The sequence below is a fragment of the Hemiscyllium ocellatum genome, chromosome 13 (genome assembly GCF_020745735.1).
Source record: "Hemiscyllium ocellatum isolate sHemOce1 chromosome 13, sHemOce1.pat.X.cur, whole genome shotgun sequence".
NCBI lineage: Eukaryota > Metazoa > Chordata > Chondrichthyes > Orectolobiformes > Hemiscylliidae > Hemiscyllium > Hemiscyllium ocellatum.
The window spans coordinates 29,351,741-29,495,919 of NC_083413.1; the positions used below are offsets into that span (position 1 = coordinate 29,351,741).

At 40.5% G+C, this 144,179-nt stretch overlaps 1 protein-coding gene across 1 annotated transcript; it reads right to left on the reverse strand.

Annotated features, from left to right (window-relative positions):
- Positions 1-2,582: 2,582 nt before the first annotated feature.
- Positions 2,583-92,550, reverse strand: sphkap (SPHK1 interactor, AKAP domain containing). The gene is made up of 12 exons (XM_060834430.1): positions 92,515-92,550; positions 91,250-91,360; positions 40,556-40,615; positions 34,257-34,394; positions 32,173-32,434; positions 25,887-29,664; positions 25,646-25,726; positions 11,333-11,494; positions 4,915-5,001; positions 4,229-4,281; positions 3,957-4,141; positions 2,583-2,729 (listed from the first exon to the last, which is right to left on the reverse strand). The coding sequence occupies exons 1-12, from the start codon at positions 92,548-92,550 to the stop codon at positions 2,583-2,585; spliced, it is 5,100 nt and encodes a 1,699-aa protein (XP_060690413.1).
- Between the last annotated feature and the right edge of the window lie 51,629 nt (positions 92,551-144,179).

Below are 144,179 nucleotides of genomic sequence, written 5' to 3' on the forward strand. Positions count from 1 at the left end.
GACAAGAATGATCCAAGGGATGAAGGGTTTGTCACATGAGGCATGGTTGAGGACTCTGGGTCTGCACTTGATGGAGTTTAGAAGGATGAGGAGGGGATTCCATTGAAACTTACTGAATACTGACAGGCCTGGATAGAGTGGACATGGAGAAGATGTTTCCACTAGGAGGAGAAACTTGGACTCAAACAGACAGCTTCAGAGTGAAGGGATGACAGAGATAAGGCATTTCTTTAACCAGAGGGTGGTGAATCTGTGGAACTCATTGACTCAGAAGGCCGTGGAGACCAAATGATTGAGTACATTTAAAAGAGACATTGATTGGTTTTTGGCTGGTAAAGGGCATCAAACGCTACAGGGAGATGGAATGAGAATGGGGTTGAGAAACACATCAGCCATGATGGTATGGTGAAACAGACTTCCTGGGCCAAATGGCCTAATGCTGTTCCTATACATTATGGTCATACAGCCATAGAGTCATAGAGATGTACAGCATGTAAAAAACAATTGGGAAAAAGAGAGGTAAAAGTTCTAGAATTTGGAGGAACAACACCAGTCCTGACACTTATAATCAATATTTATTGTAAGCTACATCCATGATGAATCCAGTTTCATGGTATAATGTGAAGAAGATGGATTTATGTCATGCAAAGTTCTTACAGTAATCAGGAAATTATTGTTACAGTACTATACAAGGTAAAGCACAAAATCGTAAACAAGACTTCAGTGGGAGCTTGAGGTGCACATGTTCTGAAATATTTTACTGTTTTACTATGGTACTGTAAATAAACTCATAAATAAAAATTAATTTGACTAAATTTAACAAAATAACTTGGACGCAATAGTACAAATTAAGTCATATTTTTGTACAGAATCCAAATTCTTTTTAACCCTGAATATTTGTTTCTAATGAAACACAGTAGATTTTCGTATTAGTTGTGGCTTGTTCCATTTTTCTCTCTGATCTCCTTGGTTTGTGCTTTTTTAAAAAATATCTATTTAAAGAAATGTATTGTTTTGAAAATAAACAGATACTCAGGCCATATGTAAACTGCATGAGGACATTCTTTTCTATTTATCACCTATCCTGTCACTGGCAAAAACAGGTATAACTTCCCTATAAAATGACAGTGTGTAACTCAGAGACAAAAATAAAACTTGCTGGAAAAAAACTGAGCAGGTCTGGCAGCATCTGTGAAGAAAAATCAGAGTTAATGTTTTGGGTCGGATGACCCTTCCTCAGTAACTCTGTTGATTGCATTCTTGACTGAGTCACAAGATTCTTGTCTTGAAGTGCACTTCCAAGGATTAAGCGCAAAAACTGAGGCTGACACTATTGTTACACCTTCAGAGGTGCTATCTTTCAGGTGAGAAGTTAAACTGAGGCCCCATCGATGAAGTGGATGTAAAAGATCTCATAGCACTATTCTGAAGAAAAGCAAGTGATTACCCTTGGGGTCCCGGTCAGAATTTATCCATAATTTATCCATAAACAGGTGACCTGACAATTACTACCTTGCTGTTTATTGGAATTTGATGTGTGAGTTTCTTACATTACACTTAAAAAGTACATCACTGTAGCTGGTGATGTTTGGTAGACATGAAAGGGGTTGTGTAAATGTCAAATTTGATGGTTTTAGACATGTGACTGATTTTTTTTCAAAAGTAAGGACAGACCTTTTCAATACCAATGTATTGATCGCAATGTCTAGTTTCCAAGTGGTTTAATTCCCATTTACTTGTTTATGTTGCCAGATACAATGGTCCTTGTAACAAAACTTTCAGAAATTTGTATAACAGTTATATCTCTAATTGGCAGTATTTTGCAAAGATTTTGGTTTGGAGAAGGTGCATTTTTCAGTCTTACATTCTGATCTTTGACCTAATATTACATAACCATTTAAACAGAGAAGCAGCCTCAGTACATCAAAATTATTGTTGCAGTTGTGATTAACTCAATCTACACAGAAACTTAAAGACTGTTTGTGTAGACATACATGCTCACTGTACATACATTACATAATTTTCATAAGATGATTGCAAAAATATTTTTAAAAAACACTATCCAAATCTGCTCGAAATACATGCCACACAAATATACAATGCACACTTGGTAAAAGCTGACAGTTGTTGCTGTCTGATACATTATGGCTTGTGCATGTCAGTGTCAGCTTCTTCACATATACAGTACACATCAGATAAAAGCTAGCAACTTTTTCAACTTTTACAGTGTGGCTCATTTATATCAGTGTTAGCTATTGTGCGATACACTGCAAAGCATGGGTGCTGCTTTGGCAATGTAAGAGCATATTTATCCACTGTAATCATAGATATAAGTCAAATCTGTCAATGACAGAAACACTGTATCTTGAATATAAATAGAAAGTTGTTCCAGACTGACCTACACAAATTGATAGTTTTCACATGTTGTGTACAGTACTGTTTGGTTTTCCCCATGTTTACATGGTGTATGATTAATCACTTCAAGGAGAACACAAACTGGCTTTTAAATAGTCATAAGAACCTACTCCAAAAATTGACTATTACACCCCTTTATTTACAAAGACAAAATTGAAAATGAACCTTTAGCTGAATTCAAGAAGCCAGTCAAATAGACTTCTTGTTGAAAGGCTTCCTCCCTCCTCCTGCACTTTACAATATTGCAGAATTGCAAGAAACAGATCTTTGAGCTTCCAAGCTTTCTTGTGAGCAGAGTGGACAACATCTAAAAACTGAATTCATACAAAGAAATCAGTGATTGCATAACAGTGCCTTGAAACATGTTACTATATTGTCAAAAACTTGAAATAGCAAGCTCTGACTTGAAAAACCCTTAAAACACAGTAGTTTACTCATTAATTTTCACATTGCTAAAAACTGTCATTTTATTACAGAGCAATAAATGTGTCGGTCAGAATCCTTAAAGTAACAGTAGTAGAAGCTGTGAGTACTGGAAACCTCTTTGTCCTGTGTAAATAAACACTGTGCAATTGACACCAGAGATCAGAGAGCCAGAGCTGTAAATCAAATAATGTTTTCCCAGGGACTGAGTTATAGTCTTTTTGAGCTCTCAGCAAGGAATAAATGATGAGTTTACAGAATCTCCAAATTTCATGTCATCTGCAAATTTTTGAACTGTTCACAGTATAGCAAACTTTAGCTCATTGATATATATCAAAAAGCAACCCATAGGGAATAAATCTGAATATGCTGTTAAATAATCATTACTTTGTTTTACTAAAAACCAGTTTGAGAAAAAAAACTCATCACTACTCTGTTTCATGTCACTCAGCTAATTTTGTGCCTGTGTTGCTATTGACCATGTTATTCCCTGAGCTCTAACGCTCCTTACAAAGCTGTTTGTAATACTTGACTTTTTAAAAAAACTTGTTTTAAAGAGCCTTGGAAGAAATGTCAAACATACTATCCTCATTTATCCTCTTTGTAAACTCATCAGGAACACCAGAAAGTTAATTAAATATCATTCTGCCCCCAACGAATCCAAGCTGGCTTGTCTTAATTAACTTGCGGTTACCTCAGTAGCTATTCATTTTGCTTAGAATAATTGTTTCTAAAACTTCTCCCACCACCAAGTTTAAAATGACCTTTAATCAATATTTCAAATGTTTTACATTAGTTAATACTTTAATACTGGCAGTCTCCATTCTGTATGATAGTATTCATGTTCTTATTTTCTAATTGTAGAGCTTAGCTGTAAGTTGTCTGTTGTAGTTCTGACACCTATTAATAACAGAAGTACAGTCATCTGTTCTGCAGGGATCAAGATTCATTTCGAAGGTAAAGCTGTCAGGCAGCTATTTATTGCTTGACCTAATGCAAAACTGCCAGGTATTTACCAATCAGTCTCCTGCCCTAGAAATTACAAATGATACAAGAAGCACTATGTGAAGGAGACAAGAATAACATGTCAGCAATTGCTATACTTAAATGAAACGTACCTTTTGAATCTTCTTTTCCTTGGATTTTTTGAAGTAAATCACTGGAAAACCAAGTTCAGAAGCAGCTATCCACTGCAAGATTGCTCGCAATTCTGAGTCAACACATTCAGGGCTCACGTCAAAATTCAGCACAAGAAACTCTCTGTGGCAACTGACTGCACCCATTGCTAATTGAGATGTGCTTTCTGAAAGACAATTAAAAATAACCCTATGTTCATTCATGTGGAATGATTGACAATCAGAAAGTTACTTGTTTGATTGTCCAGCCTTACCATCCAAATGCTCCGTATTATGTCTCACTGGCTCCTTTCCGCTTACGAGTTCACTGGTAAAACAAAGTAATGATTATTTAACAGCACATTCAGATTTATCATGTATAGTGATAGAAGTGTTTCCTCTTTGGTAGTTGATTCATTTCCCTATTTGAATTTTTATGTGTAACTTGCAATGCTATTTTCCACATCAACAAGACTAGAGAAGTTGAACTTTGTTGTGCAATTTGGCAGATGGAAGTTTTAGCGTAAAATGCAGTTGACCAGAACATTCTTTATCCAGGATATATTCACACTTAGACTTGTGCATATCTAGACTGACATTTTTAGGTTGAAGTCTTGCACAGGCACTGGGACCCTTACATTAGACCCACAGAGCAACTGAATCTTCCAGGTGGTATCCAATTACTTGATCATATTCGCCCTCACTATTTTCTCTCGAGGTTGAAGTCCCAGAGATCCACTCCCTCCTTACTGTTTTGAGGCAAGGGTCACTGGACCCGAAACACTAACTCTGCTTTCTCTCCACAGATGCTGCTAGACTTGCTGAGTTTTTCCAGCAACTTCTGTTTTTGTTCCCTCGTTACTGCACTAGAATGTCAACTTAGGAAATAAACACAACCTACAAGTCTTGAAGTGCTAAAGAATAACTTTCTTTCCTAACGTTTGTGAAGAAAATATCATACCTGGGTAAAGCACGTGATGAAAGGGTTTCCTGGTAGGTATCCAGATCCACTAAGCCAAGGCTACTCGAAGCGCTGCTGTTCCCATTGCTAATGGAAACAAAGAATTCAAAGTTAAACAGGAATATTTCTCTACAACAAAAAACATCCTTTCAAAAGAAAGTATAATTAGTGTAAAGAATTTTCCCAATCCAATGGATGTAATTGTTTCACACCTATTTTTGCACAATCCCAGTCATTCAAATCACTTCCTATTCTTCTTACATTGATTATTAAATGCTTTGTGATATTTTTCTATATTTAAGAGGCAAAATCAAAGTAAGTTGTTGTTGGATCTTATTGACTTAACTGCATTACCATCTACTTTTTACATAGCATCCCATTTAATCATTCACAATTACTCTTAAAGCATTAAACCAATTCCCAGTCACATCTATTTTATAGATCGACAATGGATCACTTTTAGTTTACTTCTAATACACATCAACAAATTAAGCCACATAACGATGCAGCTGTATAGAACTATAATAAACCAAACTACTTCCGTTAAAAGTAATATGCTGAGCTAAGCTTTTAGACATTCTGCATTCATTTATTTTTTAAAGCCCAGGGCGCAGCCAAATTTAATGTAGCAAATTCAAGATCTAATTACATTAGTGTAGAAACTTCAGACAATGCTTTCTATTTATATTTTAAATTGATTTATTAACCCAACAATTAAATATGACATGAGACTAAGATTATCAAATGAGCTATGCTTATCTTTGGCATATACAATGTGTTACAACTTGATAAAACATCTGCAGTTTTCACCTATACTGCATAGCTCCAAGTCCACCTTTAATCATTGAGACACTTACAATAATGTAACACTGATTACGACAGGGCTAATTTTAACATTTTGAAATTAGTGTTCACCAAGTGATAATTTCCTCAAAAGCAGGTGATTCGACATAGTGCCGAGTTAATACCATTTTGCCAGGGCCCTGGTCACTAGTTGAAACTGGCATGTTTCACATTGAAGGCCTCATTAAATGTGCAAATTGAAAATTTTGTGATGCACCAAGAACTCCAATTACCATTTTAGGATGGAAGGAATTTGTGCCTTACAGGATCTCAGGGCATCGCAGCCCAGTAAGTTGCCAAGAAGCAAAATTATTGTCATGATGTGGGGAAACAGAGCAGTCAATGTTTGCAGAGCAAGGTCTCACTAATAGCAATGCAACAATAACTATGTTATCTGTTTTAGGTGTTCATTTATGGATCCGAGTTGTCCAGCACATTGGGAGAACTCATTTAATGTTTTCAGTCAAAGAAAGAAGAACAGTCAATGCCGCATTATGTTGGCACTACAGCGGAGTTGAGAGTGCGGTGCTGAAAAAGTACAGCAGGTCAGGCAGCATCTGAGGAGCAGGAGAATCAAAGTTGTGGGCAAGACCCTTTCATCAGGAATGAGGCTTGTGAGCCAAGAGGGGTGGAGAGATAAATGGGAGTGAGGGTGGGGCTGGGGGCAAGTTACCTGAAAGTGCGATAGGTAAATGGAGGTGGGGGTAATGGTGATAGGTTGGGGAGGAGGGTGGAGTTGCTAGGTGGGAAGGAAGATGGAATGGTATTTACAGAAAGCGGATAGGGGTGGGGAGGGAAATATATCTCTGGTGGTGGAATTTGTTTATAGGTGGTCAAAATGGCAGATGGTGATGCGATGTATATGGAGGTTGGTGGGGTGGGAGGTGAGGACCGGAGTGTCAGTTTAGATCATGTGCTCAACCTTGGAGTACATCTTTAACCCATGATATACTGACTTGGAGGTAAATGTACAATTTTAATTATGGTTGACAACTTGCAGACAAAAGGACCTGAACTGAGTTTCTCAAGCCTATCCATTCAATGAGCATTCATGGAAGAACAACCTTTCAGGAGACAGCATTCAAATCTGCAGGCCCAATCAGGAAACTTGAGGCCAGCAGCCCTACAACATGAGGTATACAAGCTTGAGGGCACCTCAACATAAGGCTACCCTTGACTGTCTACAAATCACCACTATGTGTGGCTTCAATTGCATAATCTGGTTGCTTCTCTCTGTGGAACAGGATGGCACCTTTATCTTATTCCGTTCATTTCTCTCAGTCCAAATGTGTCACCCCAAATAAGGTGTTATTCAGCATTGGTGAGCAATTTAAACAGCTGAGCACATTGCTCAGAATGCTGCCTTTGTGTTTGGAGTAAGGAATGGGGCAAAATGAAAACACTAAAACACATTTTTGCATCACTCATATCCTGGATAGCAATAAGATGGAAACAAACCAGAATGTGAGAAATGATAGAAATTTCACCACAAAATTGATTCATTTGAAATGAACATTCTAAATGCTGGTGAATGTGTTTTGTCAGTGAGAACTCAAGATGTTTTCTATCATTTGTACTTGTTACAAGACATGCATTTGGTTCATGAATACAGTCTTAACAGGTTATGAGAATTATTACATACTATCCTGCTTGCTAGTAAAGATAGAGCTCTGAAGTGTATTATCTTGGCAGGAATACATATTGGTATTTAGGAAATATAAGCTGACATACGATTTCCAGATTCTCATTCTCCAAATAAGTTCCATTAATGAAACTAGACTGTTAGTTTGAATCCTTCTCAGAATATTTTCATTAAAGAATGAAACATTGCTAAAATGCATTATCATGAAGATTATCTGATACTTTAAACATATACACAACAATTCAGACTTTGGTGGGCATCAAATTAATCCTTGAAAGTGATCAGCATGCTGTAGACTCATTTCCGATTGCATTCAATCAGTGTGCTGGTACTAATCATCATAGAGATATTTATCAACACTAAAACACCAAACCTCTATGAGAAAGGGCATACTTTGCCAGAGCTTTTCAATTGCACTTTTCATCGAAAGAAATGCAAAGGTTAGGGAAAAACAACAGTTTTTACTTTATGAGAATCGAGTTCTCGTTGGTTTGCAATTTTCAGGATCTGCTCTCCCAAATATTATTCTGAGATACATAAGACAATGTTATATTCAGGATGAAATTCAGATATCAATGAAATACTCACAACACTTGCAGGTAAATTAAGAATATGTAAGCTATTCAATTTCTCCAAAACATTATTAAACAAGGTTGTGTCTATTTTCATTTTTAAATATAATGGTAATGTTAAAGTGAGACATATTCTCACAATTGAAGCTCATATATGCAATATGAGATTGAACAGACTGATAATAGGGTTACTAATTTATACTGTACCTTAAGTTGTGCTTGTATTAAGTGCGAGGAGAAAGTGAGGTCTGCAGATGCTGGAGATTAGAGCTGAAAATGTTTTGCTGGAAAAGCGCAGCAGGTCAGGCAGCATCCAAGGAACAGGAAATTCGACGTTTCGGGGATAAGCCCTTCATCAGGTGCATCAGGTATTAAGTGCACAAACTTCTTTCATTTTTGATTTGATCCATACATCGCTTCAATAAATGACAGCACTTGCTTGAAATGTGGTTGCACCTTAAACCCACTTCACTAGAAGAGATTTGGGGCAATGAAATGAATGATGCCATTAAACACACACTAAACCTCTCTGACTACATGCTCTTAGGAAGCGAGGAGTTTTGCTTTGCATATAGTTTAAATTGTGTCCCCCATTAAATCAGTTGCAAAGGTGAGTTATTGGACTCGAATCAGTAACTTTCTTTCTTTTTCTGCTGATGCTGCCAGACCAGTTGAGTTTCTCCAATATTTCCTGTTCATATTTCAAATCTTCAGTATCACCAATATTTTGCTTTGGTGGTATTTGCTGAGTTTGAACTTGTCTACTCCCCCCTACTATCCAACCAGAAACCAATATCCACTGAAGACAGTGAATCCTTGAAAGTGATATCTATTAATAATGCCAAACAACTTGTTTAATTTTCACATGAAATGTGAATGGTTGGCAATATTGTGAAGGCTTTGAGGTCAATCCAAATACAAATTGGTAAACTCAAGACAGGGATTGAAATGCTCACCCGTTACCACCAAAACTATATCCACAGAATGCACACCTTTCTTAATGATGGGTCCAAGATCTTTTCCATTGGACTTGTAGCTCAACATGACCAAACAACCTTGTTCAAAAGAAAGCTAAAACAATTGTAAGAACAATGAGCTGCTGGGTGATATATATGATGGAGTTCAGCCTCACAACTTGCAAAATCCATAAATGCATAGGCTGACGAAGACTCACTGGACTCAAAACCTGCTGAATTTCTCCAGTGATTTCAGTTTTGTTTGCTACCTCCAGAATCTGCAGTTCTGTGTTTCATTTTATGCAAGTGGTATCCAAGATATGTAAAAGTGATGTTTATTTACACTCTACCTTTGTTAAGATTGGTTCTGCACAAAACAAATTGGATGAATTGCTGCAATCAGATTTGAGCAAGTTTACTGCAAACCTAGTGAAAGATTCTTCACATTTGCAAAGACGATACAGGACTTCCACATTAACAGCAAAGTGGCATTCGAATGTCCGAATGGATGATGTTGAATAGGCAGGCAGGAGGCTGGAAGAACACAGCAAGCCAGGCAGAAGTCCGATGTTTTGGGTGTAACCCTTCTTTGGGACTGGGGGTGGGTGTGGGGGAGCTGCAGATAAAGGGGGTGATGGTGGCAGGGTGGTGAGGTGGGGATTGGTGAAGACAGGTAGACCTGATTGGTTAATGGGTGGAATGAATCCGTTCAGTGGTAGAGAAGAGTGGAAGGGATGGAGAGGGGATGGGAAGGGAATTGGGAAAGGCGGTTATTTGAAACTGAAGAACTCAATGTTGAGTCTTCCAGGCTATAGGCTACTCGAGTGTAAGATGAGATATTGTTTCTCCAATTTGCAGTGTGTTTTGTTGTGGCAATCGAGGAGGCCAAGGCTAGTTCTGTCGGAAAGGGATTAGTTAGGGGAATTAAAATGGGTGGTTTGGGTCCCTGGATGGAGGTGAGGTGGGGGGAGGAGGTGGGGTGTGCTGGGAGGTTCTGCATATTTTCTGATTGCAGGAGAAGGTGGCGGGGGGTTGGACGCAATGGAGGGCGGGGAGGAGTGATGCAAACTAAGGACTATCGAAGGGAACAGTCCGTGTGGAAGGCAGAGAGGGGTGGGGAGGGGTGGTGTTCTTGGTGGTTGTGTCTACTAGGAGTTGGTGGAAGTGTTGAAGGATGATGTATGGTGAGGACAAGGCCGACTGTCTCCACTTCACCACCCTGCCCCACCACACCCTTTATCTGCAGCTCACCCTACACCTACCTCCAGTCCTGAAGAAGGGTTGCACTGAAAAGTTGGATTCTTCACCTCCTGATGCTGCCTTGATTGCTGTATTCTTCCAGACTCCTGCTTGTCTACTTTGGGTTCCAGCATCTGCAATATTTTTTTGTCTCTAACCAAATACATGATGTTGCCATGGGGTCCTCACTAGCCCAGCTCTTGCAAACATTTTTGTTGGATTCCATAAGAAATATGTCTTCTATGGAATGACACCTAACTTCCTCCCCTTTGTATACTTTTGACATGTAGATTACACATTTGCTATATTTGAATTCACAACTACAAATAAGACTTTCCAATGTATGTCATAATGGGTTCTACCCTGCATTTAAATCCATGTACAAAATGGAGCAATCAAATGAGATGCTGTTGAGAAAATAACTCTACTACTGTCTGCTACTCTTTATCTTCACTTGGAGTTGGATTCCTCTTGTACCATGCACTATAAAACTTATTTTAACTGGAACACCATAAATAGGTCCTGAGCCATTTGTTAACCGTGCAAGCACAATGCTTAAATATGGCATGTCAAAGCCATCCTGTGGGATAATGACTCTCCTGAATAGATCACTTCTCACTGTATATTGGGTGAACTTATGAACCTGCAAAGTGCCCAGTCTACCTCAGTTTACCATCAAAGAGTAAGGTAACATGCCCGGTTTGAGTTTAAACTTAACTTGGCAGTTAAATGCCAGTTATCATCTGGTGCATTCTTCCTTGCAAGGCCGTTACCAATCAGAGTCCACTTGCCAAACAATCATCACTCTCCTTTTATACAGGATGAAATGTTAGTTTCTCTGTGTATTGGTATTTATTGAAAATTGTCTTGATGTCCAAGACAAAGATGCTTTAACGAAATGTTTTCTTTTTAACAATACTCAAGTTCTGTATCACCAAACTTTCATTAGATGATTCTCTGCTATGCCACTCATTTTATTACTTTTCACAACATCATGTGTAATTAATAGCATAAGGTACACAAGATGCTTTAATCTTAATCAGTGAAATGTCTGATTAGACCCTAACATTTTATCATCACCCCAGAGTGATCAGGTAGTAAATTTAAATAGCAATCGTACAGTGTCTTGACCTTCACTAAATCAACTTTGATGTTCTTTTAACAACCTTTCACTAAGGTGAAGATAGCTACTGCTGTCTTCTGCATGGTCTTCTTCATTAACGAGCTGTGACCAGCTCCCCATGCTATCGTCGCTGGTACTCAAACTGCATGGAAGCTCATCAGCTCCGACCTTCTCTGTTGCTGCTGGTGTCGGATTCTTCAGAACGCTTGTTGGGACAAAACAAAAACAGAAAGAGGAAATGAATTAACAGAACATTACTGAATAATTGATTCAAATATTTTTCCTCCTGCTCCATTTCCTTTCTATAAACCAATCACTGTACAGGAAAATATTTGCATGGCCAATTTCCTGGGGCCTTGCTTATAAGGCCTGCTAGATTGCTCTTTCACATACCATTGGGATGGAACAGGAAACACACCAGGCAAAAGGTACGACATGTTGCAATTCATTGCATGATCTGAGCCTCCTGAATTCACTGCATGGGTGACTCGGGCAGCTTTCTATACTATGGAGACAAGTTTCCAATTTTCCACTTTTCCACTTTGTTGAAAGGACTTCTCACAGAGAACTTGGAGCTGAATTCAACTGAATATACAATTGTGAATGTTTGTAAGCTCTGCCTGTTTCTGGCAGGCAATGCTCCTCAATGGAACTTTAAGATCAGAAAGTCACCCTTTTGTGAAAGACCAATGTACTGACATTTTATTTAATAGTTGCAGCTAAACTGTAGGGGGGATATCATGGTTATTATCTATACTCTAATCACAAATATATGATAGAACCAGGAACTATAGCAATAAAGTTACAATCAGTTATAGATTCTATTTAGTTGCTGTGCAACCTGCCTGGTTTTCACTTTTGGATGTTGTGGTAAACCAACAGTATGGTTTGGTATCCAAATCAATTCTAAAGAATATTGGTTGGATAACAGGGAATTAACCAATTTGGTCTGCCACAGAAGTCAACCATGAAAAATGTAAATTCAATGCAGTTTTAATTACAGGGGTCAATTAAGAACAGTCACCACTTTTTTTCCTCAAAGGTTTGGACGTTAAAAGTTAATAGTTACACATCATAGTGGCCAACTGTCAAAGTACTCTCTTTTGGATCTGTGTTTCACACTTAGACTCTACTCTGATGGGAGCAGAAAGAAATTTCTGCAAGGTTGAATTTCTCCCATGGATTACAAGTGAGTGAGTCTCCTAGGTACCCAATCACGTTTCTCAGACTTGCTATCCCTAGATTTCTAGCTTTCTGATCTCTGCTAGAGAAATATAAATTATAGTGTTGCAATAGATTAGTGCAGAGCAAATTATTAGGTCTATCAAGTTTTGAAGCTTTAAAAGATCTGAGACATGGGTCCCAGAACTAGAAATACTGATTTTTCAAAAAAGGACTTTATAGTAACTCAAATGCCTTAATCCATGAGGTATTACATGTTTTGTTGCTCTAGTTTGAGATAAATGAAACAAATACTGTTTTCCATTCTCCCCTTTGTGAAGTTGAAGGAAATTTTCATACAAAGATACAAAACATAGTCGCAGACCACTCAGCTCCTGAAGACTGTCTGTCATAGAGTCATAGAGTCATAGAGTCATAGAGTCATAGAAATGTACAGCGCGGAAACAGACCCTTCGGTCCAACTCATCTATGCTGGCATTCAATAAAATCATGACTGATCTGATTGCACTTTAAATTCCACATTCACATCTACTCCTGATAACTATTACATTCAATTTTTCAATGCATCAACTCCAGTCACAGACTAGCTGACTATATTGGAACCTTCCAAAAAAAAGGTTTGTTGTAAAAACAAAGTTACAGATTGACCTGTTAGACGAGTGAGGAAGTCCGTTGTGTATAAAAAGAACTTAACACAGAAATATCATCTCTTTATTGACTGTATGTGCTGTATTAAAACTGCAGTTAATCAGATATACTTTGTTTAATTAGTTTCATTTAGATTTCTAGCAAATTATTGTATGATTTAACCATGCCACACATTTTAAAATTTACAATAAGCACGTTGTCATAAGTGGTTTTCTCCTATCTGGTTATATTTCTTTCTGTCATGTGCCAATTGCCAGTCTCTTCCACTCTCTCTCTCTTTCTATATCTCTCTTTCTCCCTTGCAGCATCCCTCTTATTAACGCATATGACATTCACAAAGGAGAGTTGGAACTTTATGGTTGTGAGCTTATAGACCAGAATTTGAGGTAGTAATGTGTGTAAAACTGTTAGCATTCACTGACATTTGTTATGGTCCAGGCCAGACCCTCTCAAAACATTTCAAGAAAGTAGCCCAGACCCTAACTTTGCTCGTTGTTTTAAGCAGGTGTGATGTGAATATTCCAGGAGGGATGCGGCTGGTCAAATCACTCAGTTTCAAACAAAACAGAATTTATTTACAAGATTACTGAATGAAACATAAACAAAAAATAACAACCTATCCGAAAACTCAACACATTATTCCAATTTAATGATGCTGTTCCAAATATTTGCAACAGTTCCATAAACCTCCCTCGGCACAAAAGATAAAACCAAAACCTGGACCTTACATGTGAAAAGTCAGAGAGAGAGAGTACCAGCCTGGACTTGCTTCTCTGGGGTTCTCAGGTAGCTTCACAACTGCCTGACTTCCTTCAGTGAGTAGCCAGACTGTCAAAAACCAAATCAAACCAAAGAAAACCTGAACTGGGAGGACTGGCCACTCCCTTTCCTTGTACAAGTATTTTTTTAAAACTTAAAAGCCTTTTGCCTTAGGCAGTATCTGTTAACTATAATCAAATTGGCCTTAAAACCCTTCAAACACAGACTTTTCAGTCCGTGTCTTTTACGACCTCTCTGGGAAAAAAAAGCCAAGGACAAAATAAACTTGATAAAAGGGCAGCATCCAGATATCCTTATTAAAAAGTTCACTATCAATATCCAAAGATGGCTTCATTTTAAAACCCCTTAATCCTAAATTGTTAGTACTGTACAATACACATATACATTACATTGGCTATAAACATGCAAACATACACAACTACATTCTGTTTTAGTCTGTTGTTCTCCTGCCACCGCACACCTCCATTTCTCATTCAAGCCTCGACAATGCATTGGCAATCATGTTTTCAAGGCCTGCCACATGCACAATGTTCAAACTGAATGGTTGCAACAACATGCTCCATCTAAACAGTCTGGCATTTTTGTCCTTACATTTCTCCACAAACTCCAATGAGTTATGATCAGTGTATATGGTTGTCTCAGATATATCACTGGTAATATAAACATTGAAATGTTGTAACACCAATACCAAGCTCAAAGTCTCCTTGCTGATGAATGTTCAATTGCCTGGAGAAATCCCAATAGTTTTGTCTATCTTCTCGTCATCTTCTTGCAAGAACACAGCAGCGACACCCCACATTACTCGCATCGATAGCCACCTTGAATGGCTTTGTGTAATTAGGTATGGCTAATTCTGGGGCAGTGGTTAACACAACATTCAGACTGTCAAATGCTTTCTGATAGTCTGCTGTCCACTGAAACTTCATGCCTTTCTTTAGCAATTCAGTGAGTGGAGCAGTCACACTGCTAAAATTTGGTTTGAATCCACTCAATCCAAGGAACTGTAGTACTGCGCCTTTTATCATTGGTATGGGAAACTCCCCAATTACCTTTGTTTTTGCATCCTGTGGGTCATTTTTACAGGTCCAATAACATGCCCCAGGAAAGTGACTTGGGCTGTGGCAAATTCACGTTTAGCCAGGGTTATCACCAAGCCTGCCTTCCGAAGTTGATCAACCGAGTCTGATAAATGTTGCAAATGTTCCTTCCATGTGCGACTAAAAATCACCAGGTCATCTTTAAAAATGATACAGTTGGGTAATCCGGCAATTATCTTATTGGTTAGTTTCTGAAATGTGGCTGGTGCATTTTTCATACCAAACAGCATGACTTTAAACTGATAGTCCATTTGACAATATGAAAGGGGAAATTGCCTTTGCCCTTTCTGACAAAGGTGCCTACCAGTATCCTCTGAGCAAGTCCAAATAAGAAATATAAGTTTCTTGTCACACTTTTTCAACACTGTCTTCCAAACACGGAATTGGATATGCATCAGTCTTTGTAACTGCATTGACTTTGCAATAGTCCACACATAACTGTTGGGTGCCATTTGGTTTTGGCACCATTACTATGGGTAAGCTCCAGTCACTGTAACTCACTTCGATTATGGCGTATTGGAGCATGTGTTCAATCACCTTTTGAACCTGTGTCTTCTTTAGAGAGTTATGCCTATAAGGATATTGCATAATTGGAACAGCATCTCCTATATCTACATCATGCATAATTAGGTTGGTATTTCCCAGCTTAATTCCACATATCTCCCCATGTGATAGTAATAACTTTTTCAGGTCATTTCGATTTTCCTCTGGAAGGTAACTCAATAATTTTTCTCAATTTTTGACAACTTCCTCATTGTCCAACTTAATTTGAGGAATGTCTAATTCAGAATCCTCTGAACTTGGTTCTTTTCTCTGTGTTGTAACCAATAACACAGTCTCCTTTGGTTTTCTTTCCCTGTCAAAATACTTTTTGAGCAGATTCACATAAACATACTCTGTGAGATTTCTTTTCATCTGGAGTCCCTTTCAAATGTCCACCTCACTCAATTTCCTTTCGATTTGATAAAGTCCACTAAACCGTTCTTTTAAAGGTTCACCTATCACTGGAAGTAACACCTTATCCGCGATAGCAAAATTTCAGGTTTTTGATTTCTTGTCTGCTTCCTGCTTCATTGTATGCTGTGACACTTTTAAATGCTGTCTAGCCAACTCCCCCACTCGATTTAATTATTACCTAAAATTTGACACACAGTCCAAATATGTGGTCTCTGAATTATGGCTTACTAATTTCTCCTTAATCAATTTTAGCAATCCTCTCACTTCATGCCCAAAACTAATTCAAATGGACTGAATTTGGTCAATTCATTTGGTGCATCTTTGATTTCAAAAAACACAAATGCAATTCCCTTATCCCAATCATCTGAGTATTCTTGACTATAAAGAAATGGTCTTTTAAGTCAAATGCCATCTTTCTAGTACTCCCTGTGACTCTGGATGGTAATGCTGTAGATTGGAATAATTTATTCCTAAGCTGCTCATAACTTCCTTGAATAACTTTGATGTAAAGTTTGACTCTTGATCTGATTGTATCTCTGTAGATAATCTATATCTAGTGGAAAATTTGAGTAATTCCTCTGCAATCCATCTAGCTGTGATTTTGCATAATGGAACAGCCTTTGGAAATCTCGTGGACACATCCATGATTGTTGTACAAATACTGATTCCGACTTTTTGTTTTAGATTGTGGTCCTACGCAATCAATTAAGACTCTTATATTAAAGGTGCGGGTTTTATTACTGCCTGTGGTTTTCCAAGTCCCTGATATGTATAACATGTGTAGCAAAATTCAGCTACATCCTTGAGCAGTCCAGACCAGTAAAACTGTTTTTGCATTTTAGCTTAAGTTTTTCTCACTCTTAACTGACCCCCTAGTGGTAGCTTGTGCGCTACTCACAACACCTCCTTTCCAAAAACCACTGGCAATAGGTGATAGGGGCGGCATGGTGGTTCAGTGGTGCGCACTGCTGCCTCACAGCACCAGGGTTCCAGGTTCAATTCCAGCCTGGGATGACTGTCTGTGTGGAGTTTGCACATTCGCCCCGTGTCTGCGTGGGTTTCCTCTGGGTGCTCCGGTTTCCTCCCACAGTTCAAAGATGTGCAGGTCAGGTGAATTGGCTATACTAAATTGCCCATAGTGCTAGGTGCATTAATCAGAGAGAAATGGGACTGGGTGGGTTACTCTTTGGAGGGTCAGTGTGGACTGGTTGGGCCGAAGGGCCTGTTTCCACACTGTAAAGAGCTAAAGATGTCTGCTTTGTTATCTATCTGCTCCTGGTTTGTGTCAACCATTTGATCAAACAGGGTGTCTGCTAATTCCACTTCAACTTCCTTATCTGTACTCTTTGAAATCTCCTGTTTCAACTAATGACTTTCTGACCTCATTACCACAGTCAGGACAAATCCCAGGATATGTGTCCTGCAATAGTTCAGTTGCCTGAGTTTCCACTGGCTTTCCAAGCAGCAGTCCCACCTGTGAGCTAGCTATATTGTCAGTAAGGACAAATTGTATTCCTGGAGCTGAGAGTTTGTCCAGTATTCCTACCCGTGACTTCCCCATGCTTCACTGGAAACTCTAACCTCACTTTACATAATTGAGCATTTCTTGTCTCGCCATGAATTCCTGATACTAGCACCTTTTCTGGCAATTGTCCTTCAGAGATACATATCTCCTCATCTTCCAATGTCACAGATTGACAGGATCCTATATCTCTTTATATTGTAACCTTTTTACATGCGGCCCCTGGCCTATGTGAGTAAACATTAGTTTTGTAGGTATATGGTTTAAGAAGATCTATCACTGTCACAACCTCCAACCAGGTTGTACATTCTGGTGCAGCTTTCTAGCCTCCACTGTACTTTCCATTGCCACTCCAACAAAATTCACTGGCTTATCCTGTTTTCCTACATCTGGCTTCCCAGTGCTTTTCCTAACCCGTCAATACTGTGATTTCATGTGGCCTACTTTATTGCAGTGAAAACACTAGAGCTTTTAAACTTCTCCTCCCCCTTCAAGAGTTTCCTTTTAACTCTGTGGTGAGTTATCTTTATGATCTTCACCAAGATTTACCTTTCCCTTTTCACATGAGGATTTCTCTTTTCCCCAACTTCTTTCACTCACGGATTGAAATTGATTTTGGAAGCCAAACTTTTACTTATGGGCCAACTCATAATCATCAGCCATTTCAGCTGCTAATTTTGTTGTTTTAGCTCTCTGCTCTTCCACGTGAGTTCTTATTACTTCAGGAAGTGAATGTTTGGGCTCCTGTATAAGTACCAATTTCTGAAGTTCAAACTCCCTCTCTTTTTTTCCTTTTCTCTCTCCTTATCTCTCTCGTCTCTCGTTCACTCTCTCTATGTCTTTCCTCTGCTTTTAATCATAACTTCTTGTCTTTTGCCTCTAACTCAAGCTGCTCTATTTTCAATTGAACATTAACCATCTCTTAAAGATTCTGATGGCATTTCCAACAAATTTAGAGCTGAACTATTGCTGTAATTATCTCTCCTTTCCTCATGAAAGTAGGCAGCTCCAGCTTGTCTGCTAATTCCAACAGCTTGGCCTTAATCATCTTTTCTAAAATCCCCAAAGTCATTTCTTCTAACCCCTGAAAACTTTTAGTGACTGAAAGACCCATTGCTATCCTAAGCACTGTTTAAACCAACCGAAATCAACACACAGAACAAAAGACACTAACACCTACCATTCGCTGCCTACGAGTCCAACAATCCTAATCCCAAATCAGAAATACAGAACAATCCCGCAAAGAGCCCCCAATCTGTTATGCAGCAGTCAAGATTAGAGTGGTGCTGGAAAAGCACAGCAGGTCAGGCAGCATCCGAGGAGCAGGGAAATTGACACTTCGGGCAGGAGCCCTTCATCAAGATTGATGACCTGGTTGTTGCAGTGAGAGAGAGACTCACTGAGATCTTTGTAGAGAGAGGCGGAAAACTTCTTCAAGGTAGGCATCCTTGCAAGAGGATTCACAGTAAGGTTGAAATCAACTAGGCGAAAGTGAGGACTGCAGATGCTGGAGATTAGAGTCAAGATTAGAGTAGTGGTGGAAAAGCACAGCAGGTCAGGCAGCGTCTGAAGAGCAGGAAAATCGATGTTTTGGGTAGGAGGCCTTCGTCAGTAATGTTATGCACCCCCAGGCCAGACCCTGTCACAACATTTAAGAAGGTAGCCCAGACCCTAACTTTGCTAGTTGTTTTAAGCAGGTGTGAAGTGGATATTCCAGGAGAGATGCAGCTGGTCAAACCATTTATTTTAAACAAAACAGAATTTATTTATAAGATTACTGAATGAAATACAAACAACAGAAAACAAAATACAGAATAATAAGCTATCTGAAGACCCAACAGATTATCCCAACTTAATGATGCTGTTCCCAATACTTGCAACAATCTCCATAAACACACTTGGCACAAAAGGTAAAGTCAAACCCAGGGTCTTACACATGAAAAGACAGAGAGAGACCTCCTTCTTTGGCTCCAGCAGCTTCACAAAAATGCCTAACTGCCTTCAGAGAATAGCCAGACTGCCAAAAACCAAATCAAATCAAAGAAAACCTGAGCTGGGAGATATGGCCACTCCCCTTTTCTTTAAACTTAAAAGCCTTTTGCCTGAGGCAGTACCTGTTAGTTATAATCCAATTGGCCTTAAAACCCTTCAAACATAGATTTTTCACAGTCTGTGTCTTTTATGACCTCTCTGAAAAAAAAAGCCAAAGACAAAGTAACCGTAATAAAGGGGCAGCATCCTCTCACATTACTCCATAAAAGTAATCGCAAATTAACGATCTGCACCTGTGCAGAATAACGTGAAAATCCTGAGGTCGCTATCAGTCACACATTGCTTCTCCAAAGATTGTACTTTTGTGTTCTGTCCACTCAATGTGCAATCCCTAAGCAATCAATGAATTGACAAGAACTTCCATCCTTAATCCTGGAAAAACCCTGGTAAACTTACAACTTTGTTTAATGAAGTCTGTAGGGTCTTAACAGTATACTAAGTTCATAAACAAGCTGTTATCTCTGAAATTGAATTTCAACTTTTTCCCTTGAAGTTAAAACTTTACCCATTTTAAAATTATTTTAACTTTGTTAGTAATATTTTAGCTTCAAACTAATTAATCATATGATTTGTGATCTGAAAATTTAAGTTAAAAGCAAAGGGATTCAGTGCTTTTAACTGTTCAGTTTGTTGTTTACTGTGCATGAAAATACTTCAATATGATTTTCTACTTGCTGTATTTGTTGGCATCATTGCTGGGGAATTCCAGTTCACAGAGATTACTAGATCTGTCTGGACAGTGGTGTTTGGGGTCATTGGGTAGTATTGCTATTTTATCACTGACCACAAAATTCCCCTGCTTAAGATCCACAGTTGATCTACAGTGCATTGTATCATATAGTAGATGGTGTTCCTTCAAAACATTGCTATATTCAAGGCCAACATGTCATTATGTAATAACTCTAGTTGTCAGAATTGTTTAATGACTTATCTTCCAATCACCATGAAATTTACAACGAGATACTGACTATGTATACAGGGATATTTTGACAACTTTATTGAGAATTTTGTTAAGTGATAGGCACACTGAATTATATACATTTGGTCAAATCTAGTTCTTAACAAATTAATTCAAAACTGCTTTTCAAAATAGCCAGCATAATATGTTTATCACATTTTACAATACTTATGATTTTTTTAACCACAGAAATAATTGGGGAAGGCGGCTTTAACTTTAAATATCATGGTCTAAATAACTGCATTTATTCAAAGTAAAACAAAACAAGTTGAGAAATAAGCAATTTAGATACAAATGAACATACCGATTTTTCTTTGTTACTGTAATCCATCAAGAATCTATTACGTTATTTCTATTGTTGGTGAATAACACTTTAAACAGGTCTGTATTGTGAAGTCTTTGATTAATTTTTATAGTTGTTGGTCAAGAGAAAGACATGGGTGCAGACACATAGAAAACCTTTGCAAGCAGCACGATCATCTGAGTATAAATTTTCACAGTAGCAAGGTGCAGAAAATGATTGGGAAATGGTTATAATCAGTGGTGGAGAACGGGCAGGTGTGAGATACATTATTTAAGGCAAATAACATTATTCACCTATGTATGGAAATGCCATTTATTTATTATTTTCTAATCTTGCGAAAAAGTCCAGATTAATGGGAATGTTATCAAAACTATGTTCTGTGCATTTAAAAAATAGTCATTCATGGGATGTGGTCATCACTGACTAGGCTAGCATTTATTGTGCCCATCCTGAATTGACCTTCAGAAGGTGGTTGTGATCTACCTTCATGAACTGCTGCATTTCTTGTGGTGTAGGGAAATCCACAGTGCTGTCAGGAAGGGAGTTTCAGGATCTTGATCAGTGACAAGAAAGGAACAGTGATATATTCCCAAGTCAGGATGCTGAGTGACCTGGAATGATATAGATCAACTTAATAATTCATATCAAGATCCATCTCATTGAGTGATGCTTGCTGTGCTTTGAGGGAAACCAATGGATCATGGGTGAAAAGAAAGATAAATATAAAGTTTGGGTCACAAGGAAATGCTAAGATATTGCTTATTACATTGCGCAAGTTGAATATAGCAACTCATAGAATCACAGAATCCCAACGGTGTGGAAGCAGGTAATTCAGTCCACACCATTGAGTTCATATCACTCATCTGAAGAGCATCCTACCCAGTTCCTCTGACCCCACATTTCCCACGGCTAATTCACCTAGTCTGCACATCGCTGGATGCTATGAGAAATTTAACATGGCTAATCCAACTAACCAGCACATCTTTGGACTGTGGGAGGAGACCACAGCACCTGATGAAAACACACGCAGATACAGTGAGAACATGCAAACTCCAAACAGACAGTCACCTGAGGGTGGAACCCAAGCCAGGTCCCTGGTCCTGTGAGGCAGCAATGCTAACTATTGAGCCACCATACTCACCATGCAGAGTTGATTCCTATTAAAGTAAATTCTAATGAGGATGACCCGGAAAAAGGATCTGTCATTGATCAAGAACTTGGAAGACTACCATTTAGGATTAATAATTCGACTGACCTAGCTCTTGCACAAGCCAGCAAGCATTTACTCAGCATCAAAAGTTTATATTCCTTTTGCCAATTCTAATAAGTTGCCATAGGGAATTAAATAGATCAATGTGTAATTAGTCAGCTATCTAGAAATTACTTGGAATTGCCATACAGCAAGACACAGCTAATTCTGTAACTGTAAATGCCCAATTATGGAAATTTTTTGTCTCCTCAACAGCAATGTATTTATATTCCACCTTCCATAGAGCTGTTTCTGTTAAGTCTTCTGGGTGATTGGTCTGTGACATCAAATAGTCAGAAATTCAAAGTTGTGCTTGTCACCTTCATTGAGAGGAAGATATTCCCTGAGGGACAGCTCAAGAAATGGCAACAATAAAATTAATTTTGTGATAAACTAATCTAAGCCAAGGATGAAGCATTGTTATGTTACTTCAGAATTAAAAAGTATTAATTCGGAATGTTTCAGTATTCTGTTGTGTATAGGATGTTTTGAAATCCTTTCCAAGCATCTTCCACCAGTCTCATGAAGAACGTTAAGTAAAGGACCCTCTCTGAACCATAGGACCGTAAGAACTAGGAACAGGAGTAGGCCATTTGGTCCCTCATTATGAATGCAATGGTATATTGAAGGACAGCTTAATGCTCTGTAAGCAGTACTGCTACTCAGCATCTCACTGCTACTCAGCAACTCCTTTCACTTGGCTCATCATGACTGAGAACCTGCTAACCAAGAACCTAGATGGCAATCATCATCCTAATATCACACTGTATAGCACCCATTGTGTCACCCTTGTCTCATTGGTAGTCTTCTGAGTCAGAAGGTTGAGTGTTCTGATTCTAGACTACAAAGAAGCATAGGTTGATAATTCAATGTGGTACTGAGTGGGTCGTATACATTCAGATGTATTAGTGAGATATGAAACCAAGTCCCTAAATGTTCATCCAAGTGTGTATAAAAGATCCCTCTGCATGATTTGAAAACGAATAGGAAAGTTTTCCCGTTATCATGGTCAATACCTACCATTCAATCAACATCACAAACAAAACATTGTCTGGTCGTGTGTCTCATTGCTGATATGTGATCAAATTAGATCAAATCAAATCAAATTTAATATGGCAGCGACTACAGTTCAAAAATACTTTATTGACTATAAACACTGAAACTGGGAAAAGTCTCACATAAATGCAAAGCCTTTTTCACAGTGGCAGACCATCACAAATGTGCTTTTATAGTGATGGAAATATTTGAAGATTTTGCAACAAAGCATTAGTCACTCACATGATGACATGTTGGTGATTCTTGTACCTGCTGTACCTGTCAATTTGAAGAACTCTCATGCAACAAAAGCACATCCTGTTATACTTTGAAAAATAACATTTCCATACTGTATTTCACTTTTGAAATGATTTTAGACAGTGAGAATAATGAGTTTCAAAACAACTTCAGTTGACTATTGCAGAGACATTGGACATCAGCTTAACTTATTTTGTTTTGCTACCACTGAAGTACAAGGTTCAGGAGAGCATCTACATGACGCTATCAGTTTCTTGGAGAGGAGTGAGTCACTCTTTGGAGTTGCAATTTTATTAAAATGACCTGCACTCAAAGGGAATTAATTCAAAACAAATCTGGTTTTTACTCCGAACCCTAAATTCACCATTAAAACCCCAACTGCATTTCCATGAAGTTTAGATTTGATTTGACCTGACCTGACCACTCCTCTCTGCCAGGTCCAAACCACAGCCCCATTCTGCTGGACATAACAACCACCCTTCCCATAAACCTGACCCTGCTACACACTACTGGATCCAAACCCTATCACTCAATCCTCCTTGGTACGACGCTGCCTGACCTGACACTAACCCAACCCCCTGGTCCAACCTGCCAGAAATGACACTTATCCCCCAGCACAACAACCACTGGAGCCAACACCCCTCAGCCCCAGACCCAAACTCCCACTGGGCCCGATCAAACCACTCCCTCTGCTCCCAACCTGATTTCAATACACCTGACACATCTCCCCATAACTCACCCCTGTAGGAACCAATATGGCACTCCCACTTCACCCCAATCCAATCCATATCAACCTGACCCTACAAAACCAATATCACTACCACTGACACAATCCCCTAACCTACCATAAGCACTCATCCACTTACTTTCCATTCTACCAACCTAGACCATTTGGCACCTTACCCATCTGGCACACTACCCTTGTATATACCTCTGGTAAGTGACCCTCCTCACTTCCCTGCTCTCAGTTACTGTCAAAGTGGCTTTGGGAACATTAACTCTTGAAACATGGGGCAAACCTTGGCTTGCAATGTTACTTCAACATTGAGAGCATTTCACCCTGGTTTCCTCTAATAGATATACCAGGGACAGGCCAGGATCTGAATGTTGGTCAGGACAACCATGACAGTAAAGTGGGTAATTTTAAAGAAGATTTATACAACAGGTTGAATCTGTTCTGAGGATGATCACAATTTCTGGGCCATTATCCAAGTGGGAGAAAGGGCAGTAGAAACATAAGACCATAAGACCATAAGACATAGGAGTGGAAGTAAGGCCATTCAGCCCATCGAGTCCACCCCGCCATTCAATCATGGCTGATGGGCATTTCAACTCCACTTACCCGCATTCTCCCCGTAGCCCTTAATTCCTCGAGACAACAAGAATTTATCAATCTCTGCCTTGAAGACATTCAGCGTCCCGGCCTCCACTACACTCTGCGGCAATGAATTCCACAGGCCCACCATTCTCTGGCTGAAGAAATGTCCCCGCATTTCTGTTCTGAATTGACCTCCTCTAATTTTAAGGCTGTGTCCATGGGTCCTAGTCTCCTCGCCTAACAGAAAAAATTTCCTAGCGTCCACCCTTTCCAAGCCATGTATTATCTTGTAAGCTTCTATTAAGTCTCGTCTTAATCTTCTAAACTCCAATGAATACAATCCCAGGATCCTCAGCCGTTCCTCATATGTTAGACCAACCATTCCAGGGATCATCTGTGTGAATCTCCGCTGGACACGTTCCAGTGCCAGTATGTCCTTCCCGAGGTGTGGGGACTAAAACTGGACACAGTACTCCAAATGGGGCCTAACCAGAGCTTTATAAAGTCTCAGTCGCACAACGGTGCTTTTATATTCCAACCCTCCTGAGATAAGTGACAACGTTGCATTCGCTTTCTTAATCACAGACTCAATCTGCATGTTTACCTTTAGAGAATCCTTGATTAGCACTCCCAGATCCCTTTGTACTTTGGCTTTACGAATTTTCTCACCGTTTAGAAAGTAGTCTATGCTTTTATTCTTTTTTCCAAAGTGCAAGACCACATATTTGCTCACGTTGAATTCCATCAGCCATTTCCTGGACCACTCTCCCAACCTGTCTAGATCCTTCTGCAGCCTCCCCACTTCCTCAGTACTACCTGCCTGTCCACCTAACTTCGTATCATCTGCAAACTTCGCTAAAATGACCCCAGTCCCTTCATCCAGAACCAGAACAGAAAGCACATTTAAGTAATTCAAATCTAAATCAAATCTTTCAGCAAATATTTTGGGATGCAGTAACAGGCCATTAGCTTCCACCTCTACTGGGTCTTCGTTACCTTATGGGTGGCTCTGCTGGAGACTTAACAGGTTCATCATGACTATGCAACAACTGCATTAATGTTGTATCATCTGTCCATCTGAATGAAGGAAGGCAAACAAGATAAAAACTGAGATCTCACCATGGTGTGCCATTGCTTATTATTATATAATTACATGTAAAACTTCAGGTCTTTCATTGTGTCACATTTGCACTCTTAAATGCAAGTCAACAAAATCATCTCTTTATGAATCATTTACCTGCTGGCTGTTATTGAACTAGACTCAGTATGCCATTCACCATCAACTTCTGGAAGTTTCCTTTCCACTGGTCTCTTTTCAGCCAGTACCTTAGTATCACAGGTTATCTTTGTCGGAAGGCATTCCTTGATATCTTCTCTTTGATCATCCTCTATATGAATTAAAGGGACTTCCCTCGGACAGCGGGACAACTGCTTTCTCTTCACAGTTGCCCAATCATTTGATGTGAAACACATCTTTTCAGTCACTACTTTTGCTTTCTCTAATTTGTGTTGGATGGGTGCCTCGCATCTTTTGTTTTTTGTTCCAGAGTCATGGGATGCATATCCAATGGAATCCTGCTTACTACTGATGGATAACTTGCCACATTGAACAGTATCTGAAACTATCCCAGTGGCATATTTTTCAACATGTGGCTGGCCTCCATTTGATGGCTGCTCAGCATTCTGACTGCTGGTGTCATCACAGATGATTTTATTCTTTCGCATTAGAGCCTCAATAGAATTTGACCAAGTTTCATTTATCAGCATATCAGTGATATGGTCAGTTTTGCACTTCTGATACAAACAAGAATCTGTTAAAGATTTATAGAGGTTAGTGGACAATGCTGTGTCTCCCATACGTATATCTAACGCATTCCTGCGATCATTTTGGGCAAAGCCATCAAAGGAATTTGCTTTCATGGGAGGAGTTACTGTTAATCTCTCCTCTGATGTTCGTCTATCTGGCATTGATGACTGCCTGAAACACATGATTGTTCTAGCAGATGGCACTTGCAATTCCTTGTTGTTTTTATTTTCTTTGCTTTCTTTATCCAGTTCCTGGAGCATGTATCTGTAAAACTCCTCTGTAATGCTTTCCGTACTAGATTGTTTTGAAAGACAGGATGCACTGACGCTAAGATGCCCATTTTTTCTGCATACCTGTTGGAGTGCCGCGTTTAAGATATTGCTAGCGTGCTTGCCAGCATAATAATCCAGCAGGAAATCAAATCCCCATCCTTCATTTTCCATTTGACTAACCATAAAGTTGGAAAATTCATCAGTGATACTCTCACAGCTTGACTGCTTGGAGATGGAACTGGCCCTGCTTATTGGCTGGCCAAGTTTAGCTATGGCACCCAGGGCAGCCCACGAACTGCTGGAATCAATGTCCTCTTCTGGAATGCTCTCATAACTGGAGGCCTTTCCCCTGCTCCACCTCTCACACAGCAACCTATTTCTGGTCAGGCCCAGACCTTGCTTCACAGAGTCAACCATGGCTAGTTCAGCCGAGTTTACTATTTTTCCAGGTGACTCATTAACAAAGTAGCTTATTGGCTCCAAGGCATCGTCAAAGTTCAACGATTCATCAACCACTCTGTTCATTAGTTTTTCCTTGAGCTCAGGTTGTTCCTGCGTTTTTCTTTTAATCTCACTAAGTCTGGGTGGCTTCAGTCTTTTGCCAACTGGAGAGATGCTTTGGGATTCTTTACTCCTCATGACTACTCTGGATGAGGATGACTGTGGAACTATGAAATTTTCAGGATCTCCTAGTCTTCTTTTCCAAGGACAAAACCATGGCTGCTTAGCATTTGTATTTTCAAGGCAAATAGCTGCCATCTCTGTCGCCATGGAAACAACTGTCTTAGATATCTGGTCAGCAAATCCATTTATTGAAAGGTTTGCTTCTGCTGATTGCATAACATGGAATGAAGATTTAGGTGGACTTAAGGCATTTTGGGCATTTATCAAAAGTAAGTTCTGTTCTCTCTCTGTCTGAGATTTGGTTCTCACCAATTCTCTGCTTTCTGCAAGCACATTACTATAACCACATGTTTGTGTTGGCATGGCATCATTACATCCCACATCTGTCTCATACATGCCGATAGAGGAACATAAACTTGTGTCTTTATCACATGTTTTCTGATGGTGTTGTGGTGTAACGTAATCGGTAGCACTGACAATCTTTGATCTCTGTTGGTCAGTCAAATTATGCATGTTGTTTGGACAGTCACTACCTCGTCTACTGCAAAACCACACAGAGTTCAGATTAACTTGTTGTGAAAAGCCTGATTCCTCAAATCCTTTTTTATTTGCGTTTGTAGAGTCTATTAGGCTCTCATGAACAGAAACAGCAGTGCTGGGTTGGCCAATGTCTTCGAAACTGTCATTATTATGATAATTCTGTGTAATCCCATCCTTCTGTTTGATAGTATTTTCCAAACCCTTCCAGCTGTTGGCTTCATCTTCTTGAAAGACCATGGAAGCATCATTACTTCTTATAATGTCCTTGATTTTTCTACAAGTGGAGTGCATTATGCTGAAGAGAACTTTATTTGTACTCTCAATAAACAAGCTGGTTGGATTCACACCTGAATGATTTTCTTTCACCAGGTTTGTTATTCCTACTTTTTTATTTGCTTCTTGGAAAGAATGTTTCAGAATTAAATCTGATATATTATGGGCAAAGTCATCCCTTGACAATTCCTCCCAGCGAGAGACTTTTGGATTCGTCTCTGTTTCTATTAACTTTTTGTCCATAGAATCCATGAGCTCACCAACAGTTTTATAGTGGTTTGGTTTTGCAAGAACAGTGGCTGCTTCTTTGAGCAATACCTCAGCAACGTTACAAGCAAATGTTTCGGCACAACTTCCAACACTCACACTACCCCGGAGAGTAACTGCAGGAAAGGTCTCAGCTGCAGATACGAAACCACTTGAAGTAGCAGAAAATCTGTTGTCTTGTTCATCAGTTAGTCCACCTGCAATTCCTATGGCACTGACCACTTGGGTGACACCATAGAGTGCTGAAGAGAATGAGAATTTCATTTCATCACATCTAGAACCATTTAATAATGTTCTGTTTTCATTCCTATTACAGGATAGATTGTCTGTATCATACAAGGCTCGGTCTAACTGCAGACTTTCAGCAACATAAGGGCTTGAAACAGTTCCTACAACACTGGCTGCACATACTAGTGCTACCTCCACAGAACTGGGAGGCAATTCACTTGTCTCAGAATTCTTATGGTCCATCACATGTTCCTGTACACAGGGTGGCGATTCACTCAAGGGACTTGAGTCCAGGTCTGATGCCATTGTTGGACTGAACTGTTCTTGCCATTCTGGAGTGTTCTCGCAGTTGTCTGGACTTTGTACAATAACGATTTTAGGAAGAACATTCCATGGACAAGGAGGGTTTGTTGTCTCTGCTTTGAGACTGCTGGTTGAAAGAGTATCATTGTTTTCTGCAGAGATGCTAACAGCAGCCTCTGTGGTAAAAGTACATTCTGATTGGGATAGTCTAATGAAGGCATCTTGCAAGACAGACTCTGCTAAGTTTGAGGCATATTCACCCTCCACATTTGGATTCTCCTCCATCGATGAAGAGACACTAAGTTTATCATCAGTGTTCTGTGTTTCAACAAACTCTGTTAGGGAGTTCCTCTGAAGATCCTCATTAATACATTCAGTTGTGCAATTTTTGTGTTCTTCCTCCAAACCATGTTCCCCAGAGACATTGCTGGGGAATGTTTCTTGTTGAGATTTTTCTTCTGGATTATGCCTGCTTATGTGCCCGTCCACAGTTACATAGCTGGTTTCACAGTAAAGGGTCTGTACAGTGTTTTGAGAGCTTGTCTCACTTGCATTCTGGGACACTGAAGTATCCTCTGGATTACATGTCCTTTGAAGAAATACATTGCCTTTGTTCTGTCGCATCTGCAAGAGGCCCTTAGTCTTTCCTCTAGTCTTTGTGGTATCTGTTGCTGGGTCTGAACCAATAATATTCAGAGGATCTGGAAGAAACAAATAAAATGTTAATTTTACCATATTGCTTGAATTTCTATATCATTCTTTGCCCTTTACAAGGCATTTTAATACAAAGATACACTTTGCAACTATTTCAATTTAATATAATAGGAGAAAGTGAGGACTGCAGATGCTAGAGATCAGAGCTGAAAAATGTGTTGCTGGAAAAGCGCAGGAAGAAGAAGGGCTTATGCCTGAAACGTTGATTCTCCTGCTCCTTTGATGCTGCCTGACCTGCTGCGCTTTTCCAGCAACACATTTTTTAATTTAATATAATACACAATATAACATTAAGCAAGCATTTGTCCGATTTGTTTTTTCTTATTCACCCTAGCCTCGAAAATATTAAAACTGTATCAATTTTATCATGGCCTCCAACGATTTCTTTAAGGATTGTCTATATTCTATTGACTTCAGTGTAAGATGTTGATGATGTCGAAGAACTCTTCCTTGGGAACTAAATGTAATATCTCCCAGTTTGCAGATGACACAAAGCTGGGGATAGGTGTGGAATTCTGCACCCCATTAACAACAGTAATACCAGAGACTGGGTTTATCAGTGGGTACTGGGGAAATGGGGAGATTTTATGTGGGAAGATAGAGAGAAAATCTGGCTTCCCAACCATCAACAATATACTCGATCTTCTAAAACTTGATTTACATAAAAGAAAAAAAAGCGTAAGAATTATTCATTGTAACGCACCATTTGCAAAAGGAATGTGCAAGTGTTTTTTGGTGTTCTGCAGAAGAGTCACAGCAGACTCGACACATTAACTCTAATTCTCTCACCACAGAGATGGCTATTTGTCCAGCAGTCTCTGTTTTGTTTCAGATTTCCAGCATCTGCATATATTGCTTTTATGCAACGTTTATTTACTGTGAGTTCTGTGAGTTGATGGTGGTGGCATGGTAACCTTGCTGGACTAGTAATCCAAAAGCTCAGGATCATGCTTTGTGGTGTGCATGTTTGAATCTCATAATGGGAGCAAAATTCAAATTCAAAATTTGGAATATAAAACTAGTCTCAGTAATGGAAACCATGACAATTGTCATTGACTGTTGCAAAAACCTACCTAGTTTACTAATGTCCTTTAGGGAGGGAAATTTGCCAAACTCAGTCTGGCCTACACGTGACTCGGGTTAAATAGCAAGTCTTAACTACATGTGAAATAGCTAGAACACTACACAGTTCATTCTTCATTATAAAATATTCAACAAGGTTCCTCACGGTAGACTGGTTAGCAAGGTTAGATCACATGGAATACAGGGAGGACTAGCCATTTGGATAAAGAACTAACTTGAAGGTAGAAGACAGAGGGTGGTTGTGGTGGAGGGTTGCCTTTCAGACTGGAGACCTGTGACCAGTGGTGTGCCACAGGGATCAGTGCTGGGTCCACTGTTTTTCATCATTTATATAAATGATTTGGATGTGAACATAGGAGATATAGTTAGTAAGTTTGGACATGACACCAAAATTGCAAGTGCATGGACAGCAAAGAAGGTTACCTCAGAGTACAACGGGATCTTGATCAGATGGGCCAGTAGGCTGAGGAGTGGCTGATAAGAGATTAACTTAGATAAATTGAGGTGCTGCATTTTGGATAGGCAAATCAAGGCAAAACCTCTACACTTAATGGTCAGGTCCTGGGGAGTGGTGCTGAACAAAGAGACCTTGGAGTGCAGGTTCATAGTTCCTTGAAAGTGAAGCCTCAAGTGGATAGGATAGTAAAGAAGGCATTTCGAATGCCTGCCTTTATTGGTCAGAGCACTTGGGAGGTCATGTTGCAGCTTACAGAACATTGGTTAGGCCACTTTTGGAATATTGTGTGTAGTTCTGGTCTCCCTCCTATAGGAAGGACATTGTGAAACTTGAAAGGGTTCAGAAAAAAATTATAATGGTGTTGCCAGGATTGGAGGGTTTGAGCTATTGGGAGAGGTTGAAAGGCTGGGGCTGTTTTCCTTGGAGGCTGAGGGGATGACCTCATAGGTGTTTATAAAATCATGAGGGGCATAGATAGGGTAAATAGACAATGTCTTTTCCCTGGATTAGGGGAGTCCAGAACTAGAGAGCATAGGTTTAGGGTGAAAGGAAAAAGATGTAAAACAGAACTAAGGTGCAACTTTTTCATGCAAAGTGTGGTGCGTGTATGGAATGAGCTACCAGAGGAGGTAGTGGAGGTTGGTACAATTACAACTTTTAAAAGGCATCTGGATTGTTATATGAATGGGAAGGGTTTAGAGGGATATGGACCAAGTGCTAGAAAATGGGACTAGATTAATTCAGGATACCTGATCTGCAAGGATGAGTTGTTTCCATGCTGTACATCTCTATGACTCTATAGTTAGGATGAACAAAATATACTGGCCTTGTCCGTGATGTTCATATCCCATTAAAAACTGAACATGTTCATTATGTGCTGCACTGTGCTGTAGGGTTAAGTGAGCAGAAAATTTTGTGCCAACTTGAGAAATATTGACTTCAAGTAAAACCTTACCACCTAAGACACTGTGAGCTTCATCCTCCTCATCATCGAAGTGCTCAGGGGCAGTCAGAAAGTCTTCTTCAATGGATGATACAGAACAATTGGTGTCATCGCCTGACTTGCAATTGGTGGTGCGCTGAAGATGTATTTTCTTTCCTTTAACGTAGTCCAAGCCAATCATACATTTATTTATTTCATAAATGACACAGGCTATATCATTCTTCTGGCACCTTCTGGCTGATTGAACTAAACAAACATCAGGGGGTCTGTCACACTGTGGGGGACAAGGGAAACATTCACCTAATAAATGATTAGGATGAAGACCCTAAAAATAGAATTTTATAAAGAAAAAAACAGAAAAAGCTTTGAAAACCAAATTGTGTAATTTTTATCTTTGTACACCTCAGTCCAACACCGGCATCTCTAAAACCCAAAACCAAATAGATCAGCTTAAAACAGGGAAAATTAAAAGCTGCATTATTTTACAAAGATTGACTGTGATTGTTGGCAGGTTTACAGGTGTACTCTGAATTTATGCTGTGATCCAGAATACTTATGTATGTTTGCTGGATGAAGGTTCATAGGCCCTAAGTCTTCATGAGGCTCTGGGGCACTAATCTAGCACAAGTTCACTAGGTATGCAGCAACACTGCAGGAAGACTTGCAGGAATCTGAAATATTGGATTCAAGTCCAGGCTGTGTTTCTGTAAGGTGTCTGGTTGTGGTAGAACATCTGTGGGCTGAATACATGCCCTCCGATATCAGAGTGAGCATGGATGGAGGAACGAATTTGAAATCAGGAATTTTGAAGAGCCTGGTTTCCATTTCACTACACTGAGTGCTCTGGTGCAAAGGTGAATTTCCATCCAGGTCTGTGGAATACTTGCTGGGATCCTTGCCAAGATTTGTGAGTAGAAATGCCCCTCAGCCCCTTCAGATAGGAAGATGGCTGAAAAAAAAAGCAAATGGGCAAATCATGTGTGTCAAAGCAATGCCACGTTCCCTCCCACCTGATGTGTGATCAACAGGTTCCAATGCCAGTGTAGGTGGCAATTAAATGCAGTCCAATGAGATTGCCAAGCCCTGACTCCAGAGATTGTGCTACAATCTGGAGAAGAGGCTATTAGTGCCTGTTCTACCACATTATTACTGATAAAGCAAGGTTGATTAATTTTGATCTTATTTTCCTCATTCGTAAAAAAAAGTATGTTGGATGTTAATGCCTCTTTTAGCATTTATTAAAAACACAAAATGCAATCTTTCCGAAATGTAGTATTATAAAGCTGACTTCTTTATTTCATATTTTAATTAATGAACATCCATAAATAGATTTTCTTTTGTGAAGCAATTAAATTGGATCATACCTGTTATAACTGAATTACTGATGTAAGTGACTACTGATGTAATAGGGGAAAATGTGTCCCTATTTGCTCATTTTAAAAATTTGATTTAATTATTTTAACCGAATACTGCACAGCCACTACAATAAGCAGTTACAGCAGGTTTTGACAATTCCAAATTAAAAATGCAAGCCAACTAATTAAAAACTGCTCACAAAATGTCATGAAAATGCTCTTTATCTGATTAAAACATAAAACTCTCTGGACACTGAAGTAGAAAGGTATTTCAAGAGATGGCGCTGTGACTAACGTTCTATTAACAGGTTTACTGTGTAGCATTTTATTTAATACACTTAACTAAGCAGAATATTCCATTGCAACAGTGTCATTAATTTGAAGAAATTTGGTGAAAATATACTGTTTTCATGAATCAAATAGGAAATCCAGAGGATCTATGTCACCTTGCTGTATCTTTGCAGCAGACCAGTAAATGGAAATGATTAAGCCATTTTAAGACAAGCTCAGTAATTATTATTAATGATCATTACTTCTCGTGTAACAGCTTCCATTTTTTCTTCCTCCTTATTCCAACTAATTGACAGAAACTTTCCAAAGACTTGAGTCTCATTCACTAAAAAGCAATCCATTTTTCTGTCAGTAGAGCATTCACAGATTGGACACAGACACAATCACATTATTGAATAAACCAGGCCAAGAGTAAGGATGTTTTTTCAATGAAAATCATAAGCTTCATACCTGGGAATCATCTGAATTGTCATAACAGCTTCCTGGAGAAATCAACCCACTCACAAGGATGAGTTCATTATCTTTCATTTGGCAGACATTTAAAGAATTGATAAGGTATGGAAGGTCAGGGGACACAGTAACTAATTTCTAGATAAAGTAAAACACAAACATAAGAAATTCATAATATTTGTTAATACATTGTAGGAGTGAGTTAGACCAGAAGGATAAGTAAATTCACAGGTGAATCTTGGACCAAATAAGTATTAGCATCTGCAGAATATTCCAGAAAGAGTCACAACAGTTTAAGAACAAAGCAGAATAGACAGATACTGATAAAAAAAGGGGCAAGAAGTACCAGAAAAAAATAGGATTAAATGATCCTTGAATGGGTGAATACGATATTAATCTTGTGACTACAATATATATCTTTTTGTGAAATGAGGTTAGAATTTGGCTGATGAAATAACTACATGACCAAAAATGGCATAAAGTTTCTGCCTTTTTCTGAATTCAGCAGATTGTTCATTTTAGCTAGAGTGAACTTGCCCTGCACACACTTGAACAAACAATCAAAAATCTGTATGGAAGATTCCTGTAACAATCATTAGATGCAACCATTTCAACATCAGCCATCCAATCAAGCATACCTTGGTCTGAGTTTCTTGATGGAATCTTCTCATAGTAGCAAATTTGTTGACAGTGAGACAGTAAGTGAACGTCACTTCTGTTCAGGAGTGGAATAGCTGAGCTTGGAGCAGCCCGTCCATTAGGATAGTTGAGGCATGCAGTGAATCATGTGGAGGGGGCAGAAAAGAGGGAAGCACTCCAACTATTACTGAATAGGGTCAGGAGTAATGATGCCATATTTAGGGGGCACCCAGCCAGGCATATTGTGAACATCACTCAGGCTCTTACAGTGGATACCTTGAGACAGTTGCAAAACTTTCTGCTATATACTCCTTCACCTCGGATAAACTCATCCTGCTGTCATTTACTGCTCAGGATCTCAGACCATGCATCCCACAATTCAAGGATGCAGTCCTGCAGGTATGGCTCAAGTTCAGGCCTCCTGCCTGAACAAAGGGCCTGGTTGGAGGCTGTGGCCATGTTCAAAATCATGGGCTCACTTTAGGACCTGCGCATGATGCCAAAGGAGGATTGATGATTTTCTCACTCTCCAGGGATGAATGGCATTGTCCAGTTGCAGTGAAGTGAAACAGGTAAGTTAATCAGGCAGTGTAAGTTAGTGAGTACAGAGGGATGTCACGCAGGATTCTGGATTGCAAGCTTCACCAGCAGACGTGAAGTGAAAGTATGGAAGTCATGGACGTGTACCAGGGATAGGGGTTTCAAGCATCCAAGGGCCCACACACAGAAGCTGATGTTAGCAGGCATATCAATAGAGTGATTATAGATCTACAGGGATGACATTCGAACAATCTGTCTCCAGGAGAAAGCTGTTCATAATCAGCGTGAGTGTGGGCACACCGATGGAGGAGTCCCTGATATATGCATGCTGATGCCCTTTGAGGAGGAGGCCATGGAATTTGCCAGGGAATACCGGGATTAGGTGCACACTGATAGAGAAACGAGGATCTCCAGACATCCAGTAAGGACACCTCTGGTGGTGTTCACAAATGGACAGACAAGAGTGATGTCTGAACCATTGCTGATAAAACGAATTGACCATCAGCCAATTCTTCATGCTCTACGCTGTAGGTTCTCACAGTGAAAGGGAGCCACAACCTTCCACTACCTTCACCTCCATCTCAAATACCACCTCACAGAGTGAAGACTCAGATACCTTAGACGAGGCATTCCCTGGCCCCCTCAATCAGCACAGAGATGTTCATCACATTTGGGACTAGGCTTGGGGTTACAACATAGTGAACACATCGCAGGCACGTACCTGGAGCTGACAGAGGATATGAAAATGAGATCTTTGACACTTGGAGGACTGAAAACCAGGCACACTTTGAGTGCCATGCAGATGATGAGCCTCTGAATTCTACCAAAAGAGACCTGTTTATGAGGCAGAGGAACATCTAACAGAAATGCCAGAGCCCATAAAGAGATACACTACTCTTTTACCTCACCAATCACAGTGAGTCTCCAGCAGAACAGCCTAGGATAGCGATCTACATCTGTGCAGGAGACTCTCAGCAGGCCCAAGCCCTCTCAGCACTGGCTCATCAGTAGATCCCTATCAAAGCCAGCTTAGTGACTTGTAGCAACAAAAATAACAAGAAATTACATTGGCACAAATGCAGCACAGATGTCTAATCAATGCATACGTAATCTCATTGATAAATATATGATTCATTTCATTTTGTTCATGAACGATGTAGTTTCATTATGTTGCTCATTGTTGCATTGAAGATTTCTCTCAGTTTCTGATGATCCATCCTTGCAGATGCACCATTTATGGTTGTGGCATCTCTAGGTATCATTTTATGACACTAAGCATTCAGCCATGGCCATCACTTGCAAAGCCGGGGGCTTGGGATGCAACCAACAGACAATGTTCATCAGCTTCTCTTTGATGTGAGGTTGCAGTCCAAGTAGTCTTGAAAGCCAAGTCATTGCAATCTTGTTGGTGGCCACAAGACATTACCCTCATCTGAAGAATGTGTCACTGAGACATGTGTAACTCCTTCTGAAGTACCAAGTGCATGCATTTTCTAAACTAGCAGGCACAAGTAGGCTTGCCTGTGTCAATGTTGAAAATGTGTTGCTGGTTAAAGCACAGCAGGTCAGGCAGCATCCAAGGAATAGGAAATTCGACGTTTCGGGCATAAGCCCTTCATCAGGAATGACCTGCGGCGTTTTCCTTCCAGGTGCCAGAGGCCATAGGTGGACACTATTATACAGGTGGTGTTCTGGTTTTGTTAACAATGACGTGACAATTCTTTCTAGCACTAGGCTGCGTTTTATGTCACAGGACCACAATACTAGCAGTGTTAAGGTGAAAACATCAACTTTAAAACAGCCAAAGTAAAAATACAATGAGATAAAACAAAGATTTCTGCACCCACAGAGAATCCTGGGCTCCTATAGTTATTGTAGTGCCTCACTCTGCCTAGAATCCCTTGGCAATGAAGGTGCTATGGCCCTGTCTCCCATGTTGCACCATTGTTCTGGCACCTTCCACTGCAATCCACACCATGTGGCCGGTCATCAATAACATGATTTTCACTTGCCCCTTGAGTGGGAAGAGAGTTGGCCTCTTGATCTTCCCCTCGCATATTCCACCACGCCCCCAGCCTCAAACACACTTTGCTCACTGATGTCGTGCAACATGCAGATCACATTTACCCTGGAACCTCTTTCTGGGCAAGTACTCCAGTGCTCCACCTGAGCGGGCAACACAGCAGAACCTCCTGTTTAGCAGTTCCATAGTCTGTGCTGTGGGATTCCTTGGGGAAGCACATGTGGTAATGTATCTCTCCCGGCCTGCACTTTGCCAGTTCTGCACTACTGTCAATGGCTAGGCTCAGGATGGGTATCCCCTAACAGAAGGGGGGGCAATCCTGCAGCTGATAGGGGAGAACAAACATTTGTGATACTTGTATGTTAGTTAGGATGTATGATTTGCAAAAGCTCTATAGGTAATTTAGACACACCAGAATAGATTTCAATACTCAGAGAACAGCTGTCTGTTCACAGTGTGAAATCACTTTCAGTTTATGGATGTTTCTGGCTAATCACAGGGTGCTCTGGGCACTACTTGTCAAGAAATGCCAAACTGTTCCACTGTCATGTCCTTAATTATAGATTCCAGCAATTCCCTATAACTAACATTAAGCTGACTGGTGTTTTGGGTTTTTTGTGTGCAGTCAATTGCCGTTGTGGAAATCCTGTGATAGCAGATAAATCGGACATCTCTGATGCCTTGATCTCTAGGCCTGTGGTGAAACTTCAATTCATCTGCTCTTCTGAACAGGGCATTGTGACCTTGATGATGTATTTACAACCGACAGAGATATTCCACATATGTCCAAGTGAAGCTTTGGAAAGAGAGTCAATATTTAAGAAGACCATCACCATGGTGATTTGTAATGCAACTGGCACTAGATTGTTCTGGCGAACACAGGTTTTCCAAGAGGAGCAATCAAAACTGAGCAACAGTCACCCATCTCCACTCAGCCATCTCCAATACTGTCTCCCTCACATCTCCAGATAGTTGCATTGCTTGCTGTAAATGCTTTATGTCATCTTGACAACATATAACCCTATCCAACTTTGTGTAATCAGTAAAATTTAGCCACCATACAATTGATCCCTTCAGCCAAGTCATTGATACACATTATCAACAGTTGAGGCCTCAGCACTGATCCTTGCAGTACTCCATTTGTAACTTCTTGCCAACCCAAAAATGATTTGTTTCTTCCTTTAGCATGATCACTTATTTTGATAAGTCACCTTTGATGTTTAGCAACATTGAATGCCTTTTAGAAATCCATATACACCACATCCTACATTTCCCTTTGTCTACTCTGTGTGTTACATCCTCAAGGCATTCTGTAACGAAGGTGATGCAGTCCTTGGCTTTTTTTCTAGAGAGGTCGCAAATGACACATACTCCAAAAAGTCTGGAGGTCGAAGGGTTTTAGGGCCATTTTGATAATAACTAACAGATACTGCCTCAGACAGAGGCTTTCAAGTTTAAAAACTGCTTGTACAATGAATGGGATGTGGCCAGTTCTCCTGGTTCAGCTTCCCTCTGGTTTGGTTTGGTTTGATTTGCTTTTAGCGGGAGTGTGAAAAAAGGTTGTTGGACCCACAGAAGTAGGTTCAAGCTGGTACTCTCTATCTCTGACTTCTATCTTGTAAGGACTTGTGTTTGATGTTACCTTTTGTGCCAACGGATGTTTATGGGGATTGTTGCAAGTATTTGGAACAGCATAATTAAGTTAGGATGATCTGTTGGTTTTTGGATAGGTTGTTATTCTATATTCTGTTCTCTCTTGTTCATGTTTTATTCAATAAACCAGTTGATTCTTTCCTGAAATATCCACTCTACACCTGCTTAAAACAACTAGCAAATTTAGGGGCTGGGCTACCTTCTTGTAATGTTTTGAGGCAGCTGGCCTGGTCCATAACAATTCTAATAAATTAATTAAATTAAATGTCTCTTCCACAAAAATCATGCTGCAATCAAGAAAAGACAAAATGTTCCACTGTCACCTCCTTAATCATGGATTCCAGCAATTCCCCACAACTAATGTTAAGCTGACTGGTGTTTTGGGTTTTTGTCTTTCTCCTTTCTTCAATGGAAATAACACATTAGTCAATGCATCTACTATCTCAGCGCCCAGTTGTTTTAGGACTCTACCAATTACTCTTGGATATAGGAGTCCTGTTCGACCTTAAGTCTTTATCGTTTACTCAATCACTTTTCCTGAAAGATAGTGATTATTTTAAATTTCTTCCTCTCTTTTCTCTCTTGAATTCCAATAATTCCTGGACATGCAATCAATATGAAGTCTATCTTTCTGACTTTACCACTTGCAAGTTTGCCATGTGTTGCTGTATTTACTTATAGCGCTTTGGTTTATAGTGACCTTTGGATTGCTCAGATTACATTTCAGCTTCTATTTTCTTTCCACAAATAAATAATTAGGGGAACCTTTTAATGTAATGCAATGATGTGTGAAATTGCTATTAATTGATTTTATGTAAGAGTTCCTTCAGGGCTCTTGTTGTGCAATGGTAGTGTCTTTTGCCCAAGTCCAAATTGCACCTGCTCCTGAGGGATACTTTAACATATCTAAATGGGTGGATTAAAAGTAAGAGCAGGAATTCCTGCAATACTACCATGCCAACTATTGTGTGCTGATTTAGCAGAGAGAGGAACACATTTTCTACAATCATATCCAGATTCTTGCAGAGAATCCCTGCAGTGGTAATCATTAACCCTTTCTCTGATATCAGATGACATTGGTCTGGTATCTTCTGCTTTAATTTACAATTTCAGAACTATGCAGGATTAAATGAATTAAGTTAATTTCATTCATGAATAATATACACAGGGTAAAAAATATAGTTAGTAGCAAGTTGACAAGTGATTGCTAACACTTTAGTTCTGGCTTTCTCTTAGGTCTTGATTTAAGTACATAAATAGTTCATGTAGTTCTCTTGATTATTTTAATTAAATTGTTTAATTTCTTAACATATGTACACTGCATTTTCTAAAATTACAGATGGGAAATTCAGCCAGATGTGCACATTCCTAGACAGGTATCCCAGAATCATTTCTGTTCCTAGATTTTTATTTTACGTGCATAATTTTACCCCAGTTACTTTACCTGTTGGAGTTCTTTACTATTGCTCTTTGCATCCACTCCATCAAGATTTACAAAACAGATCTAGAGAAAACAAACAACAGAATTCAACTTAAGACCATTCATAGTCAAAGTTTATCAAAGAGAATAGAGTATTCAGCTATCAGGCCAGGTACTTACAGCAAAGCTTTCTAATTGGGACTGAGCTGTGAGTGGGCAGATCATGGTATGTCTGAGCTTACTGCAGCTGTCATGGGTGACTCTGGGAGCGTGGGAGGAACAAGCTAACTAATCACCAAAACTGAGACTTTACAACTGAACTGTGTGCATAGTTTCAGAAAGGATGTGTTTTACTGCTTCAAGCTATGTAACACATGGACCTGAAATGCCCTTATGACAGGTGAAGCTTCCTGCTGGGAGTTCAAATGCAATAGTAACAAAAACATGTTCATTTACAGAAATTGTGGTGGAGATTTCAAAGACAGCATGTTCGATGGTATTCAGTACATCACCAAAATCAGACACTTCAAAATCAGGGGCTTTTGCAACACATTGCATCATTTTACTGGGAGCTGCTGTACATACTTACCACTTTTGCCCGTTCTGATATAACACACTTGTCCCACTCAATGGGTCTGGTGTAATTCAGACACTTGCCTGAATCTGCAAAATTTGTGGGGTGTGGGCTTTAAAAAATCAAATGAATTATTTGTGAAACTACACAATAAATTTTTAATAGTGGGAATTAAATTCTGGATCTACTGATATACATCCACAAAGACTGACAAACATAGATTTTCATGTATTAACATAGTAGTCTCCTCAAAAGTTTCATATTACACTATCTAATTCTGTAACAGTTCTATAAATTTCATTTGGCTATTCCAAAACAGCTTTGCAGGAAATTAAATCAAAAACTATAACTTAATCCAGCCCACTCTATCATAATGATACTTGATTGTACAGATTATGCATAATATTATCCACTAACTGTTGCAGCAGGAACACCATTATAACATATGAGCCATGTTACATAAGTATAATGTGAATTTCTTCTGGTGCATATCTGATCTGCCACTGCTTGATAGGATTTTGCCTTCAGTAGACAAATGTTTTACTTGACAAGGCAATATTTACATTAGTGCATGTAAAATAAGCACAAGATGCGGGCAACACAGCAATGAAGGCTTTAGCAGCCATTTATTACTGTGGGTGAAAATATTGCAGTCACAGGTACTTAGTGCCTGGACCAACACTGAGCTATTTGATTACAAATAGTAACATGCTACATCAGTGTGTCATGCTTCAAGTGGCTCCAGGTTAAGATGGAATCAACTGATATACTATGTTACAGTGATGATATCATAAGCATACCTCTTAAAGCTCATACCTCTTATAATTCATACTAACTGAAAGCAGACACCACATCTTGGTTTTAGCAAAAATGAAGCAGATTTACTTGGTTGTACATAGCTACATATTATCAATTCAATAATTATATCACCAGATAAAAAATGGATTTCACAAGATTGACAATTCAAAATTCTACGTGATGCTTTGGAGGCTTAACAACTCATCTGATCTGGTAATCGAATACCTGGAGAGTTCCGTGTTGGGCTCAGTTGGTTTTGGTTGACTACTTGCTTGTCCTGCTCCCAGTTGCTGTCACTGTACAAAATCTCATGGAATCACTATTGAAGCAGTCTTCGTTGTTCTTTTTATGCATAATTGGTGTGTCATAATTAGTTGAAGCTGGCTTCTGTTCTTTTATAAGTGGGCCCATGATTTGTAATAACTTCATGCAATCTGGGTTGGTTGAAAATCTGACCAATACCTGGACACCAGCAAAGGTTTCTGACTGGATTTCTGACTCTGGTGCACAATTGTGGAAATTCTGTATTTGCTTACTTATTGTGCATCCCTTTCATTTCTCTGTCCTTGAAGAAGAATGACATGTGTCTCAATGATCGAAAAACTGGTTGCTTGGCTAGGTCACTGGCGTTTGTTTTTCAAGCGAATGGTACTTCCTTCTGCATTTGGAATATTTCTCCAATATTCCAACAGTGGCCTAATCAATGTCCTGTACAGCCGCAACATGACCTCCCAACTCCTGTAGTACTCAATACTCTGACCAATAAAGGAAAGCATACCAAACGCCCTCTGCATTATCCTATCTACCTGCGACTCTACTTTCAAGGAACCAAGAACCTGCACATATTGTGCTGTGAGACAGTCTTCAATAGGTTGCACCATGGAGTGCCACTTGCTGAGGATGTGCTTTTCAGGATGATTCATGGTAATGGGTTGGCATCAGTCCTTGTATTGATTTTAGCTTTTAGGGTGTGTCATTTTAGCACCTATGGAATTAATAGCATTAAAAGCTTCTGATGACCTTACATGAGGAGTGTGAGATTAATAGTACGAAGAGCTTGGGCATCTTGTGAAAGTTATCTTTTGCCTGTTTGCACTTCATCAAAATGCTTGCATTTGTGTACGTTCCTAACATTTCCTTGTTGCCAGTGTTTCGATGTTGTGCCATTATGTTGGTCACTTTTATTTTCTGGAGTCTGGCTTGGTCTTTGAAACCAGATTTCCTGCAAATGCATACCATAAGACATTAAGAAATAGGAGCAGAAATTAGGCCTTTCAGCCAATTAAGTCTGTTCTGCCATTCAATCAAGGCTAATAGTTTCTCAGCCTAACCATCACACCTTCTTCCCGCACCCTTTGATTCCCTTAACAATCAAGAAGCTATCTATCTCTGTCTTAAATATACTCAATGACTGACGTCCACAGTCTCCTGTGGCAGTGAATTCTATAGATTCACTACTCTCTGGCTGAAGACTTTTCTCCTCATCTCCGTTCTACAGGGTCCTCCCCTTACTATAAGGTTGTGCCCTCGGGCCCTAATCTCTTCTTCTCATGGAATAGTACCAAATATCTTCCGGTACCACATTTTTCCGATCTGAAGAAAAGTTGGACAGCTGTTGGGAAAGTGTGACTAGCCACATCTGCTACACACCTTGTTCATTTGGTGTATTTTGCTGATCTCTGCAATAGCACTGGCTAGACCTGAAACATGTAATTGTCATTGATCTGCCACTATAATTTATTGTTGACATCCACCTTCAAGCAAGGCATCAATGGTTTTGCTGTTTTCCTCACTTAGAAGATATTCCCCACACTTAATGGTAAGGTCCGAGGGAGTGTGGCTGAACAAAGACAACTTGGAGTGCAGTTTCATAGCTCCTTGAAAGTGGAGTCGCAGGTAGATAGGACAGTGAAGAAGGCGTTTGGTATGCTTTCCTTTATTGGCCAGAGCATTGAGTATAGGAGTTGGGAGGTCATGTTGTGGCTGTACAGGATGTTGGTTAGGAGAAACAGTGAGGTCTGCAGATGCTGGAGATCAGAGTTGAGAGTGTGTTGCTGGAAAAGCACAGTAGGTCAGGCACCATTCAAGGAGCAGGAGCATTGATGTTTCGGGCCGGAGCCCTTCATCAGGATGTTGGTTAGGCCACTTTTGGAATATTGCATGCAATTCTAGTCTCCTTCCAATCGGAAAGCTGTTGTGAAACTTGAGAGGGTTCAGAAAAGATTTACAAAAATGTGGCCAGGGTTGGAGGATTTGAACAATCGGGAAAGGCTGAATAAGCTGGGACTATATTCCCTGGAACATTGAGGCTAAGGGGTGAAGTCATTGAGATTTATAAAATCATGAGGGACATGGATATGACGAATAGACAAAGTCTTTTCCCTGGGGTGAGGGAGTCCAGAAGTTAAGGGTATAGGTTTAGAGTGAGAGGGGAAAGATATAAAAGGGACCTAAAGGACAACTTTTTCATGCATGTATGGAATGAGCTGCCAGAGGAAATGGTGGAAACTGGTACAATTACAACATTTAAAAGGCATTTGGATGGGTATATGAACATGAAGGGTTTAGAGGGATATAGGCCAAGTGCTGGCAAATGGGACTAAATTAGGTAGTGATGAAGGGTCTGTTTCCGTGCTGTACATCTCTATAACACTATTTAAGTGTTGCAGAGAGAATTACTCATTTGATTAGCCTCTCAGAGTTATTTTCAGTGAAATCCCACTTCTTTGTTGTCGTGTCTTGTGACAAACTCATCAGTAGGGTCTTGGGGGTGATGTCTATATATCATGAGCTGAAATCTGTTCATCTTGCATGTAATTCTTACTTTGAACTGATTTTTGAGGACTCTCTAGACCTCCTCTGTTTTGTTTAAATTCCTTGGAAAGACCAGATATATTAATTTTTGTGAAGCCATTCCTTGCTAATTACAAGCACAGTTTGATTTCTTCTTGACATCATTTTTTGATAGACTTGCAATGTAAAGCTGTACACTTTGCTTGTACCTCAGTAAAGATATAATTTGCTGACAACCCATAAATAACTGTTTTCCTTTCCATTCTCACTAAATTTCTGTTTCCTTCTATGTAGGGTCAGTTTTATTATTTATTTCACTTGTTTTTGGTTTTCTCTACATTTTTTTTCACTTTTCTTGCTTCTGTTTCACTTTATTTTTCACTGCTGTTGCTCCCTTTATGAGTTTGTATTACTTTTAGACTGAACCTTTAATAAATAGTGGCCTGCAGTAGTAAATTCTGTTACTTGATGACAGACATGAAAAGTAAGGCATGATGACATCATTGGGAGGGGGCGAGAAAGAAAGAGAAATTATCTTCTATCTTGAATGAACATTTTAAGCAAAAGACTTTCTGGATATTCAATTCGCATATTTCTACTCATACAATTTGCTGCTGTTAGTTTTCTGAATGCTGTAATGGTACTGTTATCCAGATGATCAATGAGGTTTCCAAGTGTCTACCATCAGGAACTCTTTGATAAATGGCCTCCATTGCTTACCATCATGATGTGCCACAGAGATGTGAGCTTTTGCCTTCAGTAGGCCATGTGTCTATGAGGCAATACTAACGTTAGCTCCGATAAAATGAGAATTGGATGTGGGTAAGACAGCACTGAAAGATTTAACAGATGTGACTAATCATATTGCATGCTGATTTGGGTGGTAATGATTTACTGCTTCACCTGGTTTATTTAAACCTTTCCTGGTATACTTCTTAATTTGAAGCACATGGTCTGGAAAATTCAGCCCAAGGACAGGAGTAAAACAAGGCTAATCCTGAATCAGGAATAGTCATTAAATATGTCAAGATTTAAAACATTAAGAATGGATAGGGAAGGAAGGAAGGACTGGCAACATAAATTAGATGCAAAACCATTGTTACAGCATTATGCGATGATATTCTGATTTAAAGAGATGTATTTTGTCCCTTTGTTTAATGAAGAAAAGTTGGGACAGAAGATCAAGTACTCTGCTCCAAAGCCAATTGAGTAAACAGCTTGTGAGGCCCTGAGCTTTTTTAAAAAGATTGGACCAATAGAAGTAGCCTGAATAGGTGGGGCCAAACACCCACTGAACCAGATTGCCGGTGTCTTGAAGCTCAATGTGGAAATGTCTATTCCTCTCCTTGTTACGGCTAGAAGCTGGGGTTCACTTCCTGTATGTGAGACTGTGTTACTCAACTTGCCTTTGTCAAGGATGTGTTTGTGGGAGACCATAAGACATAGGAGTGGAAGTAAGGCCATTCGGCCCATCAAGTCCACTCCGTCATTCAATCATGGCTGATGGGCATTTCAACTCCACTTACCCGCATTCTCCCCGTAGCCCTTAATTCCTCGTAACATCAAGAATCTATCAATCTCTGCCTTGAAGACATTTAGTGTCCCAGCCTCCACTGCACTCTGCGGCAATGAATTCCACAGGCCCACCATTCTCTGGCTGAAGAAATGTCTCCGCATTTCTGTTCTGAATTGACCCCCTCTAATTCTATGGCTGTGTCCACGGGTCCTAGTCTCCTCACCTAACAGAAACAATTTCCTAGTGTCTACCCTTTCCAAGCCATGTATTATCTTGTAAATTTCTATTAAATCTCCCCTTAATCTTCTAAACTCCAATGAATACAATCCTAGGATCCTCAGCCGTTCCTAGTATGTTAGACCAACCATTTCAGGGATCATCCGTGTGAATCTCCGCTGGACACGTTCCAGTGCCAGTATGCCCTTCCTGAGGTGTGGGGACCAAAACTGGACACAGTACTCCAAATGGGGCCTAACCAGAGCTTTATAAAGTCTCAGTTGCACAACGGTGCTTTTATATTCCAACCCTCTTGAGACAAATGACAACATTGCATTTGCTTTCTTAATCACGGACTCAACCTGCATGTTTATCTTTAGAGAATCCTCAACTAGCACTCCCAGATCCCTTTGTACTTTGGCTTTATGAATTTTCTCACTGCTTAGAAAGTAGTCTACGCTTTTATTCTTTTTGCCAAAGTGCAAGACCTTGCATTTGCTCATGTTGAATTCCATCTGCCATTTCCTGGACCACTCTCCCAAACTGTCTAGATCCTTCTGCAGCCTCCCCACTTCCTCAGTACTACCTGCCTGACAACCTAACTTTGTATCATTGGCAAACTTCGCTAGAATGTCCCCAGTCCCTTCATCCAGATCATTAATATATAATGTGAACAGCTGCGGCCCCAAAACTGAACCCTGCGGGACACCGCTTGTCACCGGCTGCCATTCTGACAAAGAACCTTTTATCCAAACTCTCTGCCTTCTGTCAGACAGCCAATCCTCAATCCATACCAGTAGCTCACCTCGAACACCATGGGCCCTCACCTTGCTCAGCAGCCTCCCGTGTAGCACCTTATCAAAGGCCTTTTGGAAGTCTAGATAGACCATATCCACTGGGTTTCCTTGGTCTAACCTACCTGTCACCTCTTCAAAGAATTCCAACAGGTTTGTCAGACACAGGGAGGTTACCATATTACAACAGTCCATTAATAGTAGTTAATATATTATTTTGTTCAGCATTTCAATAGTTACAGTTAAGCCAAATATTTTCTTTTTATTTTATCTTATGTGTATGAAATGTGTATGTGTTGTTTGCTTCAAGATTGGTAGTTTGACAAATTGAATCGCATGTGGAACACAATGCCTTACACTTACCTTTAAAATAAGAAAAAGTTAGGGTCCAGATTATCTTCTATATCTTGAGGGGTCTTGTCTAGTCAATAAAATTGATACTTTTAAAAGCATTGTAATCAAAACAGAAACCTTTTTGATTAGAATGATGTGTAGCCAGGGGTTATTTATTGCAGCAAGACACAGGAGTGGGAGCAAGACAGTAAAAAATATATTGAGGAGAATACATTTGTGGACAAATTAGAAGGGTGAGCAATACTTTATAATTATAAATTTAAGCAAGATTCGGAACATGATTTTGGTTGAATTTGGGTGTTTTGTTGTTGGTTCTTTCACTCACTGAACGTAATCCTACCAGCTTTTTGAATGTGTGACAAGACCATTTCTGGATCCTGAGCCCTATGATTTGTGAGAGATGGCCACCTGGAAGATCTTTTTGGAGGTGGTCAATTAAGAGACCACCTCATTATAGTGGTGCTCTCTGAATACATTGAAATAGTTAAAAATAAACTGTAGTCTCAGCTGCTAGACCTCCTTTTGGAGGGAAAGCAACAAATTGAGTATTGATTCTTTAAGGCTGTATAGAAGTGAAGAATAACTTCCTCACTCTTGTATATTATGAGCCCTCCAGACAAAATTTTCCATTAGCTTTTTTGACAAGGTTGGTACCTATGATTTATAGATACCTAAATCTCTTTGCTCCATTTCTCTCATTGTTCAGAAAATATTCCAATTTGTCTTTCTTCTATCCAAACAGATGACAGCAAATTACATCATTAATAAAGATAGCAAAAAAAATGGGTCCCTGGAGGAAAACTTGTTAAATTCCACCCGTTAGAGGACATTATAATTCTGTTTTAATTCTCCTAATGCTACTTTTCAATGAGTCACCAGCTCCTGAACCAAGTTTACCTCCAACATGTCCACTCTCATTTAATCTCTGGAACTATATTGAATACCTTTTGGAAGTCCATTTAGACAATATTCATCAACACCACTCTTGACCATGATAGACATTTCTGCAAATACTTCAACCAATTAAGTCAGGCATGACCTCCATTTCTTAGAATCACGCTGAGTCTCTTTGATTAACTTACACTCATCCAGCTATTTGGTCACTGCATCTGGATTGATTGATTACAGTAACATCCTCACAACTGACATTACTGATTCAATTGCTGAATCTAGTTTGTTTTAGAAAACACATATGAGTATTAGGCTCAAAAAGATGAACTGTAGCAAATCATAAATGATGCCCCAAAAGCACTTTCCTCCCCTGAGGTCTCTGCACTGAGATGGATAACAGCAACAATGTCATGAGAATATAAAGCATTTCTAAGTTGATTTCCAAATACTCCAATGTCCTCTTGAGTATCTATAACCAGTCCTTCTCTGTCGCTGAGTAAATATCTGGAGGGTTCCCAATTAACATCATTGTGAAAGCCACATCATTACATGGCTTACTGTGGTTGAGAGGGAAAAAAAAACCCTACCACTACCTCCTCAGGAAAAGTAGGGATGGGAAGCAAAAGTGACTTTGCCTGTACATCTCGTAGCTCCAAAACAAATAAAACGATCAGAAACTCAATTATATCACACAAAATCCCTACAGTATGGAAGCCATTCAGCCCATCGAGTCCACACCAGCCCTTCAAAGAGCATCCCACCCAAACCCACCCCATCGGTGTAGTCCTGCATCTCCCCATGGCTAATCCACTTAGCTTGCACATCCTCTATAGGCAATTTACCATGGCCAATCCACCTAACCTGCACATCTTTGTACCGAGAGATGAAAGGAGAAAGTGAAGACTGCAGATGCTGGAGATCAGAGCTGAAAATGTGTTGCTGGAAAAGCGCAGCAGGTCAGGCAGCATCCAAGGAGCAGGAGAATCGATGTTTCGGGCATGAGCCATTCCTGAAGAAGGGCTCATGCCCGAAACGTCGATTCTCCTGCTCCTTGGATGCTGCCTGACCTGCTGCACTTTTCCAGCAACACATTTTCAGCACTGAGAGACGAAACCCGATCACAGACACAGGGAGAATGCACAAACTCCACACAGTCATCCAAGTGTGGAATCAAACCCTGCAATGTTAACCACTGATCCGCTGTGCTACCCTGGAGAGAATGAATCAGTTGGAATACACCCATATAAATAGAGGAGTGCCAGGGATGCAACAGAGAACGTTTGCAAGTTGATTTCCACCTTGACCATATATAATACTCATGCAAGGAATTAATGTCAAAGTGCTAACAGCGCTGGCTAAGAAGAACTGCAGTGGAGATAATGATCGCAGCTTTTTTTAGAAGAATACAAGAATAATGAGAAAAGTTAAGCATAGATTTGCTCAAATTTTTACCAGAGATTAGAATAATGAAGAGAATGCGTTTTCTTTTGACCTGGAGGTGAGATGGTTAAGAAGTCTTTAAGCTTGTGAAGTTTTAAAGTAAATAATGATAGCTTGTATGGTCCTGCTGAATAATGGAGATAAATATTCAATTCACTGACACAGCTTTGATACAGTGAAGCTTACTCTGTCATTCAGCTGCCTCCTTTGACAAGTTCCCCATGAGTAGTCTTATTTCTATAACTTAGTGGACTCTCAAGAGAATGCTTGCTTGCATTGTGAAACTTTTCTTGGGGAGGATGCAAAATCGCTGCAGGCATTAGTGGTCTGCCTTATGGAGCATAGCTTGCTGCCTGGGATGTATAGAAATTAGGCTTGTCATTGTTGTCTGACTATTTTAGGGTCCCGGAGCAAGCTTGGGATGATATCACTGAACTGATCCTCGTAGGGCATAAATAGTGCAGTGTGGGCATAGGTAAGAAGAAAACAGTAAAATACATGGATGGCTGGGACAAAGGTTGAAGCATGCAAATTAGGCTGAAAACTCCTCTTAAAGCTAAGTGGGCAATTTTTTTGTTTAATCAGATAAGAAATAAGAACTCCACACAGCAAATATCTAGGCCATGATTTTGGGGTTAGGTAAAGATTGAGTTTTCTTCTATTCAAGTTTGACTTACACACCATGATTTATAGTACATCGTATAGAGATGAACGTATTAGGTTCAGTGAACATTCATGGGGCTGTTGTGGTTCTGTTCGCCGAGCTGGGAGTTTTTGTTGCAAACGTTTCGTCCCCTTTCTAGGTGACATCCTCAGTGCTTGGTAGCCTCCTGTGAAGCGCTTCTGTGCTGATTCCTCCAGCATTTATAGTGGTTTGAATCTGCCGCTTCCGGTTGTCAGTTGCTGTCCGCTGCAGTGGCCGGTATATAGGGTCTAGGTCGATGTGTCTGTTGATAGAATTTGTGGATGAGTGCCATGCCTCTAGGAATTCCTAGACCCTATATACCGGCCACTGCAGCGGACAGCAACTGACAACTGGAAGCGGCAGATTCAAACCACTATAAATGCCGGAGGAATCAACCCAGAAGCGCTTCACAGGAGGTTCCCAAGCACTGAGGATGTCACCTAGAAAGGGGACGAAACGTTTGCAACAAAAACTCCCAGCTCGGCGAACAGAACCACAACAACGAGCACCCAAGCTACAAATCTTCTCACAAACTTTGATTCATGGGGCTATGTACACTTTGTTCTGTAATAACATGTGTTTTGTCAATGCCAATTTCTGTAATACGATTGACAAAATGGGGATGCTGTTTTTGCAGCATGAACTTTTAAGATGTTGGCTGTAATGCAGTTACAGCGGCAACACTAAGCGCTGTTTTTAAAGCGTGATTTTTCAATAACACGGGATTGCACAAGAATGCAAACTTCACATTATGGAAGAGCTGACTGCATAATAAAATGCCTTTGGCTGCATGCTCCAGATTGCAAATAATGGTGCATTAAATGTTTTATATCATTTTTGGGTTCATCTATTTATCTGACTGAGCATTCAATGAGTCCAATCAATACATGATTTGTAGGATCTTTTCAAATTATTTTACATTTGTCTACATCTCAATTGAAATTATTTTGATTTGTAATATTTTTTCTAATTAGTTGTTTTCCATTCAATGTTTAGATATCAAAACTGTGTTTGTAGTGGCTCAGTTAGTAGTACTCTTACCTGAGTCACATGATTGCAGAGCCAAGTCACACTCCAGGACTTGAACATAGAAATCAAGGCTAATATTCTGTGCAGCGCAGGACTAAGTTTTTTCTTGTTAAGTAATCATTTCAACTTTACTAAGTACATGAGGAATTAAATTATCATTTGTTTGATTGTGGCTAGTTGTTAATTATTTTCTGTAACAAAGAAAGCCATATCGCCAGATCAAAGTTAAGGTTATGGGTTTATGTTTTTATGCTGTAAGCTAATGTTAACAGAAGTTAATAAAAATGTAAAAGTTTGGACATAAAAGGTTTCTACCACAAAAACACAACTATATTTTGAATTTTAATATGTAACTTGAAGCATGTAACAGGCCTATGCGCATTAATTTTGTACAGCTATTTTGAGTTTTAATGTACTTTAGGCATCAAAATTTATTGTGGAGCCACGTGATTCTTTCATTAAGGGTTACTAAAGATTTGCGAAACCATTCAGATGTATCAGTTGGGATGATAGTTAATCACTAGGAATTGACACTGCATACTCTAAGCATGTGCCTACATGTTAATATTGGTGCCAATGTATTTTCGTAAAGTGCGGTGGAGTCAGTAAGTTGAGATGGACAAGCTGGTAAAAAAGGAATAATCTTCCAAAGTGATTGGCACATCAAGGAATGAATCAGGAGACTGTAGGAAGTGATATCACTAAAATGACCATTATTTTTAACAAAAGCAATGGGCCATTGGGTAGTCACTACCTAGCCAATCCAAGATTGATGGGCTGGGCATATGTTGGTAAGCCAATGAGAGTTCAGGATGCCTCTGATCATTCATGTGGAACAATGGCTAGCAAGGATCCATCAGTGCTGATCCTTAGTGGATTAATGTTGAAAAAGGAAGACTGAAAGTGACTAACTGCACAGAGGCAGGTATCCAGACATTAAAACACCCTTTATTCACATGCGTACAGTACACTGGTTGTGACCCAGTCAGCTTGGAGTCAGTCCCCGAATTGAGAAGATTCAGAATCCCCTGTTTATATCTCTTTTCTTTCTTCTTTTTATATATTTTCTACAGAAGCCAGTTTCCATTACCAAGTCACCCCTTATTACTGAGGGCATGGTACACTAGCTGTAATGAACCAGTTCAGAGTCAGTCCCCTTGACTGATGGGATTCTGTATATTATTTTTTGAGATTCCAATCTCCTGGTTTTATAGCCCCACACTAGTGACAAAGAGCGGTAGTGCTTATTTTCCCCAGCACCCATGTTGTGTGCGTATAGGTACAGGACACAGTGGAAAAATATGCACAGAAAGCTTTATTCAGATTCCACCACCAGAAGAAAGAAAAACACCAAGGCGGCCAGTGACAAGCAATGCCCTGCTCATCAGAGGGCAATATAATTGGTGAAAGTGAGGACTGCAGATGCTGGAGATCAGGTGCTGGAAAAGCAGAGCCAGCCAGGCAGCATCTGAGGAGCAGGAGAATTGACATTTCGGGCAAATGGCAATAGATGCTGCCTGCTCAGTGACACCTTCATCCCCCCTCATTCCTGTATCTAGTCTTTCTGATGAAGACCCTATGCTAGAAACGTTGACTCTCCTGCTCCTCGGATGCTGCCTGACCTGCTGTGCTTTTCCAGCACCACTCTGATCTAAACTCTGGTTTCCAACATCTGCAGTCCTCACTTTTGCCTAGGGCACTGGTAAGACCACATGTAGAGTAATGCATGCAGTTTTGGACTTCCTCCCAACAAAAATATATTTTCCATAAAGGGAGATTCACTAGCCTGATACTGGGGATGGCAGCACTCTTTATGAGGAGAAATAGGTTTGACGGGTCCTGCAGTCACTAGTATTTAGAAAAATAAAAGGGAATTTGTTTGAAATGTATAAAACTGTAACAGGGCTAAAAAGACTAGATGTGGGGAGATTTTCCCTGGTTGGAGAGTTCTTTTTCTCTTTATTCATTCATGGGAGTAGGGCGTTGCTGGGCAGGCAGTATTTATTGCTAATCCCTAATTACCCAGAGTCATGAATCAACCACATTGCTGTGGGTCTGAAGTCACATGTAGGTCAGACCATTAAGGATGGCAGTTCCCTTCCCTAAAGGAACCAGTTGGGGTTTTCCTGACAATCAATTCATGGTCATAATTATTGGAATCCATCTGCCAGGCGGGATTCAAACCGAGGTCTTCAGAACATTATCTGGCTTAACAGCCCTAGCCTCCCCCTGAACCAAAGGATACAGAGCAAGGTAATTAGGGTAGAGATGAGTGACAAGATATTTTTTCACTCAGAGGGTGATTAATCTGTGAAATTCTCTACCACAGAAGAATGGGACAGGGGCTGGATCACTGAGTATATTCAAGAAAGAGATGGATAAATTTTTAGATCTTTAAGATACTAAGGGTTTGGAGAGAAAGTGGGAATATGGAACTAAGTTAGAGGTTCAGCCATGATCCTATTGAATTGTGGAGCAGGCTCGAAGTGCTGAAAGCCCTACTTCTGCTCTTAGTTTCTTTGTTTCCATAATTTTAATTGAATTAGGTCTTACAATTTAAAGGTAAAGTGAACTCTACCACAGTAAAACAAAATAGAACTGAATTCTTCACTTATTTAATTATTATTTAGAAAAGTAACTCAATCTGACAATGTTTGGATGGTTTGCAATTGTTGGATGTTCGACCTTTAGAAAACAATGTTTGAGCAGGACCCCAGCTGCCAACTTGGATGGTTGCAAAAAGATCCCTTGGTATGATTTTGGGTAACAACTGAATTTCTGGGAAATATTTATCCCTCAATCAGCATCACAGATTATCTAATCATTATCATTGTGTTTTCCTTAATTACAACAGTGACGACACTCGAAAACCACTTAATTAGTTATGTACTTTGAGATATCCGGTGGTCCTGACAAGTGCAGATCAGTCATTTGTTATTTATCAACTTCATTTTGATACCATTTATAAATTATAATGGTTAAGGCCATACATAAAAATATCTCACTTATTTACACAAATGTCTTTCATCTATTAAACTGTGTGAAATTCAGGTTTAATTTTCTTAAAAGCCTTTTCATTCTTTTGCTATTAAATGTTGGATTATTTAACAAACAGCTCTGAATTTCAATGAGACTTTTGTATTTCGGCTTATTTAGAGTAATACAAGGCACATCAGAAAGAACCTTAACGGTTTCGCTCTAATTACTTCTTTTGTAACTTAAATGTAGAGTTAGACTATGCTGTTGCTTTCAAATCACTTAATAGTGATATTTTGAAAGTCAGTACAAGTTAAGGAAAAATGCTGTATCAAGAAACAATAGATAGAATCACATGCTGAAGCCATGGCTTATAAGTGTGCATGTCAGCATGTTTTCAACTAGACAATATTAAACATTCAAATTGTATGCCACAAAGTTAGAAACTGTTATAAAGGCACCTTCTCACAATTAAATATTGACAGAATTGTGAGTATTTTATTATCCATTTTGCCTTTATTGATTTATGAAATGAAATATTTTCCAACATGACTTACAGAAAATCCAGCTGATTATGTTGCTTGACAAGCCCTAATGCAATTCAACTCAGGAAAGTCTTTGGCTAACAGTAAAGATTTTTATCTGTCTGTGTAAATGTGATGGTGCAGCAGCAGAGTAGCACAGCACATTCAGCCTCCCAGTTGGCATAGAAAACTGGGACATGACTTTAATTTGTTGATTCTGCCAATCACAGAAGTGATGCAACATAGAGTGAGCATGCAATAGAGGTACAAGCTGCAGTATTCTGAGGAGTGGGAGTCCAATAAGTGTTGTCTTTCTCTGGCAGGTGTCAGCAGGACAATATTAACCTGGGGGAACAGTGTAATTAGACCAGTCATAGAGTAATAGAGATGCACAGCATGGAAACAGACCCTTCGGTCCAACCCATCCATGCCGACCAGATATCCCAACCCAATCTAGTTCCACCTGCCAGCACCTGGCCCATATCCCTCCAAACCCTTTCTGTTTATATACGCATCCAAATGCCTCTTAAATGTTGCAATTGTACCAGCCTCCACCACTTCCTCTGGCAGCTCATTCCATATGCGTACTACCCTCTGCATGAAAAAGTTGCCCCTTAGGTCTCTTTTAAATCTTTCCGCTCTCACACTAAACCTATGCCCTCTAGTTCTGGACTCCCCCACCCCAGGGAGAAGACTTTGCCTATTTAGCTTATCCATGCCCCTCATAATTTTGTAAACCTCTATAAGGTCACCCCTCAGCCTCCGACACTCCAGGGAAAACAGCCCCAGCCTGTTCAGCCTCTCCCTGTAGCTCAGATCCTCCAACCCTGGCGACATCCTTGTAAATCATTTCTGAACACTTTCAAGTTTCACAACATCTTTTCAATAGGAAGGAGACCAGAAATGCATATAATATTCCAGCAGTGGCCCAACCAATGTCCTGTACAGCCGCAATATGACCTCCCAACTCCTGTACTCAATACTCTGACCAATAAGGGAAAGCATACCAAATGCCTTTTTCACTATCCTATTTACCTGTGACTCCACTTTCAAGGACCTATGAACCTGCACTCCAAGGTCTCTTTGTTCAGCAACACTCCCTAGGACCTTACCATTAAGTGTATAAATCCTGCTAAGATTTGCTTTCCCAAAATGTAGCACCTCGCATTTATCTGAACTAAACTCCTGCTGTCACTTCTCAGCCCATTGGCCCATCTGGTCCAGATCCTGTTCTAATCTGAGGTAACCCTCTTCGCTGTCCACTACACCTCCAATTTTGGTGTCATCTGCAAACTTACAAACTGTACCTCTTATGCTCGCATCCAAATCATTTATGTAAATGACAAAAAGTAGAGGGCCCAACACCGATCCTTGTGGCACTCCACTGGTCATAGACCTCCAGTCTGAAAAACAACCCTCCACCACCACCCTCTATCTTCTACCTTTGAGCCAGTTCTGTATCCAAGTGGCTAGTTCTCTCTGGATTCCATGAGATCTAACCTTGTTAATCAGTCTCTCATGGGGAACCTTGTCGAACGCCTTACTGAAGTCCATATAGATCACATCTACTGCTCTGCCCTCATCAATCTTCTTTGTTACTTCTTCAAAATACTCAATCAAGTTTGTCAGACATGATTTCCCATGCACAAAGCCAGTCCCTAATCAGTCCTTGTCTTTCCAAATACATGTACATCCTGTCCCTCAGGATTCCCTCCAACAACTTGCCCACCACCGAGGTCAGGCTCACCAGTCTATAGTTCACTGCTTGTCTTTACCGTCCTTCTTAAACAGTGGCACCACATTAGCCAACCTCCAGTCTTCTGGCACCTCACCTGTGACTATCGATGATGCAAGTATCTCAGCAAGAGAAGAAAGTGAGGTCTGCAGATGCTGGAGATGAGAGCTGAAAATGTGTTGCTGGAAAAGCGCAGCAAGTCAGGCAGCATCCAAGGAACAGGAGATTCGACGTTTCAGGCATAAGCCCTTCTTCAGGATTCCTGAAGAAGGGCTTATGCCCGAAACGTCGAATCTCCTGTTCCTTGGATGTTGCCTGACCTGCTGCGCTTTTCCAGCAACATATTTTTATCTCAGCAAGAAGCCCAGCAATCACTTCTCTAGCTTCCCACAGAGTTCTCGGGTACACCTGATCAGGTCCTGGGGATTTTTCCACTTTTAATCATTTCAAGACATCCAGCACTTCCTCCTCTGTAATCTGGACATTTTGCAAGATGTCACCATCTATTTCCCTACAGTCTATATCTTCCATATCCTTTTCCACAGTAAATACTGATGCAAAATACTCATTTAGCATCTCCCCCATTTTCTGTGGCTCCACACAAAGGCCGCCTTGCTGATCTTCGAGGAGCCCTATTCTCTCCCTAGTTACTCTTCCGTCCTTAATATATTTGTAAAAGCCCCTTGGATTCTCCTTAATTCTATTTGCCAAAGCTATCTCATGTCCCCGATTTGCCCTCCTGATTTCCCCCTTAAGTATACTCCTACTTTCTTTATACTCTTCTAAGGATTCACTCAATCTATCCTGTCTATAACTGACATATGCTGCCTTCTTTTTCTTTGTCCTCCATGGGCCTGAAGTATTTGGAGGCATGAGTTCAAATTCCACCATGACAGTTTTGAAATTTAAAATCAATTAATGAAACTAACCTAACATAAAACCTCATCTGGTTACAAATGTCCTTTAGAAAAGGAAACCTACCATTCTTGGTCAGTCTGGCTCACCCGAGTCCAAATCTGTAATAACACGGCTGATTTCATATGCCCGCTGAAATGGTGCAACAGGCTATTCAGTTTTGCTTAAAGTCACCACTATCTTCACAGGGAATTAGGAATGGGGAGGAAGTACTGGCCTCGCTAGTGACACCCATATCTCAAGAATGAGTCAAATTTATTGGCCTGGGGACACATTATTAGCCATCAAAGTAGAATTCATGAATGTGAAGAACCATTGAGAAAAACATAGATTATACCCTACTTGTGTTTACTTTGGGATATCTGATCGGCATGGATGTGTTGGACCGAAGGGTTTGTTTCCATGCTGTACATCTCTAGGATTCTAAGAGACAGGCCAAGGTAACTAATCAAACATGAGTGTATCAATATTCTTTTCAACAGGAAGAAAGTGATACTGATGCCCATTGGTTCCAGTGGTTATAGCCCTGCTAACCAAATCAACTTCACTGTGTCAGAGAATGTTTGAGAATTCCTAAATCAGTACATGCCAGCTACATTTCAATTAAGCTGCCATATACAGGTAGTTCTTCTATAATGTGATGGTTGCGTTCTTGTGCAAATCCACGTTATAGAAGAATCGTGCTTTAGATACAGCACTTATAGTGTTGGCGATGTAATCACATTACAACCAACACACATTTAAAGTTTGCATTTTAGAAATAGTTTCCCTAATTCCTCAATAGCGTTACAGCAAACTGTCATGAACAAAACATTAGCAGAATGACCTGTAATAGTAAGGGAACTATAGGTAATCCTTGTACTGAATGGTTAGAAAAGAGGTCTGTGATTGCTATTGCCTGCTTGCAATTAAATGAAGGTTAAATGAAGGTGCTATACTTTGGAAACATTGCAGCTGTCAATTGCTTGTCTAACCTATGGCAAATTAATGATCTTACATTATATGCCTCACTCATTTACATGCTGAAAATCGAGCCATACTACTCCCAGAGTCATCAAAAAATTAAAAATTTTATTAAGTGTGCCAAGTTCCCAATTTATTTGACTTTCAGACACAGGTTGATGGAAAATATAAACCAGCTTTCTGCACTGAACACAAATCAAAAGTAAATAGATTCAAGCTACAGGTAAACATTTATAGACCGTTGGCACTTAACCCTACTGATTAGAACTCTAATCCCCTTATAAATTCTCCCTTGCATACATAAACACATACAAGCAGATGGGGTAAGCAGGTTATTTGGCTGAAGGGAAACACAGGAAAGAGAGTTGAACAGTCTTTGTTCCCAGGTTCTGTTGTTGAGATCATCATAATGATTCTTTTGCTGGCCAGTACATTAGTTAAGTTGTCTTTCTCTGGATGCTTCCACTGGTTGATAAGAAACACAGGTGACTGGCTCACTTATTAGAACTTACCAGTTAAAAATCTTAAAAACATATAGCAACTGTTTCAGGAAAGAAAAAAAAACTATCATAACATTTAAAATTAGTGTTAACTGCACAATACAGAGAGAGCTGTCCTAAGCTGTGGAAGAACTGAACATTTCTCTCTCATTCCATTTTTCTCTCTGTAACTTGTTCCCAGCTTGAAACTCTTCGATTACCTGAGAACCAATCACATTGTTGCTGGCTGGCAGGTGGTCTCTGTTGGTCACTAGTCCCATAGACCAATCAACTTCTTGTTGCCAACTATATTGCATCTGTACCTTGTCCTCAATTAATCTGCAACTCAAACTTCAATTATTGCTGTTTCAAACAGCTGTTTATGTATTGTGCCATGGGTATCAGGCTACTTGCTTTCATGACATACAACCTTTCAAGCATTAATTCTTTTTTTAAAAAAAAACAGTTCTTTCTCATTTCATTCTACAACTTTTAAAAATATGAAAAAAAGAGAAATGGTCCTTACATCTAATGTCTGTACGAAGAACTTTCTCTTTATTTTCTTTCTCCCATTCCTGCCCTTCCTCATGGGAGGTGTGAGCACAATGTCCTGAACTCTGAGCAGTTTCTTCAAATTGTTTTGCGTGGGTCTGCCTGGTTAATTTCTCAATTTAAACTTGCCTGGAGCAAAATTCAGTACTTCATGAAAGCAGGATTATGATATTGATTATTTTGAACTTATAATTAAGGCCAAATTAATGTCTATTTCTCTCAAGGCAAGTATTTTAACAGAACCAAGGATTCTGAGAAATAGCCCTAGGACTAGATTTTCAATCAACATACAAGAACATTAAAAATGGGCATTGCTGAAGATTTGGTATCAATCAGACCCAAATCATCAGAGAGATCTGTCAGCAGTTCTTCATCCTCTTACCATCTGGCTGAGCCTCCAGATGAGGGTCACATTTGCTATGCTGATGTAGAAAGCTGCTTAATGAAGCTTTAAAATGAAAACCTGTGCAGATATATGGTGCCAATCCTTTAGTTGATGCAGTTGTGACAGAAGCAGTAACAGCTTGAGCAAGGAAATTCAGTATCAGCAAAAGGTTTGGGGATGTTGTAGACGTGGGAGAAAGCCAATACATTATACATCTTGATCAATTATGCAAGGAAGCATGCTTCTACAATTAGAAATTACAAATTCTAATTGAAACTAGAATGGCCTTGACTATGGAAAAAATATTCGAAAGAGAATGAAAGCTATTAGATTTATGAACATCATTCGAGGCATACTTTTGAGTTATAATCTTTTCATCACTGCCACATATTACTTTCTTAAAAACATACACTGATTGTAATAAACATTTACAACTTTATTAAAACAGCTAAACAAGATAAATGACAAATAGAGTAGTGCAACATGCTATTGCAATGATAATGCTTTGGCATCGTGCCTTGTGTCTTGCATGGTCTGTATTTTACAGGTGGACAGAAAAACTGAAATCACTATGTGACTAATAGCAACTGAATAAAGTTTCAAGACAAAAGGCTTCTTCAGGTGATAAAGTTATGTGCTACAAGACATGATTGATATATATTTCAATATCATTTATGTTAAAATGTCGATTTTGAACTAGTGGCACATGGTTTTATTGTCTGAGTCCATGAAGGGACTCAATGATTTTCTGAATCCAAGGTTTTTTGAAAAAAAGTATTATAGGTATACTTCTTGGAAGCTAATGGGAATTTGTTCACATTTGGAGTGTTGTTTACTCACAAAATAAACTTTGTACTGCATTAGACTTCAGTTAAAAGGATCTGGAATTGTGTTTTTTTTGTCTTGGGGGAACACCCATAGCTTGGAAAGCCTTTATAGTTTCAGTTTCCTGAAGTCCTGGTTAAAGCTGGCTATATCAGACACTTTCTGCTGAAGGAAGAAGTAAGTTTATAACTGCTAAAGAATAGGTTACCATGGTGTAAGTAGTTTAGTTTGAAAGTTCCATACCAGAAATGTTTAATTTGACCAGCAATTGAGGAATCAACTATGCCTTATAGTTGTGATGGAGAAGGGAATTCTCACTGGTATGAGGACTACGAAATTGTGCTGCTGAGATTAATAGGATTGCATTTTATTGTATGTTACAAAGTATTTAAACTTGTATTTATGTGTTTTGCTATAAATTCTTCTGTCTTATGATCTTATAGTCCACAATCACCTGATGAAGGAACAGTGCTCTGAAAGTTAGTGCTTCCAAATAAACCTGTTGGACTATAACCTGGTATCGTGTGATTTTTTTTTACTTTGTACATCCCAGTCCAACACCAGCACCTTCAAATCTTAAAATAAAGTAGGATTCATTAATGCATTCAAACCCCAGGGGAATAACACACATTCCATACATATATGTCAAATGAAGAAAGTGAAAGCAAAAGAGGCAAGTTATAAATTATAAATGTCTTAAGTCAAAGGATGAATTGAATGCTTTCTTGGTTAGGTGTCAATTTTGTCAAGTTTCGTGAACGGTTTCTCTCCATGAGAATTAGTGAGTTCTTTTGCTAAGTCTTTTCAAATTTGCCTCATCAACAATCTACTTTACTCTTTATGGTACCCCTTTCCTTTGATTCATGACCCATTCTACAGCTCATGTACGCAGAAAAACTTGCCACAATCTGATATATCCCAGAATGGACCAGCATCCTTGGCACCGGCACCATTTTGAAAAGGCTGTTGTGCATCCTGAGAAATAGTTAGTTGACAGTTGCCCTGTATGATTCCTGACATTTGCCATGAATGTAGCAGAACGGAAATTGGTGTCTCGCTTGTGGGCAGGATACTCAAGATTCTACCGGCAGGGGTGGTACAGGAGGGGGATATCTTCCTCTCTCAGGACTGGCGGTCAAGGCCACAACGCCAGACCATGTCAACCTCATCCAGGATTGCTGGGTCAGCACAGTCTCAGTCATCTGAAGGAATGAAAAAGAGTGAGGGGATGATTGCATTGAAGTGCAAAAGATACTGAGCGGTTTTGACAATGAGGATGTGGAAAAGATGTTTCTTCTTTGAGGTCAGTCCAGAACTAGGGAGCAATATTTTAAAATTAGGGGCTAATAACAGTGAAGGAAAAAAACTCATGCAACTCTCTGCCTCAAAAACTGGTAAGCATGAGTTCATTAAATAGTCTTTAAGACCAAGTTGAACAGCTTCTTGTTAGGTGAGGTAATCAAAAGTTATTGGGGCTGCATAGGATTGTGGAGTTCAAAACAAACAAATCATCCCTGATTTTGCTGAATGATGGGATAGGTTCAAGGGGCTGAATTGTCTATATGTCTGCTCCCATTTTGTAATTCATACGTTTGTCACTGAAGGGTTTGCTTGTGTCCTGGTAAATGCTGAATATCTCTGGAAACAGTTAATTTGCTCATTCTATATTTTATAACAGCCATTTTAAATCCAGCAAGAGTCTATTTTTGATTAGAAAAGAATTCAAACAAGATAATAATTTTAAAAAGCACAATCTGGAATGTCCGTCTCTCTTCCTGAGCTCTGGATGTTGCAGCAGGCATTACATTCCAGGCTCTCAACTGTGCATGTATTGAGCAGCACTTTTAGATTAGTTATTTCCTCTTACGTGACTCAGGCACTAACTCACATCTGATCAAAAATGAGTACTTTCAGTAATTTCTTTTTAAGTGCTGCTGTAGTGAAGTCCCACTGCTCAAACTAGCAGAAGTGGACAAGTACTTTTATTGATTGATAATTATTCTGAGTTGAGACTGGAATGAACCCATTTCAAATCAACTCACTTAACATTGAAACAGATGCCATTAATCATTGCTGCTTTATTAGCTTGCACTTATTTTCATTGCATTTACTAGCTCCTATTTGTTTACTATGCGTGTGACAGGAATACTAGATTGACTTGCATCAAATTTCCTTTCCAAACAGACAATCAATCTGACTGGCCAATGTTCCACACAGGGTTCCATCTTATCCTGTTCATCTCTCCTATTTGCCTCAACCATTCCTTATATTATCAGATTCAACATTCTAACTATTTTTTAAAGATAATTTTGCATCCTGGATTGTCTACTCAATTTAGTGCTGATCATTCAATACTCATAGTCCTTCAGTTGGGATCCACTGCTCTCTTCCCAAAGTAGAGATGTTTTTTTCACATCAAGCAAATGAAACCCTCTCAGTATCTGAAAAGCTTCTATTAGGTCACCCTTCAGATTTCTAATTTCTGGAAAATGTTTTGCCAACCTATTCAATCTTCCTTGATAAATATCATACTTTTGCAGCTTAGCTAATGTTCTTATTTCTTTTTTACATCAAGGAGACATGGAAACATTAGCATTATACTCAAACGTGGCTTAAACAAGGTGTCCTTCAAGTTTCAAAAACTTGTTTGCCAATTCTATCAACTTAGCAACCACTTCTATTTGGATTATTTTTCTTATTTAATGGCTTTAGTAACATTTGTTCCTTGGTGATTCATGTTTTCATTGGTGATTCATGTTTTCGTACCCCAAGAGTCCTTTACTCTTTTATATTGCTTCATGGAATAGTTATTGTACAGAAAGAGACTATTTATCCTGTTGAGTCTATCTGAGGTAGAGAATGATTTAAGGTCAGATGTTCACACTGGAGGTGGGAGACATATTTCAATGGCAGACACATTTCATTGAAAATTGTGCCAGATGTCATATTTTTGTTCTGGGGAAGCAGAGGTGGGGCTGGGATCAAGTTGGGTCCTTGTGTCAGGAGGCAGCTTGGAGGTGACCATGGAGGCTACCCAGTGTGCAGGTCGGCAAGGAGGGAGGTTTTCCTAATTTCCTTGGGACACACACACACACACACACACACACACATCTGAAGACCCCATTTCCTAAAATGGAAGCAGGGGTCTCATGGTACTTTCATGGAGTTGTAATCCAGAAGTCCAAGCTAGTGTCCTGGATTAAAGGTTGAAACCCTACAGTGACAGCTAATGGAATTCAATTAATAAATCTCGTCCTCATGAAACAGAGTTAACCTTTAGAATAAGAAAAGACCCACTGGACTCAAAATGCTAACTATTTTTCTCCTTCAACAGATGTTCCTGGACCAGTTGAGTTTCTTCAGCATTTTCTGTCTTCATTTTGGTTCACTAATGTCTTTAATTTTACTAAGTTCAAATCCATCAGCCATAACGTGATTTGAATCCATGTCCCTGGAACTTGAGTTCTGAATCGCTAGTACAGTGATATTACCAATACCTTAACATCCACCTACTTTGAGAAAGGACATTGGTGGTCCTTACTCGATTTAGGCTACATATGACTCTAAATCCACAGCAATGTGGTGAACTCTTAACTGTTCTCTAAAATAGCCATATAGATTTTATTAAGGATAAGCAATAAATGCTGACCTTATATCCTACATCTAATAACCTTTAAAACACAAAATATTTGAACTGACTGGAATAGAGAAGTTACTTTGGAGCACTAAATTAAGAGATGATTACAGTACAGAACAAATTGTGTATAAACAGTGTGCAGGATAAATTACAGTAGACAGATTTGATTAGTCTACAGATTAGAACATAAAATAGGTTGCAGTGATGGCCAAAAAGCAGTGAATAGCTTGCTGTAAAACAAATTGATTTAGATTTAAAATGCATTGTCACAAATACTGCCGATTAAAAAATAATATTAATACGAATGAAGGTGAAAATGTAGGGTTGAATCAAGCACATAGGTCTGCAACCAGGGAATCATTTCAGAATAATGATTTCACTTTAGCCCCCATGTTGCAATCACTGCTCACAATTTGCAAAAAATAATGCTTCAATAACAGTCTAACGTCAGAGTCTTTTTTTTTAAATGGAAGGGGTGAGGAATTTTTGAAAAATAAAACTAAAAACACAAGCAGATTTACAGATTGCTGTAAATTGGAGGGTAAATGTAGAGCTGGGCACTTTTGCCTTGAATCTTAAATGAGAAATAATTCATCATATTATAAATTTTAAAATGCAACTGCCATCACGAAAATATTTTTGACAAATCTGTTTTTGTTTGTTTCAGTGATGTAATGATGTAAATCACTCAAACTCATTTTACATAATTAGTGCATAATTTATAATAGCAAAAATAAAACAATGCTTTATTTTATCATTTCAATTATAATTGTTAAGAACGTCTAAATGAGATTAAAATGACTTTTGCCAAGGACACTGTGATAATGCAACATTAACTTTGACAGAATGTATATATATTCAGAGATTATCTACATGTTTAAGACAAACATCAGTATGAACATGAATGTTGCACACTTTCAGACCCTGTTACCTTTCATACTTTTATCTACACCATGCTACTCTTACTATGGTTAGATTATATGTACTTTACAGATGAGCAAAAACTAAATTTATATCTATTTCTAAAGGGCAACTACCATCAGAGAGTATTTACATTAGTTCAGGTTGAGAATTTTCTTCAGTGACTTGAACAACCTTTCAGTAGAAGGAACCCTATCTACATGCTCATCCATGGTTTCTGATGATCTTTTGAAGTTGCAGTAATTGATTGACAAAAGGGCATTCCTGCTTTTAATCTCAATCAGTTGATATCTAGAAAGTGATCAAAGTTGATTTATACTGGACATTCCAAAATACACCTCTCCACTCTTCAATTTTTGAGCTTTTTTATTCTCTATTGCCAGTGCTTCACCAGTCATTAGGCAATGATAATCCTTCAGTTTTGAATTATCGCTGAAACTACATCCTCTTCTTTTGAGAATGAATAAAGTAGCAGTGGAGGTAGATAATTTGGTCAATTAAGTTTGTTCTGTCATCCAACAAGATCAAGGCTGATGTTTTGCCCTGTTCCACCTTCTTGCACTATTATCATATTCTCCACTTGCACTGCTACCCAAGCATCTCTCATCACCTGTGATTAATAAACTCCTCTGGATCTCTCTGGCATAGAGGATTCTAAAAGATCGCAATCCTTTTGAGTGATGAAAGCTATACTTTTATCTCGGTTATAAATGGCCTACTTCTTATTCTGAGACTGTGATGCTAAGTTCTAGATTCTCCATCCAGGAGAAACATTGTCTCCTGATCTAAATTGTCAAGCCAATAAAAATAATATCTGCTTAAAATAGATCATGTCTTCAAAATTCCAGGGAATACAGGTCTACTCAATATTTCCACACAAGACCTCACCTCAGGGACAGAGTTTAATGTCCTATCCATGGTGAGTTTCATGGTGAGGGTGATATTTAGTTTTGGCAGGTGAGGAGCCCATTGTCTCTTGCCTCCATCCCAATCTACTGCAGAGAGCCCATGAATGTCCACCCCACCCAGTTGCCAATTGGAACTGGGTGGGGTGGACATTAAACTTACATGCTCCTCTGGGGACCTTCGATCAATGTACTTGATGTCTGATCTAGGGACCCCACATTAGGAAGGAGATCTCACTTCCTGCCTTTGCTGCCAACCCCCTAGCATTATACTGCCACCTCCTGCATCATTCACTTTGCTGGCCTGGGGTCCAGCAAAGATAGCAAATCTTCACTGGCTGTTGTATCGGCAGTGGTGTCCACTTCCCTGGTGGGGTTGTCATTCAATACAGAAGCTGGCCTCCACTTGGTTAGTAGCTCTTGATGTACACATCTTCTGTGCTTGACAGGCTTTCCCTGAAGCAGACAACTGGGGACCACTGCCTGATGTGCAGCCAGCAGAGAAGACCCCTGTAACGTTCATTACAATCTTCCTGAGAAACAAGTCACCATTACATGTTAATGCTCTCCAACTGGATCTCAACAAAATACAGAAATAGCCCTGCCCACTCGGCTTGAACCTTGTTCTGCTCTCATGACGAAAGTTCCGTCATTTTCACTGAGGTGCCTTCAGGAAACTTCTGAAGATCAGATGGCAGGACAAAGTATGAGACACAAGGCTGCTCACCAGAATTGGTATGCCAAACATCCACACCATACTGAGACAGTTACAATTGGATTGGTCGAGTCTCTTAGCCATAATGCCTGATACTCACTTATTAAAGTGAATCCCTTATGGAGAGCTTGAATCTTGATGTACTCTTACAACGGTCAAAAGAAAAGCCACGAGGACTCTCCACGCTTCATTGGGAGCTGAGCCCTAGAAGAACCTAGCCCAGACACACAAACAAATTTAAAAAAGGTGTAGCCTCCTTCGAATGCAAGTGCGTTTCAGAAGTAGAAGGAAAAATTCAGGAGAGGAATTTATGAACCAGGAACCCATCCAAAGTTCAATTCTCTACACGAACCAGTCCTATTTGTAGGTGAACATTTCAGGCGCTGATTGGCCTTAGCAGTCAGCTATGTATCTACTGGAACCCAACCCTGAAACACCGTAGATGGTCTTGAAGGGTGTACAAAGCAAAAGGAAAGATGCACATCAATGTCACATTTGATTTAATCAGAACCACCGAAGTAGAAGATCTGATTTCATTTACTGTCAAGCATTCACTCTTCCACATATAGCACAGACTGATTGGGCAGCATTTTGATATTGACAGTACGTTAAAAAAAGTCATTACCACTCTAATCAACCTCACCAGCTGTTAATATCTTCTTGAGAACGTGATCATGCATGTAGGATAAAATATGCTCCCAACAGCAATTGAAGCACACTACAAAATCAATCAGCATTATTACAAACAATCAAATGAGTTTTCAAGATATGGATAAATGTCTGCACTCAATTGTGTTCTTTTGACAGAATGGCATTGATATCATTCATCTTGCCTGCTACCATACCACATTGACTTCCCAACCAAGGGACTAGACAAGCAGTTTGCTACTGAATTGAAACCAAAATTTAATTACACAAAATCCTAATTCTCCTTCTAAATTCTTGTCATCATCACCTCACTAAAAACAATAGCAGCATGGAACATTTCACAACAGAACAAGGTTGTCTTTTGGCTCGTTAGATTCATGCTGACAAAAATGTGGTATCCAGCCTCATCTTACATTCCACTCTTAGCCAATGGACATGTATATTATAGCTCATTAAGTGCATATTGAAGTATTGTAGTTTTAAAAATGTTGTAGGTTTCAGCCTGTACTCCCCTCTAATCCTTCTACAAAATACTTTAAATCCATCTCCCCTGGTTATTGACTTCTCTGGAATTGAAATAGGTTCTTCCTATCCACAGTAGGCCGCTCATAATTTTTATACATCAGTTAGATCTCACCACCACTTCTGTTCCAAATTAAAAAGGTTCATCCTTCTTCATTATTAAAATTCTCAGTTTGTGGCAACGTATGTATAAATCTTTTTGTACCTTCTCTAGTCTGACTTTGTCCTGCCTGCATTGCAATGACCAGAATTGTATAGAATACTCAAGTCTAATGAGTGCTTTATTCAGTTCTATATAGTTTGTTCAAATTCCAAAGTCAACTGTTAGTGCAAATAATTTCAGCAGATTCCTAAGAATATTTAATTACTTCTTACAGATTGGGATTCTTTTGTCAGAACATTCAACAATTTGACTAATGAAGAGAAATCCAGAGAGAACAGCCAGTGCAGAAGCTCCCCAAAATCATTCTGCTTCCTGAAAAATAAACGTCAGAGCCAGTTCCCTTTTGTTTCTTCCTCTGTGGTTAGCTGGTTAGCACTGGTACCTCTTTGAACAATTGAACATCCAACCAGCTCTCAGCCCTGAGCATTGCTAACTTTCGGTGCTAATTTATCTACAGTGTTCTCAGATCAGTAATTAAGTTGCATAACTTTTCAGGCCAGTTCCCAACAGATAACATCAGTGTTTGTTATTTTATTTCTTAAAACTAGCAGCTATTCAAAGTTGAATCTACTTTCAACTCAATTCCAACCCAAAAAAATGAGAAAAATGAACGAAAAATAGTGATGGTCTCAACACTACCCTCAGGTATGTGGACATGTATTCCATGGTCCATCTGATTCACTATACTTCACTATACTTCCTAGAATTTTTTTTGTGTGGGTTTCACTGAAGGGTCAATCTGGAGGATCAGTGCGGACTCGAAGGGCCAAATAGCCTGTTTCCACTTTATAGTGATTCTATGATTGTAAATGCAGGCTGATGTTAAATTTGTTGCAGAAATGAGGTGACAGTTCTTAAAACATGTTACTAATCAGTCCAGAAACCAGAGCTGGCTAATTGAATGGTTGAGAGAGATTGAGCACAAGAGCAGTTGCCATACAGCCAAAGTATAACATTAGGTTAAAACTACTCTTATCAAGATGGTGCTGTAAGGAGTGAGACCATCAAGAAAAGAACTGCCACTGAAAACAATTGGTTCCAAGCAGATCAGGTCTAGTCAGCCTGCAGTCAACCTATTCTGACTAACTGTAGTTTTAACTCACATGGAATTGTTTTCAAGTTTAGATTTTCTAGCAATAAAGCTGGTGGATTTCGGATGATCTCCTGTCAATTGAGATTCTCAATCTCTTGCAGGTCACAATATCCTACCATTTATTGTGTATTCCTTGGCTTATTTGCCCTCTCCAAATGCATTACCTGATGTTTCTTTGAAATGAACACCATTTATTATTTTCTGCACAGCTGACCAGTCCATTAATAAATCTGACAGTCTTCAGCTTTCTCTTTCAGTGTCAACCACATGTCCAATTTTTGTGTCATTTGTATTATTCTTCAGTACCATTCTTTTGTATCATCTTGTGTTAAAGTCTAAATCATCAGTATATAATGCAAGAGACAAGGGTACTAAAGCATAGCCCTAGAAATGGTGTTCCAGTTAGAAAAACACCTGTCAACCATTACACTTTATTTTTGGACATACAGCCAATTTTTGATCCCAACTTGCAACTTTGCATTAGATCAAATGATCTTTTACTTTTCGGACCAATTTACCATATGGAATCTTGTCAAGATAGATTACATCAAAAGTGCTAATCTCCTTAACTGTCCTTGTCATCTCTCAAAAAAATCTGGTGTTTCTAAAAGACAAATAATGTTGTCCCTCAGAAGATTTTCCAAAACTTCATCCAGTATTCAGAGTTAGGCTAACTCGTCTAAAGTTAGTCAATCTCATCCTTTTTCCCCTTTTTAACACCTCCCCCTTTTTAACTACTACTTCATGACTACTCCTAGCTTATAGAACATAGAACAGTAGAGCACAATACAGGCCCTTTGGCCCTCGATGTTGTGCCGACCTCTTATCCTATTCTAAGATCAGACTAACCTACATACCCTTCATTGTTCTATCTTCCATGTGCCTATGCAAGAGTGTTTAAATGTTCCTAATGTTGCTGACACTATTGGCAGTGCATTCCACATACGCACCACTCTGTGTAAAGAACCAACCCCTGACATCTCCCTTAAACCTTCCTCCAATCACCTTAAAATTATGTCCCCTCATGATAGCTGTTTCTGCCCTGGGAAAAAGTCTCTGGCTATTCACTCTATCTATACCTCTCAGTCACCTCTTTCAAGTCACCTCTCATCCTTCTTCACTCCGATGAGAAAGGCTCTAGCTCCCTCAACCTTTCTTCATACGACATGCCCTCCAGTCCGGGAAGAAAAATTAATTTATTTTCAATTCCTTTCATCACTGATGTTATCCCACTATATGGGGTTATAATCCCCTGAGTTTATTGTTTGAAGTTTCCTTCTTTATAATCTTGCCTGTCTTTTAACGTATAAAACACACAAGGAAAGTAAAGTTCTCATGCTGCCTTTTTGCGCAGTGTCTAGCACCCCTCAGTGTAACACTAACAAAGCTGGTTAGAAATATTGCTTTGTTTGCAGAAATGTTGAAAGGGGTAAGGATAACAATTCTATCAATACAGAACAAGTTATCTGAAAATGGCCATGGCAATATATTCTGCCATATAGGTTCTGAAAATTGGGTTCAGCAGAAACTAAAATAGAGTTAAATGAATTCACTAGATAACAAAAATAAAGCTACTGCATAACTTTACTCTCCAACCTTAAAACCTACATACAAAATATTAAAAAAAACTCCTCCATCCAATATTGACCTGTATCCCATGCCACCTAAAGTGTTGGAAGGTACTGAAAACGTTTTCGATGTATTTAACAAAGAGGTAACACCAGAGAAACGTTTTTAGATGTATTCGTTTAAAATAAATTCTCATAAGTAATATTCTGATAGAATTCTGTCAGTAACAATGATAATTATTGTAATTAATGTCAGTGCGATTTGGCAATCTGCTGTCCATTTATGTTTGAATCTTATATGAAATGTGTGAAGACTAGCTTATTATTCACGCTGAGCAATTTTATTATGGATATAGTAAGTGCTGCACAATATTTTGTTATAATCATCTGTATTGTGGAATCTACAAGGGGTTAGACATGTAGAGATCTGGTTTCAATTTTATTTTAATATGTTTATGTGCATATTTACAAACAATACATGAACTTTTGACCTAGTTTGGGTGTTTTTACAAGCGGGAATGTTCCTAAGGTTGCTATGGAGATATATTGCAAGTTCCAACAAATAAACCAACTCCCACCAACCAGGAAACTGTAATCTTGCATGGGTTTGCTTGTAGTGCTTTCTGCACAAGATTGATCCATTTCTAGCTATTTTAAAAAAAAAGGAATATAGAGATTGTGGGAAAATGGCATTGAGGCAGAAGACTAGTCATGATCTAGTTGAATGGCATAGGTGGTTTGATGGGCTGAATGGCCTATTTCTATTACTTTTTTTCAAGCTTCCTAAGGCAGTTGTGGTAGAATAACAGTACATGGACATTAACTACTCAATTTCCACCACAAACCTAAATGGTGAAAACAGGAGACACTGGCATCCTTACCCATCATCAACCATCTGTTTAAAGGCCTCCACCACCTAACATAAAATTCTGAAGTCTATTCTGTTAACAAATCTTATCGGAATTCACCATATAATCAGACCATCTAAATAAATATTGATTTAATGTCCACATTAAGCAGCTGGTGAGAATTTGGCATAGTGCATTGGTGTCATGAAAATGTCTGGTCAAATTTATGATTTGGAGACGCCAGTGTTGGACTGGGGTGTACAAAGTTAAAAATCACACAACACCAGCTTATAGTCTAACAGGTTTATTTGGAAGCACTATGGTGAAGGAGCAGCGCTCCGAAAGCTAGTGCTTCCAAATTAACCTGTTGGACCATGACCTGGTGTTGTGTGATTTTTAACCTTGGTCAAATTTAGTCAGCATATTCTAAATTTTCCTTGTATTCTCCACTTAGTTTCTGGGTTCAGTCAGTATTGTTATGGCTGCCAATCTTCGTGGGTTGGTTTTGATTTCAGGCAAGGCAGTGTTGTATTGCTCTATTGCAGCTTGTAAGTTAATTTTACAGCATTCTGCTTGCACAGTTCCACCTTTACTTGTCAGCACTCATTACACATACATGCAGAGTGTTACATTGCCAACATTATCACAGTTCTCCATTAGTATAACATAATACCCGAATGGCCTAATATTAAAGAGGGTGCTGTATGCAGAACCATAGATGTGGGACAGCCTGCATATAAATTGTAGAAGGTGGCATGTTAGTTGAGACCACGGTTATAAAAGCAGACTTTTTTTTATTCACGAGAGAGATGTGGGCATCACTGGCTGATCAGCATTTATCATCCATTCATAGTTGCCCACAGGAAGGTGGTGGTGAGCATGTCCATGTGCTAACACAGAAAGGGAAACAGTACAAAAACAAAGAACATATATAAATCACTGTTTAGGCCTTATAGGGATGTGCTATCTTCAATTGTTGGACACCATATTTTAACAAGGAAAACACTGTTGTGTTACCATAATCTTACCAGACCATAGGGGCAGCCTTTCTTATTAGAGAGAAGTGACTGGGGGTGACTTAACCTGAGAGCCACCAGACAAGGACAATCTTACATGTTAACCTCAAGCCAGTGATGAGAATTGAACCCACATTGTTGCTGTTATATAACCTCTGTAAACCAATGATCCAGCCAACTGAGCTAAACAGATTCCCAGCAAAAATAACAAGGCTGCATTTTATAGCCTTCACCAATGCAATGTGTGCATTCCACTGCTATCTTCAACAACAATCCCCCTATTTCCACACTTAACAATGCCAGAAATTGCTGTCCAATTTATGCAGCAATAATATTTGTTATTACAGTAAAATTTAGGCAGTTTTCTCATTTGTGAATATGAAGGAGGAGAAGAAATTTCTCCAGCTTAGACAGCAATGTTTCGAATGTGTTATGTTTCCACTGCTGAATGCTTTGACTACTCTGTGTAACTCATGGTTCTTACTCCACTTTTCAAATTAGAACCGAACAATAATCTGCTTGGATCCAAAATAGAATTGCAAATATGAGGAATGCCTGAGATGCGATGGTAGTATCCCTACCTCTAGGCTAAAGGACCTGAGGCCCATCTACTCTGGAGGTGTACCATAACATATCGGAAAAGTCTGATTTAAAAATCTCTATCATTGAAGACACTGGCTAGCCAGGGTGCAGGCTGAAAAAAAGCAAATCTCTATGTTTATTTGTCTCTAGTTCAGTACATTACATTCTCTATCACAGTGGGCTTTTCCAGTGCACTGTATTTTATATATTTCTCAGATTTGCTGACGTTTGTGCAGTTCGATGGTTATTGACACAAGAGTTTATGATAAAAGTAGTAGAAATTGGTATAAACCAGTATCAGTATTTGTGCTTTGTATTTGCGGAACATGATTGTCCGCAAAGTTCCTCTCCTGGGGCTGCCTGCAGTGTGTTATCTGTGATCATTGTTTTTCATCAGTCTTTGACATATTTGTTACATATTTAATGTTCTGCATTGCTATAGCCTTGGTGTTAAAATTGCAGTTATGGTATTGGAAGCAAAGGCTACAGACTGTAACTGCTGGAGTTTCAGTGAGAGACTGAGGACCCCACCAGCAAATGACAGGGATCTGGGTGCACCAAATCTCTGCTGTTTTTAAACACTGTGATTATTCATTTCCTAGAATTATAAAATGATATTGCAAAGAATGAGACCATTCAAGTATTCAATTAATCCCACTGTTGCTATAACCCTATAATTATTTAATCCCCCTCATGCATTTATTCAATTTTCTTTTGAAAGTTACAGTTTGAATCTGCACATACCACCCTTTCAGATCATGCATTCCAGTTCACTTTCCAATTTTAAAAAGTGTTTACTTATATTGCCGATGGTACTTTTGTCTATCATAGTTTCATTGTAATAGAAGCAGGAGTAGGCCATTTGGCCATTTGCTTCACCATTCATTATGATCATGGCTAATCTATCCATCATCTCGGCTCCTCCCACCTGCATTATTCCCATAACCCTTAATTCCCCAACCATGCAAAATCCCATTCACTGTGTCTTAAATATATTTAATGAATCTGCCTCTACTGCTTCCTTGGGCAGAGAATTCCATAGATTCACTACTGTCTGGGAAACGCAGTTCGTCCTCATCTCTATCCTCAACCTACTCTTGCTAGTCTTGAGGCCATGTCCCCTAGTTCTAGTCTTACCCACCAGTGGAAGCAATTTGTCTGCCTCTATCTTATCTATCACTTTCATAATTTTATATATTTCTATAAAATCCCCTCCCATCCTTTATAAATACTGATGGGTACAGTCTTAAGTGGCACAACCTCCCTCATCTCTGGAATCAACTTGGTGAACCTCCTCTGCACCACCTCCAAAGCCAGTATATGCCTCCTCAAGTAAAGTGACCAGAACTGTGCACAATACTCCAGGTACAGCCTCATCTTCACCTTGCAGGAGAACCTCCCTGCTCTTAAATTCAAGCCCTTTAGCAATATTCTGTTTGCCTTCCTGATTACCTGTTGCACCTGCAAATCAACTTTTAGCAATTCATGTATGAGCATTCCTAAGTCCCTCTGCACAACAGCATGCTGCAATCTTTCACCATTAAACAATATTCTGACCTATTATTCTCCAAAGTGGATAACCTCACATTTACCAACATTGCACTCCATCTGCCAGACCTTTGCCCACTCACTTAACCTTTCTAAATCTCTCTGCAGACCCTTCACATTCTCTGCACAGTTTGCCTTTTCACTCCATTTAGTATCATCAGTAAACTTGGATACTCGATCTCCTCTTCCAAATAATTTACATATATTATGAACAGTTGTGGGCCCAACACCGACCATTGCAGCACACTGCTCACCACTGATCTGTAACCGGAACAACACCCATTCATCCCAACTCTCTGCTTTCCATTTGTTAACTAGTCAACTATCCATGCTAGTGCATGCTCCGCCACTCCATGCATACATATATCATGAATGAGTCTTTTATGGGGCACCTTATTGAATGCCTTCTGGAAATCCAAGTATACAACATCCACCTGTTCCCCTCCATCCACTGCGCTTGTTACATCCTCAAAGAACTCCAGTATGTTTGTCAAACACAACCTTCCCTTTCTGCATCCATGCCATGTCTGCCTGATGAAACCCTTTCTATCCAGATGTCTCACTATTTCTTCTTTAATGATAGCCTCCAGCATTTTGCCAACTACAGATGTTAAGCTATCCTGCCTTTTGTCTGCACTCTTTCGTAGACAGCAGTGTGACTTTCACTGTCTTCTAATTTGCTGGGACCTGCTCGGAGTCCAGTGAATTTTGGTACCTTACCGCTAACACATCTATTATAACTTTTACCATTACTTTCAGCATCCTGGGATGTATTCAATCAGGACCAGGGGACTTATCTACCTTTAGACCCTCAAGTTTGCTCTCAACACTCCACTTTTGAGTAATAACAATTGAATTGAGTCCTCACCTTCCATCGTATCTTTAATATCATTTTTTTGGTATGTTAGATACATCTTCCACTGTGAAAACTGACACAAAATAGTTATTCAAGGCCTAGGTTGTTTTAGCATTACCTAATATCAATTCCCCTTTCTCCGTCTACTTTAGCCACCCTTTTCTGTGTTAAATACATATAAAAACTTGCCCTGTTTTCATATTCTGTGATAGTTTGCAACATCATCTATCTCTTGTTTCTTTATTGCTTGCTTCATTGTTTTTTTGCTGCTTTTAAAGTTTTCCCAATCTTCCTGTTTCCCACCACCCTTGGCTATTTTGTAAGCCTGAGCTTTTAATTGGATGCCTTCCTTTATTTCCTTGCTTATCCAAGGCTGGCTCTTCTTACCTCGTTATCCTTGTTTTCGATCGGAATATACTTTCCTTGAGCACAGTGAAAAATTTCTTTGAAAGTCCTCACAGTGTTCCCAGTCTAATTTAGCTAACTCCTTCCTCAGCCCATTATAGTGTCCCTTTTTAAGCATAACACCTTGGTTTTAGATGATACTATTTCATCCGCCACTTGTATCCGAAATTTGATTGTAATGTGATCACTCTTTCCAAGAGGATCTTTAACAAAGAGATCATTATTTTATCTGTTGCAATAGCACATGACCAGATCTAAGATTGCATGTTCCCTTGTAGGATCGCTAACATGCTGTTCAAGAAAGTTATCACAAATGATTGTATAAACTCCTCTTCAAGACTGCCTCTACTGACTTGATTTGGCCAATTAATGTTCATGTTAAAATCCCCCATCTCTACTGACTTGATTTGGCCAACCAATGTTCATGTTAAAATCCTCCATTTCTACTGCCATTGCATTCTTATATGTATCAGATATTTCTTTGGGACAGTTAATCTTAGCAGGACTTATACACTTAATGGTAAGGTCCTAGGCAGTGTTGCTGAACAAAGAGATATTGGAGCGCAGGTTCATAGCTCCTTGAAAGTGGAGTCGCAGGTAGTTAGGACAGTGTAGAAGGTGTTTGGTATACTTTCTTTTATTGGTCAGAGGATTGAGCACAGGAGTTGGGAGGTCATGTTGCGGCTTACAGGACATTGGTCAGGCCACTGTTGGAATATTGCATGCAATTCTGGTCTCCTTCCATTGGAAAGATGTTGTGAAACTTGAAAGGGTTCAGAAAAGATTTAGAAGGATGTTGCCAGGGTTGGAGAATTTGAGCTATAGGGAGAGGCTGAACAGGCTGGGGCTGTTTTCCCTGGAGAGTCAGAGGCTGAGGGGTGACCTTATAGAGGTTTACAAAATTATGAGCAATTTAGGGGCATGGATAAGCTAAATAGGCAAAGTCTTTTCCCTGGGGTCGGGGAGTCCAGAACTAGAGGGCATAGGTTTAGTATGAGAGGGGAAAGATATAAAAGAGACCAATGGGCCAACGTTTTCACACAGACGGTGATACGTGTATGGAATGTGCTGCCAGAGGAAGTGGTGGAGGCTGGTACAATTGCAATATTTAAGAGGCATTTGGATGGGTATATGAATAGGAAGGGTTTGGAGGGATATGAGCCGGGTGCTGGCAGATGGGACGAGGTTGGGTTGGGATATCTGGTTGGCATGGATGGGTTGGACCGAAGGGTCTGTTTCCATGCTGTACATCTCTAAGACTCTATGACTCCATGGCCTGTACCATTGTAGCATTATCATTGGGCGGCCTATAGACTACTCCCACCAGTGACTTCTTGCCCTTACTATTTCTGATCTCCACCCAAACGGATTCAACATTTTGCTCCTTAGATCCTATACCTTCTCTCCCTATCACCTTAATCTCATCCTTAATTAAGAGCGCAACCCCACCTATCTTACATTTCTGCCTATCCTTCCTTATTTCCTGATACCTTGTTTTATATTTTTTGTTTCTGATGCTTTTAATGTTTGTACTGCCAAAGAATTGAACTTCCAGAGAGCAATGCCACTATTTGATTCTCCGACTTTTACTTTGTTATATATGCCATGTTTATCTCCATATGTGTATTGGCATCCTGCCTTTACTGGGGAGAGAAAATATATGGAACTGGTAAATAGGGCACTCTGTTAAATGTAGCACCTAGGAGTACTTAAACATTCCCTTTCCACACATTTTTCTGAACATACTTTAATCACTTTAGCAGCACATTAGAGAAAAAGTAATTTTGCTGCTATTTAGCACCTAGTTTTCCCCACAGCTGCTAATTGACCTGCTGCATTTCGAGCAAGTTCAGCTGAAACAGATTTAAAGATAACTGACCATGTAAAATATTTTAATTTAAAGGTTCATAAAATTACAGGACAGGAAGTAATCATGCCAGTGTCAACTCAAAAGCAGATGTTGATTCTAATTCACTTTTTGCCCTGTTCCCTTTCAATTTCAGCAACTAATTGTGGAAAGCATTCCATGTTCAAATAATATTGCGTGGAAAAGTTGAGCTTTTCCCTATAATTTTCTTCATGATAATCTTAAGTCTATGCTTCCTTGTTACTTACTTGGCACGAAACGAACATTGTTAGTTTAATAGTTAGTTTGTCAAGTTAAAGTAATAAGTATTTTTTTGAAAATTCCATAATTTTAAAAACACACTACTTCAAGCCTTTCTTCACAAATACAACTTTTCAATCTGGGATGTTGTCTGAGTTTTATTTTCATATAATCCTTCCTTTGCCTGTGGTGCAATTTCTGTAATGGGGTACTGAAAATACATTGTGACCCAGCCAATAACTTGCATAAATTTAGTATTTCTTTTTCTGCTCGTGAATGCACTCTTCTGTGTCTAAAATCCAGAATCCATTTTCTGTCTGCTTTTCCAGTTTTAAAGCTCTATAAGTGCCCGCAACATCAGATATTTCTCTATTCCCTCCTTTGCATACATTCACTGTACCATTCCACACAATGTAGCATTTCACACTTGTATGCAAGGAACTGTATCTAACTGCTTACACAAGCAATGTGTTTATCCTGTGCTGTGTTCATTCTCTCTGTTGTCGTAAGGATACATCAATGTTGTCCCTGTTATGCCTACGTAGGCTTCAGGTGGGAGATTGAGAAAGATATAGCTGTTACTGAAGAATATGCAACGTGATACGAAAAAAAACTTTGGAAATATTCAACATTGGTGGAGTCTGATATTGATTTCTAGTATATTGTGAAAATTTGGTGACTTGGATTTGAAAGTGGAAGGAAAAAGATTCTATTTTCAGTTCTATGCAAGTTTTTTTTAACAAAGGTCAGAAAGTTTTGTTGAGCAACAAGTCAGAAACAAGTTTCTAGGAAAGCATGCGATTGAAATTCAATGATTGGATCAGCTGCCGGGGGAATTAATCACTGAATGTTTACAAAACTGAGTTTTATGACACAGAAACAGATGGTGAGGGTCCACCAGACGGTTGAGTTCAGAAGATGAAAAATCATCCTAGCAAAAGTGCAGCTTGCAGATGTCTTCAAACTGAGAATTTAGTCTGTTGAAATATTCAGGTTTTCAGAGTTGTAAGGAAGTCTAAAAACCTTTCGTGCTGAAAAACAAGTTTAACCGTCTTCATCAGTCCAGGAAGAAGGACTGGAAAAACCCATTCAAGTAAGATTTTTACAAACTAAGATTCAGCACATTTTTTTTAATTAACTGACACTTATTGAGCCAGAGTGGACCAGTTGATCACATATTCCGGATGACCACGGCACAGCGGCTCAGAGGGTGGCAAGGTGTCTCAGTGGATAGCACTGTTGCCTCACAGTGCCAGGAACCTGGGTTTGTTTCCAGCCTCAGACGACTGTCAGTGTGGCGTTTGCACATTCGCCCTGTACCTGCATGGGTTTCCTCCGGGTGTCCGGGTTCCCTCTACAGTCCAGAGATGTGCAGTTTAGGTGAATTGGCTAATCTAAATTGCCCATAGTGTTCAGGGATATGTAGGTTAGGTGCCTTAGTCAGGGGAAATCTAGAGTAATAGGGAAGGGGAATGGTTTTGGGTGGGTTACTCTTTGGAGGTTCAGTGTGGAATTCTTGGGCCAAATGGCCTGTTTCCACACTGTCAGGATGCTGTGATCAAGAGTTGCACACAATCAATGTAAAGACACTAACATAATGGAGGGGGTGTACATATCACATTTACAATTTATTTACAGCATTAATCATATATAGTAATGCAACTCTGCTTGAAATATAACTAAGAATATATAAGCAAGGGAAGATCCAGTAGGAAGTTTCAAAGGTTATCAACACCCTTTTATTTGAAGCTAATACGTATGCCACTATTTTGCTGAACAATCCTATTATGGCTTGCAGTAAATTTATTGAAATTTGCCAGAAAAAGAAATAGATGTTCTATTGTGATGTCAGATTAAAGAAGACATTGTATGAGAATGTCAGTGTCATTGTCAGTCAATAGCACCATTGCAGATATTATTTATAAAATTAAAGCCAATTCTAATTAGTACAAAGTGGAGCGAAATCCTTTAGTGTGACTGAAATTGCAAACATGGGTAATCTGAGTATGATCCCACTTTGATGTTTTCAGCACATGTTGTGCAGTTATGCATCAATAGCCTGGAATCTGCACTCAGCAATGGAGGAATGGCACTAGCTGCCCACCTTGTTGACAGCTGCCTCCAAAAATTTGAAGAACCTTGAACAAGAGACTTTGCACAATCAGCTGTCTGTTTCTATGTGGCATCCTCATTGGAAGGTTTTCGGAATGCGGGAATAATGGAGGAAATGGGGAAGCAATTCCTGATGAAGGGCTTATGCTCGAAACGTCGAATTCTCTATTCCTGAGATGCTGCCTGGCCTGCTGTGCTTTGACCAGCAACACATTTGCAGCTGTGATCTCCAGCATCTGCAGACCTCATTTTTTACTCGAAGCACTTCACCCAGTCAGATTTGAGAATCCTCACTGACCTACAATCTTAATTAAAAAACATAAGGCTCAAATTATAGGTTAGTTTTAAATGATGTATAGAAGGCAAAATAAAGATATGGACTACAGCTGGGATTAAATGTAAGAGATAAAAAGACATACAGAAATAGATTCTTAAAATCTCCAATATCATTTCTTCGATGAATACATTTGTAAATTTCAGGGCCAGAGAAATTATTCATCATAATTTATCACTTCTCACACTGTTTAAAAACCAACATACTCATGACTGCACCAGACCCAACACTTTCCAACATGGAGTTCATGGGTGACCACTGTAATTCAAGGCTTTAGAGAGACAAAAGAAAAGATTTAGTACAATCATTGCAGGGATAAGAGACTTCAATAAAGTGGAAATGTTATGGGGACTTTCAAAATCATGACCTGTTTCATGGAATAAGTAATTAGTTGGCAACTCTGAATATTAATTTGGATGATAGATCAATCAGAGGGCAGCTCAGTCATCACAGCGGAATTCTGGGAGACATTGTCACAGTCACCACGACTGTACGGGAGACCTCAGCAGGACACACTCCCTCATCAAATCAGAACACAACTGAGAGGTATTCTGGGAGATGGCACTGCAGTCACCACAACTGGTCCTTTTGGCTAAGATCAAGTGTCTGTTCTTATCAGGACAGGTGTCGAGTTGCGAGTCATCAGAGCTAGTGGAGAGACCATCGCTGGATCGTGATTGGACGTTGGAGGATCGTTTGGTTGTGCTGACCTGCTATTGGTGGATCTTCATGCTGGCTTCGGCCTAACGCCAATTCAGGGACCAGCCAATCTTGGAGCCATGGCCTCAGCAGCCGTTCGCAGCCCTGGCCAGGGCATTCGCAACACAGTCAGGGTGACTGTGAAGAAGGTGGAGGAGCACACACCGGTTGATCGGACGGTGTTTGTGAAGAAGGTTTTGCTGGAGTGCTGTGGGTTTGCAGCAGCGGACGTGTACTGCCTGCAGGATTTCCCTGGGGCAGGCTACTTCGACGTGACCTTCAGGAGCGTGAAGCATTGTGAGCAGCTCCTGAAGGTCTTCAAGGAGAAGGAAGGGGAACCTCTGTTCTCCATCTTGTCGGCGGTCCCGTTGTGTGTGCTTCCTGCGCAGAGAAGTCGGGTTGTTACAATCCAAATGTACAACCCCTACATCCCAGCGGCAGATGTTCTCACCTTCTTGAAGAGGTATGTCCAGGTTGAAGGAGAAAGCACCGATGTCGTTGATCCTTTCGGGATCTGGACAAGTAAAAGACAGGTCAAGGTAACCCTGAGGGTCGATGGCAGCGGGAACATCCTCCACCCACCCTCCAGCTTCGCAATTGGAGGGAGCAGAGGCTACCTGACGTACGCAGGGCAGCCGAAGGTGTGCCGAACCTGCGGGAGGTCAGGCCACATGGCGGCCGACTGCAAGGTGACCGTATGCCGAAATTGCAAGCAGGAAGGCCACCTGACCAAGGATTGTAAGGAGGCCAAGAACTGTAACCTGTGCGGAGAGGCGGGCCACATGTACAAGGCCTGCCCAAGACGAGGAGCCGCTACCTACGCACAGATGGCCGGAGGTAGCAACACGAATACGAGCCGCGGACCAACAAAGGCGAGGAAGGCAAATGAAAATAGCGTGGAAACGGTGCCTGGAGGCACCCAGAAGGAAGAGCAGGCAGTAGCGGAGCAGACGGCAGACAGCGGGAAGGTGCAGCAGCCGATCCAAGCTCCGTCAATGCAGTCAGAGGAAATGGAAGAGGAGGAATCAAAGGATGCAGAGGACTGGATCACAGTAAAAAACAGGAAGAGGAAACCTCTTGGGGGCCCCAAAGCCACCCAGCGAAGGGGAAAGCGACACCTACAAGGCGAAGACGCATGTAGCTCTTCCGATGGTGAGGATGGGCGCAAGAAGGGTCGTCATCAGAGGAAGAGGCAGAGCGTTGTGAGGAGAAAGGAGGGCAGCACCGCCCAGGAAGGAAAGGACGATCCCTCTGAGGGGACGGGTAATGGCCTCCCCCTACCCGGTGAGAACCAGGAGGTACTCACCGGCCCACAGCTCCAGGTATCTGGGAGCAGCGGTCCTATGACAGCCCTGCTGTCAGACGGAGAACTGGTCAGTGCGGACCACGGGCCCGACACGAAGACAACAGAGTGGGGTAATGGCCCCAGCGCGGAGCTGGACAGTTACCTCAGCCCTGCGAAGGTCCAACAGTTTGCCGCCACCACAGGGATGCACGCAGCTACCCCAGAAGGGCAGGACCAGCAGCAAACGGACACCGGTAAACCTGTAAACTGTTAAAATGGGGTTGAAAATTGCTAGCATCAACGTGCGTAGCATCAAATCGGCTACGCGATGCGTTTCAACACTGGCCTCCCTGGCCAGCGTCAAAGCCGACGTCCTGTTTCTGCAGGAGTGCGGGATACCCCACCTCAGCAGTTACAGGAGGTGGTCGAGCTTGTGGGCCCATGGGCCGTCAGTGTGGTCGGGGGGCAACGATAACCGCTCCTCAGGCCTAGGGATCCTTTTGCGGGGAGGTAACTTCACTATCTCCGAGGTTAAGGAGGTGGTGGGCGGGCGCCTCCTCATTGTGGATGTTAAATACAGAAACGCTCCCGTAAGACTAATCAACGTGTACGCCCCAGCGGATAAGAGTGAACGGTTGGCCGTCCTGCAACAGCTTCCACTGCTGCTGGCTACGTCCAGGCCGGTCATTCTGGCCGGAGACTTCAACTGCATCATTGATGCAGATGGACGATCCGGCGGGGGGGACAGTAAACTGGACGCTACGTCCAGAGCCCTGATGGAAACGGTCAAAGATGCCAAGCTGCACGACGTCTTCAGCACCCCTGCAGATGGAGAGCAGCGTAGATACACATGGTCACGGGCAGACGGGTCTATCCGCTCAAGGATAGATTACCTGTTTGTGTCCCGAACGTTCTCGGTCAGAACCACTGACGTCAAGCCGGTGTTCTTCTCTGACCACTGCCTCCTACTGGCCGACTGTCACCTACAGGACGAGCAGCGGACGGGCAAGGGAACGTGGAAACTGAACACTAAGCTGTTGACCCCGGGAAACATCGAGGAGCTCAAGAGGGATTACGCAGGTTGGAGAACCGCGAAGTGTCTCTTTGAGTCTCCAGCAGACTGGTGGGAAACAGTAAAAGGGAACATCAAGAGATTCTTCATCCTCAAAGGTGTTCAGGAGGCGAGAGAGAGGCGGGGAAAACTGTCCCAGCTCCAGGAAAGTATGCAGAACCTGCTCCTGCTGCAGACGTTGGGGGTCGATGTCACGGAGGACCTCAAGGAGGTGAAGGGCCAGCAAGCCTCGCTCTTTGCCTCGGAGGCCTCCAAGATAATCTTCCGGTCCAGGGTCCGCTCGGTAGAGCAGGACGAGACGTGCTCACGTTTCTTCTTCCAGAAGGTGCACAAAGAGAGCTCCGTGCTCAGCAGCCTGAAGGAAGAAGATGGCTCGGTAACGTCATCTCAGGCTGACGTCATGAGGATCAGTAAATCCTTCTATGCCAGCCTGTATGACGCGAAGCCAACCGACAGCACGGCCTCACAGTCGTTCCTGTCCTCTATCACGGAGGTCCTAGAGGACGGAACGCGAGAGAGGCTGGACCAGCCGCTATCTCTGGATGAGCTGACCAGGGCCCTCGAGTCCTTCGAAAAGAATAAAACTCCCGGAAGCGACGGCTTACCGGTCGAGATCTATTCCGCTCTTTGGGACTTGATTGGCCGGGACCTGCTGGAGGTGAATGTCAGTATGCTTCGGGCAGGTACCATGAGTGAATCCATGAGGAAAGGCATCATCACCCTCATCTATAAGCGGAAGGGGGAGAGGGATGAAATTAGAAATTGGAGACCGATCTCACTGCTAAACACAGACTACAAAATCTTGTCAAAGGTCATCGCTAACCGGGTCAGGTCTGCTCTGGGAACGGTGATCCACCCCGACCAAACCTGTGCTGTACCGGGCAGGAAGATCTCTGAGAGCCTCGCACTCCTCAGGGATACGATCGCCTACGTGCAGGACAGGGGGGTGGACACCTGCCTCATCAGCCTGGACCAGGAGAAAGCCTTTGACAGGATATCGCATACATATATGAGGGATGTCCTCTCCAAAATGGGCTTTGGGGAGGGAATCTGCAATTGGATCAGACTGCTCTACACCAACATTGTCAGTGCAGTCTCAATCAATGGGTGGGAATCAGATAGCTTCCCTGTAAGATCTGGAGTCAGGCAGGGCTGCCCACTCTCTCCTGCCTTGTTTGTATGTTGCATAGAGCCATTTGCCGAATCCATCAGGAAGGATGCGAGCCTGAGAGGGGTGACTATTCCTGGCAGCGGGGGCCTACAGGTTAAGGCCTCCCTGTACATGGATGACGTCGCCGTTTTCTGCTCGGATCCGCTGTCCGTGCACAGACTCCTGTGCATCTGCGACCAGTTCGAGCCGGCCTCGGGGGCCAAGGTAAACCAAGGGGAAGAGCGAGGCCATGCTCTTTGGGAACTGGACCGACCAATCCTATATCCCCTTCACCGTCAGGACTGGCCACCTGAAGGTGCTGGGTATTTGGTTCGGGGGTGCTGGGGCGTGCGCCAAGACCTGGGAGGAGCGGATCAGGAAGATGAGACAGAAACTAGGCAGATGGGAGCAACGGTCGCTCTCCATCGCGGGGAAAAACCTGGTCATCAGGTGCGAGGTACTCTCAGTATTGTTGTATGTGGCACAGGCCTGGCCTATCCCCAGAACCTGTGCTGCCGCAGTCACCCGGGCCATCTTCCACTTCATGTGGAGATCAAAGATGGACCGGGTCCGAAGAGACACCATGTACAAAGACCGGTGCAATGGGGGAAAAAACACTCCCAATGCCACCCTCGCCCTGATGGCCACCTTTGTGTGTGGCTGCATCAAGCTGTGCGTGGATCCCCGGTACGCAAACACCAAGTGTCACTACGTACTGAGGTTCTACCTGTCCCCGGTGTTGCGAAGGATGGGCCTGGCCTCGCTGCCGCGGAACGCTCCGAGTAGTTGGACCGTTCCGTACCACCTGTCCTTCGTGGAGAAATTTCTGAAGAAAAACACCTTTGACCACAAGTCCATCAGGAAGTGGTCAGCACGTAGCGTCCTTGAGACCCTTCGGGAAAAGGAGAGGGCGGATCCTGTTGAGTGGTTCCCCGAGCAGACTGTCAAAGCAATTTGGCAGAATGCCTCATCGCCAGAACTTTCTAACAAGCACCAAGACATGGCTTGGCTGGTGGTGAGAAGGGCTCTACCTGTGAGATCGTTTATGCACGCCCGGACTCTCTGCCGCACCGCACGCTGCCCTCGAAGTGGCTGCGGGGGGGACGAGACTGTCACACACCTCCTTCTGGAATGTGCCTATGCAGAGGAAGTCTGGAGAGGAATGCAGTGGTATTTGTCGAGGTTCGTCCCGAGCAGCGCCGTGACACGGGACTCCGTGCTCTACGGCCTGTTCCCCGGGACGCACACCGAGACGAATATCAATTGCGCCTGGAGGATCATCAACTCGGTGAAGGACGCTCTCTGGGTGGTCCGAAACCTGTTGATCTTCCAGCTGAAGGAGTTGACCCCGACTGAGTGTTGCAGACTGGCACATTCCAAGGTCCAAGACTACGTGTTGAGGGACGCGCTGAAGCTTGGGGCGGCTGCCGCCAAGGCGCGGTGGGGAAAGACCACCGTTTAACATCTGCCTGTCTAAAGAAGATCAGGGGGCCCATGCAGTCATTTGGGCTCTGCTGACGCCTCAGCCCAATATAAGGGCATAGGAGTGAGAAATGCACAGACTTGCATGTAAAAAGGAAAATTCTAAACTGTGTATGTTAATGTGAACATATGTATGGCATTACCCAATGTACAGTGTATCAAATTATTTATGAATATTTACGAATAAAGTATATTTTGAAATAAAAAAAAACTGGTCCAGGAGTTTAGATTAGATTACTTACAGTGTGGAAACAGGCCCTTCAGCCCAACATGTCCGCACCGACCCTCCGAAGAGCAATCCACCCAGATCCATTCCCCTACATTTACCCCTTCACCTAACACTATGGGCAATTTAGCATGGCCAATTCACCTAACCTGCACATTTTTGGACTGTGCGAGGAAACCGGAGCACCAGGAGGAAACATTGTTCTGTAACGCCTGTCCTTCGTGGAGAAGTTTATGAAGAAAAACGCCTTTGATCACAAGTCCGTCAGGAAGTGTTCAGCACATAGTGTCCTTGAGACCCTTCGGGAAAAGGAATGGGCGGATCCTATCGAGCGGTTCCCTGTCAAAGTCATTTGGCAGAATGCCTTATCGCCAGAACTTTCCAACAAGCACCAAGACATGGCTTGGCTGGTGGTGAGAAGGGTTCTGCCTGTCAGATCCTTTATGCACACCCGGACTCACTGCTGCACCGCACGTTGCCCTCGGAGCGGCTGTGGTGGGGACGAGACTGCCACACACCTCCTTCTGAAATGTGCCTATGTAGAAGAAGTCTGGAGAGGAACGCAGTGGTGTTTGTCGAGGTTCGTCCCAAGCAGCGCCGTGACACGGGACTCCGTGCTCTACGGTCTGTTCCCCAGGATGCACACCGAGACGAACATCAACTGTGCCTGGAGGATCATCAACTCGGTGAAGAACGCTCTCTGGGTGGTCCGAAACCTGTTGATCTTCCAGCTGAAAGAGTTGACCCCGACTAAGTGTTGCAGACTGGCACATTCCAAGGTCCAGGACTACATGTTGAGGAACCCTCTGAAGCTTGGGGCAGCTGCTGCCAAGGCGCGGTGGGGAAAGACCACTGTGTAACATCTGCCTGCCTAAGAAGAACAGAGGGCCCACTCAGTCATTTGGGCTCTGCTGACGCCTCAGAAGAGCTGGATAGTAAATGTACAGACTTGTATATAAGAAAAATAAATTTTGATGTCTGTATGTAAAGCAATGTAATGTGTGCACAAGAATGGCATAACTAATTGTATAGAGATCCAAATAATTTTATGAATAAATTATATTTTTGAAATTAAAATAAAACTGGTCCAGGAGAAAGCCTTTGACAGAATATCGCATACGTATATGAGAGATGTTCACTCCAAAATGGTCTTTGGGGAGGGAATCTGCAATTGGATCAGACTGCTCTACCCCAACATTGTCAGTGCAGTTTCAATCAATGGGTGGGAATCAGATAGCTTTCAGTCAGATCTCGAGTCAGGGGAAATGTCCTCTCTCTCCTGCCTAGTTTGTGTACTGCATAGAGCCATTTGCTGTGTCCATCAGGAAGGATGCGAGCCTGAGAGGGGTGACTATTCCTGGCAGCAGGGGCCTACAAGTTAAGGCCTCCCTGTACATGGATGACGTTGCCGTTTTCTGCTCGGATCCGCTGTCTGTGCACAGACTCATGTGTATATGTGACCAGTTCGAACGGGCCTCGGGGACCAAGGTAAACTGAGGCAAGAGCGAGGCCATGCTCTTCAGGAACTGGGCCAACCAATCCTCTATCCTCTTCACCGTCAGGATTCACCACCTGAAGGTGCTGGGTATTTGGTTTGGAGTGGCTGGGGCGTGCGCCAAGTCTTGGGAGGAGCATATAAGTAAAGTGAGGCAGAAACTAGGCAGATGGGAGCAACGGTTGCTCTCTATTGCAGGAAAAAACCTGGTCATCAGGTGTGACGCACTGTCAGTGTTGTTATATGTAGCACAGGTTTGGCCTATTCCCAGAATCTATGCCGCTGCAGTCACCCGGGCCAGCTTCCACCTCATGTGGACATCAAAGATGGACCGGGTCTGAAGGGACACCATGCATAAAGATTTGGGCAATGGGGGAAAAATCACACCCAATGCCACCCTCGCCCTGATGGCCACCTTTGTGTGTGCCTGCATCAAGCTCATATCACCTATCCATCGTGGAGAAATTTATGAAGAAGAGCACCTTTGACCACAAGTCCATCAGGAAGTGGTCAGCACGTAGTGTCCTTGAGACCCTTCGGGAAAAGGAGAGGGCAAATCCTGTTGAGCAGTTCCCTGGGCAGACTGTCAAAGTCATTTGGCGGAATGCCTCATCACCAGATCTTTCCAACAAGCACCAAGACATGGCTTGGCTGGTGGTGAGAAGGGCTCTGCCAGTGAGAACCAGTGTATTTTAAATGGGTTAATGACCTACAAATATAGTGGATAGAGGAATTTCACTTAAATGCATGGCATATTTAATATCTCAAATGCTAATCTTGGTTTACATTTTGTTTCTGACGCTTTTAATGTTTGTACTGCCAAAGTGTTGAACTTCCAGGAAGCAATGCCGCTATTTGATTCTCCCACTTTTACAGTGGAAATTCAGGCCAAAATGCATGGCCTACTGTAGTATAGCCTACTGTAATAGAGCTGAGGTTAAAAATCAGATCATCCGCAATCTTATTGAATGGTGGAGCAGGCCCAAAAGGGCCAAGTGGCCTGGTCTTGTTCCTTGATCATATGTTTGCATGATATCAGTACTTCAAGTGTCCAACATTTCAAAATGTCCCAGTTCCCCTTCACCAACCTTCAGCATTCTAGAGCTCTAAAACACTCAAACTGATACAGGTGATAGGAACATAGGCTATTTTCAGCAATCCTGTACAGAATACTTGCCAGCCATTTGGATTTGCACACCACATTCTCCTTAGTATGTGTGTATTAACCTCCTGAACATTTCCACATGTGAACTGTTGTGACACGAAGCTAGTTCAAACGATGGAAGTTCCCCAGTAATGTAGCCACAAAAACCAAAGTGAAAAGCAACAAAATAATTAAGACGACAGAAAGTCCTTAATATCTACTGCAGAAAGGATAGTAAATACACATCAGTTTTCTCCACTATTATGAGAGACTCTTTTATCTCTTGGTTCTGTACTGATCAATGTCTATGAGCAGTAGTTTATCTTAATCATTGCTAGGTAGATGTGCGAGGGATCCCGATCTTGTGTAAAAATGGTGTGTGAAGATTGCTCAGCTCTGATAGCTGCTGATCTCCCTGACAAGCCTTCTTTTATCTTGTAACACGTCAACCATGAAATCCCAAGGAAAAATTTTGTCGTTAACACTTTGAAAGTAATGTGATAGAACAGAATAGAAGCCACTTATCATCCTCAAAACTATTAACCATGTGGTGATGGTGAAAGTGTGTTTATAGTATAGCCCACCACTCCTTTTAATTTGGTATGGTGACCAACACAGTATTCTGGAGCTTGCACCTGAAGTTGCAATCTGAGCTCCTGTTAATGATGTCAAGCCATTGGACCTGATATCATAGTTACCCATTCTTACTTTCATCTAAACACATTTCATATTTTCTGAAGCAAAACAAAAAGCAAAACAAAACAAAATGATTTGCTCAAAACAAAGCAGAAAAATGCATTGATAAATGAAGTAAACAGCTTGTTCAAAAGTAGAACATCATACAAAGGAACTTACACTGAGGATCACACTAGATGAATGGTTCAAGCACAAACAATGCACATGCATTCTAAACCAGCATGACATCATACTTTGCCATATTTTTATGCATTTAAATTGATTTGGGTTTCACACATTTTCTGACAGTATTGCAGTAATATTTTGAGACCCACAAAGTGCTTAACCACCCAGTTTGTTTTCACTCTATGTGATGAATGGTTTGTCTCTAATAGTGTGATTATGTCCCAGTCAGATACCTTGTTGCTGGTACTTCAATGATTAATTTTCTTTATCCAATGAGGATAGATGAATTTTCTTAGTCTCTCTTGAGGGCCAAATAATCTATCATCAGGAATCACTTCTATTGTCTTTAGCTGAGCATTTTCCACTGCTATAATTAGACAGAATAGCATGAGTTACCTGCCAAATGGTTTTACATTTAAGTAAGAATGGGGCAAGATTCCTGCTGGTGCTGAGCTGAAGTTATGAAATAAAACGTTTACAATTTCCATGAGATGTGTGAAGGAGAATCCTTCACCATGTCTCATCCTGAATGCAAATAATCTGTTAACAGAAATATGCTCAAAAGGTAATCTCAGATGCTTTAACAGACCAGAATTGAATTTCACTTGGGTTCTCCTGATCAGTGCCATAATCTTTGCAGAAACACCAGGAAAATAATGTAAGCCCTTAAATGATTGCCTTTCCAGTAATGCTATTTCATCCTGTCACATGAGGGTAGTTCAAATTTTGACATTGTATAACCCCATTTCCTATTGGGTTATTTCATGAATACCTATCCCTATTCAGTCAATATTTATTAGGAATTAGAACCAATCCCTCTGATACCTGCTATTACAGAGCTGATATATGTAAATCTTTTATTTAATGGCTTGACACATACCGTAGGGCATCTATTTCGTGCCTTATCTTCCAAGAATCCAACTTGACAAAGTTTCTTCTCATTCCGTAACCAATATTCCGCAGAGTCCAATAAACTGTTACTGCACAGGACCTGTCAAAAATGAAAAACAATTTGTCTTTCTAATACGTACTTGCTGTCACTGAAACAAATGTTCATTTTTAATATAAATTTTTCACCATTCAAGTTGCAACTGCTATGGTTTGTATTTAAATAATAGGACAATCTGGATGCTGTTGGGGAGGATTACCCATGGAATGGTGACACCAGTAGCAAGAGCAGCTGTTGTACAGCAGCGAGGGTCAAAGCACAGTTGAGCAGCAGTAACAGCAGACTATTGGGGGCACAGTTGGTATTTCTGTGACCGCAAGAGAGACTCCAGAATGGTGTGTTTCTTCCCTGTGTGGTGCCAGAGTTAATAATGCCTCTGATTAGGTGCAGAACAGTCTCAAAAGGGATGGCGAACAGCCAGAGGTTGTGGTACATTCTGTTACTCAGGACTTAGGCAGGAAGAGTGACAAGGTCCTGCAAATGGAGTTCGGAAGGTAGATATTAAGTTAAAAATCAGGACACTACAGTATATAGCATGCTTGCCTTCATCGATTGCGTCATAGTATATAAAAAAACTGACAAGTTATATTGCAGCTGTTCAGAACTTCAGTCTGGCCACTTTCGAAGTATTGTGTACAGTTCTGATCACAACACTATCAGAAGGATGAAGAGGATTTGGAGAGACAGTACAGAAAAGATTTGCCAGGATGATGCCTGGATCGAATGGTATTAGTTATGAAGAGAGATTAGACAAAAGCAGTTTGTTTTCATTTGAATGTCGGAGGCTGAAGGGCAACCTGACAGAGGTTTACAATATTATGAGAGGCATGGACAGTTGGAGACTTCTTCTGAGGGTAGAAACCAGGGGTCATATGTTTAAGGTAAAAGAAAGAATGTTTAAAGGAGATGTGAGAGGTATGTTTTTTGCATAGATGGTAGTAAGCCCCTAGCATGCACTGGCAGAGGAGGTCGTAGAAGCAGATACAACAACAACAACATTTAAGAGGCATCTTAAGATATCTGAAAAGGCAGGGCATAGAGGGATATGGATCATGTAAAGCAAAAGGTTTGTAGTTTGGAAAAGTGCCAGATTGGTGCAGGCTTGGTGGGCCAAAGGACCTGTTTCTGTGCTGTACGGTCATTTATTTCTTTCTTCTTTGTTGAAAAGGGCAAAACAATTATTGGGCTCCAACCACACGTTGACAAGCGGACCACCGCAGATCTGAGGTCATGGTAAAGGAAATTAGAGACATTTGAGAGGAGATTTGAATTCCTTTGCTTGCTGGTATTAATGGGGCTCAACTGCAGAACATTTAGAAATGGGCTTTTCTCCACATACTGTTGTTTTAATAATTGCATAATGCCTGCTTGAGATGACAGACAGGTTCCCTGCCCCAAAATCATACAACATAGAAAAGGCTGTTCGGCTCCTGAGTCTGTACCAACTTATCTACATTAATCCCACTTTCTAACATTTGGCCCATTGCTCTGAATGTTAATAGATTTCAAGTGTTCATTCATATTTTCTTTTAAAAGTAGAGAGTTCCAGCCTCTATCACCCTCCCAAGCAGTACATTCAAATTCCCACCACTCTCTGGGTCAAATCATTTTTCCTGAAGTCCCATCTAAACCTCCTTCACCTTGAAATTATGCCCCTTGTCATTGACCTGCTTCCTATCTGCCTGAATCTTATTCACTACACTACATTTCAATCATTACCCCACCCCCAACCCTCAGCCTTCGCTGCTCGAAAGAGAACAATCAGAACTTATCCAGCCTCTCTTCATAGCTAAAATGCTCCATCCTAGACAACATCCTGATGAATTTCCTCTGCACCCCCGGCAGTACAATCATATCCTCCCTGTTGTGTGATGAGGAGAATTGCATACAGAAGTCCCGTGGAAGTCCATCAAAGCCTCCAGAAAAGTAGCCAGTTAACATATGCCACTACAGCATTGGGATCTCAAAATCACTCAAGAGGGGTATATTTTCTTTTGCTCCTTTGGACATTAACTTTGAAATTCCACCTTCTTGACACAGTAATTTGTCTATTTGTCTGCACGCTAGTCTGTGTATATTGTCGGATGTAGGATGAATTTTATCTTTTAAATATGTTAATTCTTTTAACTGAGTGAACTTGAACGATAATTGAAAAGATCTGACTGGCTTCTAATATAGATATGCATAGTCAATTTTATCCAGAATTGGGAAAATTCTACATTTTGAAAAAAAAATCAACTCCTGCTAGAATCCAACCCCAGGAGAGAAAAGAGATGAATTTATTCACCCTTCTAGACTTGGTTGCTGTAGTCCTGAAACCAATGGCTCAAAATTGTAATATGTTGTAGTACAAGGCGGAACAGTGTCATTTAAAAAATATATATTTAATGGTCAGCACCACGCCAACCTCACAACTTGTTTTATTCCATACACCTGAACGTTCTGCAGTTTTGATGATAAAAAATGATAAACTGATTTCAGTTAATGCTTTCACACAGGGGAAAACCCTCTTATCTCAAAAAAGTAAGCTGTAACTAACATCGATTAATATAATTGGTGAGTATCTCCAAGGGATAGAGTCATTGAGACAGAGATATTTTGAGAAGATTTGTAGCTCAGGTTGATGATAAGTATGTAGGTTAGCTTGCTGAGCTGGAAGGTTTATTTTCAGACGTTTTGTCACCATGATGAGGTACCATCATCAGTGAGCATCTCCAGTGAAGCGCTGGTGGTATGTCCTGCCTCTCTGTTTATAGGTCTCGGTTTCTTAAGGTGAGTGATGTCAGTTCTGGTTCTTTTTTTTCAAGGGAAAGTATATGGGCTCTCAGTCAATGTGTTTATTGATGGAAATCTGATTAGAATGCCATGCCTCTAAGAATTCTTGTGCGTGTCTTTGTTTCACCCGTCCTAGGACGTGTGTGTTGTCCCACTCAAAATGTGTCCTTCTTTGTCTGTATGTATGGAAACTAGTGATAGTGGGTCATGTCTTTTGTTGGCTAGTTGGGGTTCATTTATCCTTGTGGCAAGTTCCTGCGCATTTGTCCAATATAGTGCTTTTTACAGTACTCGCATGGTATTTTGTAAATGACATTAGTTTTGCTGGTAGTATATAATGGATCCTTAAGGTTCACTAGTCATTGTTTAAGTGTGTTGGTACATTTGTGGGTTACCATGATGTCTCCTTTGATGCTACAGCCCTTTTCACATCAATTAACATCAACTTGGCCAAAGAATTCACTACGAGGAAAACCGGATCATAAACACCAGACAGCACCAACCTCATCAGCAAATATCACATCCTCAAGCTAGTGGACATGTGCCTCATCATCCACTTCACATTCAATAAAAAAACCTACTAAGAGGTCAACAGAATACCCATGGGATCACCAATATCAGGTCTCATTGCGGAAGTAGTAATGTAGAGACTTGAACAAGCTGCCCTCCCATCTATCCAACCAAACTTTGGGACAGTTGACGGTAAGAAATAGGATTTATAATCATCCAGACAGGAATAAGTTGATTCGGAATAGTCAACATGGTTTTGTGAAGGGCAGGTTGTGCCTCACAAACTTTATTGAGTTCTTTGAGATAGTGACCAAACAAGTGGATGGGGGTAAAGCGGTTGATGTGTTGTATATAGATTTCAGTAAGGCATTTGATAAGGTCCCCCAGGCTATTGCACAAAGTACGGAGGCGTGGGATTGAGGGTGATTTAGTAGTTTGGATCAGAAAGTAGCTAGCTGAACGAAGACAGAGGGTGATGGTTGATGGGAAATGTTTATCCTGGAGTTCAGTTACTAGTGGTGTACCGCAAGGATCTGTTTTGGAGCCACTGTTATTTGTCATTTTTATAAATGACCTGGATGAGGGCACAGAAGGCTGAGTTAACGAAGGTTGGTAGAGTTGTGGACAGTGCCAAAGGATGTTGCAAGTTATAGAGGGACATAGATAAGTTGCATAGCTGGGCTGAGAGGTGGCAAATGGAGTTTAATATGGAAAAGTGCGAGGTGATTCACTTTGGAAGGAGCAACAGAAATACAGAGTACTGGACTAATGGAGGATTCTTGGCAGTGTAGATGAGCAGAGAGATCTCAATGTTCATGTACATAGATACCTGAAAGTTGTCACCTAGGTTGATAGGGTTGTTAAGAAGGCATCAGTGTGTTAGCTTTTCTTGGTAGAGGGATTGAGTTTCAGAGCCAGGTGGTCATGTTACAGCTGTACAAAACTCTGGTGTGGCCGTACTTGGAATATTGCATACAGTTCTGATCACCGCATTACAGGAAGGATGTGGAGGCTTTAGAAAGGGTTCAGAGGCAACTTATTAGCATGTTGCCTTGTACGGAGGAAAGGTCTTATGAAGAAAAGCTGAGGGACTTGAGGCTGTTTTCATTAGTGAGAGGAAAGTTGAGAGGTGACTTAATTGAGACATGCAAGATAATCAGAGGGTTAGATAGACAGTGAGAGTCATTTTCCTGGGATGGCGATGGCTAGCATAAGGGGACATAGTTTTAAATTGAAGGGTGATAGATATAGGACAGATGCCAGAGGTATTTCTTTTCTCAGAGTAGTAAGGGCCTGCAACAGTAGTAGACTCGCCAACTTTAAGGGCATTTAAATGGTCACTGGATAAACATATGGATGAAAATGGAATTCTGTAGGTTAGATGGGCTTCAGATTGGTTCCACAGGTCGGTGCAACATCGAGGACTGAAGGGCCAGTACTGTGCTGTAATGTTCTCTGTTCTAGCAAGTAGCTGATTGGTTTGGGTATTGCTGATGACAAAGGCATTGTGCCTGACAACAACTATGTAATTGGTTCACAGGTAGCTGATCAATTTGTGTGTGATATTTGGAGGGAAGCCATCAGATGTCTGGAAAGGAAGGTTCAGTCCTGACAAATCACAAAAGGATCATCTTAACATACCCTAATGATCTGCTTTCCCTGCATTTCCCTAATCAAATGATATCTGTTGCTCTGATTCTCTTTCAGATGTTCTTCCAATCTTTCCAGTAAAAATGAATAGTTCCAACGGTCTCAATCACAGTGTGATTTCTATTGCCAAATGTCCATTTTACTAGTCTTCTGAAGCTAAGGATAACACTCACCTTGTCTCCTAAAAAGTAAAATCTTAAGTCCTCCTGGCTTTGAGAACCCATCCTTAGCAATTGCAATTTCCTTGCATTCTTCTCTCCCTTTCAATTCTCGAGTAATAGCTATTTCTGGGGTGCTACTTCATCAGAAATTGTCAGTTATGAAAGTTTGATCCACATAGATGTGTAACATATGCTAAAGAGAAGTATCTGGTTTGTTGTTACTTTCTACAACTCTTTTAGAATCTGCAAACTTGTAATCCACATGAAGCAACATACCAAACAGTCTGGTTTCCATTGCTGCAGAATTATTATTTTTCTGCCTTCGCCAAAACAGTTGTTTATACAATGCTTGGCAAGGGTGTCAGGTAACCGGCTGTCAAAACATGCAGCCATCCTCATTTCAGCGCAAGGGTTTATTTTAGAAAAAAGATGCTTTTTTTAAGTACATATTACCTGAGCTGGATTTAGATATTCAGGTCAAATAAGCAATGTTTACAGTCAATACAGAACTCAAATGCATTGAACAATTATTAGGATAGTGACAGGCTTCATGATAGACCACTGAAATGGGCAGACACATGACAAAGGAACTTCAATGTTGAGAAGAATGATGTGACTTATTTTAGTTGGAAGAGTAAAGAAAAGCAGTATTTACAAAATGGTACAGTTTTGTTTTAAAACAGGATGCAGAAATAAAGAGACCAATGGGTATTTGGAAACAAGCCTTTGAAGGTTTCTAAATCTCTCTAATTTCCTTCACCATTTCCCCTACCATGAGCTCAGATCTGCTGTGATCCACTTGCCAACTTGTAGTTGGAGCTCATCAGGACAAATTGAGATGGCTGTAAAAAGGCATACAGCATTCCCTGTTTAATGAAGTGAATCAAATAATAAAAAAAATCAAGGAAATTTATGTTAAACCAGTTTGAAATAAGAATGACAACACCTTGTAGTTAAGATTGCAGAGGAGATTTAGTAAAATCCCAACAGGGAAGAGGGAACTCAATGACAGGAAGAGGATCAATGCTGGCATTGGTCTTCTTAGAGGAGAGAAGATTTTTTAAAAATTAAACTTAAGAAAAATTTAAAAATTTAAAGAAGGTGTGCATAGGTCATCAAAAGTTGTAAGATAGGTGAAGACAGTAGGTAGAGTCATACAGCATGGAACCAGACCTCTTGGTCCAACTTGTCCATGCCGACCAAGTTTCCTAAACTAAACTAGTCCTATTTGCCTGCATTTGGCCCACATTCCCTAAAACATTTCCTTTTTATGTATCTATCACTTCCTCTGGCAAATCATTCCATATACTAACCATCCTGTGAAAAAGTTGCTACTCAGATCCCTTTTAAATCTTTCTGACTAGATTAGATTAGATTATTTACTGTGTGGAAACAGGCCCTTCGGCCCAACAAGTCCACACCGACCCGCCGAAGCGCAACCCACCCATACCCCTACATTTACCCCTTACCTAACACTACGGGCAATTTAGCATGGCCAATTCACCTGACCCGCACATCTTTGGACTGTGGGAGGAAACCGGAACACCCGGAGGAAACCCACGCAGACACGGGGAGAACGTGCAAACTCCACACAGTCAGTCGCCTGAGTTGGGAATTGAACCCGGGTCTCAGGCGCTGTGAGGCAGCAGTGCTAACCACTGTGCCACCGTGCCGCCCACTAAATCTTTTTCCTCTCACTTTAAAATTATGCCCTCTGGTTTTGAACTCATCAACCCTGGGGAAAAGACTTTTGCTTTTCCCTATATCTGTGCCCCTCATGATTATATAAGCTTCTATAAGGTCATTCCTTAACCTCCTATGCTCTGGGAAAAGAAGTCCTAGCCTATCTAACCTCTCCTCATAACTCAGAACTTCCACTCGCGGCAACATAGTTGTAAAACTTCTCTACATACAGTGTACTCAACTTTAATTAATAGAAACTTATTGTACACGAGCAGGGAGGTGGTGTTGAACTTGTAGAGACACTTGTTAGACCTCAGCTACAATATTATGTATAGCTGTGGGTACCACAACATATGAAAGATATGAATGCATTGGAGAGAGTGCAGAATGATTTCCAAGAGTTGTTCCAGGAATGAGAAACTTCAGTTATGAGGGTAGATTGAAGAAATTGGGAGTGTTCATCTTGGAGAGAAGGCAGAAAGGAGATGAGATAGCGGTTTAGGACAGTTAGGGGGGGTCTACTTATGAGATAGTGGGCTGGATAGAAGAGATAGGGAGAAACACTTCCACTTGGGAAAGAAATAAAAATGAGAGGGCATAGATTTAGTCATGTACAAAAGTAGCAAAGGTAATGGAAGAAAAATAAACTTTCACAGAGCAAATAGTTAGGGTATGGAATGTATTGCCTGGAGTTATGGTGGGGGCTGGTTCAATTGGTGTATTTGAGAGGACACTGGATGATTATTTGCATAGAAATGATATGCAGGGATATAGAAAAAAGGCAGGAGATTGACACTAGGTAACAGAACTGGTGCAGGTATGAAGGGCTAACGGCCTCCTTCTGCACCATAATAATCCTGTCTAAGGTGTGATTCAAAATCATAGAAAAGTTTTGCTGAAGTTCACCTGGACAAATTATTTCAATGGATAGCCAAAAACATAGATTTAAAGAGTCTGGTCAAAGGACTATATACAACATTGGTTTAATGAATTCTGGAAATCATGGTCTAAAAAAAAGGTGGCAAAGGTAGACTCAGACATGTTCAAAAGAGAATTTGATAAATACTTGAAGGAAATAGAAAATACCACATTATGGGAAATGATCAGAGTAATATTAAGGTGAATACCAAAGATTGGGTTTCAAGATGGTGGTGAAATAGTAGCAAAATGTTCAGGCTCATACCATTTTTTTTGTACCCCGTTCACATTTTTAAAAAATTCTTTCAATACTTTTTTTTCTTAGTTTAATCTATTTACCTTACATAAGGTGTGAGTTTGTGCAGTGCGGAGAAGATCAAGGCAGCACGAGGAGGCCGAGCCCAAAGTGGGGAGAGGTCCCCGGCATCGAATGGCAGTCCTCCTGAGCCAAGATGGCCAGTGGCAAGAGTGGGAGCAGGCAACCCAGGGTGGCAGCAGGAGCAGCAACATGGTGTGAGGCACCGAGAGCAGGCAGGCGGACAGACAGCTAGTGATGAGAGCGGGAATGGGAACAGGCATGAGGCAGCGGGAACGGGAACAGGGCGCGAGATGGCAAGAGTGGGGACAGTGCGCGAGATGGCAAGAACGGGCAGACAGACAGCTGGCAATGAGAGGAGGAACAAACAGCCTGGGGTGATGGCGGGGGCAAGGTGAAGCCCTTGTGAGGAGTGTGAGCCCAGCATGGCCAGACACTAATGGACTGTGATGTTGAACTGTTAACCGTGTTTTTTGTTTTTCTACTTTTCAGTAAGAAAGCCTAATGTTTAACTTTTTACACATTGTTTTCTTTTTTTTGACTTGTACTAAAATTCAATGTCTGGGCACTTTTGTACCGAAGATGGCGCCAAAAGTGGCAACTTGTAAATTTTTCATTGTACTCATGTGAGTCTGTTTGACAATAAAACTTATTCCATTTAAAACAGGTTGGTGCATGTATGTTGGGCTGAATGGTCTCCCCATTTCATTTCATATTCTGTGCTTCTCTGATAACATATCATTAGTCAGAACTTATGTTCTTTAGTATTTAAAGAAGGCACTGAGCTGGAGTCCTCATTATTTATATCTGGAATTATGTTGAAAAAGCTTAAAAACCTCGTTATCCCTTTTAAAGAGATCATAATATTAAAAAGGGTTTCTTACAGTCCAAGTAATGTTTTTTTTTTGGCTAGCCAGTGAACTAGCTACTAGGAGTTGCTGGTAGTTGTCTAACCAACAAAATACCACATAAATGCACCAGTGTGAATTGCCTGATATTCTGCCTCTTATTCTTCGGATCAATATTACAGGATGTACCTCCTGGCTAGTCTGGAGCAGCACACTCTGCATTAATTATCAGCAGTATCACTGACTCCAAATCGTTCATGTGACAGCTTTTAATTTGGCAGTCGGTTTCAATTTATGTTACTTAACTGAACATTGAATACCAGCAAAACCCCTGAAGTATCCTGTAATCAGAGTCAAATCATGAGGCTTAAGGGTCAGGAATCAATGTGGAGAACACTGTACTGTATATCACTGTGGTGAGACTTCTGGTTAGTCTGTCCTGCCTGTGAAACAGACATAGTTTGGATGATGATCCTAGTGTCTGGGATATTGTCCATAAGGTATAATTACCTGAGGATGACTAGTTTGGTGTTTATTATGTACAACATGTTTGGCTTGTGTGTGGGGCAGTTCTCTGTGTGTTGGTAACCGCTCCCCCCCCCATCTCCGAGTGTTAGTAAGAAGGACTTTGCAAGCCTATCAGTGCTCAGTTTGCTGTTAGAAGTTTCATCAGGTTGGCATTGCCAACTGTTAGGGATCAGGGTTGCATTCATTGGCATGCCATATCATAAATACTCAACGCTTAGTGGCAATTCTCTGCAGTGGCAACTTTACAGTATTAATTCATAAGAACATGAAGCATTGCCATATCACTATCCTCTCAGAGCAGCAGATCATTCATCCTCTTATGGTACAGGACACAGGTTCCCTTGAGCTATCCATGTATTTTAACCTCCTCAGCAAACTCTGTCCAGCCTGCCTTCAACCCTCTTTACTCGACAGCCTTCAGGGAAATCTCTATGAAGGCACTGCTAGATCTTGACTCGACTTTTGCCTGGTCTCTGACATCTCCAGGAGTGGATGGATGTGATGAGCAGACGTTGAGCAATGTTGCTGGGTTACAGACGATGAAATGCTGTCAACATGCCTTTTGAATATGACACCCGTGTGTTCTACCTTTGCATAAATTTCTAATGCGCTGAGAAGAATGTAATCATGTGGGACAAACCAGCAGGCCAGCCACCAAGTGGAACACCACCACCGGATTATGATAGTGCGTGGACCGATTTCATGATTGCCTGCCCGGCAGACCCTGCTTGATATTAGCTGCACACACCTTTGTCAAGGTGGCAATCAGTACAATTTGTAGTGCAGGTATGAGCACAGTGACAAGCATCAATTATAATTTCCTTTTGCAACTGCTAACGGTGGTAGCTACACAACAGGCATTACTGAGCCCTATTCGACACCCTAGTGGCTTGTGCTGAGCAATTTCTACTCTTTTAATCATAAGGTCAACACTGATGAATTTTCACTTCTAAGAAAACACAAATTGAAACTGGTTCTATTAATAGGTACAAAAAGTGAAACATAACTGGTAATCAATTCCAGCCCAGGTTAGGATTGCACAGAACTCTTAATATGTATGGAGAACAGTTCAGTGCTCAAAAGAATTAGCTGAAACATTTACCATTTCAGGTAAGTTGTAAATGTCACAATGTTAAACATAGTAACAATCAAAAATCAACTTCCAAAAAATACAAATGTACCAAAGGAGATGCAGGGGGCTCTATTGTGCCTGATTTTAAGTTTAAGTGACTGGGTTTTGTATGAATTAAAATCTTGCCCTCTTTCAGGGCTTCCTAAAGACATGTCTTTGTCTATGTGTGACATAATCTCAGCTATTGTTTATCAGAGCTGTCTTCCAATGGAAATTGGAAAGGTTGAGAATGTTTGATGGATGTAAAACCAGGGCAGCAGCCAGATTTAATCATGTAGCCAGGAAATTATTGTTGGGTACAGCCAGGAGGGGGAGGAGCGTACCATTTCCCAGAATATAAAGCAGCTTCAAGAAGACAGCTATCCATCACCTTCTCAACGGCAACTTGGGATGGGACGTAAGTGCTGGCCCAGCCAGTAACACTCACATCCCATAAGCTGCTCTTGCCAAGAGGGTGAGGATGAAGGTAGAAGAACATACATCAGGAGCACGGCACCCAAATCATAGATACAATGCAGCAGTATGATCTAATCCACAGCACTTCTGGTCAGGGGAATTAGGTAAATTTACTAATACAATCACACCTTGTGCTTTATGCAATTCCTTCTTCCTAATGTCAATCTGCCTTGCTAAGTATTTACCATTACATCATTCCTCATATCCATTTAGCTTTCAGAATCCTGTAGCATTCACATCTATCCACTGTTCACATTCACCCCAATCCTTGGAGAATGTACGATGTGCTTTATTACCATTCTTACAGAAAGTTCTTCCTTCCACAGGGTGAAAGTTTAATCTCATTCATTCACAGATTTGTTCTTTCACCTTTTGCAGGAGAAGACAAAATACAAAGTGGGGGGAACTAAACTGGGGAGCTGAGCCTCCACAAACTGCAGAAACAGACCCCCTAGAGATGAGTGACTCATCTGTGTTCCTTTTGGACTGCCAGATAACCGGTGACAGAATTATAAATATCCATGCCACACATATGGCAACATCACTTAATTGCTGAACAATAAAGACACTGAGCATAATGATTGCCAAGGTTATGTTTTTTTCTTCTGCCTGCCAGGATTTGTATAACAAACACTGTGGGTCATCCATGAAGGTGGTCTCTCTCTATTCCTGAGATGCTGCCTGGCCTGCTGTGCTTTGACCAGCAACACATTTGCAGCAAGATCTAAAACTTTGTACTAGTGCAAAAACACACATCTGGTCAGAGAGTCATACAGCATGAAAACAGACCCTTCAGTCCAACCAGTCCATGCTGAACCTAATCCCAAACCAAATTAATCCCACCTCTGTGCTCCTGGCCCATTTCCCACCAAACCTTTGCTATTCATGTACTTATTCAAATGCCTTTGATATTTAGTTGGTGATTTACAACTCTTGGGTTCTAAACAGATGCTGGTGGCAGAAATGATAGTGGAATTGACATTGAACAGAAGCATAGAGAATGGAAGGAGGAGTAGATCTTACAGCTTTTTGAACCTGATCCACCATTCAACATGATCATAACTGATCGTCCAACTTAGCAGCCTGCTCTTGCTTTCCCCCACAATCTCCTTTGACCCCTTTAGCAGAAGGGTTGGATCTAACTCCTTCTTGAAAACATTCAAAAGTTTGGCCTCAACTGCTTTCTGTGGCAGAGATTTTCCACAAGCTCTCTAGTTTCTGGGTGAAGAAATCTCTCCTCATCTCAATCCTTAATAACCTATCCTTCATCCCAAGAACATGACCCCAGGTTTTGGACAACCTGGTGACCAGGGACATCCTTCCTATGTTTATCCTGTTTAGTGCTGTTATAATGTTACAGGTTTCAAGGAGGGCTTCTCCCCTTATTTGTTTCCAGAGAATAAAAACACTCCAAGCTTTGCAATTATTGAAGATGCTGAACCTGAGAGGTTATGATTGAGAAACAGAATTGCATTTACATCTTAACTGGGTACTAACAAATGCACCACATACACTCTCCAGAACAGTGCAATAAAGGTACAACTGCAATGCAATCATGACAGAATTAAGAGAACTAGAAAGAACATGAACTATAGACCAGTGAGTCTGACATTGGCAATGGGTAAATTGGAGGGAATCCTGAGGGACAGGATTTACAAGTATTTGGAAAGGCAAGGACTGATTAGGGATAGTCATCATGGCTTTGTGCGTGGGAAAACATGTCTCACTAACTTGACTGAGTTTTTTGAAGAAGTAACAAAGAGGATTGATGAGGGCAGAGTGGTGATCTGTATTGACTTCAGTAAGGCGTTCACTGAGATCCCTCATGATAGACTGATTAGCAAGGTTAGATCATATGGAATATAGGGAGAACTAGCCATTTGGATACAGAACTGGCTTGAAGGTAGAAGACAGAGGGTGGTGGTGGAGGGTTGCCTTTCGGACTGGAGGCCTGTGACCAGTGGTGTGCCACAAGGATCGGTGCTGGGTTTGTTGCTTTTCATCATTTATATAAATGATTTGGATGTGAATATAGGAAGTATAGTTAATATGTTTGCAGATGACAGTGGACAGCAAAGAAGGTTACCTTAGAGTACAATGGGATCTTTATCAGATGGGCCAATGGGTTTAATTTAGATAAATGTGAGGTGCTGCATTTTGGAAAGGCAAATCAGGGCAGAACTTATACAATTAATGGAAAGGTCCTGTGGAGTGCTGCTGAACAAAGAGACCTTGGAGTGCAGGTTCATAGTTCCTTGAAAGTGAGTCACAAATAGATAGGATAGTGAAGAAGGCATTTGGTATGCTTTATTTTATTGGTCAGAACAATGAGGAGAGGAGTTGGGAGGTCATGTTGTGGCTGCACAGGACAGTGGTTAGGCCACTTTCAGAATATTGCATGCAATTCTGGTCTCCTTCCTATTGGAAGAATGTTGTGAAACTTGAAAGGGTTCAGAAAAGATTTACAAAAATGTTGCCAGTGTTGGAGGGTTTCAGCTATAGGGAGAGGCTGCTTAGGCTGGGGCTGTTTTCCCTGGAGCATTGAAGGCTGAGGGGTGACTTTACAGTGGTTTATGAAATCATGAGGGGCATGGATAGGGTAAATAGACAAAGTATTTTCTGTGGGATGGGAGAATCCAGAACTAGAGACTATAGATTTAGGGTGAGAGGAGAAAGATTTAAAGAGACCTAAGGGGCAATGTTTTCACACAAAAGGTTATGCTGGTATGGAATGAGCTGCCAGAGGAAATGGTGGAGACTGCTACAATTATAACATCAAAAAGGCATCTGGATGGATATATGAATAGGAAAGGTTTAAGAGGGATATGGGCCAAGTGCTGGCAAATGGGACTAGATTAGTTTCAGATATGTGGTCGGCATGGACGAGTTGGACCAAAGAGTCTGTTTTTATACTGTACATCTCTATGATTCTGTGGCAAACTCGGGCTCAGAGTGGGATGATCAGCTATGGAAAATTCTCAAAGAGTCCAAGGAGTCCTTGAGCACAGTTGTTTGGATTTCAGATGCCTATGTGACAGACATAGAAAATTGGGTGAGAAACGGTTTACCTGTTGACTCTTCAGCAAGCTGCTCCCAGCAGAATGGTAGGGTTGAATCGTTGCTGACAGATGAATGATGATGAAAGGAGACACAGGAGTGAGCTTTTACCTCAAGGCATTCCTGGTCTTTCCCATTTCACTTTTGCCCTTCTTAACCATAATGCTCCATCTCCTAATGGCCTGATTGTCCCTGGCACTGGTCAAGATGCGGCTGAACCTGATGGTAGCAAGTTTTGAGAAGATTTGTTGCTCAGGTTGAGGTTCTGGATGTAGGTTTGCTCACTGAGCTTCATTTTCAGACGTTTCGTCACCATACTAGGTAACATCTTCAGTGAGCCTCCAGACGAAGCACTACTGGTATTTACTGCTTTCTATTTATATGTTTGGGGTTTCCTTTGGTTAGTGATGTCATTTTCTGTGGCAATCCTGTTCTTTTTCTCAGGGGGTGGCAAATGGGGTCCAGTTAAGGTTTTTGTTGAAAGAGTTCCAGTTGGAATGCCATGCCTCTAGGAATTCTCGAGCATATCTCTGTTTTGCTTGTCCTAGGATGGATGTATTGTCCCAGTTGAGTGGTGTCCATCCTTATCTGTATGTAAGGATACTAGTGAGAGAGGGTCATGTAGTTTTGTGGCTAGTTGGTGTTCATGTATCCTGGTGCCTAGTTTTCTACCTGTTTGTCCAATGTAGTGTTTGTTACAGTGCTTGCGTGGTATTTTGTAAATTACATTAGTTTTGCTTGTCTGTATAGGGTTTTTCAAGTTCATTAGCTGCTGTTTTAGTGTGTTGGTGGGTTTGTGGGCTACCATGATGCCAAGGGGTCTGACGACTCATGGGGTCTGAGCAGGAAGCAGGAAACACCAGCAGTGCTTCATCCGGAGGCTCACTGAATATGTTACCTGATATGGTGACAAAACATCGGAAATTAAACCTTCCAGCTCAGCGAGCAAATCTACGTCCTGAACCTGATGGTGCCCTCAGGGATCCCAAATCAAGAGTTCATTAACTGAAAGAATGTAAGCACCTAGAACTGTAACCAGCCTCCCTCTACTTCTCCTGAAACCATAAAGCTGCACCATTTAGAAGGAGGTGAAAACACAATTTGAAGAAATTGTATTTTGTTAAGCCTCCAGATTCTTGTTTAGCTCCCACTGTCACAAAGCTAGTATTTATTTTTTGCTAAAGCTGTAACTTGACTCAAGTAAACTCTGTCCTTGCTTTTTCTCAGAGGGGCAATAAACCAGGCAGGGCTCCGATCAGACTAGTTTGGTACAGAGATGAAAAGGGTTTTGAGAGGCCTTTTGTTTATATGCAAACAGGTGAGACTTCAGGTCAAAGTGGTCATGTTTTAGAAGTGACCTGCATAATGAATGGGCAGTGGTCATCTCTCCAGCTGAGCAGTTTAGTTCAGTCCTGAACTAGTTGGGAGCTCATTGGTGGAAACTCTCTCTTCTGCCCTTCTAACTTCAACCTGTAAGCATCTGACTCTTTTTTGTACTGTGTTTTAAAGGGGGGTTACTTTTTGGGATGTTGTGTATTTCAGAACAGCATAATTAAGTCTAGTTTGGATAGACTGAGTTCTCTAGGCGTTTCTTTATTCTGTTCTTTGTGTTTCGTTGTGTAATTTTGTGAATGCCATTTTGTCTGTTTTTAACCTGGTAGTCAACCTCGCTAACTTACTCTGGACAAATTTCACTGTACTCTCACCAAAACAAATTGCAAAGTTATGGTCTGGGTTGCCTGCTTATGAATGTTTTGAGTGGTCTGGCCTAGTCTATAACACCACTCAGAATCAGATTTTGTTCCTAGAATGAGTAGCTCTGTCCATCCAACATCCTGATTGAAGTCCACAACTTGGTCCAACCAGCTTCACAGACCACCTCTGCCTCCCTGTTTGAGACCCTACTTCTATGTTTACCCTCTCTCCTTCGTTTTCACTTGCGTTAATATCCCCACCCGGATGGTTTAAATCATCCCTCACTGAATTGCTCCTATCTTCAGTCATCTCCACTACTTTCACTGACCCGCCCACCACCTTCCTGAAGCTCTACGAACATGGTGAAAGAGTTAGTTTGAGCAATATGCTTCTCTAATTTTAGAGACTTACCTCTTAGCTCCCAGTTCATAGGAATCCCAAGAACTCATCGGAAGCCGACCTGAGGCTCACTGTCAGAGAGGTACCTTTCCTTTATTCATTACACCTTTCCAAACGGAAAGGATGCAAGAGGTGCTTGGTCATAAAATGGTCACCATAACTGCCATGATTTTGTGTGACCACAGATACCATTCTGCTTTGTTTAAACAATAATATTTTTATTCTAATTTGCTTTTTCTCTATACCTTTCATATGTTCTTCATTTATTTTGACTGATTATAAAGAAAGCCTTATTGGTCTTTTCCTTTGTCACATGCATTGATGTCATTTTATGAACTTACAATCTGATTGTTAGCTACAGTGAATTGAGTAAGCTGATCACTTTAAAATTTTTCAGATAACCAATATCTGGAAGGAAGTTAAGTGTTGGCATCTATGTGAAGGGATCCCATGATTTATACATGGTGTGAAAGATCATGGGCAAGTTAAAAGCAATCAGTTACTTGAGATATCCAAATGATGGAAATCATTAGCTGATTCATACTGCTGCTTTTTAAAAATGTTTCATTCCATTTGGAGACTGATCTCTGTATGGATGCTGTGAACTCATATGAAGTGCAATTAAGTAATTCACAGAAATAATTTTTAGGCTTTCTACCACATGTCAGCTGCTGGATCCCATTCTGCTTTTGGAGCTGTGCAATTGCCTGTTGTGTGATATCTATAAGCAATTGCAAGTCCCAGATAGAGTACCTTTTGTGTTGAAGTGGTAAGGTTATTTACCTTTTTACATGCTGTGATGGAGCTCCCTGTCCCGAGCGTAGATCTCTCTGTTTCACTGCCTGGGATTTTTTCAGAGTGCTCCAAGAGTTGACGCATTTGGGAGGATTCAAAGTCACTGCAATAGAAGACAGAAAATTGACATGAGGTAGTGGCACTAAACTGGTTCATTTTTATTGCAAGTTAAAATTTATTTTTGGAAGCATCAACTTTTCATGTGTGATTTTAGAAATCATAAACATTTTCTGTAATTGTTCAGCATCGCATTGCATCTGTTTGTAATGGCCTGACTTTTAATCTAGAGAATCCAAAGCTGAATGCAAAGGAGTAAAGTTTTGTTTTGGTTCATGCTAATGTCAACTCTTGTGACCCAACCAGGAGTCGTGAAACCAGTCCAACAGTATGCTTCGAGTCTACTTAACAATTTTGGCAATGTGATATAGCTCTGCTGCCAATTTGTCCATTTCTAAAGGTGTACTATAGGCTGCTTGTCATAGATACGGCCCTCAGGGGATCAGAAGAACAGCAGGAGGCAAGCAGCCCGTCAGGATTGGTACAGAGCAACTAGGACTATTCGAGTTCTCCTGGTCATGCAAAGTTAGCTTTCAGGTGGTCACAGGCTCAGGACTGGATTAGCTTGCTGGAAACAGAGTAAGGAACCATGTAGATACAGTTACTAATAAATACTTCTTTAAAGGAATCAACTCAGTATCTTCCTTCAATATATTGTCTGAAATTGAAATTGCATCAATGGAAACATCCAACACGGCAGTCATTCAGCGATAACACAGCTGCTGTGTTCCTCTTCAACCCTGTGGTATAGGCTATGGAAAACTGCTATAGAAAGTAGCGCTGTACAAGACCACAAATACAAAATCATTATACTCATTCAGTAGAAAGTTCGCATTACCCTAAGTGTCATAATTCGTCAGCTATGTTACAGCCAATTTGTGTACCGAAATGCAGACCAGAATGACCTGTATTACTTTTTTAGCCTCCAAGAAAAAGACATATTGCTATGGCACAGCTTATTTTTCCAACTGCGCATACCCAGTTGATTAACAAAATGAAGTAAACAGTAGAGCAAGCACAGGAGAAAGGGGGAAAATAAGATTATTATGTAATAAAAAAACATGCTGCTAAAAACCTCTGAGTCATGCTCTCATTTGGTACATCCGGGCTGTATCTATTGATACTTTCCAACACTGGCCTGGCTATATTTTGAGATATCAGCAGAAGATAAAATAAAATGGAAAGAAACGTAAATAGCTTTATCTGCTGTCTCCATCATTGCTCACTGCTTTCCACAATTAGTCATTTGCTGTATGTACCTTAACTCATTGCCTGATTTTTCGGTACTATCACCTCTTACTTTCTGTTCTCTCTTCCTTTTCCACTATTTACTTTGTGTGAATACTGTCTGTCTTTCTCCAATCATTGCAGTCACTGTTATGTTACTTATCGTCGGGATTTTTTGTCTTCATGTCTCTTCTTTATGTTTTTAGCAAATGGAAGTCATTGGCGGTAAGTAAAAATCTGATCATTTCAGATAACCATGTACCTGATGCATGCATATAAATCTACAGTATCCAACTCCTCCCAGTCATTACTTTTTACAAATCTGTTAATATAAATATTTGACAGACAATTTCCTTGCTCACCTATTTGGTCAAAATTCAGTGAACTCACATTCCCAAATTCAATTTTTTTGCATAGCATTTGAATTGACATATCTCACTAAACTTTACGATTAAGATAGAGAGTTCCAACTGACCAATACACGTCAAAAAAGACTAAAAAAAAACAAATTATATATCAGTATCTTTGTTAACTACCTAGACCATAGCATCTGGTAGATACCATATGGCTGTCCATGCATTTTCTTTGAATGTAACAGTTTGGTGATGTGCTTCAGGTACTGATTAGGAATTCCACAGGCAGCTATCATAGAATCCCTACATTGTGGAAGCACACCATTTGGCCCATCCAGTCCACACCGACCCTCTGAACAGCACCCTCCTACCATATCCCTGTAACCCCAGATATAAGTAAATGAAATGGTTTCAAATTAAATGAAAGTGGGCCTCATCTTCTATTGTAATGAGTTACAAAATTGTTTTGTAGAATCTGCCATCCCTACTTGGTCAGGTCTATATGTGACTTCAGACATATAGCAATGTGACTGACATTGAACTGCCCTTGAGCAATTAGGGATGAGCAATAAATGCTAGCGTGGCCAATGGTAGTCCCCTCCCATGAATAAATGAATAAAACACAGCTCCTCCTATTCATATGTAATTTATATAACTTCAATATGTCAGCTAATTTCCTCTCATTCTTCCACCTAGAGAACATTGACAGTTTGCCAAAGAACATTGACCTTTTTCATGCACTATGCGGTTTCCAAATGCCAATAAAGGTATTATCAAAATTACTAGCAGAGAATCAATACGTATTCAAGGCAGTTTGACATGTATTTTTGAAATCTGCAAAGTATTTTATTTCCAAAACATTGGTTTGCTTTGCTCTTCACTTTATAAGGACATAAGAAAGGAAACCAAGAATAGGCCATTCAGCCCTTCAAAGACCTTCCAACCTTCAATAAGGTCATCACTCATGTTCTGCTTCAATACCATTTTCTTCCAGTCTAACCTTTAATAACTTTAATCAGTAGAAATCGATCAATCTCAGGCTTGCACACACTCAATGACTGAGCCTGTACAGCCTGACAGTGCAGGGAATTTGAAAGATTCACCACCTTTTGAGTGAAGACATTCTATCTCAATTCTAATGATTTAAAGCACTCTTAATCATCGAAATCAGTGTGGGGGTACTGACTAATTCATACATACTGAAGAGTAAAACATGTTAATTATTTGTACACAACTAAATAGCTTTGAAATGATAGAAGCTGATCTGGAATGTATCTGCATCCCAGATTACTTGATCTGATTTAACAATAGGACATTGTCTAATCTTAGTGGCGTTAACCAGTTTTTATTTGTCTTCATTCTGTGTCTGCTCTAATCTGTTACCTCTAATTATCCAAATCCAAATATCAACATGTTATATTTCACCAATATCACTTACAGGCAGCAACACATTTTAGATATATAATTACTTTTGTGTGAAATCAAGAATTCTTGGTAAGTGTTTACTCTTTGCTTTGTTTGAATCAGTGAACAAGAGATTCATTGGGTTTGAGCACAGATATGCAAAGTAGCTGTTGTGAAAACTGGCATCTGTTGCATTCTTGAAAGGAAAATTCCTGTTTCAAGCATGCATTTCTGGGAAAAATAGTGTGACTAAAGAGATTCTAATCTAATAAACAACACTTCTTAGCGAGTTTTGAGAAGATTTGTAGCTCAGGTTGAGACCCTGGATGTAGGTTTGCTCACTGAGCTGGAAGGTTCATTTCTAGATGTTTCATCACCCTACTAGGTAACATCGTCAGTGGGCCTCAGGCAAAGCACTGTACATGATTTCTGCTTTCTATTTATATGTTTGTGTTTCTTTGGGTTCGTGATGTCATTTCCTGTGGTGATGCCATTTCCTGTGGTGATGTCATTTCATGTGGTGATGTCATGTCCTGTTCTTTTTCTTAGGGGGGAGGTGGATGGGTTTAACTTGATGTGCTTGTTCATAGAGTTCTGGTTGGATGTCATGCTTCCAAAGAAACCTAAACCATATAAATAGAAAGCAGGAATCATGTACAGTGCTTCGCTTGAGGCCCACTGGCGATGTTACATAGTAGGGTGATGAAACGTCTGGAAATGGACCTTCCAGCTCAGCAAACAAACCTACATCCACATTACAACACTTCTCACTTTAAGGATACATGTCTGAAAGGGTTAATACAGAAGACTGCCATAATCTACTTTGATGCTGTCATATGGGCAAAACGCCTTAGGATTTTGATGGAATAATACCAGTCCTCCACAAGTTGCTTGTGATGATGTCTATCATTGTAACATGCAACAAATTAGATTTTGTTAACCACAATAGACTCTTCTAGATAGACCAGCAAGTAATTTTCCTATTGCATAAAATTAAGCAGGCCTTATCCTTCATACTTAAAAGAGCACAGTGGCAGCAATGCTTCATCAATGATCTTTCCTCCATCATAAGGTCAGAAATAGGGATGACCACCATTAATTGCACATTGTTCAGTATCATTCACAACTCCTCCGATACTAAAGCAATCCACATTCAAATGCAACAAGGTCTGAACAATATCCAGGCATAGGGCTGAAAAGTGGCAAGTAATATTCACACCACCCAAACACAATGACCATATCCAATAAGTGACAGTGTAAACCCCATCCCTGGACAATCAATGGAATTACCATCACTGAGTCTCCTATGATCATTCTGGGAGTTACCATTGAGAAGAACCTCAACTGGACTCCTCATATAAATACAGGGGCTACAAAAACAGGCCTGAGACTGGAAATACTGTGGTGAATAACTCACCACTTGACTCCCCAGTGTGGAGTTTGCACATTCTCCCTGTGTCTGTGTGGGGTTTCCTCTGAGTGCTCCAGTTTCCTCCCACATTCCAAAAGATGAGCAATTCAGGTGAATTGGCCATGCTAAATTGCCCATAGTGTTAGGTGCATTAGTTCGGGGTAAATGTAGGGAAATGAGTCTAGGTGGGTTACTTATCGGATGGTTGGAGTAGACTTGTTGGGCTGAAAGGCCTGATTCCATGCTCTAGGGAATCTAAACACTTGCCTGGATGCAGCTTCAACAACACTCAGGGAAAAACAGTCCACATCCACTAACACATCCAGTAACATCCACATCCCTCCACCACCAATGCTCAGTAGCAGCAATGTGTACATTCTATAAACACGCTGCAGACGGTAGCTTAGGTGGCAGCTTCCAGATCCATGACCACTTCTATCTAGGACAAGGGCAGCAGATACGTGGGAATACCACCACCAAGACCCCCTCTAAGGCACTCACCACACATTTGAATCCAAAATTATTTGGAAATATATCATAGTTTCTTCCAGTTGTTGGGTCAAAATTCTGGAATTCTCTCCCTGAGGGCATGAGAGCCTACCTACCGCACATGGACTGCAGTGGTTCCAGAAGGCAGCTCACCACCTCCTTCGAGGGATGAGCAATAAATGCTAGCCAGTAGCGATTTCCACGAGTGAATGAGAAAAGCCCTACATTAAGAGCAGCAGCTCAAATTCTAGTGAGCTGGCATGCCCGTACAACAAGACACCACATGATCAATGTATTGAACTTCACAAATCGGCAAGTGTTTCTGTCAACACAGCAGATTGAGAGTGAAGTATCAGGAAATAATTTACAAAGAACACAATGAAAGTTAAAATCAAGCTGACCAATATGATACATACCTACTGGGTGGAGTTCTGAAGATAAACACTTTTGAAGTTAGAATATTTCTGACCACTTCCTTCTGCTGACTGATAGCACAGTTGATGGGGAAATGCTACTGCCAAACTTTATTAATTTCAGCAGAATTCTCCTGAAAATATTATAACCATTAAACGTCTGTGATCATTTATTTGCAAGCCTGTCTGAACTTTATGTTTCTTTGTGGTTATGATTTACTGGTGGATGGCTTCAGTGATAAATCCATGGTATCTACCCATAATTAGGAATGACAGGAATAATGCAGTGAAAAGAAAGTTATTTCACAGAGCTCACTCCCTGATCAATAACTGATGGTGTAGGTAAAAACAATGACTGCAGATGCTGGAAACCAGATTCTGGATCAGTTGTGCTGGAAGACCACAGCAGTTCAGGCAGCATCCAACGAGCAGCAAAATCGGCGTTTCGGGGCTTTTGCCCGAAACGTTGATTTTGCTGCTCGTTGGATGCTGCCTGAACTGCTGTGCTCTTCCAGCACCACTGATCCAATAACTGATGGTGAGTGAGCAGTAGAAACAAAAGCCACCACAATAAAATTCCACTCAATGCAAATACTTGCTAAACATAAAAAAAATCAGAAAGATTTACAACGATGTTGCTGGGACTGGAGGGTTCAAATTTCAGAGAGAGGCTGAATAGGCTGGGGCTTTTTTCTCTGTAGGATCAGGTGCTGAGGGGTGACCTTATAGAGGTTTATAAAATCATGAGAGGGATGGATAGGGGTGAATAGCCGAGGTCTTTTTCCTACAGTGGGGGAGTCCAGAACCAGAGGGCATATGTTTAAGGAGAGAGGGGTAAAATTTATAAAGGACCTGAAGGGAACTTTCTTTATGCAGAGAGCGGTGCGTATATGGAATGAGCTGCCAGAGGAAGGGGTGGAGGCTGGTACAATTGCAACTTTTAAGAGGCATTTGGATGGGTATATGAATAAAAAGGGTTTGGAGGGATATGGGCCGGATGCTGGCAGGTGGGACTAGATTGGGTTGGGATATCAGGTTGGACCAAAGGGTCTGTTTCCATGCTGTACATCTCTATGACTCTAAATGGGTCTAGGTCAGACTGGGATGTCTGATCAATGCAGAAGAGTTAGATTGAAGGGTCTGCTTCTGTGCTGTATGGCTCTATGACTCTAAAATATCATGCCAAAAACATCTATGGCCTTTGTATCTAACATCTCCTGGGCATGAGGTGGGGGTGGGGGCAGGGATGGTGGTCAAAGAACAGTTCTCCTTGGCCAAATGAACAGCATATATACTAATATCATGTGGATGAATTGCAGTTACGGAGTTGATCTATACATTGAGTTTATAAAGATACCATATACAGAAAAAGGCACGGTGGCACAATGGTTAGCACTGCTGCCTCACAGCCAGGTTCAATTCCCGACTCAGGCAACTGTCTGTGTGGAGTTTGCACGTTCTCCCGTGGGTTTCCTTTGGGTGCTCCAGTTTCCTCCCACAGTCCAAAGATGTGCAGGTCAGGTGAATTGGCCATGCTAAATTGCCCGTAGTGTTAGGTAAGGGGTAAATGTAGGGGTATGGGTGGGTTTCGCTTCGGCGGGTTGGTGTGGACTTGTTGGGCCGAAGGGCCTGTTTCCACACTGCAAGTAATCTAATCTAAAAGAACAACCTCGATTATCCGAATGACACGGGCGGGGAGTATTTTGTTGACGGGTGTGAGATCAGGTTGCAGCTTCCCCGATTTCCCGCGTTCCCCTTGCTCCAGGCACGCCGCGGCCCCAGACCCCGCATCTCTCACTCGGTAAGTTCTCTTAAACAAGCTTTTATTTAATATGTAGGTGCTATGTTATAGAGAAATTTGTTTCAAATAGAGTATCATACTTCAAGTGATACAACATAAGATAGAGCAGAAGATTTTTACGCCCTTAGGTCTCATGCCTTGTTGTCGTCATAGTTTGTCCAAGCATCGAGATCTTGAGATCTTAAAGATAATCCAAATTTTGGTTAATTAAGGTTTGGATAACCGAGGGTGCTCTGTATGCTCAAGTGATAGTTCAATTTTTTTGACTACTTTTTAAGGTTCAATTTTTGGGGTCAACTATTACATGGATACTACTTTTGAAGGGCTGAAATTCATGCCCACCAAAATTCATGTCATATCATTAATAGAAGCCCAAGTGATCTCTAAACAAATAAAGAAAAATAAACAATGAATTATGCTAATTCTGAAAACCCAGAGCAAAACACAACAGACAGATGACTGGAAGATCAGGAGCAGAGCGGAATAACCAGCAGACTGGATAGCTGCAGTGGGACGTGACGGCTGGTACACTGACTCATAAACGTTGATCTGTTATCTGTGAAGAGCTAGCATTGACTATTACATGAGATGTATGGAAAATTCCATGTTATTTAGTCAAAAAGTGGGGGTCAACCTTTACATGAGATCGACTATTACTCGAGTATATACGGTAGATCTTCAAATGAAAGCAAATAAAAACAAAGACTGCTGATAATCCTGGTCTTGAAATATAATATGCAACAATCAAATCTAAAAATATTTATGCTGAGTAGCAGCAGAAGCATTTCATGCATAAAATGGTATTCACTTCTTAAGTAACCACCCAGCACAATTTGAGGACTTTAAAGTTTAGTAGGTACCATGAAGTCAACAAACTAGAATCACCCACTGTTGATCTTGAAGATAGCTACTCTCAAAGGTCTGACCAATCCTATGGCATGGACTGCCCTTTTCCCAATATCAGTTTGTATCCAAAAACAAAGATGTCTCCAGGTAGCCAGCAATAATGACACCATCAAGCAGCGTAAGCAGCCTACCACATTGAAGAATTTCCACAGGCAGCAAAGCAGCAAGTAAAAACCACAGAAATTTTTCACTTTGAATATAAAATTTGAAAATAAAACAAAAATAAATGTTTTACGTCTACATTTGGGATTAAGGTTGATTCTAAAATATCATAACCATAAAAAAATGCCCATGTATTTGGAGTTTACCATAGAGGTAATTAATACTCAACAAGCATTAACTTACTTTATTCAGGGCCTATGAAGTAATTATGAACATCGTGCACTTTTAAACACACACTCGTGCCATTTTAGACAAGGAATAATGTTTCAAAGGTTTCTACAACCAGGTTAATAGCACAGAAATAAAAGCTCTAATTAGTTCTCTATGATTTCTAATTGATGCAATCTTTCAAGTGACATTCTTAAAGAAAAATATTAACATTTTGTTGTGAAAGCACTAAGATATTGTGGTTTCAATTTGCAAATCTAGGTAAGGGAATTCTTATTTCAAATATATATAAATCTGCAGCTGGCCAATATCTACACCACAACTTACTTTTCTAAAAGATCAATCTTCCCCAAACATACTTCAGCCACTCAACGAAAACTCATTGTCCATCCCAGCATCATGAGCATATCCAAAACATCTGTCTCACTCTCAGCTACCAGCAATAAACAGTATTCTGAAGCATCTGTAGCCTCCCAATCATACTCAATTATTACCATTCATTTAAATAATTTACACTTCTGCCAGCCTCCAATGGTATTCATCTAAAGAAAACCTCTCATATAGATACTTTATTAGATGACAATTTTCTTAAGCATCTACATTTACTATGGGTGTGATTTATAATCCAGGGTCAGGACTGGCCAATGTATTACTGGACTCACAACCATGTTACACCTGCATTGCTGACAATGCTATTTTAAAAATGTGGAATTGGGCAATTGGAGAGTTTGGTACTCAGCTGGAGACACCAGAAGCTGTGAAGAAAAAAAGACAGGAGCAGACTCTGGAGATACAACACTCAAAAAACAGACAGAAGCTGCAACAAACAAAAGCAGAAATTGCTGGAAAATCTGAGCAGGTCTGGCAGCATCTGTGCAGAGAAATCAGAGTTAATATTTTATATCCAGTTACTGTTCTTCAGAACTGGGATGACTGAGCTTGTTACTGTCTTTCAGACTAGAGGAAGCAGGTGATCCTGAGGCCAGCAATCTCATGGATAAACAGATGGAAAAGTGGTCAACAAACATGCATTAGAAGTCCCGAAGAAACAACCTGTTTGTCTAGAGAAATTTTCGAAGCATGACTCCATGTAATGTACCTGAAAATGTGCATTGAGGCACAAAAGATTGATTTTATTGATCTGCAAATTGCACACCACATCTGATGAGCAAGTTCCTCAAGAAGTTGCAATTAATTTGGAGGAGAGAGGATCGCTGGCTCACTGCCCTACATCCTGCTCGCTTTGAAAATAGCAGGGCATCCCACAGGCATTACGACATTGACACGTCATTCAGGAGTGTTATTTTCAAAGCTGCTTGCACTTGACCTCACCGTCGTAGGCAATTAAATAAAAACAAACCTCATCCACATCTTTCAGATAAATTCATTACATCTGACCAAATGACAGCTAACGTACTACTTGTGGACGTACCTATCAAAATTCTTGCTTAAAGTGTACACATTTCCATCAGCTTTTGCTGTTTCTCTGAATCATCTATGTTTCTCCAGCTTGTTTGCCAAAGCCCATTTGTTTTTATCCATGCTCTTTCAGTTTTAATAGCCACAAGCCATTAATCGACAGGACTGTATGTTACCCCAGTTGCATTCATCTGATCATAGGAGTTTTATTTTTGATCTTTTTATGCATTTCTTACATTGATATATTATTTGTGTTCTTAGCTGAAAAGACACTCAATTTTCAATGTAAGTAATTATTTTGTCTTCGCAAAAGGAATATTCTAAACTGAAAATTCGATCATAATTCATCTTTTTTTATAATATATTTTATTCAGAAAAAATAGATTTTTAAATATTACAACAAATACAAAACAATGCAATTCAAAACAGTACAAAAATAGTACAAAACTACACCCAAATAATAAAAAAATTCCCCAACCCACCCTCCTATATAAATGTATAAACATATATAGAGAATTATAAAATTTTTAAAAAACTAAACTAGTTATTTAACTAAATAAATAAATACCTAACAACAAACAAATAAATAGTAATAACTCAGCCCAGCCAAACAAAACACTCTTACATTCACAGTTCCTCCTCCCTGGATATTGGACTCATGAAACACAATCGTTACAGCTATATAAAAGCCCTTGTTAGTGTGGCAGATAAATCTGTGTACAGGTACTTCAAAAAGGATTGCCATGTTGTGTAAAAAAATCTCAGTTTTGTGGTGTACCATATTTGTGAAAAAATCCAGGGGAATATGCTCCATAACAATCTTCTGCCAACCCGACAGGCCTGAGGGGTTTTCAGATATCCAACCTAGCAAGATATTCTTCCTTGCACAGAACGTAAGAATACTTCTTAAGAATTTTTCTTATGCATGTCTGCAGGAAATACAATGGTAGGCCCATAAGGAGAGAAATAGGGTCCTTCTCCACCCTACACCTAAAATCCTCTCCATTGCATCCACCACAGCAGCCCAATATGTTTGAAGCCTGTCACAAGACCAACGACAATGGGTAAGAGTACCTGTGCAGACCATGCACTTGGGACATGCTGAAGATACCACTGGTTTAAATTTTGACAACGGTCTGGGGCTAAGTGGACCCTGTGAAGAATCTTCAACTGTAAAGCATTGGTCCTATTGCAAATTGATATCTTCCTTGCACTCTCCCAAATATCCTCTCATGCCTCTGAAGAAACTTCAACACCCAGCTCTCTTTCCTACATCTTGCAGAGTCAATCAGACTCATCTGAGGTGGCACCCCCCCAATTGCTGATATAAAGTATTGACAGAGAGTGTACTGACAGAGGCAGTTAAAATCTCCTCCTATAATGATGTGCTGAGACTTGAGACTTATCAGTTTAGAAAAATCATCTACCAAGAATTTAAGAGGGTGAGCTGGGGGACAATAAACATTTAAAATGCCATATTCTTCCCCATTTATCAAGGCTTTAAGAATTACAAACCTCCCATATGTATCTTTAACACATTCCAACAATTTAAATGAGAGATTTTTCCTAACCAATATAGCCACTCCCCTACTTCTGGTATTAAATGATGAAAAATAAACTCGGTCAAGGCAATTCTGCTGTAATTTCAGATGCTTCTTGTCATCCAAATGTGTCTCCTGTAACAAAGCAATATCCACCTTCTCCTTTCTAAGACTCAAGAGTACCTTCTTCCTCTTAATTGGTGAGTGACTTCTCTTGATATTCCAGGTACACCATTTAATCAAATCATTGGCCATAATCTTCTGCAATTACATTTAAATTCCAGAGAGGGGGAACCCGAACCACAAATTGCTGAGCCTTAGTGTCGCATGGTCCATCAAATATAAAAACTACATAAACGAAAACCACTACATTTAACAAACATAAAAATTATTAAGAATAAAAAACAACAAAAACCCGAAAACAAACCAACATATAAAGTGCCAATAGCGCTGAGTAGGGGAACTCACCCCCTGCCCGGAGGGGGCAACTATCCATCCTGAACTACCCATAAATAGGCATCTAACCATCTCAACCACCTTCACTTCTCCCAGCTAGAGTCGCATCGCAAGCACAAGCTAAAAAGAATAAACACCCCATAGAATATTAATATGAATTTTTAAAATTATTTTATAAAAAAAAGGGGAATAAATACCCCACCTATACTTTGGTATGTCCTAACCTAGAAATTTAAAATGTACATCTTAACCACCGCCAGACATATTTTGAACCAAATTATTATCAATTAGTTTGTCCACAAAGTTTCTTGCCTTCTCCGATGTGTCAAAGAGATGCATGGATCCATCTAAGGTGATCCGAAGCACTGCCGGATATCTCAGGGAGTACTGAATCCCAAGCTCCCTCAGCCTTCTCTTGACACCATCACACAATTTTCGTTTCTGGATCACCACTGCTGAAAAATCCTGAAAAAACATGATCTTAGACCCCTCGTAAATTAGGACCTTTGGATCCTTCCCCTGGAGTCTGGAAGCCTCCATGACTCTCTCCTTATCCTGGTAATGATGGAACCGTACCAGGAAAGGACGAGAGTTTTGATCGACCTGACCTCCGCACTGCAACCCAGTGAGCCCTCTCTATCTTCAATCCTCTCACTCCAGTCTCCAAGTCAAGGAATTTCGGAAGCCAATCTACAACAAATTCCACAGGCCGCTCACCTTCCTAACCCTCAGACAGACCGATGATTCGAATGTTTTTTTTCCTGCCCCTGTTTTCAAGATCATCCACTTGGTCACGTAAATTACGAAGCTGCGTCTTCAGGGCTTTGATCTCATCCTTGAATGAACTGGCATCAGCTTCCACCACTGTGATCCTGTGCTCTACCTCATCTGTCCTCTTCTCTAGGTCTCCCAGCTGCTGTTCATGCTTCTGCAGCATGAGAGAGACTGGAGCCAGCTTCTCTTCAATCTGTTTCCCCAACATCTCGCAAGATTTCAAGAGCTGGTTCACCAGGTCCTGGAGAGTAATCGGCTCTGAGGCTGCTGCAGGCTGAGCTGCAGGCCCAGCCTCAGATGCTCCTCCTCCCTTTTTAGGCATTTATGGACAGCTGAAAATACAGATAAGTCAATTTTTAAATGTTTCTTGAGGCTCCACAATCTTTCCAATGCCCCAAGAAATCTTGATGACCTGGATTGGGTGGGTTAAAGGAACGTCCTGTTCTTGCTGCAATGCGAAGCTCTGCAGTGTGATCTTCTCAGATCGCTGCTATCTTAGATCCCCTTAATTCATCTCTTTTTAAATGGCCTCATATAATCACTTATATACACAGACCATTCTGGAGGTATAGCAAATGAGAAAGCAGATACATTGTGTTATAATATTGTATGCCTTGCACAGAAAGCTAATCACAGTTAAAAATGCATACAAGGGCCTGAATCTTATAGGTTTTTTTGCCTACGTCTCAGTAGTACTGAGCTGTATGGGACAGTTTTGTTGCTGCATATTCTTGCTCTGTATCTTACCAAGCCCACCTCAGTAATTGCTTATCATGTCCTAGGGCATTGACTTAAACACTGTTGTAAGATGGGATGAGGCTAAGGACAGGCGAGCTGGGTGATCTGGTTCTTGAATAGCAATAGATGCAAGAATGTGCACTTTTATGTGCAATGAAGTGCCAACTGTACCAGCTGACTGCTCTTTGAAGTTTCTGTTTGCTCTCCTTCCTATATGCATAGTGAAGGGCAGCTCCTGTTTACCAACCCCTGATCAGGTAGATGGTTAGGCTTCAAAGTTGGCACTAGTGCCAGGGATTGTGGGATATCACAGGTGAACACTTCTTCCCATGGCTAGTGGGGAGAATATGATGGGCAGAATGCATTGCTTAGGAGATGAGTTTTGGAAGATAGCTTAAGAAAACACATTATGCTTTATGGGAGAATAACCACAATAAAGGGACTTTTTTAGGGCTGAGTTGGGAGGAACATTTTCACTCAGAGGATAGTGAATCTTTGAAAGTCTCTATCCCAGAGGGCCATAGGGGCTCAGTCATGGAGAATATTCAAGACTGAAGTTGCTAGATTTATTCATATTAGAAGCAGCAATGGTTGTGGGAGATGGTGCAAGACAATGGCGTTGATGTATAAGGTCAGCCATGAACTCTTCAAATACTGGAGTGGGCTCAAAGGGCTGAATGGCCTACAACTTGTATTTTTTATATTCTTATGTTCGACTTAATTCAAAGGTTCCAGCACTGTCCGTTGAATCCTGAAAAGAAGTATTGAAAACGCAAAGCTTCTTATTATTGATAGAAGCCAGAAAGACATCACAAAAAATTCAAGACTAATTGACTTTGTTCTGTGGCACACTGAACCACTGAAGTTAACAACTGCATTCAATTTGTTTGATTGCAATAAAAACTAAAGAGGGTCATCTGAACTTAACAAGAAAAAGCCATTGAGTCATAGCCCCATACGGAACAGAAACAGGCTGCTCGGTCCAACCAGTCCATGCTGAACATAAACTAAACTAGTCCCACCTGCCTGTTCCTGGCTCATATCCCTCCAATTCATGTACTTATCCAAGTATTTTTTTAAAAAGTTGTAATTGTACCCACATCCACAGGAAGTTCATTCCACTTGTGAATCACCCTCTATGTAAAAAAAATTGCACGTCATTTGTTTTTTAAATCTCTCCCATCAACTTAAAAATGTGTTGCCTAGTCTTGAAATCCCCCATCCTAGGGAAAAGACAACTAACATTAAACCTATCAATATCCCTCATTATTTCATGAACTTCTAGAAGGTCACATTTTAATTTTCTATAACATACTGGTAAATCTCATCTGAATCCTCTCCAAATTAAAAATAACATCCCTACAACTGTTTGACCAGAACTGGACACGATACTCTATAAGACGTCTCACCAATGTTCTGTACAACTCAACATGATTTCTAACTTCGGTACTTAAAAGGATTGAGCAATGAAGGCAAGCGTGCTAAACACCTTTTTAACCACTCTGTCTATATGTGACACAAACTTCACAGAATTATGTACCTAAACTCCTCTGTCCTTCTGTTCTGCAATACTACCCAAGATCCTACCATTAACTGTGTAAGCGCTTTCATTGTTTCTCGTACCAAAATGCAATACTTCTCATTTAACCAGATTGAACTCCATCTGTCATTCTTTCGCTCATTGACCCAATTGATCAAGATCCCTTTGTAATCTTACAAAACCGTCTTCACTGTTTACTATACTACCAATTTTAGTGTCACTTTGAAATAGAAACTGTTTCTTAACAGTGAGACAGAGGAAAGCTTCCCTGGCAGAGATAAAGGGCATTGTACTGGACCAGGCTAGCACAGCCACAATCTGCAGTTTTGTAAAAAAGGGAGGAAAAACATTTTACTCATTCTCATTACCTGTACTGTCTACTCAACCTGTAGGAGTAGTTATTTGACTACAGTATCCATCGCAGCTGCTGAATTGGACTGGAGAAATAAAAAACTTCAAGCATGACAGTTTTGAAACAATATTAGAGATTGGTCTCAGTTTCATCTTTTTACTTAACTTCTATCCTTATTGACTTAAAATAATTGAAACTGCATTGTAACTAAATAAAAATAGGGTTTTTTTATTAAAGTAACTTTAAGCAATAGGTGTGTAATAAATTAGCTTTTTAAACCTTGTTTCAAGCTGAGCTGCTTTTGTAAAAAAAAATTGAAACACTTAATAACTTAAAGGAGGCTACATTTGTGACTATACATATTCTTAGTTGATGAATCACTTTGGGAAACACCAATGAAATGGCCATGCCAATTAGCAAATAGTGAAAAAAAAATGAAGTAGAGAGTCAGAAAGAGACAAGGATGTTGGGAGAAGAAGTAATACTGTTGACAAACAGAGTCTCAAGGAATAAATTAACATAATTTAACTGTCATCCCACAAAGACTTTATAAAGCTCTGGTTAGGCCCCATTTGGAGTACTGTGTCCAGCTGTGGTCCCCACACCTCAGGAAGGACATACTGGCACTGGAGCGGAGATTCACACGGATGATCCCTGGAATGGTAGGTCTAACATATGAGAAATGGCTGAGGATCCTGGGATTGTATTCATGGGAGTTTAGAAGATTAAGGGGAGATCTAGTAGAAATTTACAAGATAATACATGACTTGGAAAGGGTGGACGCTAGGAAATTGTTTCCATTAGTCGAGGAGACTAGCACCCGTGGACACAGCCTTAGAATTAGAGGGGGTAAATTCAGAACAGAAATGTGGAGACATTTCTTCAGCCAGAGAGTGGTGGGCCTGTGGAATTCATTGCCTCAGAGTGCAGTGGAGGCCGGGACGCTAAATGTCTTCAAGGCAGAGATTGATAAATTCTTGATGTCACAGGGAATTAAGGGCTACGGGGAGAATGCGGGTAAGTGGAGTTGAAATGCCCATCAGCCATGATTGAATGGCGGAGTGGACTCAATGGGCCGAATGGCCTTACTTCCACTCCTATGTCTTATGGTCTTAAATGTATCCCAGGGGAAATGTCTGCTGAAAAAGTGTACATTTTCTTTACCAACTTCAATATTTACTCATTTCTATTTCATCTATTTTTCTGTCTTCTGGAGCAAGCATCACAATCAACTCTCACAGCTGCTTTAGACAAAACAGATGGGCATATCTGCTGATATTTATCCTCCTTTCCTTTGGGAAGGAGCTCAGCTCCTGCTCAGTGCATTCTCCCTCCTTAAGATCAGCATTGCTCAATTTGTAGTATTTTTGTCTCTGAGCCAAAAGGTTACAGGTTAAGGCCCTCATCTGGACTTGAATAAACAAAAATTGAGGCTGAACTAAAGTGTATTACAGAGGGAATGATGGATACTTGGACAGTGAAGTGTTTTCAGTGACATTCAAAGTCAAGGCTGTCTTGGTCATTGGCTTAAATAAACATTAAAGATCTCATGGCACAACTGGAGACAAAGTAGGAAAAGTTTCCAGAGCTTGATATGCTTATATCAAGCAATGCCACAAAAAATCAGACTAAACTTCACATTGCTGTTCATAAAATCTTTTCTGTTCTTTGTCTATAACATATTTTGAGAGCCATAATAAAATGTGCTATAAACAACCCTCCTTTCTGTAAATGCAAGTGCTCCTCAGATTCCTCATTATAAATTTATCTGCATCCTTGCCTCAAACATCCTATCTTCTGATGCACTAAACCCACGGTGAACTGTCCTTGGAACCCAATCCTGTTACGTGTTTTTGTTGGCAGGAGACTCCAAGCCATGTAAGTTTTCAGCTGCTTCTTACTAACTCTTGCTTGTTCTGCGGCTTTCAAGATTAGTTTACTTACAGTGTGGAAACAGACCCTTTGGACCAACAAGTCCACACCGACCCGCCGAAGTGCACCCACCCAGACCCATTCCCCTACATTTACCCTTGCAATTTAGCATGGCCAATTCACCTCGGACTGTGGGAGGAAACCAGAGCACCCGGAGGAAACTCCACATAGTCAGTCGCCTGAGACGGGAAGTGAACCCAGGTCTCTGGCACTGTGAGGCAGCAGTGCTAACTACTGTGCCACCGTGCTGCCCACCAAGCTGTGGACTGAATGATTTACACTAAGAGGTGTGCATCCTGATGGTGAAGATCCTCCTGAAGGACTTGAACAGCACATCTGAAGCTGATCAAAGCCTAAAGCAAATCCAATTCCCACCTCTGCAGTATCTCACATCACCTCTGGTTTACATCACATATATTAATGATGGGTGAATCCTGCAGGTTACCCCCAGACTTGCGACAATTTGGTTCATAAAAATGTTTGCGATATATGGGTTAATGAAGAAATATGTGTTCATTAAGTCAATATTGAAATGACGACACTGAGTTTGTGTTTAAGCATACAATATCAGATCTGTATAGCTTCCTCCTGATACTAGACTCAGACACGTACTAATGAAGCATTACGAACGAAATGGAATGGTGTCCTTGGGAAAATAAATAGTTACTTTAATGCTTCAGTACATGTTATATTTTATTATTGACTGAATTAAGAGGCTGGTCTCTGTAAGCTCTTTGTGTACCTTTATTTTTTTGGTTGTGAAATGAAAGACAATGATAAAAGAAATTATACAGCTGCTACCAACTGAATTTTCCAGTTGATTCCCTTCCATGCTACACAGTGATGTTTTCAAATAGATTACTTATAAATAAAGTGAGTAAAATTATTCTGTCTTGCACTGAGCACAAAGATAATGTGCTATCGATTTTTAAAATATGTATGAAAATCCTTTATCAGTTAATTTATATCCACTGGCATAGAACATTTGATGTTCTTCTTAAGATACATTGTTACACAAGAAAATGGAATCTTCCCAACTGCAATTTCAAATAATAATTGAAAATAATAATTATTTCACTTCCTTGTTTCAGTTAAGAAGAAATTTGACCACCTCAGTAGCACGGTGCATATGTAAAGTTTCTATCTGAACTACACAAACTAGGAAAATGCAGGTTCAGTCACAGTCCATGGTTGGTCACACGATTGAGCTGTGAGATGATGGGGACACTTCTGGGTCAACCAAAAAAACAACTAGATTAAAGTAAAGACAAGTTAAACTGAGCTTAGCAATTACTTATTGAGAATGCATGTGTTTGGGTGCTAAATGATGGCAGGATTGTTCACATTTGGACTTTTTACTATCACTCATGATTACGGCCAAACTAAAAATAAATAAAATGTTCCTTGATCAACCTGGCAGAAAAATGATGGCCAGTTTCAGAAAAAAACAAAATGTATAAAAATTCAAAAAGTACAAGCCAGGCTGCATCACCTCATCACTGATTCTATCCTTATCATTGGCTGTTGCTTTGGGCTGAATCGGACTATGCACAAACTTAATGACATTTTTTACCTCTCCACCAGTATGTTTACCTACCTCTGCCAAACTTCATCTACTCCTGAAACACTCATCTATTTTTATGCTACTTCCAGACATGACTATTCCCATGCCTACCTGGGAGTAATGTGCTAAGATTGCCCTGGAAATAATAATTTGAAACGTCAAATCTGACTGAAGATCATAGTGACAATTTGAGGGAGCTACAGGTATGTAAACAAGTGGTGGAGTTAGAGAGTTCACTGGCAGGTGGAAGCATTTGATAGCTCATGTGTCATTTTGTCCCAATTCTCAGGAATTATTTTGACTGCAGAATCTGGCACAGACAGCTGAAAGAGAGGGAAGGATAGTGCAAGGAGGAAAAGAAGGGAATACAATTTCAGTCAAATCAAATTCCAAACTCTCTTTGAGGAGACTGAACATATGAGACATGAGCTGTCAGGTCTGCATGGAAGGCAACTTAAATTAAAGGCATTTTATGCCATGTGGAAGAAGGTGACACTAAGTGTTACTGTCTCATTCCCAACTACAGTCCAGTGCTTCAAGAGGTTTAAGGCCATGACTGTCAGGAAAGATAATCAACTTTTTTAAAAAAAACTTTGTGACCTGGTTGATATACACTATTCAGTTTGTTATTTTACAATTCTATTTTGTTACTCCTTGGCTGTGATGTTAAACTAGAGGAATTCCCAGGTTTTTAAAGATGGTCCAACAGATAATGGGATATTAGCACATAGGGCACCAAAGCTGATTACACACAGAGTCCAGTGCACACGTGAAATGACTGCGCCATAAAGTCAAAGACAATTATCACCTGCATTGCTATCATCAGAGCAATTAAGACAAATAACCATGGCTACAGATTCTCCTTCAATGGAGTTTTCCTACTGGTGATGTGAATGTTTCCATTGTACATCTCTGTGATAGAATTCTTTAAGTCCTTAAGCTGTCTCTTGGCGTTTGGAAGGAGTATCTTCCTAAAATGCCACTTGATGCAATTTCCTCTGACTGTAACTGCCTCTCCTTTTCCTTGAAGATGGCATGCTGAAAAAGATACATGCAATATATTTCTTTTTACCCTTTTGTGGGCTAAGACTGCTACCAGTAAGATCAGTATCTGTTACCAGTCCCTAGCTACCAATGAATTAAGTGGCTCGCTAGGGCCATTTCAAAGGGTAGTTAAGAGTGAACCACAGTGGGTCTGGAATCACATGTTAGCCAGACCAGATAAGGATGGCAGTTTCCTTCCCTAAAGAACATTAGTAAGCCAGCCGTGTCATGGCAATTGAAGATAGTTTCTTAGTTACCATTATAAGATCAACAATTCCCCTCTTTCCTGGGCTGTCAATCTGGTCAACATCTGCACTTAATACTTCTCAACCTAACTTCAATGAATTGGAAGCATAAAAGTCAGGAAACTTAGTAGGAAGGAAAGCGGTAGGGTAGGGTAAGAGACAGTGCTTTGAGACAGTATCACTGGCCTTTACTAACATTTATGATTAATTGACTGGGGACACATTGGGTGAATTACAGGCAGATGCAAAAAAATAGTTTGAAAATTTGGCACTTATGATTTTGAAAGTTAATGGAAATGTCCTCCAGTCCTATGCTACCCAGGAACACTTTTGGCCTGATTTTACAGTAAGAAAAGACAAAACTTCGTCAGAAAATACGTTTAAAAACACTACTGATTCAATCACAATGTCCTGAATGCTGATTGGTTTAGAAATGGTTCTTTTATATTTATATTAAAAAGATAATCCTTGGAGTTGAGACTTTACAATGCCACATCCACGTCAAAAATGTCCAACATTTTTCTGAACATTTCTTAATACTAATGCTTGGAGGGAATTGAATATCAACCATGAATCATGTTCACAAAAGAGTCTAACACTGTTGGTATTGTTATTTGAAAGAATAACATTTATATGATTCACAGTACAGCACTTTAATCAATTTTACTGAATTACATTATACTCTGCGTAACAAACTATCGTAGTGCCATGTGTTAGTCTGAAAACGGTATTCAGTGTTGCATATAATAATCATTATTTTTCTAACAATATCGCACAAAGAACCATAACAAATAGGGTACTTTATTGTGGATAAAATATATTGTCTTATTCAGGGTATATTTCATACATTACAAAATTTAAGTCTTGAAGCTATTAAATTATACAGAATGAAAAGGAAGACAAAAAAAATTGTACCTTCCAATCTGTTCCATCCAATTGACCTTGTGGATAGTATAGATATTTTCCAAGTTAGTTACCGCCACCTCCTTTTGTGGTTAGACTAATGTACATTTCCTGAGATAAATTCTTCCCAGCATACATAACATGAAAAACATTGAAAAAAATCTTTTTCACAATGCAGGATGATTCATCCTATTTTAAAATGTTTAACAAAATTATAAATCTGTTCAAATGCTGGGAAGAAGTTAGCAAAGGGAATGTGCAAACCTTTATATACGACCAACCTCAATTTAAGCCTCACTATGATACTTTCATACGATGTTCATCTTCTCAACGCGACTGCAAAGTTTACAAAAGGAATAAACTCTAATAGACTCCTGAGCATTTCAGGAATACTGGAGACCCTAAGTTTCCCCCTGCCAAGTTGTACATTCTAAACATTACCAGTCTTTCAAAATCTTGCCTCTACTTCTAAACAATCAAAGGCAGAAGCATCAGTGTGCAAGAATGCACCTCAGTGATGATTATCATGAAGTAACAGCACAAGCACTTCTCCAAGAGGAAAGTAATTTATATTTATTTGTCAGCAACTACATAAACCATACTAATCACATAAGAATGAGTTAAAAAGCACAAATTCCATACTGGAGTTTAGATCATACACATACATTGCTCAGGCTTTCCTTTCACTGACTGTGATGGCATGTGAAAGTCACATTGGAATTACAGTTCCCCTCTGATGAGTCACTTTGTGTACAATTATTCGATATATCACTCACTGTATGTAGTTTGTGCAGACGTTAGAATACTGCTTAATTGGACAGTTTGATGACCACAGGAAGAAGTAACATTAAAACGTGTATCACTGGCATTGTTATTAATGAGGATTCAGGATCTTACTTAACATGAGTTGATAGCAAAGCATTAATTAACAGTTGTGCATTTAGATTAGATTAACAATTAAAAATAACAAGGCTATTTAAAGCAATCAAGTATTAAACGCTAAAATATTTGTCAAAAATATTCCATAAGAAGAAACTGCTACATACCCTAATTCAGAAAGCAAGCTACTGCGATCCATCACTTACTGAAATACTGAAAATGCACTGATTCCAGCCGTAGTCTCTCACAAGAGAAACAAGCACAGTACAACATAGGAAAGTCCTTAATGATGATTATACTTCCCACCTCAAATGATTTCAGGATCACACTGGCAAAAGAAAAATTCCCTCTCTGCAGCTCTAAAGCACAGTAGCTTATATATTTAGCTCTGCACAGCCAGCAGCAGTGACACTCTCTTTAAGCAACAGCAAATAAAATGATTGCATGTGACAGGGCTTGAGCATCCCACACAGAGAACACACTGCACTCAGACATGGGAGTGAAACCCCATAACCTTCCACAGCAGACTGCAGGGCACTGGTGCTCAGCTGACGTACATCTTCTGTCCTTGTATATCTCAAATAGGACATTGCATTCTTTATGCTGAATTCTTCTACTACAAAATAAATTTCGTAACTAGATGATGTGAAGAAACCAAATAATTTACTTTTATTCTCAAAAATTAAAATGCGAAAGACAATCTCCCCTCCAAATGGAGCCTGCCCTCTAAGTTGTCCTTTGAAGGGACAGCATTACCTTCAAAGCTCTATTACAGGGAACAGAGCAATGCAGCTGCCTTGGGAAGCTCAGCAACATAACCAGTTTATTCATGCTCCATCATGTTGTCATGTGGATGACCAGATTCCCTTTTGTTATGATATTTTCTCCACATCACGCCCTGAAATAAGCAGATACTGCAATCTACTCTCAGCCCTTGCTATTGCCATGAAGCATCAGGAGTCGCTGTGCATGATAGGCTAGGTAGCTGACCAACCACACCATCTCTCCACTCTCCTTGTAACCTGCACCTCACCATCTCAGCATTGTATACACAACAGATATAGCATAGGCAAAAGTATTTGCATTTTTATGGTGATTTTCACAAGTTGAGCTTGTTCAGAATCATTTTACAGCCAATTAAATCCTTGTGAAATGTAATACCTTTCAGAAATACAGCTACCAATTTGTTCACAGCAAGGTCCAGAACCGCTGTTTAGTAATTCTAAAATGATCTGTATAGGTGCTGATTGAGGGTTAAGTCTTGGCCAAGAAAGTAGAGAGAATATTGTGTTTTGCACTGAGAAAAAAATAACATATCAGCTCAAAGCAGCCTTTATGTAACTACTTTATCTACATAACCCTAAAGGGAAGATAACAAAGGTGGTAATTTAACAAATCCTCAAATTTTGCAACGTTCTACACTTTTTCCTCATTTAAAACAGCTCATACACTAAAATGCATAAGTGTACATAAGTTATTAGAACATAATATGAGTAAATAAGCCATCAAGAATATTTTAAATCTAACAGATTAGTTTGCATGGTTGCTAATTGTAGAGCAATTTACACGTTTTTTTCTTTAAAACTGGGTATTTAACAAAAACATCATTTCAAAGTTTGGGAGAAGATTTGTAGCTCGGGTGCTCGTTGTTGTGGTATAGATGGATAGATGTTGCTACACAAATAATTCTATCAACAAACACATCAACCTGGACCCAATATACCGGCCACTGCAGCGGACAGCAACTGACAACCGGAAGCGGCAGAGACAAGTCACTATAAATGCCGAAGGAAACATGACAGAAGCGCTTCACAGGAGGCTCCCAAGCACTGAGGATGTCACCTAGAAAGGGGACGAAACGTTTGCAACAAAAGTTCCCAGCTCGGCTAACAGAACCACAACAAAAACATCATTTGACAAGTAGTACTGAAAAGAATAATTTATTCTTCCTGCCCTTCAATATAATTTAGATTATGAACATTGAACTTTGACTTTGACTCCCAACTTCACTTAATGCTTAGAATAGTGACATTGAATGATTAGCCTCAATGAAGATCCCAAGGTTGCTTTGGGAGAATTCAATGAGACTGGTAAATTTCAGTTCCCCTATGATTTTCACTGTCTTGTTGACTTTCTCGTCAGCCTGTAAGAACAATTTTGTATATCAAGAGGTTTATCAAGCTCTCACCTTTTCAGATCTCCTCTTTCCAGCAAATAATCTACATGTTACTGACAGAGTCTGTCCCTGATCTTCACTAGACTTGTAAATGCATCTATCTATTTTCAACAACTCTGTACATCTTTTTATCACCTCAGTGGTTTCTCACTATGATTTTCTGACTAGTACTGAATTCGGTATATTTCATGCCTCATGTATCCTTTACTAATCGCCCACTAGGTCCTGTTTTCTCTTGCTTTACATTAATGTAGAATTAAACAAACTGAACAAAGTCCTAGCAGAGGGATTAACGCTAATTCAAATAAGGCAAGCAACCTTTTGTAGGTTGTGAGGTTATTTATAAGAGAACATCTTTATTTCATCTATTTTGAACAGAAACATGGAAATTACTGTTCAGCTTGTCACTTAGTACCTCTGAGAAGGGGGACGGGGTGTGTGGTGTGGTGTGAGAGGGTCAGTCAACTGGATGGCCAGTTTGCGATGCAGAGTGATGCCAATATTGACGGTTCAATTCCCACACTTGCTGAGGTTACCATGAGGGCTCTCCTTCTCAACCTGTCTTGAGGCATGGTGACCTCTAGTTAAACCACTACCAGTCATCTCTCTCTAATGAGTGACCAGCCAATGGTCTGGTAAGACTATGGCTACTTTACCCTTAATCTAGTTCACATTCTGTGCAATTCTTTTTGCAGCATCATGCAATACTGAGTGATATGGGACTTTAGAATGCATTTGACTTCATTCTTTCTCAGAAATATTCAAATGCTTCTGATGTAAGCTGTGGATCATTATCTGACACGAACACCTCTGGAAAACCCAATGACTGCAAACCAAATCCTCAAAACATCAATAACTAATCACTAACGTTTGAGGTATTGGATATAGACTCAATGGTTATCAATTTACTCAAACTGTTGATCAAAACAACTTGTGAGTAAATCTTTTGTGAATTTGATAAGGTATTTGAAACATATGCTACAGGCTTCTCTACACCAGATTCCATTACCGTGAGACAATACCATACCTAAACATCTGTGGTGAGGTATCGCATACTGAAACCAATTGTGTCTTGGGATTATAATGCAGCATGCACTTTCTTCACTTCTCTGGAACAATCCGGAAGGAATAAGCACTGCAAATAGTACAGTATCTCTTTGTATGCATGAATCATAAGCAGTTCATTACTTTTTTCAGTTATTTCTAATTTGACAACTATTTTAGTGAACACTTCTCCACTCGCTACTTTTCAAAAATCCCTGGTAGACAGTGAGTACCTGTCTTCTCAATCCTTTATTTACCTTTTGCTTATTGTCACCACAATTGCAAACAGAACTACCGCAATGTGTATGGTCCATTCACTGCTCCCCACCTTCTTAATTGCCCTGTTCTTTCCAGCTTATTCATCTCTTACTGCTTCTAAGCGTTTAAAACATACTCACTTGTCCTTGTAAAATGTTATTTTTGCATTGCCCTTTATCTTAACTTTGACCTTCTGATGCCTAATTGTATCACTTTGTCAACCTTGCTCAATTTGTGTTTCCTTAGCACTTTCTCAACATAAGGTATATGCTTACTGATCCCTATTGTAAGTAGCTCAGCCCAAATTAACAATATCTTTAAAGATATTTCCTTCCCATCAGGGTGACTTTGTTGTCTTCTATGATGATAATCATAAATAATAAGTTATATCATTTTATGCCTAACTCTAACTTGACCTAATAGTGGAATATGGAAATCAGAATGGGTGGTCAATTTCACACCAGTTGTGTGTAAGGCAGTGTGACTGAGAGACGTTCTGTGTGCTTCTGAGAAAATAGACACTTGCAGCTATATCAATGATGAAAGTAAGTTGTGAGTCTCTGATTTTCACTTTTTCAGGTGGAATACGAATTATACCTTCAACCTTATTACTTCCATCTTCCATATGCTGTTCCTCTTGCTCTCTGACTGAGTAGAACTGTTGATCTTCCTGCTTGATAACATCAATTTCTCTTTTTATATTATATGTGCATTCAAAAATTTCAGACTCTGAACTAATTTAAGATTTTACCATGACCTTGACCCAGTGAACACCTATAACCTGGACATATACTATGTCTTGGAATAGCATTGCTTCCTTGACTTCTGCATGCTATTGGAATATGATCAACAATCTCCCAGAATTAGCATTTTGACTGCAAATGAAGGCATTTTAAATTTGTTGGCTACCACAGCAATGTTAACACCTAAATTTACGACTGCGATTCTGAATTTGATTGTCAGTGGATCTCTCCAACCAATTCAGAAGAAGAATTTCCTTGTAATTTGCAACTTTCTCTTCCTGCCATTTCCAATTCTGTTACCTCATCAGAGGACTCTTTCACATTGTTTGTGGCCTTTGCTCAAAGGTTTTGTCTGGTTTTTACTGATCTTTAAACCTTATACAAATGCATTTTGAATGTTGCAGGAGGACAGAGCGCAGTAAGGTAAAGACTAACACCTTTATAACATCAGATTGCATGCCATGATATGATGATGATGTCATGAGCACATCCCTTAAAGGTATATCATAAATTTTCTGCAAGGCAAAATAACATGCCCCTTTTCCCAAAAAGAAATCACAAACAGGAATACACCTTTCTACATGTTCATTTTGATGCAACCGAAACTCTTCTCTGGTCTCCCTCTCCACTCACACGTTTGTTATTGTTTGAAGTGTTCCCTTGCAGAACATCTATGTCAGAACTACTAACGTCCGGTGTAGCCACTGCCCAGATGGCCTTTGTCGGGTGGGATGGGCTATTATCTGTGGAACACCAGACCTTCCACAGTTCCTTAGTGGCCTGGAAGACATTCAGTAGTGAAGCATCCCTGAACCCTGAGGACACTCACTGTCTGCTCTGAGACCTGGCTGTGACGAAAAAGACTGTCATTTCCTTCAGAAGGCAGGCAGACTGTTGCTCCTGTCTGCAGGAAATGAAGGCCTCTTCGGGTGCTTTTTAAACATTGCATCCAGATCTTTGTCACTGTGAGATAATGGTAGGGCATACATTTCCTTCCTGTCTTGAACACAAAGTTCACCAGGCTTCTCAATAATGAATCATTAATTAGCCAGCTGAGGCAGGTTCCAGTGTAGCCAGCCACACTACCTGAGAGCAGGAAGTGTTGTGGACTTAGAGTCCCACAGACACACCTGCATTACCAACAGGAGATTCTGCTCATGGGCTCACAGCTTGTGGCTATTCTTCAAATAATTTTATTTACTCCTTTCCAACAGAGAGGGCAACGTAATAAAATGCTCAGATCTTGCAATATACAGACATCACATATACTGTTCTTTAAAGCACTGCCATCTACCTCCTTGTGTTGCCAACACATTGTTCAAATGGCTTATCTGAAGGTCAGAACTTCTGACATTGCAGTCCTCCTTCAGCAGTACACTAGAACACCAGCTTAAATCATGTGCTCAAAATCAGAAGTGAGATTTGTCTCCAAAACATTACGGTTAAAAAGCTCATTGCTCAGTCCTTTGAGTTTGAGACGTTGCACAGGACATTGGTGAGACCTCTTCTGGAATACTGTGTTCAGTTCTGGTCACCCAGCTAAAGGAAGAATATTATCAAGCTGGAGAGGGTTCAGGAGAGATTTACCAGGATGTTGCTGAGTATGGATGGCTTGAATTATAAAGAAAGGCTGGATAGGCTGAGACTTTTTTCACTGGAGTGTAGAAGGTTGAGAGGTGACCTGATAGAAGTTTATCTAATAATGAGAGGTGTGGATGGAGTTGATGGCAGTGTCTTTTCCCTAAGATGGGGAATTTCAAGACTAGGGGGCACATTTTTAAGGTGAGAAGAGAGAGATTTAAAGAAGACATGAGGGGTAAATCTTACACAAAGAAGGTGGTTTGTGTACAGAACGAATGTCCTGAGGAAGTGGTGGATGTGGCGACAATTACAATATTTAAGGGACATTTGGATGGTTACATGATTAGGAAAGGTTTGGAGGGATATGGGCCAGGAGCAGGCAGGTGAATTATATTTGGCATGAATTGGTTGGACTGAAGAGTCTGTTTCCCTGCTGTATGACTCTATGATTCTATGACTCTAAATCTGTGACCATGAACTGAACATTTCTGTAGGCCATGGAATACTCTTTGATTTCCTATGGCACAATATTACAGTGGGCTCTGCATTGTTCAATGGTCATGGTAGAAGTATTCCTTAAAGAGAGAGACATTCACCATCAAAGAATCTAATGTGAGAAAGTGAGTGAACTTATACAGGAGTTCTCCCATTTGTCTTTTGTAACCCCAACAGAAACCTGCAAATGCCATTGAGAAATAGTCTACATGTTGTCAATGCCAGTTTTCCAGGATTTTCCCAATTCCCCCATCAACATTGCATCAGATGAATGGGAAATTTCCTCTGTTGAATATAACAAATGACTAGAATTGAATTCAAAATGCTCCTTCTGTGTGTTTGCAATTTATTTTTCAAACTGTTAATACCGATTAGCAAAATAGGTCTTGAGTTGATATTGAACCTGACAATGTGAGTAAAACTAATTATCAACCACTTTAACTGAAATTATTGCAATATATTTATATAATTGCAGCACATTACTGAATCATGCAATTGATATGGTCACTGCTGCATTTTGATTTAGGTTAATTCATATTTCATCCAGAAATTGAAACATTAGCTACAAAAATCAGAAGAATGAATTCACTCCAGACATCCTATATAATTTATATATTAGCACAAGGACACGGGATAATTATTGATAATGGGATTTTTAAATTGCTTCATTTGCATTCTGGCATTGCATGAAGTTTCTGAGATGCTGGGTTTGCTGGAAAATATAAAATAATTTTGATGAGTGTTTTAATTTCATTGTTGTTAATGTTTGATGTCCTCAGTTACTGTTTTGCAATGTACTAAGAGAAATCTTGGAGAGTACTTGCTATGTAATGGGAGAAAAGGTCAAAAGAATTGGCACCCTCTGCTCGATGTTAGATCCAGTGATGAGACGCGGAGTGCCTACTTCAGCAAACTCCACCACCACCTTCCCAGGACCCACTCCATTGAGTTTGCTTTTTGGATTTGTACATGTTGATCCCCCTGCCAGCTGCTAGACCAAGGACAGTGGTGATGAAGCCCTCAACTGGCCATTAACAACACACTTAAGGTTTCGATAAGCATCTGACTGGGAGCCTCCTTGCCCCGGATGGAGGTGGAAAGGCGGTGTTGGCCAGACTCTGCACTCACACATCCCTGACCTCCAAACACACAGCCATGTGTGGCTTTCAATTCCAGTGACACAGTGAGCTTCAGGCACCTATCTGAGTCTTACTGGTAGGGTTCAAAATCCTGCCCAAAGAACCACTCTATTTCTGAGAAAGAACATATTTTAAATTTGAATTTTACATTTAAGGCCTGTTGCTCTGATTGTTCTTGCATTTCAATGAGCTATACAGCCTACAGTGACAGTACAATAATCCATAATCTGTTTATGTGGCATAACTTGCTGTGCCTGGCTAAACACTTTGTGCCTGTCCCTTCGGGGATAGCAGTTCCTTCTGTTTGCTATTGCAGAACATCGAGTGCAAAACCTGTCAACTATAATCAGCTCCAACAGAATGTTTGTGCAACCTGAAGTAAAACCTTTCCAAGCAGCTTTGCAGTATGCAGGAATTTTGAAATTTATATGTGCTTGATATTCAATCTCAGATGAGTATCTTGTTCAAATAGCAAACATACAATTGCAGTTCGCAAACTTGCCTTTGACCATCCATGAAATATCCTCTGCATTTTATCACATCTTAGAGTATGGTAAATGACTCCAAATCGAGAAGATGATTTCTTTTAGACAAATGGAAAAGCCTTTGGTCAAATTTTGGATTCTTGTAGAATAAGAAATCTCTACTTGCATTTCTGACCATATCCCTTCCAACATGATGACAGTAAAAATTTCATCAGTAAAGAATTAACAAACGCACTCAGCAGTCACTGATGTATTTTGATTTAGCTTCCTAACAGCCAAGTATAAATGAGTTGGCATATGTAAACTGTGAGTTAGAATGCGGGAGACAGCTGGAGGTTAGAGGCAGGTCAGGTGGGTAGACAGACAGAGTACAAACAAGGTTCAATCTGGATAAATATGAGATAGTAAACTTAGGATAATGTACAAAGAATGGAAATAAAGTGTGACGTTCTCCACAGAACGTAAGGTAAAGGAGATTACACAAATGTTTTGAAAATGGTATGGCAGGTGGATAGAAATAGATGTAAGGTTTCAGTAATTCCTATTTCACATTTGGACTTTAGGGAATTAAGTGACAGATAATTTTGAAAATTCTGAAAATTTAGTTTTTATCCAAGTCACCAAAATTGAGTTCATTTTGTACTAGCCTGTCAATTTGGTATGGATAAGTAGATTCCAAAGAACACAGACAGTCCAGGATATGAAAATGATCTTGATTTTTGGCATAAAATACTTTACATTTTTCATAAATAATCAATGGGTATTTGCAGCTGTGCCAAAGAAAAGTGTCAGAAAAAAAAATGAAAAACAAAGAACTGTGGATGTTGGAAATCTGAAACAAAAGAAGTAATTGCTGGAGAAACTCAGCAAGTCTGGCAACATTTGTAGAGAGAAAGCAGAGTTAAAACCTTTAAGATTTAGGTCACTGAACCCAAAGCATTGACTCTGCTTTCTCTCCATAGATGCTGCCCTATCTGCTGAGTTTCTCCAGCAATTTCTGGTTTCATGTTAAAAAGACAACATTGGAACTATTAAAATAGGCAGAAGGTCAGGAGATGAAGGTGTTCCAGCCTATATACATGGATAAAGCCCTTCCTCCTAGTTCACAGAACTGGTGACTATCATTTTGATCAAGTCTTTCTTTTTGAAAGATTTGAAAGATTTGGAAAGAATCCGGCAATGTGGTCCAATGGGTTTGCAAATGGTTAAGAACATGAGAGGCAGTGAGAATGGAAGAGACCTAGCAAATAGTTAAAGAGACTGAAAGGGGAATGATCCCTTGTTTAGGTAAGAATGGTGAGAGAGGAATGATCCTGCCAGTAGTTAAGGAGAGCAGGAAGGGATTAACCCCACAAGTAGTTATGGTGAGTAAGAGAAGAATGACCCGGTGAATAGGTAAAGAGTGAGAGGGATGTGGCCTGGTGGTTAGTTAAGGAACGTGAGGGGGGAGTGACCTGGTGATTAGTTAATGAGAGTGAGAAGGGAGTGACCTGGTGATTAGTTAAGGAAAGAGAGGAGGGAATGACCTGGTGATTAGTTAAGGAAAGCAAGGAAGGAGTGACCTTGTGAGTAGTTAAGCAGACCAAGGGGGAGTGACCCGATGAATAGTTAAAGAGAGTGGGAAGAAAAAGATGTAATTTCATTGCTTGTTTTTTTCATAGATTACAAACTAGTAGAGCAGTGAATTTTCAAGGAACTTGGAGAGAGGTTTGAAAATGGTGGAGGAGTTAGAATGGGGTCTTTAATTATCTGAATATAGACTGAGAATGAGATAGTAGCGGTGTAAAGGACAGAGATTGGTCAGATTTCCCAGGGAGTATTCAGGTGTATTTTCCCTGTGCAATGAGAAAAGAAACACTGGTAGACCTGGTTCTTGGGAATGAGTTGGGCCAAATAGATCATGTATTATTAGGAGAGTATCTTGCGAATTATTATCTTTGTATCATAATGTTACAGGTAACCATGGAAAAGGGTACTGAACAATCCAGGAGAACATGAATTGAACGGAACCCCTTCCTGTTGATGAATTCCACAGCTTTCTTATATGAGTGTCACACATGTACAGTCAATGGCACCCTGCACTTGGGGGAATGTCAGCTATGTTTCCAAATCCTACAATCCAGGCTGCAGGCCTGACCTTCTCAGGGGGAAACTAAATGAACTGATGTGATCTTGCCCAAATGGCAGCATGTGTTCTGATCATGTGTGGATTCATGACTGAGCAATCCCAAATTGGTCACCCATCAGTCCCTGGAAGCAACAGTCACATAGCAATGACCTTCACAGCCAGAGGAGAGAATGCCCTCCCAATCCTGAAGGCCTCAGGCTCCACTCCAGCATCCAGCAGAGTGCCCCAGGATATCTTGATCCTGAAATGACACTGACACATGCCCAGGAAATTACCTCAGGGCTGAAAAATTCTTGGCCTCCTGTCAATTCCCTGCATCATGAGGGGTTCTGAGACTGCAGCTTCTCCCTGAGCTGGGAGCTCCTTGTCATTTGTGGAAATCTGCTGCTGCTCCTGGCCTTACCAATATTCCTGTTCCTCCTGTATCTGTCTTTGCCTCCTTAGGTACACAGCCAAAGCAACCAACAGGCCACCAGCAGAAGGGCCCAGCACATTTGATGAAAATGGTTCAAGATGGAACAGAAGGAGCAAAAGACATTTTTTTAAATCTCTGAGTAGCCATACCTTGCATGAGGGCTGAGCACACTTCTGCACACGGTGAGACATACTGCATTCTGATAATGGGAGATGTGTTTCTATCCACGTTCAGGCTCAGTATGTGCAGCGTCTTGGAGAACAAGCCACACTGACTGAGCGACCAGCCAATTTAATCAAAGAGGGAGAGCCAACAGTGCTCTAATACCCATCCTATCCCAGACCCATATCAACCTCTCACTGCATTCAATACAGACTATCATTATGCTCAATGACAGATGATGAAGCAATTTTATGTGCTCACATGGGTTCCTTGGAAGTTGCACAAATAATGGTTCAAGGTTTGGGAGAAGATTTGTAGCTCGGGTGCTCGTTGTTGTGGTTCTGTTCGCCGAGCTGGGAATTTGTGTTGCAAACATTTCATCCCCTGTCTAGGTGACATCCTCAGTGCTTGGGAGCCTCCTGTGAAGTGCTTCTGTGATCTTTCCTCCAGCATTTGTAGTGGTTTGAATCTGCCGCTTCCGGTTGTCAGTTCCAGCTGTCCGCTGCAGTGGTCGGTATATTGGGTCCAGGTCAATGTGCTTATTGATTGAATCTGTGGATGAGTGCCATGCCTCGAGGAATTCCCTGGCTGTTCTCTGTTTGGCTTGTCCTATAATAGTCGAGGAGAAAGTGAGGTCTGCAGATGCTGGAGATCAGAGCTGAAAATGTGTTGCTGGAAAAGCGCAGCAGGTCAGGCAGCATCCAAAGAACAGGAGATTCGACGTTTCGGACATAAGCCCTTCTTCAGGAATAAGGAAAGTGTGTCCCTCCTCCCTACCTTTTATCTTAGCCTGCTGGACACACTTTCCTCATTCCTGAAGAAGGGTTTATGCCCAAAACGTCGAATCTCCTGTTCCTTGGATGCTGCCTGACCTGCTGCGCTTTTCCAGCAACACATTTTCAACTTGTCCTATAATAGTAATGTTGTCCCAGTCGAATTCATGTTGCTTGTCATCTGCATGGGTGGCTACTATGGATAACTGGTCATGTCGTTCTGTGGCTAGTTTGTGTTCTTGGATGTGGATCGTTAGCTGTCTTCCTGTTTTTCCTATGTAGTGTTTTGTGCAGTCCTTGCATGGGATTTTGTACACTACATTGGTTTTGCTCATGCTAGCTATCAGGTCCTTCGTTCTGGTGAGTTGTTGTCTGAGAGTGGCAGTTGGTTTGTGTGCTGTTATGAGTCCTAGTGGTCACAGTAGTCAGGCTGTCAGTTTGAAAATGCTCTTGGTGTATGGTAGTGTGGCTAGTCCTTTGGGTTGCGGCATGTCCTTGTTCCATTGTCTTTCCCTTAGGCATCTGTTGATGAAATTGCGCGGGTATCCGTTTTTGGCGAATACATTGTATAGGTGCTCTTCTTCCTCTTTTTGCAGTTCTGGTGTACTGCAGTGTGTTGTGGCCCTTTTGAACAGTGTCTTGATGCAACTTCTTTTGTGTGTGTAGGGTTGGTTGCTTTCGTAGTTCAGGACTTGGTCTGTGTGTGTGGTTTTCCTGTATACTTTCGTGCTGAATTCTCCGTTAGGTGTTCTCTGTACCATCACATCTAGGAATGGGAGTTGGTTGTCCTTTTCTTCCTCTCTCATGAATCGGATTCCTGTGAATGTGGCGTTGATGATCCGGTGTGTGTTCTCTATTTCTGTGTTTTTAATGATTACAAAGGTATCATCCACACATCTGACCCAGAGTTTGGGTTGAATTCGCGGTAAGACTGTTTGTTCTAATCCTTGCATTACCGCTTCTGCTATGAGTCCAGAGATCGGTGAGCCCATGGGTGTGCCGTTGATTTGTTCATGTATTTGGTTGTCGAACGTGAAGTGTGTTGTGAGGCACAGGTCCAGTAGTTTGATTATGCCGTCTTTGTTGATAGGTTTAATGTCCTGTTGTCTGTTCTGTATGTCCAGCAGGTTGGCTATTGTTTCTCTGGCTAGGATTTTGTCAATAGAGGTGAACAGTGCCGTTACATCGAATGAGACCGTGGTTTCTTCCTTGTCTATGTGTATATTTCTGATGATGTCCAAGAATTCCTGTGTTGATTGTATAGAGTGTCTGGATCCGCTGATCAAGTGTTTCAGTTTCTGCTGTAGTTCTTTAGCCAGTTTGTGTGATGGTAGTGATACTATGAGTCTGAGTGGGATATACAATGTATTCGCCAAAAACGGATATCCGCGCAATTTCATCAACAGATGCCTAAGGGAAAGCCAACGGAACGAGGACATGCCGCAACCCAAAGGACTAGTCACACTACCATACATCAAGAGCATTTCCGAACTGACAGCCAGACTACTACGACAGCTAGGACTCATAACAGCACACAAACCAACAGCCACTCTCAGACAACAACTCACCAGAACGATACCCAGCATGAGCAAAACCAATGTAGTGTACAAAATCCCATGCAAGGACTGCACAAAACACTACATAGGACAAACAGGAAGACAGCTAACGATCCACATCCATGAACACCAACTAGCCACAAAATGACCAGCTATCCTTAGTAGCCACACATGCAGATGACAAGCAACATGAATTCGACTGGGACAACATTACTATTATAGGACAAGCCAAACAGAGAACAGCCAGGGAATTCCTCGAGGCATGGCACTCATCCACAGATTCAATCAATAAGTACATTGACCTGGACCCAATATACCGACCACTGCAATGGACAGCTGGAACTGACAACCAGAAGCGGCAGATTCAAACCACTACAAATGCTGGAGGAAAGATCACAGAAGTGCTTCACAGGAGGCTCCCAAGCACTGAGGATGTCACCTAGACAGGGGACGAAACGTCTGCAACACAAATTCCCAGCTCGGCGAACAGAACCACAACAACAAATAATGGTTCCCCTTCATCCAGTATTGGCCTTTTATAACATCATTACCACTCACTTCAGCATCTTTGAGTTACATTAACAGGCACCAAAGACACGTTGCAACATCACCTTTGACCAGCATCTGACCCCAAATACCTTCCATCTAAATGCATAGCAAATGGGCAATGAAATGGATGCAAATTAAAAGTAGCTGGGATTTGCAAATTACTGTATTTGTTGCTACAAAATCCCTACATCAAGCAAGCAAAAATCCTACACTTTCACCCATCAAATTGACCTATTCTGCCTACCCAGGGCATTGTCCCAGCTGTTTTCTAGTAGCACTTTGCACCAAGAATACTGAAAATTATTTTAGGGATTGCAGTTTGTGATGTAAACCATCAGCAGTGAGCCTCCAAAGCCTTCATGTCCTAACTTTCCTTGCATGACTCCGACAATCCATTTACATTCATCCTTCCCATGTGGAGACCCACCAGACTGGACATTGCCTACATTGACCCCCTGACCCTGAACCCTGGCATTTGATCTTGGTAATGTCCACTATGTTCCTTTACACTCCCCTGTGGAACCGCTGTGGTGGTCACTGCCATTAATTCCAATCCTCAAATGCCATCTGACACTCTTCTGCACAGCCCCCATTCACTTTGAGTCTCCCCTCCTCATTACTGTCCTTATCCCCACCTTTACAAATATCTTTAGCAA

What these genes read in the sequence shown, in the direction of transcription:
- sphkap (XM_060834430.1), bottom strand. Translation starts at nt 92,550, where the DNA reads ATGACCTCAGATCTGCGGTGGTCCGCTTGTCAACGT. An exon ending in ACAATTCAGATGATTCCCAG is followed by an intron (nt 32,435 to 34,256) that starts GTATGAAGCTTA and finishes TGTCCCCCACAG; the next exon opens with TGTGACAGACCCCCTGATGT. An exon ending in AGCTCACAGTGTCTTAGGTG is followed by an intron (nt 29,665 to 32,172) that starts GTAAGGTTTTAC and finishes TGTTTCTTCCAG; the next exon opens with ATCCTCTGAATATTATTGGT.